Below are 136,913 nucleotides of genomic sequence, written 5' to 3' on the forward strand. Positions count from 1 at the left end.
GTCCCCTGTTCACGTCTGGACTTGGTCACTTAGAGCAGAGTGACCTTGAATGCTGGGACCACTGGTCATCTGTAAAATGGGGTGCAATCACTCAGCACCCAGTGGGCTCCCTAATAACAGCAACTCCCTCCAATAGTTGCCCAGCTGGGCTCCCTTCAGCTCCTCCTACACCCGCCAGGGCTGCAGGCAGGGACTGGCTGGACCTCATGTGGTAGGGAGGGGGTGTAGAGGAGGAGGGAAAAGGGCAGCCTGGCCTTCTCCCTGCCCAGGGTCTGTGTCCATCACTGTCTTCGTGTCCGCAGGACCAGCCATGCATGGAGCTGGACCCTGGGATGGAGTCTGTGGACCAGGACAGTGAGGTCGGTGTATATTCAGTGACCCTCATGTCCCCAGATGTCCAACCTACCCAACTGTGCACCGTGTGGCCCACCTGGCTTCTGTGGCGTGTTCCTGCGACGTAGGGGATGTGAGGGTCACCGAGCAGTTGGCTGGGGAGGGGACAGACGAAAGCAGCCATGTCAAGGGACCGTTGTGTTACACGTGTGTGCTGCGAGCTGTGTCACCCAGAAGTGCTGTCTGCAGGGCCCCTCTGTGTGCCTGACCACGGACAGGAGGCCTGGTTGCCGCACAGGAGAGAGGCCTGTGAGACCGTGAGGGTATCCCTGCCACACTCATGTGGGCGGAGATCACAGGCCATGTCCATGCTCATCGGGGCTGATGTTGCTCCGTGTCCAACCCTCACAGGACAGTTGGGAAACTGAGGCCAGGAGAAGCAGGGACAGGCCCTGGGGTCACAAGGTGGGCAGAGTCCAGAGGGGAAGAGAGCATTCCAAGCTCTTAGGCCAGCCTCAGCACTTCCAAGGGGTTTGCTTTGGGAATGAGAGCCCCTAATACCCTGGGGGACCCCTGCCAACGCCCTCCCATGTAGGGCCCTTTGCTATACGCATCCCCACGTGGACACACTCACACACACAAGCATACACACACACTCTGAATGCCCAGCCCGGTCTCAGAAGGGAAGTGCTCACTGGGGAGGTGACAGGAGGAAGGAAGAAAGAGGTTGGAGGCAGCTCTGCCATGGGGCATGGGCATCCGGTCCCCTAACAACATGCCCAGGCCCATAGCATGAAGGGGAGAGATGCCAGACTGGTGGGCAGGGGGTCCCCAAGGTACACAGGGGGATGCAGGGGTTGGGGCCATCCCTAGAGCAGCCTGTAGAGAACCAGGTCTGGCGTCCTGTGGCCACCACTCTGGGCACCGGGAACTAGGATGTGACCCCCTAGGGGGGAGGGGATACAGCAGAGAAGGCTAGATCTTACGCCTCTGTAAATTGGGGTGCATAGATGGGGTGACTCTAAGGGTCCCACAGGCTTGTAGAAGAGTCTATTGACCTTCGTTCTCCATCCATGACCCACTGTTCTCTGAGTCCTTGTAAAATGCATTCCATTCCCTCGAGGTCTTGCTGAGCAGAAGGCAGCCTGAGAGCTTGGGGACTGGGGCCCCGGGCAGTGCAGAACATGGCAGAGCACTGGTCGACTTGTCTGGGGACCAGGGACAAGGCCATCCTTGTCGGAGCCTCGGGGGCCTCCTTTGGAAGTGAGGTGGAGTCATTGCCCTGGCTGGGGCGAGGAGGCCTTGTGAGTCAACGGGACACGCCACGGCCAGTGGAGGGAAAGCGGGGAGCAAGAGAGGCTTCTGAGGTCCCTCACGTCCCTCCTGGAGCCCACAGGTCCTGCTCCTTTGCGTCCTGGGCCCTGGTGGAACCACTGCCTTGAGGACCCCAAACAAAGAAAGGTGTGTGTTTTGCTTTCTGCTTTCCTGCCTGGGGCTGCAAGGCTGGGGCTGACCACCAGGGGTGTCCTGTGTCCACTCATGCTCAATGCAGCAAGTGGAGCAGGGAAGGGACGCCCAGGGCTCGTTCTGGGTGTTCCCCTGTCCAAAGCAACAGGCACCTTTGATTACTGGCATCCACGTCCACAATGGGAGCTGCTCAGAGGCGGGAGGGGACCCTGAGATCCTTTCATGATTCTTTCAGCTACTGTGGCCCCAGCACTCACCCTGAGCAGGGCCCATGTTAGTCCTGAGGGCAGTGCTGAAAGCACCCACATGGTCTCTGTCCTCCAGGAGCTCACAGCCTGGAGGTGGAAAGGACAAAATCATGAACAAATCCATGTGAAAAAGAAGAGAAGGTGCTACAGAGCAACGAAGCAGGGTGCTGGAGGAGGGAGGGCCTGGAGCCCCTAGGTGGGTGTAAAGGGCCCCCCTGGGGACATTTGTGCCCTGAGCAGAAGGACAAGAGGAGCCAGCCCTGCATCTGTCTGCAAACAGCGTGCTGGGGGGAAGCTCAAAGGCACAGAGACTTGGAGGCAGAAGAGGATTTGACGAGAGAGGAGGTGAGAAAAGAGCCAGTGTGGCTAGAGTGAGCTGGGGAGGAGAGAAGTGAGGGAGAGAGGATGGCAGGGCCAGACCCAGGCCTGGAAGGAGGTACTAGCTGTCTATGCTGGGTGACAGCATTAGCCTCACTTAGCACTTACGAGACCTATCATTGAGCATCTGACAGTGTCTCTACCAGGGTCCAGGCTCAGGTCAGCTGGGAGGCTCCCCGTCAAGGTCTAGCAGGAGGCTGGGGCTGTGTTCTCAACTGAAGCTCGATAGAGGCAGGAGCCATCTCGGAGATCATTCACAAGTATCGGGGCAGTGGTAGGATTCAGTTTGGATGGGGGGGTTTCAGGCCTTTTCTGTCTGTGGGCCGGGACCCTCTGCCAGTTCTTTGCACTAGGGGGTGTCATAGGGAAGGAAGCTCATAATATCTGATATGGCTTCTCCTGAATAGTGGATCAGAGAGACAGAAAGAGGGAGAGAAAGAGAGACAGTGACACACAGAGATAGAAAGATGGGGACGAGAGACAAAGAGAGTAGACACAGACAGAGACAGGGAGACAAAGAGAGAGACAGAGAGACAGGGAGAGACCAAGAGAGATACAGACAGCCAGAGACACAGAGACAGAGAGAGACAAAGACAGAGAGAGAGAGACAGAGACAGAGAGATAGAATGAACACAGGAGAGACAGAACCACACAGAAGTCACAGACTTTTCATTAAGCTGACCGTGGAAGTGACATCCCATCACTCAGCCCTATTCTATTGGTTAGAAGCCAGCCGCAAAGTCCATTCTCATAGAGGAGCGGGGATTACATAGGATGTGTGCCTAGGAAGTGGGAACGCTGGGAGCCGTTGTGGGGGCTGCCCACCACATAGGCTGAGATGACCACCACTCAGGCACTTGGACCTGAGTCTAAACATAACAGGAGGCCCTGGAGGGTTGCGAGCCAGAAGGAGATGATGTCTGAACGTCATTTCATTTCAACCCTCCCTAGGAACACTGGGAAACAGGCAAGAGGGGAAGTGCCTCTCCCAGACGCCCAGCAGACCCAAGCCTCTTTGCGTTGTATTCTCTGCCACAGCCAGCCCTTTCTGTAATCCTTGCACTGCCAAGTCTGTGCAGGAGCTACGTGTGGGAGCAGCCCACGGGATTCACAGACTCTGAAGGGATCTCTAGGTCTATACACCTGATGACATCCCTAGGAAGTAGATGCTAGAATGACCCCCACTACAGAGAGGGACATGAACACAGGAGAGACCCTGAGAGGGGAGGCCCTGAGAGGTGCAGGGTTGTCCAGGGTGACATCACTGGCAAGAAGCAGGAGCGGGACTGAATTCAACTCTGTGTCCTCAAAGCTGGGGCCCTGGTTGCGTCCAGACCTCCCCAGAGGCTGTGGGGTGGACTGTGTCGGTGTGACTGTGTCTGGACAGGGTATGGAGATGGAGAGTGAGCAGTCAGCAGCCCGGGGGGCCCTTAGGAAGGTCTTGTGTGAGGAGGAAGCTTAGGTAAGGAGATCCCAGGAAGTGACCTCACAGAGCCCAATAGAACTTGGAACCCTGGTAACTAGGCACCCACATCCTAAACACAGCCCCCAAGCGAGCTCACTTCTCTAGCACTTGTCTAGAAGGAGCAATATGTTCAGTTGCTGCTTCCCAATGACCAGGGGCCGGAGCCCCAGGAAAGCCCCCAAAGACCGATGCAGATGCTGGTGCCCCTCTCACGGCCGACGGCTCTGGTCGTTTACCCGGAGGGACGGAAAGGTAACACCGGGAGGCCCAGGGAAGGCCATTCCAAACCAGGCTACCACTGTGGTCCCATCTGGGCAGCCCCACATCCCCTCCCCATGTGTGCCTGGAAGGGCGGGTTCATGTGGGTAGACCACCATGAGCAGGAGCAGTCGGTGAGGTGTTAGAAGCCTTGGGGGGTCGGTCAGGTTCAAAGCCCAGGTCAAGGCCGGCTGGGTGGGATGTGGAGTGCGGGGTGGTGCCCTTCTGCCTGAGGTTTATCCCAAGCCCCTGAGGTGTAGGTCTTTCCTCAGGGGTGGAATAATGTGCAGGCACAGGTGTGTGCCTGATCTGGGAGAATTAGGACCAGAGGGCAGAAGCAGCAGCAAGGACAGCTGGGCAGGGCTCTGATGCCTCTGGGACGGAGCCAGTCACTGTCTTTGCAGAGCTCCACGAAGAAGATCAGCGTGGAGCTGGCGGAAGGGGATATTCCATCCATCTCCCCGATGGAGGCGCCGGTGTCCCACAGGCCTGGACCAGCAGCTAACGGGAGACGGTCTGCAGTGACAGTGATAAAACCCTCAGAGCCACCAGAAGACCCAGCTTCAATCCCGGGAGAACCATCATACCCACCATGTCCTGCAGCAGCGCAGGAGGCAGCTGAGGCCCCAGCCTCCGTGCAGGGAGCGCCATGCCCTGCACAGTCTCCTGTAGGAGACCAGGAGGCAGAAGAGGCCCAAACCTCTGTGCAGGGAGGGCCATCCCCTGCACAGCCTCCTGCAGGAGACGAGGAGGCAGCTGAGATCCCTGCCTCCGTGCTGGGACAGACATCTCCTGCACAGACTCCCGCAGGACTCCAAGAGGCAGCTGAGGCCTCAGCCTCTGTGCAGGGAGAGCCATCCCCTGCACAGTCTCCTGCAGGAGAACAGGAGGCAGCTGAGGCCCCAGCCTCTGTGCAGGGAGAGCCATCCCCTGCACAGTCTCCTGCAGGAGAACAGGAGGCAGCTGAGGCCCCAGCCTCTGTGCAGGGAGAGCCATCCCCTGCACAGTCTCCTGCAGGAGACAGGGAGGCAGCTGAGGCCCCAGCCTCTGTGCAGGGAGAGCCATCCCCTGCACAGCCTCCAGCAGGAGAACAGGAGGCAGCTGAGGGCCCAGCCTCTGTGCAGGGAGAGCCATCCCCTGCACAGGCTCCTGCAGGAGATCAGGAGGCAGCTGAGGGCCCAGCCTCCGTGCAGGGAGAGCCATCCCCTGCACTCTCTCCAGCAGGAGAACAGGAGGCAGCTGAGGGCCCAGCCTCTGTGCAGGGAGAGCCATCCCCTGCACAGTCTCCTGCAGGAGACAGGGAGGCAGCTGAGGCCCCAGCCTCTGTGCAGGGAGAGCCATCCCCTGCACAGCCTCCAGCAGGAGAACAGGAGGCAGCTGAGGCCCCAGCCTCTGTGTAGGGAGAGCCATCCCCTGCACAGGCTCCTGTAGGAGAACAGGAGGCAGCTGAGGGCCCAGCCTCCGTGCAGGGAGAGCCATCCCCTGCACTGTCTCCGGCAGGAGACCAGGAGGCAGCTGAGGCCCCAGCCTCTGTGCAGGGAGAGCCATCCCCTGCACAGTCTCCTGCAGGAGACAGGGAGGCAGCTGAGGCCCCAGCCTCTGTGCAGGGAGAGCCATCCCCTGCACAGCCTCCAGCAGGAGAACAGGAGGCAGCTGAGGGCCCAGCCTCCGTGCAGGGAGAGCCATCCCCTGCACAGTCTCCTGCAGGAGAACAGGAGGCAGCTGAGGTCCCAGCCTCTGTGCAGGGAGAGCCATCCCCTGCACAGCCTCCAGCAGGAGAACAGGAGGCAGCTGAGGGCCCAGCCTCTGTGCAGGGAGAGCCATCCCCTGCACAGCCTCCAGCAGGAGAACAGGAGGCAGCTGAGGGCCCAGCCTCTGTGCAGGGAGAGCCATCCCCTGCACAGCCTCCTGCAGGAGAACAGGAGGCAGCTGAGGTCCCAGCCTCTGTGCAGGGAGAGCCATCCCCTGCACAGTCTCCTGCAGGAGAACAGGAGGCAGCTGAGGGCCCAGCCTCCGTGCAGGGAGAGCCATCCCCTGCACAGTCTCCTGCAGGAGACAGGGAGGCAGCTGAGGTCCCAGCCTCTGTGCAGGGAGAGCCATCCCCTGCACAGCCTCCAGCAGGAGAACAGGAGGCAGCTGAGGGCCCAGCCTCTGTGCAGGGAGAGCCATCCCCTGCACAGCCTCCAGCAGGAGAACAGGAGGCAGCTGAGGGCCCAGCCTCCGTGCAGGGAGAGCCATCCCCTGCACAGTCTCCTGCAGGAGAACAGGAGGCAGCTGAGGGCCCAGCCTCCGTGCAGGGAGAGCCATCCCCTGCACAGTCTCCTGCAGGAGACAGGGAGGCAGCTGAGGTCCCAGCCTCTGTGCAGGGAGAGCCATCCCCTGCACAGCCTCCGGCAGGAGAACAGGAGGCAGCTGATGGCCCAGCCTCTGTGCAGGGAGAGCCATCCCCTGCACAGCCTCCAGCAGGAGAACAGGAGGCAGCTGAGGGCCCAGCCTCTGTGCAGGGAGAGCCATCCCCTGCACAGCCTCCAGCAGGAGAACAGGAGGCAGCTGAGGGCCCAGCCTCTGTGCAGGGAGAGCCATCCCCTGCACAGCCTCCAGCAGGAGAACAGGAGGCAGCTGAGGGCCCAGCCTCTGTGCAGGGAGAGCCATCCCTTGCACAGGCGCCTGAAGGAGACAGGGAGGCAGCTGAGGCTAATTTCTGCGGCCTGGGAGAGCTGGCTCAGGACCCTCCCTCATTAGCACCTCCAGTCCCACCTGTTCCACCTACTCCCTTACCACAAATTTCCCTCCCCATCCTCCTAATTGTGTTTCTCTATTTCTTGGTTTCTTTCATTGATTTTTTTTTATTGTTTATATCTTGATTATTTAAAATAAATTTCACTTTCATCTTTTAACAGTTTACTGTTTTTCATTTTAAATTGTACACTTCATGAGCATTAAGTACATGCACAATGCTGTGCAGCCATCACCGCTGTATGTGTTTAGAATATTTCATTCTCCAAAAGAACACCGTGTTCTAAAAGCACTCACTCCCACTTTCTCCCTCAGGCCCTGGCAACCCCTAATCTGTTTTCTGTCACTGTTTCCTTTTTTTTTAAAATCAGTTCAGGATGTTTCCTATAAGTGAAATCATGCCATAGGTGGCCATGTGTTTTCTGCCCATTTCTTTTCGCACGGCCTGATAGGTTTTCCTTTTCTGTTTTTATTTGAAATAGAATTTCTCTAATTTGATAGGAAAATCCCAGATGGAGTCTAGATTTGATGTATCAAAGAAAGCCCTTTCGGTAAATATGTGCATAATCTTGGGGTACAGACTGCTGTTCTAAGTGGGACACCAGAGCCAGAAGCCACACACGAAACGCGTTGCTCTTCCTGCGGCCTAAACAAAAGCAAGAAAGGGTAGAAAGCTGGAAAGACAAACCAAGAGGCAGCTGAGGCCTCAGCCTCCAAGCAGGGAGAGCCATCCCCTGCACTGGCTCCTGCAGGAGACAGGGAGGCAGCTGAGGCTACAGCCTCTGTGCAGGGAGAGCCATCCCCTGCACAGGCTCCTGCAGGAGATCAGGAGGCAGCTGAGGGCCCAGCCTCTGTGCAGGGAGAGTCAAGCCCTGCACAGGCACCTGCATGAGACAGAGAGGCAGCTGAGGCCAAATTCTGAGGCCTGGGAGAGCTGGCTCGGGAACCTCCCTCATTAGCACCTCCAGTCCCACCTGTTCCACCTGCTCCCTTACCACAAATTTCCTTCCCCATCCTCCTAATTGTGTTTCTCTATTTCATGGTTCCTTTCATTGCTTTATTTTATTGTTTATATCTTGATTATTTAAAATAAATTTCACTTTCATCTTTGAACACTTTACTGTTTTACATTTTAAATTGTACAGTTCCTGAGCATTAAGTACATTCACAATGCTGTGCAGCCATCACCGCTGTATGCGTTTACAATATTTCATTCTCCAAAAGAACACCCTGTTATAAAAGCACTCACTCCCACTTTCTCCCTCAGGCCCTGGCAACCCCTAATCTGTTTTCTGTCACTGTTCCTTTTTTTTTTTAAATCTGTTCAGGATGTTTCCTATAAGTGAAATCATGCCATAGGTGGCCATGTGTTTTCTGCCCATTTATTTTCGCACGGCCTGATAGGTTTTCCTTTTCTGTTTTTATTTGAAATAGAATTTCTCTAATTTGATAGGAAAATCCCAGATGGAGTCTAGATTTGATGTATCAAAGAAAGCCCTTTCGGTAAATATGTGCATAATCTTGGGGTACAGACTGCTGTTCTAAGTGGGACACCAGAGCCAGAAGCCACACACGAAACGCGTTGCTCTTCCTGCGGCCTAAACAAAAACAAGAAAGGGTAGAAAGCTGGAAAGACAAACCAAGAGGCAGCTGAGGCCTCAGCCTCCAAGCAGGGAGAGCCATCCCCTGCACTGGCTCCTGCAGGAGAACAGGAGGCAGCTGAGGCCCCAGCCTCTGTGCAGGGAGAGCCATGCCCTGCACAGGCTCCTGCAGGAGAACGAGAGTCAGCAGAGGGCCCAGCCTCCGTGCAGGGAGAGCCATCCCTTGCACAGTCTCCTGCAGGAGACAGGGAGGCAGCTGAGGCCCCAGCCTCTGTGCAGGGAGAGCCATCCCCTGCACAGCCTCCAGCAGGAGAACAGGAGGCAGCTGAGGGCCCAGCCTCTGGGCAGGGAGAGCCATCCCCTGCACAGGCTCCTGCAGGAGAACAGGAGGCAGCTGAGGGCCCAGCCTCTGTGCAGGGAGAGCCATCCCCTGCACAGTCTCCTGCAGGAGACAGGGAGGCAGCTGAGGTCCCAGCATGACCCTTTGAAGGAATGGAAAGAAAGTCAAAAGGGCTAAGGGTCAAAACAGTGTAGACAACACTATTGGTCACCTCTCCAGTAACTATTCCATCTCCTCTTCCTCACTCCTAACAGAATCACACTTGGGTTCCAGCAGCCACCCTCCTCCACACATAGTCATGTGCTTTAGAGGAAGACGACTCCATTCTTGATTTTAGGAAGTGGATACGTTGAGACTTAAGTCAGTCATGGCCACCTCTTTTCTCCCTGCCAGTGATTAGTTAAAGAATGGCATGAGTGAAAGCAGGAAAAGAAGTTATTACATGCTCTAAACAAGAGATGGTAGTTTGGACCAGGGAGTTGTCAATGGAGATAGAGATTTGCACGGAGAAATAAGGTAGAGCAACGTGTACAGGAGGTCTCCTAGGTCTTAGGCAAATAACGACCAATCTTTTCCATATAGTCAAAGCCAGAGAAATATTTTTTAAAAATTAAGAGTCTTATGTTATTCTTAATATATTTCACTTAAATAAATCTAATTAGAACTATTCAAGGATCATACCTAAAACATATCTCATCCTCATGCAGGATACTGGCTTCAGAAGTTCATGCAAACTTATCAAGAATGAATGAGGCTAACTAGATTTTGTCTTACAATACAAATCAATGTTTTCTAAAATTCTAACTTATAATTAACAATCCTGCCTACAAATAACATCAATTTCTGAATATCATTTATTTTGCCTTGCCTGCTTCAAAAAATGATTTAAGCTAGCAAAATGTCCAAATCAATTAAAAGCCAAGCCAAGAATAAAGTAGTCCAAGGATTTCTGACCACTCTTGTGTTATCTAAAAATAATTCCAGAGAAATTACATGGAGGTACCTAATGAATTATGCTCATCAAATTTATCAAATTAGGTCTCATAACAACAGTAATGAAGGTTCCTATTACACATACCAACAGACCCAGGCAAAAATATAACCTACCTTGACAAGTTGATGAAGTGCCATTTCTTTCAGAAGGTGGTGTACTTGGACTGTTGAAATGACGTGAAGCTCCTCAGTCCTCGCCATCGTTTGTAACACTCTTTGAGCGGCACGTACGACGACGTGACAACGGCACTTCAGCTTTTTCGCTTAAGCTTTCATCCGCTGGCTTCCCTCAAAGTGAAAGAACCTCTATTCATAATATTTCTAATTAAACAAACATTCATCATCCTCTGCAGCTAGAGTGAGCAACCACTCGAATTTGCCCAGGATTGGGAGGTCCCCCAGGCTGTAAGATTTTCAGGGCTAAACCTGGGAAAGTACCTGGCAAATCTGGACAAGTTGGTCACCCTATCTGTAGCATCAAATTAGGACAGGAGAGAAACACTTATGCTGTCAGAGACATTTATAGAGAAATTATCATCAACTTACATAACTTACAAAAAGATAATAGTCAAAGATTAATAATGTAATAAAGGCACAACCACTTGAGTATTCGTTTATATTGAGATTCATTAAAATATCAAGCAGGGAGGATTAAAAGAAAGACCAAAAGTATATTCTTAGTTACTGCTATTTCCTTAAATGAATCATTCTGGATAAAAAGTACTTTATTATATTTTTTTCAAGTCCCAATAATCAAGCTGAATATATCAACCACATACTTACACGAAGAAGAGACTGTCGCCACGCTAAAGCAGCACAAAGTAAGACTAAGCTTTTCCCACTTCCTGTAGGGCTCTCCAACAAACAATGCTGCTTACTTTTTAATCCTCGGACAATCTATTGACACAAAAACAATAAAAACAAAATCAGTAAACAATTTACTTCATTAGGGTCTGTCTGCATCACAAGTACAAACACAACAAGCAGTTGTGTTTTCTCGTTGATGCAAGGCCCAGCATGAAGTAGCACGGCCCTTCCTCACCTCGGAGACAGGCTGTCCCACTGCTGCTTCGTGCTCCTCTACCAGGACTCCTTGGCTACTTTATCCCTGCTTGTGGGCCCACGTGACCTCTGGATCCTTTTCTGCCGTGAGGAATCATTCCGGTCCTTGTCCCTTGGCTGGCTGTTTATGCGGCTTGTTTCTCCTCTTGTCTGTGTGTCTCTTCTACAGACATGTGGTTCGGTTTGTTTCTGGGTAAAATGGCCTTGAGCAAATGAACTAAGAGGAGACCAGAGGGGAGAATTTGGGCTCGTTATTATCTGTGATGGGCAGATAGTTAAGTTTGGTAGTGGGCCATTACGCGTTCTCAGGTGGTTGTATCGCTATACTGACACTTAAGAGAGGCGGCACTGGGCCGGCCCCGTGGCTTAGCGGTTAAGTGCGCGCGCTCCGCTACTGGCGGCCCGGGGTTCGGATCCAGGCGCGCACCAACTCACTGCTTCTCCGGCCATGCTGAGGCCGCGTCCCACATACAGCAACTAGAAGGCTGTGCAACTATGACATACAAGTATCTACTGGGGCTTTGGGGAAGAAAACAAAAAGGAGGAGGATTGGCAATAGATGTTAGCTCAGAGCGGGTCTTCCTCAGCAAAAAGAGGAGGATTAGCATGGATGTTAGCTCAGGGCTGATCGCCCTCACAAAAAAAAAAAAAAAAAGAGTGGTGGCACCTTGTAGTAAGATGAGCATAAGCTGTGGGGTTGAGAGGGAAACGGGTGAGAATTGCAGCTCTCCTGTTTATTGGCTGTAACCAAGTTACTTAGCTTCTCTTAGCTCAGTTTCCTCATATGTTAAATAGGAATAGTGATGCCTACGTGGTAGAGTTAAGATTAAATGAGATAATATATGTGCTTATCAAGATAACTCAATGTGCTATTGGAACGTAGGTAAGTTTTTAAGACATAATTGTTATTTTTGTTATGATGCTTAGTGATTGTACATGTAAATGTAACAGAGAGGATTTTTATCCAGTTTGAAACTCTAAGTGGTTTAAGTTCTTTTGTACAAAGACGTAAGAGATATATAAAACTGTCATTATGATAAGTATGTAAGATCCTCCCCAAAATTGTAATCAACTGTTACATAGAGATAGTTACTATGAAAAACAGAACCAGAAGGAGGGAGGACACAGGAGGATAAAAATATATATATATGTGATTCGTACATCATAACCCTTGGCATGTCAGATAAATGGGCTCAAAAGTAATGGGAAATTGGGAGAAAGCAGTGTCTGAGATTTCTGCAGCCAGTTCCAACCAGTCCGATTGTGCTAAGTGAAAACTGTCCTTCATGACTTGAGCTCTAAGTTGTACATATTATCTTAGGAGGCTCAGGGGTGGCGGGTGGCGTGTATCTTTAAGATTAAGCATGACTTTGGTAGGAATAGAACTTTAGTCCTAACCTGCACGTAAGGGGGTTGATGATACCAAATACATTTGGTGTGTATTTTTAATGTGCTGTCTGCCCTGTCTTCAGCAGAGATTCTGCCTTGCTCTAAATTAACAGGCGTCTCTCTGGGGTCCACCCTCCGCGTGGGATCCTCTTAGAAGGAGGCCCATCTTGGAAGTACGCCGGAAGCCCCCAGACTTGAGTTCTAGGCTCCGTGGTCCTCGTCCACCAGGCTGTGACTGCCTGGCCTCACTGTGATGGAAATGGAAGATGAATTATCTTCAGCCCCGCATTGTGTTTTGAAGTTCAAACCAGGATTAGCCGACCCTGGAGGCGATTTTAAGCAAGCGTCTTCATGTGTTCCTTTTATCTTAATGTTTGTCACTAAAGTGTTGGGAAAACTCTGTTCCTATCTGTCATTCATATAAAAGATCTGATAGCCCCACTTCTGATCATTGAAACCCCTCAAGACCTCATTAAATTAGAACTCCATCTGTCCAGATCGGAGTGAAGAAATTCCCTCGCTGCTTCTCCATCACTCCCTCCACCTCCCTCTTTCTTCCTTGGCTCATCTTACATAGATGGCACCCCTAAAGCTTTGGATTTTTTTCAGTACAACTAGTTTCTAACTTGCACATTTGGATTTCAGCCTGCCTTTTCAAAGCAAATGATGGCCACAGACCCCTCGAGCAGCTGCCACAGGGGCTGTGTTCCCCTCTCTCCCCTTTCCAGATAGCTTTCTACTTTCTTTCTGCCCCATCAGCTCGAGGATGGCTGAGAATAACAGTGACTTAATATCTATGGGTTATAACTGGTGATAGGTCCCAGAGCACTTGACGTCTTTCATCTCCTTTAGTCCTCACAGCTCCCATTTTGCTCATGAGAAAGTAGGAGACTTCCAAGGGTTACATCATAGTTCCCAGGTCACATAGCTCATGACCCCAAATCCAGTGATGGTTTGACTCTAAAATGCTCCCTGTCGGGACAAAAGGGAAGAGCCGTCTGGTCTGCCTCCTCCCCACCTCCCCAAGCCATGGGAATACCTACCACCAGTTACTTGGGGTTCCAGATAGCAGAGCTTCAGTAAGGAATATGCAGTACAGTCCCCCAGGCTGATTGCATCTCCTGGGAGAAACGTCATAAGAGCTAAGTTAGGTTTTATGGCACCAAATTAAATGAGATAATACGTGTAAAAGAACTTTGTAAAACTTTTCCAGTGCTTTGTGCTGTGGCCTGGGGATCTAACTGCTTTTCAATGGAAACACTGAATTTTTGTAATATGGTATTTAACATCCTCTCTTGTGCTTTTTAAAACCAATATCCTCATGAACTATCAGGTCACTTGAATTGGCTTGACACAAGCGTGCATGATCTTTGCTTACAAGAGCGACAGCTTAAGCGTAGTCTCCCTTCACTTCTTGGCAGCGCCCCATCATCTCCATCTGCTGGGGACACCGGGACTCGTGGCTGCTGATGGCATCAGGACCAGCCCTGTACGTGGTCCGTGTGGAGCACCGCGTGTCCGGCCTGCAGCTGCTGTGCCAGCAGGCCATTGCCAGCGCCCTGCGAGAGGACAAGGATGTCAGCAAGCTGACCCCGCCCCCCCGCCTCTGCTCCCACCTCCCCACTGCCTTCATCCCCACCATCAAGGTGAAGCCCTTCCACTCACCTTCTCCTCCTTCCTCACTCGTGCTGGCTGCCTGTTCCCGAAGGCTCGCCAAGAGGAGGGCCGAGACAAGGAACACAGGCGAGAGTCCCAGAGCAGGAGCACAGAAGTCACGTCTGCTCCTCTGCAAGATGAAGGTGTGCGGCTCCGCAAAGTCCCACCTCGGTCTCCCACGCGCGCAGTCTGTCCCTAGCATCACCCTTAGTGTCCACAAGAGAGTCACCTTGTGTGATAGGCATTAGCTTTCTCATGGCAGAGGCAGTATCCCGAGCGTGGCTGCCGTTGTCGTCCTGATGATCAGTCTGCCTTGTTCAGTCCTGACTCCCTGGCAGATGCTGCCGTTATCCCCTCTTGAGAAAGCAGGAAACGCGTTCTTAGAAGTGAGGGACTTGCTCTGTGGCTCGTTAGGGGAACGGTCAGGATGGGACCCTGTCAATCCTGGGGCCTGCTCTCCTCATCACTGTGCGGAGGGGCGGCCCTCACCCAGCCCTCGCTGTCAGCGTCCTCTATGCTGACTGGAGCTTGAGAACTGGTCTGTCGCTATGGTGGTATGTGGACTGGACCTGCCTGTGGCTGTTCCAGTGTGGGTTCCCCGTTCCCTCTGGCCCTCCGCACGTAGGTTGCTTCCTGTGTTCTCTTTTTTGTTTTCTGTCTCTGCTTCTAAGTATCAGATTGACTTCTTGGTTAATTTTTTCCTAAAACATCCGAGTTTTAGAATCTGTTGTGATATTTTCTTCAAGTTGCTTTACACTCTTGGTTCCACACCAGTGATTCTGGACCCTGGCTGCTCGTTAAAATCGCCTGGGGAGTTTTTAGAACACACACGTGCCCAGGCTCACCCCCACAAGATTCCAGTTCCATCGTCTGTGGTGGGATCCGGGCTGAGGTCTCTGAAAGCTGCCAGGAGGTTGTGACGTGCGCCCAGAGTTGGGCGTCATTGTCCCGCACCGCAGAGTTAACCCTCCCCGAGCCGCCAGCCAGTGCTCCGCCAGGGTAATCAGTGATGTGCACGCTCTTTTCTCTCCACGTCCTGCCTCCAGCCCCCGATTCCGGACCCCGACAACACGCGCGACTTTGTCAGCTACCCCTCGGCCGGCAACGAGCGTCTGCACCGCACCGTGAAGCGCACAGAGCGCGGCCCGGAGGTGGGCGGCCCGTGCCACACGCTCTGCCTGGAGCACCCGGGCGGGCTCGTGCGCGTCCTCGAGGGGCGGCGCGTCAGCCAGCTGCGCCGGAGCTCGTCATCACGGACCCGCGCTCAGACAGCAACGCAGGGGGGCGCCTCGCCAGGGACTGCAGACCCCTCTGGGGGGTGCGGACTGGTATTCCTGACTGCCCACGCACAGGTAACGCCTATCTGTGAACGTTTGGCTAGCGTGGAACATCCCTGAAGCTACTCCGTTTCCAAAATCCTGCTGAAGTTACCGATTCCCTAAGTGGACTTTCCCACGGGTTTTTAAGAGCGCTCCTGAGGCTCCGTGTGGCTGGGGCTGTGGGGGGAGGAGACATCGGCTGTCATCAAGGGGAGGCTGGCGCGGGTCTTTTGGGAATGGCAGCCTCCTCTTTCAGTTATTTGTCAGGTATCCACTGAGGGCCTGAATGTGCTGTTGAGACCGTCAAAACAGTAGTGAGATGCCGTCGCTGCCCCCCAGAGCGAGTGACAGGATTAAACGCTTCAGACCTTCAGCCTGCTCCTCAGCCTCCTGCGGGGATCCTGCTTCTGCGCTCGCTAAGCCACCCTTAGCTGCTTTTTAGCTGATGACCAAGGAGACTTTCTTGCTGGTCCGTAAAGATTTCGCATGACAGTCACTCCCTCCTTCTAAAGACTCTCCTATGCCAATCTTCATGACTCCGTTGCCGTATTCAGGGGGCTCACTGCACACCTCTCTCTGGGACCCTAGAGTGTGAGCCTCCAGGGAAGGGACTTTGCTCTTTTTGTTTGTAGTCACTGTGGAAGCTTGTGGCCTCTGTCAGCAGTACCTGCCGGCTCAAACGTTCCCCCGCCTCCCTGTGAAATCTTGCCCGTCACCTAGAGCAGAGCGAGCAGCTGTCCCCTCTGTGCCCATCGCCCCTCAGTCAGTTGAGCTGCTGGTATCCCTCGGGGCACACAGTCCCTGAATCCTGAGGGCCCGGAGGGAGGGAACTGAGTCATCTTTGTACCCCCAGTGCCTGGTAAGCGCCTGACCGTGGGACAATGTGGGTTGAATTAGATTTGTTTTCATTAGTTCATACTTGTTCTCTCCACTTCCCATCTCCTGTTCCCTCTCCCGCCCATTAGACTGGCCTCTCCCCCGGTCCCTGAAGCCGCTGCACCGTGTAGCATCACCAGTTAGCCGAGTGTCACGTGCAATGGGCTTTTTCAACCTTGGCCTCAATTGCCCACCTCAGTATTTTACAGTCGATCCACTTGCTGTCTGCTTTTCTTTATTGGAATGCTCCGCATCTGTAGCAACATTCTGCTGTCAGTGTTACCGTGTAAAATTGAAAGCAGTGAAACTATACTTTAAAAATTGGATATTAGTCAGTTATTTCGTCTTTTGAGTCATGTGATGACCTGGGACCAAGAGCAGGGAGAGCGAGAAGAATTGGAGGCTGGTAGGAGGCAGGTGGAAAGGAGGGAGAGGGAAGATTCAGAAGGAAGGAAGGCAAAGTGAGAGAAGCCAGAGAGCAGTGCACATGAACTTAGAAGGAAGTTGCAGTTTCAGGGGAAGAGAGAAGACAGGAGCCATGGCGGTTAGAGATGACTGATGGGGGGACTTGGGAAAGGTCCTGAACCTGAGGGCGCATCGCCGGTTCTCAGCGGGGTCGTTGTCTCTAAGGTTCCTCCCGTGTATGCAGTTTTATAAAACCTATGCTCGGATTCAGTGTTGACGGGAACTTATGTGAAGAGCTTGCTTCTGTTCCCCCGCTCCGGTGCGTCAATTTCCCACTGAAGAACAGGACAGAAGCAGCGGGGGCTGTGCTGTAGGGACAAGGCTGCAGCCTCCTAAGACCTTGCTTGCGTGGACCTGACCTGAACGTCCCAGGGCCTGCTTCTCCGTAGTGGTCACATTTGTCAGCTCCTCCCAACACAGGCTGGCCCGGTTGCTAACAGGCCTGTGGGGAAGGAGGTGTTGTGTTTTTATAATGAAAAAGTTGTAAAGCAAAGCAGATAGGCGGGACGTATTGAGTGCCTGCCTTGTACACGGTCCTCGAGTCTCCTGTGGTTGTGAAGCAGTGCCGGGGCATCTCTGCTTTCAGGGAGTTCATGATCCCTTTTGGGTGAAAGACAACTTAACACTTGAAAAGTTCAATAAAAAAGTCAAGATTTAAATACCTCGAGACGAAAATAGACGATGTGTCACAAGGCAGAACATGACTAATTGCCAACCGAGTGGTAGATGTAACCTGGTTCAGAGAGGAGAGGGTTCCTGACTTTGAGAAGCCAGGACTTGCTCATCGTGAGAAGCTGATGAACTCTCTCAGTCCTCCATGTCGTCGTTTCTCAGATGTGGTCCATGGGCCACCTTCCCGCAGATCTCCTGGGAGACTTACTTGAATCCAGGTTCCTAGGCCTGCCCCTTAGATTGGTTCAGCACGTTGGGGACGATGCCTAGAGATCTGCAACTTAGTGGGGGCCCCAGGGGATTGCTATGCTCTGAAGTTTTGATCCCCTGTTGTAAATGTCCCCCAAGTAACTTAACAAATGTGTTTCTCAGAATTACCAGTGTGTGTTTTTATAATAGATAGCATGAATCCCAATAATTTTTGTTTAGCAAAAGTTCACAAATTTTCCAAAGGAAATCTTTAGTCAGAGCTTGCTATGGACTGAATTGTGTCCCCCCCAAAATTCACATGTTAAAACGCCAATCCGCAATGTGACTGTATTTGGAGATAGAGCTTTTAAGGAAGGTGGGGTCCCAATTGGATAGGATTGATGGCCTTATAAGAAAAGGAAGAGGGAGAGCTGTCTCTCGACACGCACGCGTACACTGAGGAAAGGCCACGTGAGCACACAGCAAGGTGTGCATCCACAAGCCGAGACCCCAGCCAGGCTGGCACTCTGACCTTGGGGCCTGTCAGCCTCTATTATCGCGTGAGCCAACTCCTTATGATCTCTCTCTCTTTTTCTGTATGTGTGTGTATATGTATTTGCCTCCTATTGGTTCTGTTTCTCTGGAGAACCCTGACTAACACAGATTTTAGTACTAAGAAGTGGGGAACTGCTGTAACAAATACCTATAATGTGGAAGCAGCTTTGAAACTGGGTCATGGGTTGAGGCTGGAAGGGTTGTGAGGTACACATTAGAAATATGGATATTAGGGCCATGTCTGGTGAGGTCTCAGACAGAAATGAGGAACATGTTATTGGAAACTGGAGGAAGGCGATCCTTGTTGTAAAGTGGCACAGAACTTGGCTGAACTGTGTTCTAGTGTTTTGTGGAAGATAAAACTTGCAAGCAAATGAAATTGGATATTTGAGAGATTTCTAAGTAGTTTTGGAGGATTGGCTTGGTTCCTCCTAACTGCTTATAGTAAAATGAGAGAGGAGAGAGACAGACTGAAGAAGGAATTGTTAAGCAAAAAGGAACCAGAACTTGGAGATTTGGAAAGTTCTCAGCCTGTCCATACTGGCCAAGATGAAGGACGGCTGTTGACTTCCTGGATTTGACAGGACGGGATGATGGAGCTGGTCGGCTAGGAACATGCACTATTCTTCAAGAGGGAAAAATGACCCCAAAAGCGATTCAGAGGTCATCAGGGCCACTGCCTCAATTTTAGCAGGCCAGACAGCCTCCACCCGGAGACTTGAGGACAAGACCCCAGCCCCGCAGAGCCGTGGGGACCCTCACCTCGAGCTGTGGGGTGACACTGCCACCCCAGTGGGCCTGGAGGGCAGAGTATTGAACCAAAGAGGGTTATTCTCAAGCCTTAAGGTCTAGAAATTCGCCTTACTAGGCTTTGGACTTGCCTGGGGCCCTTCTCTCCTGTGTCTCCCTTTGGGATGAGAATGTCACCCTGTGCCTGGCCCGCCGCCGTCTTGTGTGTTTTGAAAGCACGTAACTTGTCTGGTTTCACAGGTTCACGGCTGGAAGGGAGTTTTGCCTCAGTGTGAGTCGTATCTCGGCTCTCACCCATTTCTGATTGAGGTGATATTTAGATGAGACTCTGGATTTTAGACATTAGCGTTAATGCTGGAGTGAGTTAAGACTTTTGGGAGTGTTGGGATGGAATGAATGTATTTTGCGTGGGAGAAGGATATGAATGAGGGGGCAACCAGGGGCGGAATATATGGACTGAATTGTGTCCACCCCACAAGTTCATATGGTGAAGCTCTAACCCCCATGTGACTGTATTTGGAGACAGGGCTTTTAGGGGGTGATTATGGTTAAATGAAGCTATAAGGGTGGGATCCTAATCCAGTAGGATTGGTGACTTTGTAAGAAGAGGAAGAGGGATCTCTCTGCACACACACACACACACGCTGAGGAAAGCCCACCTGAGGACACAGTGAGAGGGTGGCCGTCTGCAGGCCAGGAAGACAGCCCTCACCAGAATCTGGCATGTCAGCACCCTGATCTCGGACTTCCAGCCTCCCAAACTGTGAGAAATAAATTTCTCTTGTTTAAGCCACCTGGTCTGTGGTATTTGGTTATGGTAGCCCAAGCAGACTAAGACAGAACTTTTATTTGAAAGCTTTGAAACTGTGCTTAAAGATTTTTTTAAAATTCTAAAAAGATACCTGATTTGGGTTGTGTGTTTTGAAAAGGCCTCAACTCAGATGAAATAAGCATATTCTTGCAAACTGACAAAACTGGGATGTGAAGCCCCAAACAGTACAGTTCAGCCTTCTGTTCTCAAAGAGGAATCTCAACTTACATTTTTCTACAACTTGTATGTTTCTTCCAGAATTTTCATGATAAATTAATGACATAGAATCTCTAGAAATAAGAGGTACAGATGTCCATCACCCCCAGGCTCCCTGGGTCTTACTCTGACGTGCTGCACTGAATTTCTAGTTGTTGACGACAGGGAGCAGAGTGATGAGCCTCCAAGTGTGTAACTGTAACACTGAACAAGCAGGACTTGGGGCTTGTCTCAGAAAGCAACTCCCTTCTTCTCACGCCGCCCTCTTTAAGTCCGTTCTATGGGGAAGTCCTTCTGCTCCTGGGCAAGTGGTTCTCAGCCCTGGCTGCTCATGGGAATCACCGGGGAGCCTTAAAAATCGACAGTGCCCGCGTCCACTCCCAGGATCCTGCTGCAGTTAGTCTGGGGTGCAGCCAGGCAGCAGGGAGAGACCTCGTTTTTCTTTCAGGAAGTATTTATCCAGTCTCTGCGTTGTTCTGGTCTCTAGAGTTACAGCAGGAGGCGAGACAGGCAACTCTCCTTCCACTAGTTGGGGAGACAGACAATAAAATAAAAGTGGTTATGAATGCTATGCCCCCCTAAATTCATATGTTGTAATCCTGATGCCCAGTGTGATGGAATTAGGAGGTGGGGCCTTTGGAGGTGATTAGGTTATGAGGACGGAGCCTTTATAATCATGAGATTATTGCCTTATAAAAGTGGCTCCAGAAAGTAGCCCCTTCTGCCATGCGAGGACACAGCAAGAAGTCAGCCGTCTGCAACCCCAAAGAGGGCCGTGACCAGAACCCCACCATGCGGGCACCCTGATCCCGGAATTCCATCCTCCCCACTGTGAGACGTAAATTTCTATTGTTTATAAGCCATCCAGTCTGTGGTATTTTGGTATAGCAGCCCACACAGACTAAGACGTGAGTAAAGGAAAAAAGCAAAGGGTATGACATCCAGCAATTACAAAACCCCGGCATCAGCAAGTCGATCAGGAGTTGAGTGGACAATACATTACTGAATTTCCTCAGGTCGGTGAACTGGCTCTGTGCTCGTGAACACAGGGGAAGCGTTCTGTGGGCTTAGATGCATTTTGGAATCGTGGCCAAGCTTCCTTTGATCTAGGGCTCCTAAGTTAAATAATGTAAAGCACTGCTTGGGCCGTGTGAATTAAGCCTTTTTATTTGATGGAACTCAGATGCACACCACTCCAGCTTGCTGGATTCACGAGTCGTGCCTTCTGATTCAGGAAGTAGTTGATGAAGAGGCCGATGTAGTAACACTGATCGGGCGTCAGCTAGTCTCCTTCCAAGTAGCACGCCAAGTTGTTCTGCTCTGCCTCCAGGGCCCTCAGAGAGGCCCTGTTCACAGATGTCACCTCCACACAGATGTCACCTCCACGTGTTCAGAAACAGAGATTAGTTTGGATTACAAACTCATTCTTTCAAATGTAAACAGCCCTTTTGAATGGTAAAATCGCTCATAGTCTATAAATTATTTCATTGTGATTGAATGATGCAGCTTTTTTATTGCCTGGCAAGGCTCTTGGAGCCTTGAGGGAATGAGGCTTTTGTCAGCAAAACAAAGTGATTTTGAAGAATGAGGTACTTCCAGTGAGGGCAGACCTGGGGTGGGGCAGAGCAGGGTTTGGGTGGTGAAGGGATGTGAGGGGGTGTGAGGCTGTGTGAGGAAGGCAGCAAAGGAGAAGGGGTTTTGAGGAGGATGTTAAACATGGACTTCATCTACTCTGCAGTTTTGTGATGGCCCCGTTGCTGTGTCTGTCATCTTCTGCCTTGGGGCCTCTAATCTTCTACCTAATGGCCAACTGACAAGGTTGTTTTGAGTGGCTTCCACGCAGGCACCCTCAGGAGAACCCAAAGCTCCCACTGAAAGTCCTGCCACACAGGTCTTCTTCCAGCCGTTGCTCGAAGCAGGCAGGCACCTCTAGCAGGTGGGATAGCCACCCCCTGCCCCCCCACAAGCATCCTTGTGGCGGTTCCAGGAGACGGTTCTGACACGCCAGACATAAACTTCTCGGAGTCCCTGAAATGGAGCCGACTCTGCCAGGTCTTGAGTCCAGAGCAGGCCCAGAACCAACAAGGGCCTTCCCCGGTCCCAGGGCAGAAGCAGGTTCTGGGGGAGTCAGTGAGTCAGCAAGCCCCTTGCCCAGCCTGGGTTCCCAGGCTGCCCGTGTGAACCCAGATGGAGCCTGGTGTGTGGTGAGGCACAATAGTGCGGCCGTTTTGTTGCCAGGTTTGGCACAGCAAACAGTGCCAGACTGTTGTACATTCCAGAGGCATTAAAATTCCACGCCCATTTGCTAACCGTAGAAGTAATGGACTACTTTTGCTTAGAAAATATAATGGCATAAAAATGTAAAAGGAAGACAATGCTCTGCTCCTTTCTGTTTCAACCTGTAGACTTCAAACGGTGGCCTAGAGGGTCAGGCTGTCCTTAGTTCCTAGTAATGATCGTCGTGAGGGTCTAACTGATGTCACTTCCCTAAAATCTACTGGTTGGTATCTTACCCGATGAAATCTATGGAAACAGCTTGATTTCTACCATGATCGACAGCTGCAACTGCTCAGACTCCAGTGACATCGAACTGAGTGACGACTGGGCTGCCAAGAAATCTCCCAAAATCTCCCGAGCTAGCAAATCACCCAAACTCCCAAGGTAATCTTGGTCTGTAGGGGCGTCCTCCCTTTTTGAGCCTCTGGAGGTGTGTCTGTGTTGTGTCTGCAGCAGAATCCCATTAACCCACACCAGAGGAGCATAGCAAGAGGCAATCCAAGTCTGTCGTCTGGAAGATCTGCCTGTGATAATTATAGCTTTCCTTTACTCTTCCCTTCAGGACAGCAAAAGATCCCCAGGAAGAAGTTTGCTGAACCCTCAGAACTTCTAGGGGTCAGCACTGGTGGTGGGTGGCAGGGGTGGCCGTAGCTTTCTGGCTTACTTGTTTTTATTTCTGGTCTGAGAACAGTAAGACAGAGGTTTTACAGTGTATGTAGTGTGTTGAAAGGAATACTGAATTAAATGCCTTTGATGCTGTAATTGGAAAAAATAGTATTCTAAAAAAAATGTTTGGGGGGCCAGCCCAGTGGTATAGCGGTTAAGTTCATGTGCTCTGCTTTGGCAGCCCGGGGTTCACAGGTTCGGATCCCGGGCACAGACCAATGTGCCGCTTGTCAAGCCATGCTGTGGTGGCGTCCCATATAAAGTAGAGGAAGATGGGAACAGATGTTAGCCCAGGGTATCTTCCTCAGCAAAAAAATAAAGAAGAGGATTGGCATCAGATGTTAGCTCATGGCTGATCTTCTTCACACACACAAAAAATTTCTATCCTAAGGGTTTGGCCTAAAGAGTGGCAAAAAGCTAAAAGCAGATGGAAGGGCCTGCCGTGTCATAGATAAAAATCCCTGCCTTGCTCGTCCTGACCCTGCCACCGAGGGCTCTGTAACCTCAGAATGTAATGTTGATCCATGACTTGGAGACCAGTTTCCTTGTCTATGAAGTTAAAGGGTGGAGCAGATCTTCACTAAGATCCTTCTAGCTCTAAAATTCTTGATGCTGTGTGAAATGAAGGTCTAATGTACGTGCAGATACGTACCTGCCCAGATTGTAAACACATAATGCATTGTGCAGTTGGTAAACCAGTGTATTCACCACCCAGTTGAAGATAAAGAATATTTCCATCATCCCGGAAAGTTCCCTTGTACTTTTTCCCATTCGACACCCACTCCCTAAAGTAATCACCGTTCTAACTTCTGTCAGCATAGATTAGTTTTGCTTCCTCTTGAGCTTCATATAAATGGTGTCAAACCACATGTCCTATTTTCTTATTTGGCTTTTTTTAATCAACATAATGATTGTGAGACTCATTCATGTTGTTGCATGTATCAACAGTTTTTCTTTTTTGCTCTGTGGAATTCCATTGTAATGAATATACTACAATTTGTTTATTCTGTTTACCAATTGAATGTTTGGTAGTTTCCAGTTTGGGGCTATCATGAATAAAACCATTGTAGACATTCTTCTACAAGACTTTCTATGGACGTATGCACTCGTTTATCTCAGGTATATGCTTAGGAGTGTGTTGTAGGGCCACGGGGTAGACGTATGTTCAACTTTATTGGAAACTGCCAAACAGTATTCCAAGGTGCCTGTTGTACCATTTTAAATTCCCACCAGCAGTATATGAGAGTTCTAGCTGCTTCCATCCTCACCTACAGAGTATTGTCATCTTTTAAAAATAATTTTATCCATTCTGGTAGGTGTATAGTGGTATCTCATGGTAGTTTAATCCTAATATCTTCAATGATTGATGATGCTAAGCAGCTTTTTATGTTTATTGGCCATTTGGATATCTTCTTTTGTGAAGTGTCTGTTCAAATCTTTTGCTCCTTTTTTTTTTTGTGAGGAAGACCAGCCCTGAGCTAACATCCGATGCCAATCCTCCTCTTTTTGCTGAGGAAGATTGGGCCTGGGCTAACATCCATGCCCATCTTCCTCTACTTCATATGGGACACCGCCACAGCATGGCTTGATAAGCAATGCGTCGGTCCACACCTGGGATCCAAACCTTTGAACCCCGGGCCACCAAAGCGGAGCACGTGAACTTAACCACTACACCACTGGGCCAGCCCCTTGCCCATTTTTTATTGAGTTGTTTTTCTCTTATTTAGAGTTGTAGGAGTTTTCATGTATTCTGGCTATGAATCCTTTAGCAGATATATGGATTGCTGTATAGTCTAACGTGAATTTCTTCTTTTATGATTAGCACTTTTCGTGTGCTCTTTAGGAAATTCTTTTGTCCTGTTTTGTCTACCCTAAGATCATGAGACATTCTTCTGTTCTCTTCTACAAGCTTTATAGTTTTAGCCTTCACACTTAAATCTCGGATTAATTTTACACCTCAGATTAATTTTTGTGTATAGTCTGAGTTAGGGGTAAACGTTCATTTTTTTCCCATATAGATATCCAGATATCCAGCAATCTGTTCGATTTATTTTTTTCATCTTTATTCTAGGCTTGTTAAAATTGCAAATAAAATTATGAACTTTTCTACACTTCTACAGTGTTTTGGCTTTTCTCATTGCTTAAGGAGAAGAGGACATTTAATACATAAGCAACCAAATCTTTCACCTGTAAATGTCCCTGGAAAACTCCTGGATGTTGCGGTCTCTGGAGCTGGTCCTCTTTCCTTCCGTCTTTCTCAGTGTTGAGTGCCCCTACGCAGCAGCCAGGCCAGTTGTCCTCGCTCAGAGCTTTAACCAGCTCGGTCCCCCTGTCCTCCCACACTTTGGGAGCCCTAGGTGTCTTATCAAGCTCTCAAGCAGTATCTGTGAGGCTTAATGCTTTTCTTTCATGGAACGTCATCAACCTTACCATATTCACTTTTATAACACTCTCTTTGGGGTAGACTGCCATTAAACACGTGTGTCCCCATGTTATAAACAAAGGAACTGAGGACCAGAGATATAACATAGGATCAAAAGGCAGCAGAAAAACTTAAATCCACTGATTTGATGTCAATATTGCACGGGGGAGATGCTAGGTAAGTCTGTTGAAATCCCAGCACTGTGTTAGGAACTATAACGCCATTGTGGACTTAGGTGAGGAACGCCTCTTCCACCTGCCACTTTCCTCAGGACGAATTTTGCAGACCCCTGGCAGAAGACATGTGGACGATTCCAAACTTACTATTAGTCAGTAGAAAGTTTTCAGTAGAAAGTTAATTCTCTGAGGTTCTTTACAAATGAATCACTCGATTGAACCTCACTATATTGTTGAATATATATTATTCGATATGCAGTTCTGTCCTTCTTTCCTCGTGTTCATAAGGCAGAAGCAGGCGGGCGGGGCCTGGGTAAATTAAGGGACGTGGCCCCTGGGAGTGGCACATCCACGGTGACTGGTGGACAGTGAAGGGAGTGCCAGGAGTGCAGGCGCCGTCCCCACCGGGGCGCCTGACCCTCGGGGCCTTGCCTCCGCAGGATCAACATTGAGGCTGGGAAGTCCCCCAAGCTGTCCCGGGAGGCACAGGAGATCTCCAGGTCTCCACGGTTGCCGATGCGCAAGCCCTCCATTGGCTCGCCCAGCCTGACGCGAAGAGAGTTTCCCTTTGAAGACATCACTCAGGTAGTGTCGGCTTTCGGGTGGTCCCCCGATCCAACGCTCCGCTCCCCTCCTTAGTGTGTGCCTGATGGCCGCTGAACCCTCGGTCCCCCCTCTCCGTGCCTGTCACTGCAGTTGCAGACACGGGCGTAGAGAACCAGAGCCTGTCTGCCCTCCTCCATGCCCCGTCACCTCCACATCCCGAAAGACCTCCTTCCCACCTCGGGCATCCCCCTGTTGCCACAGGAATCTCCTCACAGGTAGCTCTGGTTGAGACACAGCCACACTTCTCACCTCTGCTCCCTCAAGCCACTTCTGACCCTTCAGTGACTCCAGTGTCGGCAGGAGCCAATCCCTGGTCACAGCCCCACTGCCTGGCCTGGCCTGTCTTTCCCTCCTGTCCTCCTCGACGCCCCCTCCTCTCCAGGTGCCAGAGCCACACTGTTGACTCACCTCTTCCCGCCTTTGTGCCTTTGCCCTGCCTGGGTAACCCGCTCCATCTCCTCACCCTCCTTTCTGCGCACGTGCTTCCAGATAGAACTTCCCCTCTGTCGTGAAGGCTTCCTCCCCTGGCTCAGCTACAGTAATCCCAGAGCATCTTGTTTGTAACTCCCTCAGGACATTTCTCAGTCACTTCCTTGTATATAAATAATTACAGGCCTTCTCTCCTCCATTATGTTCTAAGCTCTTTGAGGAGCTGTATTTTATTCATCTTTATTATTGCCCTTCCACACACACACACACACACTCACACACACACACACACACACTCATGCATGATTTGGGCATAGTGATAACTTCTTAAATTTTTAAAAATTTGATTGAATAAGAAACAGATAATTGGGTAGTTTTGGGATATACTGGGATCAGTGCAGCTGATGTTTCCAGGAGAAATATCAAGGATGAAAATGGGTTCAGGGGCCGGCCCCGTGGCTTAGTGTTTAAGTGAGTGCGCTCCACTGCTGGCGACCCGGGTTTGGATCCCGGGCTCGCACCGACACGCTGCTTCTCTGGCCATGCTGAGGCCGCATCCCACATACAGCAACTAGAGGGATGTGCAGCTATGACACACAACTATCTACTGGGGCTTTGGGGGGAAAAAATAAATAAATAAAATCTTTAAAAAAAAAAAAAGAAAAAGAAAATGGGTTCAGAGCCAGGTGCTCTCTCTGGTTCAGTGACTGGGAGGAAGGAGAGGTAAAGAAAAAAGTGCCCAAATCACTTTTGTGCCTTTTTAACCTACACACATGTGGACACACCGGGACACACCCGCCCCCACTCCCAACCTGAGAATGACAGCTCACTGAGCCACCACTTGCAAATGGGCGCCTGACATGCTGTAGGCAGCTTCTGGTCTTAAAAACAGTGGAATGACAGAGAGCGAATATTTCTGGCAGTGCCCACGTGTGGCTTTTTAAGCAAAAAGTGTTAACGTCCTTACTTCTTGAGTGATCAATAGAAAATATGGAAATAGATTGTGATTTTTTCCTTTTTTTTCTCACAGCACAACTATCTTGCTCAGGTCACGTCTAATATCTGGGGAACCAAATTTAAGATTGTGGGCTTGGCTGCTTTCCTGCCAACCAACCTCGGTGCAGGTAAAAACTGCGTCCTGTTCTCTGCCCACTGTCCCAGTTGGAACTCAGGCTGAATAAGCAATTTCAACCTTTGATGGCCTAATGTAGAAAATGAGCTCTTATGACACCAAAAGATGAGAATGTATTTTACCTCCAAAGTTTGACTCTAGCCACTCTGATTTCACAAAAATTAGAATTATCACTCAAATTGTTTTTTTGCCAGTGGTGTTTTCGTTTTTTTATACAAGCCCTGACTTACAAAAATGACAAAATAGCCAAAATCTCTATCAAAGCTCTTATAGGCTTCTGGTTACTTTGATTTCTGGCCTTTTACTGTGGGCAGATTTTGGTACCAGTGTCTTTAGGTTCTTGAGTCAGAAGAAACTCCTGAAGAAAGTCAAGAAGAAAGGGTTCAAGACCTTAAGAAGAAGTTGGCTGACTGTTAGTACAGTTCTTAGTGGTAAATCTTCTTGGATTTCATTTCTAAGTACCAGATAAATATCCTCTCCATGAGAAGTTTGAGACATCGAGGAAAATGGAACCCAGGGAGAACCAGGCTGGGCAGAACCCAGAATTTGCCTTCTCTTCTGTATCTGCTTGAATGACTGATGTGTCATATTTACTAGGGGACCGTGAAGGAGTGAAATGACAGAAGGTCCTTTTCAAAGCAGCTTCATCCTAATGGCCACATCCCTGTGTGGGCTAAGGGCCTGTGTTGTCCCCCACCTTGCTACGTTGCCTGATCATCTAACACGCACACGTCTCTCTAGAAGGCCAGCTTAGCCAGTGGGGTTCACCGATGGCTGGTGGCCCCATCTTGAATGTGGTCTATGTAACCTACTAAAAATAGTTTTTGAAAAATTCTGGATCTGCCCATTAGAGTTGTTTCAGACACAGTTAGATCCTTTAAAACAAATAATTCTTGCAAAGCAGATGTTAAAAAGACCTGTTGCTGTGTATGCATCTTCAGAGACATTAAATGGTGCTGCATTTGGATTTTTCATTTTGAGGTTTCTCAGCTCAAAGGAAAAAAAGAATAAAAGTAAAACATAAAACTGACTTAGGAAATAACAATAGACAATCCATTCACGTAATGGAAAGAAATCTCTCATGTTTTCAACAGCCGGGAAACCCTCTCATGACCACAAAAGCCTGCCCTTCAGTAATTCAGCAGCACCCTCATGATATGTATGGTGATTCTAATAACCACTGTGTGAGAGGCATGGTTACCCCACACCTGTAATCTGAGAATTTAGCCATCTGCCTACAGCAAATGTTGAAAAAAGGAATGGACGTGCGCATTTGCTCAATGGGTCTTCTCATTCTGCCCTTAGTTCTTGGATGTTGAGTGGATCCATAAAGAAGTCAAGGAGAACATTAAGATGGGAGGGCCTGTATTAGGAATGTCAGTGCCCAAGACAAAAGCTTGGTGTGTGACTGCGGTGAAATCATTGTCCTAATCGCTGACCTTTTTAAAAAGAGCGTTTTCATTTGTCAAGCTAAAAGAATTTTCCACGTGATTCTACTAGAGAGAAGAAATTAACTCTTGGATTCTAGAGGGTTTGTTACATATGGCGCCCTATTAAATAATCTTTGACACTCTGTTAGATTCAAAAAGTGAGTGCTGTTGGATATTTTATATTGAATAATTGGATAATTACATTGAATAATTTGTTTCCTTCAATTAGAATGATCGGGCTCATGAAATTTTTGTGTTTTTAATTTTTTGCATTTCTTAATTTTAAAAATGTGGAATAAATTCACAATTCAAAAGATTTAAAAGAATATACAGTAAAAATCTTTCTTATCCTCACCCCCAACCACCTGGTTTTTTTCCCTGGAGGCAACTGATATTATTTTTTAAATCCCTCCTGAGATTTTTAATTTTACATCCTTTTGTCAATCTGAACGACAAAGAATAGCACTTTAATGCATTAACTCTTAAGCTATATGGAACCATCCAGAATGTTTGAGACAAAATTCAAACTCTCTTTTGTGGGCAAGAGAGAGGAAAACATGAATAAGACCTGTAACGACCCCTGGCGTGGAAAAGGCGTCTCAGCCCACTCAAGCCCAAGGAGCAGCCTTAACGACGGTGCTTCAGAGCAGAAGGCCTGGAGCTGTGGGAATGCTGGCCAGTCAGCCACCAGGCTGTGAGGTGACAGCCTCGCAGGTAGAACTTGGCTCATCTTAATAAAAAATAAGAATAGGAATAATTAAAGAACCTCTACATATCTCACAGCAAAGAGTATTAAACATAAGAGAAAGTTGACGGGACAGTTTCATCCTGATTTTAACCTATTGTGAAACTTAAATTCAGATTCATTATTTTTTAACTTGTTTTGTCTTTTCTAAATATTTTAGTTGCAGTCTAGGCCTTCTCTTAAATGTCCCTGTTAATGAAATTAAATCTTAGCATTTAAAGAAACTGTGTGGAAGTTCTCCACGATTCTCTATCCTGAGCATGAAACTGGAAGTCAGGAAGCCCAGAATCCAGTCCCGAATACAGCCCGAGTGTCATTGCTGCTCCCCGCGTAGCTGCCCTCCAGTAGCTGCTTGACTGCCCCCTGAGCTTGGCTCTCTGGTTATCACAACTGTTTCCACCAAGTTATCCTGGTGATTGCAAATGGGATTTTTAAAAAATACATTTGTCATAACCCAGCTCATTCTAAAAAAGAATTTGTCTAAGATAGCCAGACTAAGATAGTCTGGGCTAGACTGAGAATTTGTTGTTCCCGAATCCAGTCCGTGGCCGGGGTGGCCAGTCGTGCGCCAGGGGAGGTGGAGAGCTGCTCTCAGAGTCTCCGGCCTTGCCCACACAGGTCACCCCACGTCTCTTCCCGTGACTGTTCATGCCTTGGCTCTCCTCTGGCTTGTCTCTATTAACCGTGCTTTCCTCCTCCCACCAGTAACCTATAAAATCAGCCTCCTGCATCTCCAGCCGCGGCAGATGACCATCTATCTCCCAGAGGTCCGGAAGATTTCCATGGAGTACGTTAATTTACCTGTCTTCAACCTGAATGTTGTCAGTGAAGATGAGGATGATTTACCAGGTGTGTTCACACATCAACTGGTTTGTCACGAGCCCTCTGTTAGTGGGTCGCGACGGGGACAGAGCGGTAAGTAGTCAAGAATGCCAACATGTCAGTCCGTGCCTGCTGCCTCGGTTTGGAAAAGGTACAACTTCCTCAGTAAGGTTGGTGGGTGTGGTGGCGTGTCACTGGAGAAAGGTCACCTACTGTCACTGGTTTGGGGAGGAGGGGAGCTACCAGAGCAAGGACGATGAGGTGGCCGTGATGGCTCATGATCACAGAGCACTTCTACCATCTCACTTTATCCTCTCGGTAGTCCTCTTAGTCATATGCCCAGATAGGGAAGTTAACAGGACTCATCAGGACTCATCAAGTCAGGACTGAAACCCAGTCTCACTGACCCCAGGCTAGCCCTCATCCTTTCAATCCCTGCTCAGAGAATGGCTTCTCCCTGTGGTGCCACAGAGCCCAGTTTCTCAAACCTGCCCCACCTCCGGGGCGGAACGTCTCTCTCCTAATGTGCAGAGCGTGTCCCAGTGCATAGAGGCCAGGTCTGAGTTCAAGGTCAAAGCTGTATAAGTTTTTAAAATCTCAACTTACAAACGTTCAGATCCATAGCTTCTTAATTTAAGTCTTTTCTACTGGGGGGGGATCCTATTTTGATTATTAGAATGATTTCTAAGTAGTCCACCAATTATTTATATGTAACTATTCTCAAAAAAGTCCACCTGCAATTTTATAAATATAGAGGCTCCTCTACTTAGAACCAAGCAAGGTTCTGAAAGCCTCTGGCTTCTGAGCCAGAGGAACCGTACACGGCCACTGACTCCTCCTGTATCTGGTCGTTCTCAAACGAGGGGCTCTGGAAGTCACTGTGGGATGGAAAGGGACACGCGTCCCAACTCGGGCTCTGAACTTGGGGGCGTTGTTGACCTTCCCTCAGCCAGATTTCTGCGTGTAAAATTATTCTACTGTACTTTCTGACAGTAGCCGTCTTTGGTTCTCTGATAGGTATACTTTCTCCTCATGGGTGGAGCAGATGTTCTGGACTAATGGGCGAGGTTTTGCAACCGCATAAACCTGCAGTTTGGTGAAACCTCACACATGAGCTTTATAGCAGCTCTCCTGCTATTTCAGAACCTTGGATTTAGAAGTGGCTTTCACACTTTCCCCTTAGCACCCTCCATTCTCCCGGAATGTGGCTAATCTAGCTCTCTCGTGCTCAGCTGTTGCTGCTGTTGTCGTCACTGCCTGTGGTTCCCAGAGAAAGGAGGAATGATTTGTCTCAGGGCTTACACATACTTCTGGTGACGCAACAGAGAGACTCTCCTTCGGCGGGGAAGACGCCTGCCCTCAGTACTCCATACAGAGGAGAGAGCACCTGGAAGAGGGATCTGAACAGGAATCATAGAAAACTTGAGACAGGACCTAGATTCTTGCAGCCAGGGGACAGTCACGTCTCAGTGGAGGACCCCAGGGAAGGGGGATGAGTCTGTCACAGGCGTGAAGGGTGGGCTTAGCTTTTGATGGACTACTGGCTTCTCTCTGTAGTTCTGGTGAAAGGTCAGCCAGTCTGTGCAATTTCCTGTTAATGCCTGTTTCCTGCGTACGTGCTCATAGTCACGTGGCACTTAGGCCCAGATGAGCAGACCTCCAGTGCTCTGTGGGCTCCTTAGAAAGGGCAGTACTGAACAGTGGCGCTGAGCCCCTGCGTGTGGTCTGCAGATGATTGCTCAAACGCACACTCCATTAAACTCCTCCTGTGTGCAAATAGGGTGGATTTACAGGGTTTTAATCAGTGTGGCTCTAACTTATATACTGTTTCAAATGCTAAAAAGCAGTTAAGTTAGGAAATGATCCTTCCCCTCACATGCAGATCTGCCAGAGGATTCTTATCATTGGTTTCTCTACTGCATTTTACATGGTTCTATTTACAGAAAATTAATTTACGTACAAATTTCAGATACACATCTGCCCCACGACACTTCCCACACTAACCAATCCAAAACCCTGGATAAACCTACTCAGAAGCCTAGGCATTGAGTCCTCAGTGGAGTTTCATACTGTATCACTGCCCTCCTCTTGCATAAGAATGGGCCGTTTTATGACCATCATGAGTAAAAAGTGTCCTTAAACATTTATTTGCCATGGTACCATTCAGACACGTGGCACCACACTCAGAAGGTTCAGAAGTATTCATTGAAATGCTCTGACAATGCCCTTAGCTCCAGAGCCCACCGATTGCCAGTGTCCTTCCAGAAACATCAGAGAAGCTTTGTGTAACTTGAAGGAAGGGTCCAGCTTTCCCCACGCAAAGGCATCTGTCTGTAGGAATTACAGTTTATACGTAAAAGGCCTAGATGAGTTGCTTATTCTGACCCAGTTTCATGGCACTGTTTTGTAAGCAGTTGGTTTTTCTAATCTTCCAGTGACGGGAGCATCTGGCGTGCCTGAGAACAACCCACCGTGTACCGTGAACATCCCCATGGCGCCCATCCACAGCTCAGCTCAAGCTACGGCCCCCACGCAGAGCATAGGACTGGTGCAGTCCCTGCTGGCCAATCAGAACGTGCAGCTGGACGTCCTGACCAATCAGACCACGGCCGTGGGGGCAGCTGAGCACGCAAGTGACAGTGCCAACCCATACGCAATCTCCGACCGCTACTCCAACCCCGGACAGGTGATCTTCAGAGGCGTGGAGATGGGCCGCATCATTCCGAAGCCCCCTCAGCTGTCGCTGCCGCCGCCAGCACAGGGGGCCATCCAGCTGTCGGTGGTGGACCACGGAGACCAAGACCACGAGCACCTGCAGAAGCCAGCCAAGGCCCTGCGCCCGGTGCCGCAGCTGGCCGCCGAGGGGGACGCCGTGGTGTTCAGTGCCCTCCAGGAGGTCCAGGTGGCGAAGATGAGCCCCCACCGCCCTACCCAGGAACCATCCCCGCCGCCCCCACCACGGCAGCGCCGCCGCCCCCGCTGCCGCCCCCACAGCCCCCGGTGGACGTGTGCTTGAAGAAGGGCGACTTCTCGCTGTACCCCACGGCGGCGCACCATCAGCCGCCCCTGGGCTACGAGAGGATCACCACCTTCGACAGCAGCGGCAGCGTGGAGGACGTGTGCCGGCCCGGACGCCGATGCTCTGCGCCCGGAACACCTACACCCTCCCCGGCCCAGGCAGCTCGGCCACCCTGAGGCTCACGCCACCGAGAAGAAGGTCCCCCAGCCCTGCACCAGCGTGACCCTGCACCGCCTGACGGGGCCGCGCTACTCCATTCCACCGGGGGACCCGCCCCCGTATCCCGCCCTCGCCGGGACGCTGGGCCCGGCCCGGCCGCGGCGCAGAGGCCGGACAGCAGCCTCATCCACGCCACGCTGCGCAGGAACAACCGCGAGGCGGCGCTGCGGGCGGCGCAGCTGGCCCAGCCCCCGTGCGCCCCGCCGCAGCCGCCGGCCAAGCCCAAGGGCGCGGCGCCTTTCCCCGCGCGGCCGCCGCCCGCCCTCTACACCTGCAGCCAGTGCAGCGGGGGCGCGGCCGGGCGCGGGGGCGGGGGCGGGGGCGCATGCGGCCGGCACGTCCCCGCTGTCCCTGCAGTCCTCCTACAGCCTCCTGAGCCCGCCCGACGGCGCCCGCGAGCGCGCCCACTATGTCAACTCGGCCTTCCCCGAGGACGAGGCGCTGGGCCAGCACTGTCCAGTCGAGAAGCCCCTGCGGCACCCCGCGCTGCCCGAGGCTGCGGTGGCCGGGAAGCGGCCGCCCCCTTACCAGTGGGACCCCGTGCTGGGGGAGGACATCTGGGTTCCCCAGGACAGGACAGCACAGACTGCAGTGCCCAACCCCCTGAAACTGTCCCCTCTGATGGCAGGTCAGAGCCAGCATCTGGACGTGTCCCGAGTGCCCTTCGTCTCCCCCAAGTCGCCCGCCAGCCCGACTGCCACTTTCCAGACGGGCTATGGGATGGGAGTGCCCTACCCAGGAAGCTATAACACCCTCCCTTTGCCGGGAGTGCAGGCTCCCTGCTCCCCGAAAGACACCCTGTCCCAGACACAGTTTGCACAACAGGAGCCCGCCCTGATCCTGCAGCCCGCCTACCCGCCCCCCCCCCTACTGCCCCCTGCCCCCCATGTATCCAGGAAGCAGCACGTGCTCGAGTTTACAGCCGCCACCTGTCGCCTTGCACCCCTGGAGTTCCTACAGCGCGTGCCCGCCCGTGCAGAACCCCCAGGGCACGCTCTCCCTCAAGGCACACTTGGTGGTGGAGAAGCCCCCCGTGTCCCCACCACCCGCCCACCTCCAGAGCCACCTGGGCACAGAGGTGATGGTAGAGACCGCTGACAACTTCCAGGAAGTCCTCTCCCTGACGGAAAGTCCAGTCCCCCAGCGGCCGGAGACATTCGGGAAGAAGAGCCCGAAGCGCCTGGACAGCCGAGCGAGGAGGGAAACGTTCAGGCCACCACAGAGGGCGAGATGAAGAAGGAGGCTCGGACTCGGAGCGACTTGAATTCCCTGATCTCCAGCCCCCGCCTGGGGAGGGAGAAGAAGAAAGAGAAGAGTCAGAAAGACCAGCTGAAGTGGAAGAAGTTGAACAAGACGAACGGGTTCCAGGACAGCTGGGAGAGCGAGCCCGGGCTGGGCGTCAGCGGGGACGAGCTGGTGACCCGGAGCCAGGGTGGCCAGACGGGCTGGAAGGGCAAGCGCAGCCTGCGCGCGGCCGGCGAGCCGGAGGAGGCCAAGGGCCGCAGGGCCAGCGAGCGGGAGGACGGCCGGCCGCGCAGCCAGGGCTTCGTGCACGTCACGGCCAACAAGCAGTGGCTGTGGACGAGGCCACGCAGGGGCGCCAGCTGGACTTCGGGGGGCGGGTGACCCAGGAGTCGGCCAAGAACTTCCAGATGGAGCTGGACGGGCGGCAGGTGAGAGCCTGGCCCGGGGCCACGGCGCGGCTGTCTCATCCTGACGGGCCTCTGGGGGCCTTTAAAGGGGGGGCAGGTATCAGTGCCTTGGCCTTGGAGGGGCGTTTCTCAAAAGGCCGCAGGGGAAATGTGGAAAACAGCTGGTGTCTCTCGGGGCCAAGTGGAGTTGTGATTTTCAGTGTACCCCTTGCTGTCTTGTCTTTATTTCTCATCAGAGTAACACATGCACTGATTTTTTAAAGTCAAAGGCTTCTACAAGACCCGAGAGGACCCCTAACAGGCCCCTGCGCGCTCCCAAACCTCAGCCTCCCCCAGAGGGCGTGCTTCCACCTCTGTTGGCTTTTTTTTGGTATTTGCCACCATATTTGTAAAGAGCAGGGTGTCTACTATTTGGTGATTTTTCAGTTTTCAGCATCGTGTATTGACTTCTTCCTGAGGAACGTGAGGGTTTGTTTTCTTCACCCCCCACTCTCTGACTACACACACGTGAACTTTCCCTGCCCCCTTCCCAGTTGAATCAGTAGTCACTGGTCACCTCCTTATGCCAGTAAGTACCGTTCAGAGCTGAGCCATGTGATACGGTTTAATCACATTTCTTTTTTTATTGGATAGTGTTTTTTTTCCCCAGACATAATAATTACCCAGTTTTTGTTTGCTTGCTTATTTGCTAATTTCTCTGTGTATTTATTATTAAGTCATTCGCGGATTCCCTGGCAGAATGCAAATCCCCTCTTGGTGCAAACACATTGGGTAATTTGTCGGTTCTTCCTGCTCCAACCTGGAACGGTTGCCCCAGCCCTGCTGTGAGCTACTGTTCTGGAACTACCCTCCTCCACCATCCTGGAATTCCCTTCACTTCTCCTATTTAAATCTCATTTTCATTAATTCACTCAACAAATGTTGATTGAGCACCTGCTGTGTGCCTGGCAATCCTCTGAGCCAGGAGTATGGCCCACAGGCCAGTCCGGCTGCTCTTGCTTTTTATAAATAAAGTTTTATTGGGACACAGCCACGCCCGTCCACTTAAGGATAGTTTATGGCTGCTTTCGCCCTACAGCAGCCGAGTTAAGCAGTTGTGACAAAGACCGTATGACCTACAAAGGCTAAAATATTATTGGCCCTTTACAGAGAGTTTGCCAGCCCTTACTCTAAGTGCTGAAATTAGATCGATGAGGAAAACAGAAAATCCCTATCCTGATGGAGTTTACAAAAATGGAAGAAAGACAATAAATAAGTGTACATAACATGTTGTATAATAATACAGTGTCACGTGGTCCCCATGAGTACTGAAATGACAAGGGCAAGCAGGCTTGGGAAAGAGGCGGTGGCATTCTGTCCCTCTCTGAGTAGTGACATTGACAGTTGCAGTTGATATTTCTCGTCAGCCCCTTTTAGCCTGTAGATTCTTCTTCCTACTTGTTCTTCCTTTTTCTGTTTCCTGGATGAGGAAGCCCCTTCATTTGACGTGTGGAGCTTTCCATGCCCTGAAGTCTGCTCATTGTCTCCCCACTGCGTTGTTTAACATGTTCCTCCGCTCCTTTATTTCCACCAAACTCGTAGTTAGATCGAGAAGCGTGATCAGAGTCACTTTTGTTGGCATCTCGCAGGCCGTGCTATCTGCCTCCAACAGGTGCTGCCCAGACCCGGCTGCCCTGTGTCCCGCCTTGTTTGTGCTTTAATGTCTTTGCTTCCCTCCCTCGCCCCCCAGGTGATGCAGTTTGGAAGGATCGACGGCAATGCGTACATCCTGGACTTCCAGTACCCCTTCTCCGCTGTGCAGGCCTTCGCCACCGCCCTGGCCACCGTGACTCAGCGCCTGAAATGAAGAGACTGCTGTGCGGAGGAGGAGAGGGAGAGGAGCCTTTCCAGAGGGGCCTGATGGAGATGCTCGAGGAGCCCGCCCGGGCCCCAGGGGCTGGGGACCAGAAGACAGGAGCAGAACTGGAAACGTCTGTCGGGCCCGGGGCAGGCGCTGACCTTCAGTTGCTGTCATTTGTTTGGGCTTTTATTCTCCTTTATTGTCTTTCTTTCTTCTTTCTTTTTAAACAAAAACAAAACACAGGAGAGTGGTATTTGGAAGCAAAGGGTGCGAGGCACCTGGTGTTCTTTCAGGAAACGTGGTTGCTGTGGGAATGTCCTCCTGGTGTGCCTGTGTGAGCTGCGGGACGAGGGGCCCTTCAGCAGAAACATGGACTGGCTTCTGGCCTGCTATTCTTTTAGACTAAGGAGTATGCGTGCTTTTCATTCTCCACAATGTCTAGCTTTTATTACTCCTCCAACATCACCACTAGTGTAAAAACGAAAAACTTTTTTAAAAGACACAAGCGAAAATCCTGAAGGTACAGGTTCTCTTGGGGGAACAACATTTAGTTCACACATATTCTGTTACTCCCCCAGAGGTGACTTGATTAATGAAGGGTGTTTTGGCAAATGCACTGTGTTTGACTAATAAAAGTAGGCTTTGTATGGGGGTGCTATTACCCAGTATAAATAGGCGTCGCTCATGAGGATGTAGGGGAAGGGACGGCAGGTGAGGAGGAAACTCCTGCACATGTACGCACGGGCGGTTCACGCAGCGTGACTTGAAATCGTACAAGGGCTGCGCTCCTCTTCGGAGGATGTTTACATTGAAGACTCCACTAGTTTTATAATATGTCACAATTCCGTAGGCTCAGTGACTCAGTATGATTGACTTCGGGAGAAGGTAGGAGACAGAAGTGGAGAGATCCCGGCGTGCGGTGGGGTAGCGATTTTCTCAGCTACCGCGGTGGCTAGTCTCTGGATGCCCACCAGCTGAGAAGCAGCCTTTATTCCCCCACCCCTTTTATTGTTTAATCTGGGAAATGCAGCAGTGGACATTTTCTCTCCCGTGAGATGACACTGTTCTACCCTTTCTAAAAAGGCTGATGATACCAATTGAAAGCCCTCCTTTCCTCTTCTTGGCTACATTGAAATGCAATTGACTAGAAATGGTTTCCACTAGATTAGAAATGTAACAAAAAAATTTTAAGCATTTGCCAGGGTATTAAGGGAGAGTTATAGTCAGCTCTTTGACAAAAGTCTCACAATCTTCTCTAGGGAAAAAAAAAGTTGTTTAGTAACTGTACAGACTGTTTACTGAGGAAATAAACCACTGGGAGAACGTGGTTAAATTATGGGACTTTAGGTAGTTGATTGACTACTCTTTGTTAATTGCGCCAAAAAAAAAAGTCCACTGAGATGATCTTCTGCCACCTCCCCCTCCTCGGGGGACGCCTTGGGCGGCATTCAGCTCTGAGAACAAGCCCCAGTTCCTCTTTTTCAGTTATTCACATCTGTAATGTTGTTTAGGTAGGGCAGGAGCACAAGAACTGTCTACTAGCTTAGGGTCCTAAATTTGGATTTTGTTTGGAAACAGACAAGTGGAAGATACTGCAGAAAAGTATTTTCAAAATATTTTTTTTTTAATTCCCTGTTTGGGTTTAAAAGACACTGGCCCGTTCCTTTCCCAGAGCAAGATGGTATCGCTCACCGTTCTCTCCAGACTGCGAAGAAACAGATGAGGTTTTAAATACGGTGAAGACCATCTTCCAGCTAATACCAGAGTTTCCCATTTTATATTTTAAAATATTGAACCTGATTCTTTGGTGGGTAAATTCTGCCAGAAAGAATTTAGCAGTGTATTCAGAATTATATAATTATTTTATGAGTTTCTGTAGCTTGTTACGATGTTTCATTGCTTATTATTAGTTGTGCAATAATGGTTATAGCCTATTTCTAAAATAATTTAAATGCAATTCCCCTGTTTTATTGTCCAAAAGATAATTATTTATCTTGCTTTACTAGTGTTCTTAGGAATTATTTTGTTACTATGTACTGGTGAGTTATGCCCATTTTATTATTTATTTAGAAAAAGAGTATGTTTGTAATGACTTATTTGGTAGCAGTATATTTTGCTGCAAGAAATAAAGAGGATATGGTAGAAGGTTTTTTTGCTGGACAATTTATAACTTTTTCTAATTGGGAAAAAAATCCTATTAATCCTTTAAAAGTAACTCTTTTTTTGCATTTTGTGGTATTGATCATATACAAAGGAGAAGACTTCTTTGAGATAACATAGCCTAAAATAATATTTCCCCTTCTCTTGGAAATTTTATTTTTAATTAAAAATAAAAGGTGATATGAAATGAGAGGAGACATTAGGAAGAGAGTAGCAGAGGAAGGAATTATTAGGAATAAGTTTCCGTTTTTAAAGTTCTGCCTGGTCTTTAAGATGTAAAGACCACGAAAGGGTACATTTTAGAACTTTTCTTCATCAGAGCAAATATGGGGGAAATCCTTGGAATAAAAACTACAAATACATGTTTGAAGAGCAAGTGAGTATGTGTAGCAAATAATTAACTAAACTTACTAAATTCTTAGATCGCTCCCCAAAAGGCCTTTTCCCCCCGGTAGAGACAGAGACCTCGGGCTGGGATGTTTTGCGTACATGCGCGTCCGCCTGTGGATGAGCAACTGCCCAGCTCCCCTTGCTCCGGCCAAAGGAGCAGAGACTCTGGAAGGCCACGGCAGACGGCCCAGGTGTCTACAGCAGCTGCTGTGTGGTGTCTTTTAAGTTCATGGTGATGCTTTTCCTTGTTTTAAAAATTGTTTTCATTCCGTCAGTCCCAATTTATTAAATACTACTAAAGTCAGTACTTTAAACAGCAGAATTGTACATCCTTCATGTTTGTTAATAGCAGTTTATGACTATTAAGATACCTCATTGGATCCCTAAATTTAAAAACATTAGCCCAGTCAATAGTCAACTACATAAAGAATCCATGCCTTTTTGAGGGAAGCGATAAATTAACAAACATAAAAACCAATTTTAAATTAGTTTTAACTCTAACTTCATCAAACCAAAGGCACAGATGTGTGTACGGTGTACCCATTGAATGTATATCCCAAGAAAAATTGGCACCAAGGAGCAGGAAAATGTCAAAGCTCTCATGGCAGCATGTCAGGATTTTGTATGTTAGTGTTTTTCATCCATGGCCACTGCTCCCTTGTCGAGTGTCCCACAAGGACACGCAGGAACGTGCACGTTCCTCTTGTTAGCATAGCAGAACGTCAGGAGACCCCAAGGTCTCTGTGCTGAAAGTTGGAGGGTGACCGTGGGCCTCCATTTGTCCATCTGTAAAATGAAAGGACGACCGGGACCGTGTTCTGAACTCCCCTCCACTCTAACAGCCCAAAGGCGCAAAACATGGCGCCTCATCCTTCCGCTGTACAAACTCGGAAGCTGTGTTCCCAAACATTGCCTTTTTGTAGAGATTTCTCCTGTATTAGTGAGCTATCTACTGATGTAAACCAGTGCATTTAAAATACTGTCTCGAGCGGGCTCACCTCTAGAAACAAATGCATTTGGAATTGCAATTGTTTTCAAAAATTACACAAAAACACCAATTCGAGCTGAGACAGAGGAGCCTCCCCATGAGTGTGCCCTGCTTGGTGGACGCCCTGGAGAACAGCCCTAAAAGAAGTCATCGCTTGCCCCAAAGACCAGAGAGTGGGTTGAAAAAAGAGCAAAGGAGTGTATGCCCCGGCTGGCTTGAATTCGAGTGTCCTCTGCAGTGTTGCGCTATCTTCAGGTTCAAAGGTTTCTTAAAAAGGAGCCCATTGTGTCCCTGTGTGGGCCGTCCATCACTTGGCCAATCAATGGTTGTGAACCAAGTTAGTTGAGACAAAATGTGTCAAAAATGTTGTTTAAGATCCTGGGATTTTGTAATAGCACAGAACTCAAAACTCTTCACCATTCTTTTATTTCCTTCTCCCCAGCTGATAAAACTCTGAGGGGTTGTGGCTTATTTTGTTTTCGTTTCTTTGGCTTAGTGCAATTTTCTTGTAACTTTACTTGTACCTATATTTTCTGTTTACAAGTTCTTTTAAAGGGGAGGGATAGGGTTCTAAGATCTCGTTGTTTACTGTAGATCAAAAAATTTCTTTTCATGTTGTAGAAAAGCATGGGTTATGCGTTTGATGAAAAAGGCACTGTATTATTTACCAAAGGGGTATTGTTTTCGCATTTGTTTATAAATGCATTATTTTGGTACTGTAAATTTGGACATAATTTCTGAGTTCATTACTACTGGCATTTTCTTTTCCCTTTTTTTTTTTAAACTGTAAGTGCGCGATGCAGGTGCACAGGTCCCAGACCAAACCAGACCACCAGCATGTTCTCGTCCAAACTTCGGGGATGGCGCACGCTGCTGTGGGCGCCTCAGTTCCTCCACCGTTGGTTTGTTTGTTTTCAATTCCAGCATCCTGCTTTGTTTTGCTTTCCAAGCAAGATCTGTTGAGATTCCCCATTGCATTCTAACGAGCTCACCCTTGTTTGCCTCTCTTATGTATTTGGTGTATCAGATTGTGCAGGAGGTATTCTAGAAGGCATCAATGGTTTGCATTCAAAATGGTGTGGTTTGTCCAAATTATTTTGTCTTTATTATTGAGATGGATTAATCTCCTTATGTTTTTTTTTCTTGATGATTTGAAGTTGTAAGAGTTGTCCAGCTATTGCTTAATAAAATTTTGCAAATCAAAAAAAATCAATTACTGGTGTGCAAAATTCAGATGTGGATCTTGAGTCCTGTGAGAAGAAATGACCTCGCTCTGTTGGCATGGCCCATCCTCCACTTGCCCCTCCAATCCCTGGGTTACTGCCAGCTCCGTGAGTTACTGCTGACGGTTACTGGACACCCTGAGATCCTTATCATCATTGCTCTTTTCGAGAGGTCAGAGGCTGTGCTGTTGTCTTGACAAGTTGGTTTGAGTTTGTGTTTGTTTTTTCGTGTTTTATTAAAGGGGGCCCATTGAGGATGCATCTATCACAGTACCTACAAGACCAGAGGTGCTAAATACATTGACACCTTCTTTGTTACTTTGTAGGAAAGTTAATAAAACCAGGTTTTGAGCAATTCCACTATAAGTGCCAATAGAACTGTTCATTGTTGTTATTACTAACAAGTCTTAGGGCACCTCCTTGCCCTGCCCTAGAGTTCCCTCTGACCATGGGAGGGGGCAGGGACAGGGGTCATAGGAGGTTCATCTGTAAACACGGTAGTTACATGCACATGTGCAGAACTGCCCTTTTGGTTTTTTCAGAGATAAAAATAAACGTGATCACTCAGGCTTTAGAGACAGAAGAACCAAAAACCACTGTTGGCTCTACCAAATTCTAATTGCGCATTGTTTTAAAATAATCATAGGACTATAAATCTGTGCTTTAAATAGTAGTAGCCATACAAAGCTAACTGACCTGAATTTTGTATAAGAATCCAAATATGTCTTATTTTGTTATGAAAGTTTGTGAACTTCAAGTCAACATTCATTGTATCTTCATCACTTAAACCAGGTAGCAAGGAGACGTTGTCGAACAAAAATGCCTTCTCTCCCCCTCCTCAAAAATACAAGAGACCCCAACCGGAGCAGCCAGGCCGTGCCTGGGTCTGTGCCGCGGAAGAGTGTGTAGGATTGCCGTCTCCACCAGCCCCAGAGTCAGATTTGGGGCCTTTCGGTGTGAGCTGGCGTCTCCAGAAGTGACTGATTTATTTATTTATTTATTTATTTATTTATTTATTTATTTATTTATTTATCATTTTGTGAGGAAGATCAGCCCTGAGCTAACATCTGTGCTAATCTTCCTCTTTTTGCTGAGGAAAACCAGCTGTGAGCTAACATCTATTGGCAATCCTCCTCCTTTTTTCCTTCCCCAAAGCCCCAGTAGATAGTTGTATGTCATAGTTGCACATCCTTTCTTTTTTTTTTTTTTTAATTTTTTGTTTATTGCAGTAACATTGGTTTATAACATTGTAAAAATTTCAGTGCTGGGTATTTATCCAAAGAACTTGAAAACACCAATTTGTAAAGGTACATGCACCCATGTGTTCATTGCAGCGTTATTCACAATAGCCAAGACTTGGATGCACATCCTTCTAGTTGCTGTATGTGGGACGCGGCCTCAGCATGGCCGGAGAAGCGGTGCGTCGGTGCGCGCCTGAGATCCGAACCTGGGCTGTCAGTACCCAAGCACACACCCAACCGCTAAGCCATGGGGCCGGCCCAGAAGTGATTTATTTTTAAAGCCCTGCTAAGAAAACTTAGCAAATCCTTTTCCTTTCACAAACTTATTTTGAAAAGGAAGCTTTCTATTTTTATTCTAGCATTGAGTATTCTTTTCCTGGTGGTGGTAAGAGAATCTGGAATCCATTTAGCTCTCATACGTTAGCCCCAAAACTCATTGTAGAAGAGAAATAACTGCCCCATGGAGATTGCATTACCATGCTCCAGGAATGCACAGCTGAACCTCCAAACCTCATTATCAAGTGGATACCTTTTGCCTTTCCTTTCAGAAGAAAATTGAAGCACTGAGAGGTTGAAATGGTTTCTGGATTCCACAGCAGACACCGATGCTGAAATAGAACCCAAGATTTCTGGGTCCCATTAATGAATAGACCTCGTTTATCCCCAGCTTCTCACTCTGCTGCTTTGTAATGATTTGCCTGCAATGAGCTCTGAGCTACTTACACTTAGTCATCTCTCGAAAAAAGAGGCATTACAGGAGGGCCCCCCGGGCGGGCAGCAGGTGAGCTCATCCGAGACAGCTGAGAGGGAGTGCTCCTTCTCGACTTGTCAGAAGACGGCATATGCGGCTCACAGGCTACATTACTCACCGGGCGTCACAAAGGAGCAGGTGTGGTGTGGACTTGCGTCTCTGCGTATCTTAGAAACAGTTGCTCCATGTGCCAAAGGATGTGAAGCCATCCATCTGAAGAACAGGCTCATTTCTTCAATCTGCTTCAAGTTCTTGTTAGAATGATAGCTCCAGATAACAGAAGGTGCACCAGCATGGACCCCAGTGGGAAGCTGGGTGTCAGGTGTGCAAAATTGTCATACCTCATCCCTTCTGCTCTTCTTTTGCTCTCCACGTCACCTCTCTCTACAGGGAATGGGTTCCCCGTGCTTCAGATGACGTTAAAGCCACCTCTCTTGACGCTTCTCTCGAACGGGGATGGGAGCCTTCAATGCAGTTTCAAGACTTGATCCTTGAATCCTTGTATTGAGGCAAAGTAAACGTTCTTTGGGAAACTATAAAACTATAGGAGTGAAATTATGAGTTTATCTTAAGGAGAAATTGGTCTGAGGGATTTATGACACTTCGGCCACCTCTCAGCACTGTCCAAATACCTTGCAAAGCATTTTCCTCTCTGCCGGTTGAAACGTCTGTCCTCTTCCCAAGTTGGTGTCATCAGAAATCCAGAGTTCCAGTTTGCCATAGAGCGCTTGCCCTCTTCCAGACACTTTCTGAGCCCAGTGATGAGGCAGCATTTGCACTGCATCCACAGTCATGGCTCCCTCACGCCCTCCCCAAAGATGGCGAGCTTGGCGGATAGAGGCTGGCCACGTGGCAGCGTCTCAAACTGCTGATCCAGTTGCCTTCTCAGTCACAACAGCTGGTCTCCCATCGTCAGCTGCAGGGTCTGGAGAAGCCGAGTTTACTCTTCCCACTCTTCAAAGTAGAAAAAATGGCCAGCCCTGACACCGTTCCCCAGGTGTGCAGGAGAAGTCTCTTTTCCGTTTGGCCTGCAGCTCATGCAAATAGTCTGTGGTTTCTCCTTTCTCATGAACGAACTCCCCAGGTGTGGCCTTGTGGGCCTTCTCTGAACTACCTATCGAAATCCTGCACTTTCACGCAGTGCTGGGTGCAATCCCTGTTACTAAAGGGAGGAATCCTTGAATCCTTAAATCCCTGTTCTTCTGATGTCTGGTGTCATGGAAACCTGGGCTTTGCCAGTGTTACATTTTCTTTCTCTCCCTGGAAAAAGGCGAGCAGCCCAGACCCCACAGTACTTGAGAAGCAAACATGTAGTGGACTCCTACTGTAAGGAGAAGGATCGTCCTCCAGTAATTCCCTTCTTTCTGTGCTTGAGCCCCACGGATCCTCTGCGGCCCGCTTCCTGCTGTCCTCAGTACCTGTGCTGACTGCAGGAGGCCCTTATGTCCTGGGGTTACGGTTTCTCACCAGGGCTCCAGTCTGACTCCTTTGTTTTAAATCCTGAGAAGAGACATTCCTCTGACAGGAAGAGGCTGTCTCGATTCATTCCGTTGGCATACCTGCCCCAGCCGAGGCTTCGTGTCCAGCAGTGGAAGGAAGTCTCTTCAGCACCAGACAGTTCATCTGATGACCCTGGATCCCAGGCCAGTTGGGACGGGAAGTTGCTCTAAAAGGCGCAGAGCATTCTATCTACTGAACTCTCAGGATCTCTGTCCTTTCTTGGCCAGGTTGAGTTAGCCTCCCTCTCCAGCCTTTCTGTTCCCATTGGCTACACACCAGTGGGTCTCACCTTCACTTCCAGGGCCTCCCTCCCATGGGGTCAGCTGATCAACATTCTCTTTTCCAGCACCCACACTTCCTGGCAGGTGCTGAACTCCTGGGAGGCTGAGAGAGAGTGGGTGTGACAAACTTTTGAGGGGATCAGCCAGTTTCTCCACAAACAGCTCCCAGAAAGAGCGATGTCCCCAGGAAACCCTCAGACTAGACCATACCAGCCTCTGGAGAACGTCACATTCCAAAGACCTACTCGGTTCCTGGCGTGTAACTCACTGGGTGGGTTCCACCCACTGGGAGCCAGATGCGGTGAAGGTGGACCTCCTCCTCTGTGCCCGGTGAGATCCCTGTGGCAGCTCTGCCCTCCACGCAGATTCTGACAGCGGCACAGGGCGCTGGCTCTGCTAACCCAGCCTGTCTCGCTTCTTAATGTTGTGTTTTCACGATGTGCGTCTCTCGAGATTGTGCTTGAAAAACCTGATTTCTCTTTCTGCAATAAAGAACTGGTACACTTGTATTCGAAAACATAAAATTTTCAAAAACCAGCCAGATCTGAGTGCATCTGTACCAGAGACTCTTATATGGAGACTGGTGCCTTTTTCCCCCTCAGTACACCACAGAGACATAGCTAAAAATAATTTAATTCGCTAAGGTCTTGTCCCCTCTAAATGGCACCACACAACAATGTATGGCTTGTGTGCAGTGTTCAAAATAAAGCAAAGGTGGAAATGACACCAACAACCCAGCCCCATAATAACAGCAAGTTCTGCAAACCCCAGTGGGAAGGTATGCCCTCGTGATGTCATAAATCCCTCTTCACAAACCCTCTGTGGGCAGGATTGGTCCCAGTTTAGAGAAGGGGAAATCTAACGTAGAAAATCTTCAGTGGTTTGCTCACAGCCAGGAAGTGCTGGAACAAATCTCGGAGCAGCCCAACCACAGCTCCTCTTTGACAAGGGCTCCTGGAAGCTTCCTAAATGACAGAACAAGCAGCGAGTCCCTGGTGAGTGGAAACCTGCCCTGCCCAGACCAGAGCCCAGGGCGAGGCCACAAGCTGTCCTGGACGTTGGCTTTCAGCCTCCTGTGAGGGACATGCGGCTGCAAAGACACGAGTTCATCTCATCCAGACCCCTGACCTGGACATCTCAGAAGTGAAAAGAAACTCAGTGAGTCAAGAATTAAGAGAAGAGAGGCCACTCTCCAGGGCAGCTGACTTTTTATCTGAGAGCCTGAGCTGCGCACAAGAAAGACCTGCCTGGAGAAGGGGGCCGGGGAGACGGGGCAGGGAGATCAGACAGAGTGGTTGAAAAGGGCTCTGGTCAAAGAGAAGAACTGGAGAGGACAGTATCCCCAGAATTTTCCACACCAGCCACCCTCCTCAGGGAAGGAAAGAGTGGGTCTTCAAACCTCCCACATGCGCAAAGAGCTGCATGAGACAGAAGAGACTGAGGCCTGACCCAAACTTGCCTGCACAGAGCTCTCCTTTACGCTGCGTTATGCTGTGAAATGTTCCAGACTCCCTCCCCTCTTCTCACAGAAGCACTCAGGTGCTCTGCCAGGGGCCTGGGCTCCTAAATGCTTCAGCCTCCATCTGCCGTGTGCCTGGCCGTCCCCACGGGAGGCGCTTGTGCTGTGCATCTTTGGAGCTCCAAGGTCACAGGTAAGGGATGGGGGCAAATCAGCAGGATTTGGGCATTCATCCCAGGCGTTTTTCTTGGAAGCAGTGTAGATTTTATAAAAAACCTCTGAAGTATGTGTCTCCTTGAGAAGCATAATGCCATACACACTTAATCTACCTATGTGCACCATTGGAAGACAGAGTTATAATTGAGACCAGACTGAATGGAAAACCATTGGGAGGCTGGGTGGGTCACAGGCATTCTCTTTCCACGAGTAATGACAAAACCAGTAACTGTGTGGAGAGGACTCTAGATCAGTGAGAATACCTGGTTGGGCAAGTCACTGGCCAGGGGATCATGGAGAGGCAGCCTGGTGCAGTATGAAGAGTGCTACTCTGAAAGCCAGAAGGGCAGGGAGCGTATCCTGGATCTCTCACCAAAACTGTAACTGGTAGGCCACTCAACCCTGGGCTTCATTTTGCTCAACTGAAAAATGAGGAGATTGGCCTAAATCAGTATTTCCCAAGGCATATTCCATGCTTCCTCAGTAATTGTGCACACTGATTAAACAGGCTTCCTTTACATAGAATTTTCCAGAAACTTCAATATGCTAATTTGTTGTGCATGGTGACCACCAAGGGGAAGAAACTCGGTAGAGTGTTACCCAAACTTTTTTGCCCTCAGAATCCTACTTTAAAGGAGCGTCTTGTAGGACCAGTGACCCAAGGCATAAATAGGCTTTGGGAAACAGGACTGGATGCTCTAATTCTGTGCTTCTCTGCATTTTATTGAAAACCTAAAGCAGGTTTCTTTCCTCCCTCTTCTGCTAGAATAAAAGATCTACTTTGCTTCCGCTCAAACAGGCAAGAGACCTTTGCTGGAGTGTGAAGTAGTTTGCCGAGCTGTGAAGTTGTTTTGCTCCTACAGTGTACTTTCTCACAAAGCCGAGCTGATTGAAGCAGAAATGAGCTCTTGTCCGTTACAACCTACCAAGATGCAAATATTTAGCTTGTTCCATTTGCAATTCTAACTCATGCAAATACTGTCTTTCCTAAGACAACTGAGATCGAGGACACCAGACTCATTCTGACCTAGGTCATCTTTTGTTCCTAATTAATACTTTGAGACTTCTGCCTCCCACTTAATTGAGGGCCCTGGACATCATCTTTCACTCAGTTTAGAGAAGAGAACCACTTAGGGTCAACCAAGCATTCATCTGCGTCGAAGCCAGTGGATTAAACCGGGCGTCATGTTGAGGTCTGTGCTCTCCAGGGGCTGGGAGTTCATATCCAGAAATGGGGTCATAAATAGAACTCCAGCTGGCTGGGTAGGTGATTTAACAAAAGTGAATGTCTCTTCTGAACTCTTGCAAAAGTCTTCCTGTTATTTCACTTGCCAAAAGTAAAGAGCCAAGGACTGAGAATATTCATCGGACCTGCAAGTCAGCAAATAATGTCCCCTGGGAGCCCCTACAGGCTGGCAGCCACCTCGGGACTGCCTAAAGGGAAGGGGAACAGCTGGTGTCCACCTGGGGACTGCCTAAAGGGAAGGGGGACGGGGCCTCACTGTGTGTTCCCGGGAGGTCCCCAAGCCCCTGGTGACGACGTCCCTGGGAGAGGCCGGGTGCTGAGGGCCCTGAAGGCGCCACTAGAAAGATGCTGAATTGTGCCCATTGGTTCTGGGGAGACAGCCTAGGGTTCAGGGTTGCCTCAAGATGATCTGGAGGGATTTTTTCTTTTACTTTTGTGGAAAAATAAAGACCAACCAAATGAGGATAAGCAAAGGCTGTTTATTCAGAGCTTGCTAAGGGAGTCAGCCACCGTCACTTGTGTTCGGCAGAGACTCAAGGCAGAGAGAAGAGTGGGAAGGCTTCATAGTGGAGAAGAGGGACGGCTTCAGGCGTGTGCTGATGGAGGCTGTGGGCACGGAGATGCGGGAGGCAGCTAACTAGAAGCAGGGCATCCGTGTGATCGCTTAGGGGTGCATGTTTTGCTTTCTCTGGTTGGTCCTAAGTTGGAAGCAGGGACAAAAACGAGGGAAGCTGTCAGTCATTAACCATGTCCTCGCCATTTGGGGGCAACTGTTACAGAGGTCATTATTTGGCTTCCTGGATTGTTGCCAGAGATGGCAGTCTGGCTTCCTGGGATGGTTACTGTAGATTGTAGGTCAGAGTTTTCATATATGGTCTGGCCACTGTCCATTTGTATATGCAATCTCTCAGTTTAAATAAGCAAATTTCCAGTTTTCCTGAATTTTATCATCATAAGAATGAACCCCAATGAACAATAGATTAATTGACATTAATAAGAATATCTTACAATTGCATAATTATACTCTTAAATACACAAGAAGTTATAAATGCCCTCCAGACAACATGCATCTTGCCCCAGTGTCTAATTAGACCTTGCAAAAATAGGAAGGGTGTGCTGAACCGTGGGCCCATGCAGAAACAATTGTAAGGGAAAAACATTGTAGGAGCCGCTAGAAGTAACGTGAGAAAGATAGTTACGAAATACTCTGTAGATCATATTCTAGGTACAATAACATTTTATCACAAACCTCATTTTCATTTTATCGCCTTAGTTTGCCCCCAAGGAACACGGAAACAGTCCCTGCAGTGCTCGTGGTGAGTTCTCAAAAGCTTCAAATTTTCCAGGGCAGAGTTGGAACGATGCTTCTCTTCACTAATAGTGATTAATTCAGGGAAATCTTGCTCACCCTGTCACAGGGCTGTGCCGTTAGTTACCAGGTTGCTTGCTTTGGAAATGTTAAATAAGAATTCTCCCACCTCTAAATAGTAATACCATCCTGAAGAGGAAAATGGATTCTGAGTCCCACCGTGGGGAGGGTGGGAAGGTGGTGTAGCAACTTTGAGAGAGCTTAGCAGCAAATGAATATTGAAGCCAGCATGTTCTCAGAAATTCACAGAGCATCTAATTCCCTACCGATCCAGTCGCCGTACCTGCAAGTCTCTCAGTAGAAGGCGTGGTAAGTAGGAAATGTAAATGTCTACTTTATCAGAGCTCTGACTTCTTGGTACTCTCATTTCAGTAATTCAGCCTGCCCATGTCCCGCTGCTGGATAAACATGATCCTCTCCACCTCTGCCCGTGCGTGTTCTCTGTTGTTTGACATTGTCCCCTTCGTGCTAACCTCTTTATAAGAAGAATTTTTGCAGCAAAGGTCGAATGCAGTGGCCTGCTGGTAAATGCTTAACAACCGGCTCTCCAAAAAAAAAAAACCAAAACCCTGAATGCGTAAATATATGTATAAGCATTATAAATTGTAACGATATAAAGGATGTGAAGCACACCATTACAAATAATAAAATATGCAATACTCTTCATTATGAGTCCAGAGAGCCAATTGATTCTCACAGAATGCCTTTGTTGATTGTCGCCAAATGCTTGTGTCCATAGCCAATATATAGTTGCAACTGACAAACAAATGTAATTCCAACACGAATGTTGATTGATATTTTCATTTACATTTATGAGCGAGACAGTAGCGAAACAACCAAGATGTGTGTTCAGTGAAATGTCAGAACTTTACTTGTACATTAATGATATAAGTAATTTCATATATTTTTTTTTCTTTGCTAAATTGGATAATGGTTTTCGAATACTGGAAGAAAATTTCCTCGATTTTTTATGCTATTCACGATATAATGGCTATGGACATGATACACTTTTCTATTTAAATTGCATTATTAACATCGTCTCCAGCACTTTCTTAAGTCCAGAGCCTGGACTCAAAACAATAAACAAAACCAAATCAACCCCTGATTTTTGGCTTTGACTGATTTCCATGCTGTAAATATTCCCAGCAGAGTCAGTTTCAAGCAATCAACATAATGCCACCCAATGAGGAGTTGGAAAGAGATGCGCAGTAAGTAGCAATTTAATGTTTAATAATAACTGTGTTTAACAATCAGCCCTCAAGATTCTTGAAAATTTAACCATCAGCTGTCATGAGGCAGTACCAGCCGACTCCAGGACGTCACAGGCTGTGTGTGCTGTTTTCAGAACACAGAACAAGCCTGGCCTCAGACTGGACGGCAGTGCAGGGATTGTTTCATCTACAGAGGCGAAGTGCTTCACCGTTACTTAGCTGGTGGGTTGAGGACACAGATTTTTTGTTGTTCTTCCATTAATTCAGCCAATATTTATGGAGCGCCTGCTACATACTAATCAGTAGGATGCCTGTTGAGACAGTAAACCCATGGTGAATAAAACAGACACAGCCCTGCCTCACGGCGCGTATGTTCCCCACTAGCTCTCTGTCTACCAGACTCTGCTGAATCCCTTCTCTCCCAGGTCGGCTCATGCTCTCTGCTCAGCGCCTCGTGTTCTGGAGCCCGGTGGAAGGGCTCACAGTTGTGCCAGACAGCCAGGAGCCAGCCTTGACCACTCCCTCGCCTTCCTTTTCCACAGCAATTCACCAATCCTGGCCATTTCCCTTCCTGCCGGAGCTGCCAAGCCCTCCCACTACTCTCCCCCTCTGCTGCCACGACCCTGGCACAAGCCCTCATCATCTCTCGCCTTGACTTCTTCAGAAGCCTCCTAACTTCCTGCTCCGTCTTCCCTTAGTCCGCTCTCCACTCAGCAACCAGGAAATTTTTTTAAAAAATAAAAAATCCTGTTTTTCATTTTTTGTTTTTTTGGTGAGGAAGACTGGCCCTGAGCTAACATCTGCTGCCAATCTTCCTCTTTTTTCTTGAGGAAGATTGTTGCTGAGCTAACATTTGTGGTAATCTGCCTCTATTTTTTGTATATGGAATGCTGCCACGGCATGGCTTGATGAGTAGTGCGTGGGTCCACACCCGAGATCTGACCCCATGAACCCTGGGCCACTGAAGTGGAGGCGCGAACTTAACCACTAAGCCACCGGGCCAGCCCCCAAAACCTGTTTTTGTGTCATTCTTCGGCTTAAAACCCTGTAAAGACAGTCCAGCATGGTGGTGGAAGGCCTCACCTCTGGATCCAGCCCACGTGGGTGTGTGGCTCACCAGCTGGGTGACCTGGGGCACGATTATATAGCAGCTCTGTATCTGTTTCCCCACCTGCAGAAGGAGGATGATATAATATCCACTGAACAGGGTAGCTTTGAGGATTAAATGAGTTAGCATATGTGAAGTGCTCAGAACAGTGCATCGTCCTTATCATCATCATCGTCGTTAGGATAAAGACCAAACCCCTGACCCCAATCTTCCAGTCTTGGCTGTCAACACTCGCCCTGCTGCTCTGTGTTCCAGAACCCAGTCCCTCTCTGCAAGGTCCTCACCACACTTGCCCTTGCCCGAGCTCATCTCGCCATTGCCATGACTGCCAGCTTTGCCTTTAACTCAACTCGTCCCTCAGAGCTCCTTCAAGACCATGTCTGCAGTGAAGCCTTCCCTCACCCCAGTCTAGATCAAGTCTTGTTATGTTCCTTCAGAGCATGTGTCCCATTGAACTCAATTAGGATGCGTATATAACAGTCATGCCCCGTCTACACTGTGGGCTCCATGAGCATTCCCAGTGCCATGTACAGTGCCTGTAACATGCTAGGTGCTCCATATATATAAAACCTTTGTAGTAAATAGGGCTTATCTAAGACCCATCTGAGAGAACACTTGTTGTAAGCCATGTCTCATTCAGCAAAATTCCAGTATGAATTAGAAGGTTTGGCTGTATGCATGGATTTGATTAATGGTGGTATTTGACATCAACTCTTCACCCTGTTACTCCCATTTCCCAAAACTTCCAAGGGCCCTGCTTAGCCTCTACCAAGTGCTCGGCATGGCAGGAAAAGAACAAGGATAATATCAAGACTTTGGGGCCTTGCCAAAGTATTTCACCCTATAGAGTTGCTAGCTGTGAGCAATCTCCACTTCCCAAGGCCATTCCTAGAGATTCCAGTGAGTAAGTAGTTGTCACAAACACTTATTGAGCACTCACTGGATACAAGACATCATAGCAGCTGTTTCCTACATGCGACTAAACTGGAGAGGGGGTCAGCTTTTCAAAGGAGAGCCTGAAAACCATGGAGGTTCACCTCACTAGGATCGAGCGATTCTTCCTTTGTGGGCACCTGACACAGTGGCTCCAACATATTTTATTATGTGTTTTAAGTCTTATCTATTAGGGAAACATACTAAATTATTGGAGTGAAATGTCATATCTGGGATTTGCTTTAAACTATCCCAACAACAAAAATGGTAAGGAGAACAGATGAGACAAGAATGGCAAAATGTTGGTAACTAAAGCTGGGTGAGGGATGATGGATACATGGACAGAGAGTGGGTGAAGGGATTCATTAGACTAGATTCTATTTTGGATTGTGTGTGAAAATTTCCATAACAAAGTTTTTAAATAGCCTCAAAATAGCAAAATAGCTAAAATTGATAGAACTGTAGGAATTCATTGACAAATCCACCATTGTGGTGGGAACTTACAACATACTTCTTTCAATTACACGTGGATCTAACAATCAAAGCTTAATTTCATGGGCACAAAACTTAGCACCCAACAACTAGAGCATACAAAATCTTTAGAAACACACATGGATGGAACATTTATAGAAATTGATCATATACTAAGCCATAAAACAAGTATCAACAAAATTCAAAGAATCTGTACCATATAGACTATGTTCTTGGAACACAATGCAATTATGATATAAATCAATAATAAAAAGACAAATAAAACTGTCTAAATATTTGAAAGTTTGAAATGCATTCTAAGTAACCCATAGGTCCAAGAAGAACTGTCTGATAATGAATCAAAACTTGTGAAATGCCGTGAAAACAGTACTTGGAGATATATTTATAGCTTTAGCTTTATTTTATTTATTTATTTTGTGTGTGTGTGTGTGTGTGTGTGTGTGTGTGTGTGTGTGTGAGGAAGATCAGCCCTGAGCTAACATCCATGCTAATCCTCCTCTTTTTGCTGAGGAAGACTGGCTCTGAGCTAACATCTATTGCCAATCCTCCTCCTTTTTTTTTTCCCCCAAAGCCCCAGTAGATAGTTGTATGTCATAGTTGCACATCCTTCTAGTTGCTATATGTGGGACGTGGCCTCAGCATGGCCAGAGAAGCGGTGTGTCAGTGCGTGACCGGGATCCAAACCCGGGCCGCCAGTAGCAGAGCGCGCGCACTTAACCACTAAGCCACGGGGCCGGCACAATAGCTTTAGCTTTAAATGCTTATTTTTACCTGAAAATTAGTGAGAAAAGTACACATCTTCAGACATTGGAAAAATAACAGCAGAAAAACTTTTTAAAAAATGAAGGAAACAGATAAAGAAAAAGAACAGAATTTTATGAACATGAAAACCAAAAATACGTTCAAGAAGACTTATGACGTCAAAATTAATTCTTGGAAAAGGTTGATGAATTTGACAAAATATCTGGCATGATATATGAAGAAAAAATAGAAAGGACAAATCGATGGTATTAAGAATGAAAATGGGACGTAACTTCAGATAGAGTTTTTTTGTTGTTGTTGAGGAAGACTTGCCCTGAATTAGTATATGTTGTCAATCTTCCTCTACTTTGTATGTGAGCTGCCGTCACAGCGTGGCCACTGATAGACAAGTGGTGTGGGTCTGTGCCCAGGAACTGAACCCGGGCTGCCGAAGCAGAGCGCACCGAACTTAACCACTAGGCCACTGGGGCTAGCCCCAGATAGAGGTTTTTAAAAGTTAAGAGAGCAAGAATACTATGAACAATTGTATGATGTTAGATTTGAAAACTTAGAAATATAATCATTAGTAGAAAATCTTCCTACAAAAAAAATATCCAGCCAAATGGTTGCCGTGGTAAGTGCCATCAACTCTCAAGTAACTTATCCCTCCACTCTTATACAAACAGTTCTAGAAATTTTTTTTAAAAACAAGAGGAAACACTTCTCCCCCACCCCCACCATGAGGCTAATACATTGATACCCAAACAAGACAAGGATCAAATCAAAAAGGAAAATTCCAGGCCACCTCACTTAAGAAATGCCTGGCACATTTGCATTTCATTTTTCTTTCTCCTTCCCTCTAGAAATTGGTATTTCAATAGACAAATATCATATTAGCCAACATTTAATCACTTAAGTGCAAATTTCCTTTTTTGAGTTAACTCAGAAAAACTTGGGCAGACCAGTCTAATGCTTAGAATTGCTCTCAAGGTCCCATTTATTTCACCTACTTAAAGAAATTATTCTTGGTTCGACATTTTTCACACTGTTCTTAGTTTCAAGCAAAAAGAGAAACAAGTTAAATTAACTAAGTTTTTGTGTGTGTGTGTGTGTGTGTGAGGAAGATCAGCCCTGAGCTAACATCCAATGCCAATCCTCCTCTTTTTTGCTGAGGAAGATCAGCCCTGGGCTAACATCCGTGCCCATCTTCCTCTACTTTATATGGGACACCGCCACAGCATGGTTTGACACGCGGTGAGTTGGTGCGTGCCTGGGATCCGAACCTGCGAACCCCGGGCCGCCGAAGCTGAGGGCGTGAACTTGACTGCTACGCCACCGGGCCAGCCCCTAAATTAACCTAAGGTTTTATGGAGATAGAAACAAGTTACCAATTTTGGTTGTCAATTATCCTCTTCAATCCTGCCTGGGCTGTCAGGATGGGCTAGGATCCCTTCCGGGAGGGGGAGTGGCTTGGAGGGGCCTGGGCTCAACCCAAGTTGAGTGCCTCTGAATTAAGTAAAAAGGGCATAGCTGCTTTGAAAGCCCAAATACCAACTCCCAGAACAGTTCCCTACGATTAGGAAGTGCCAGGCCCATAAGTCTCCATAAATATTTGTTGAATAAATGCAATACAAGGCAGATTTATTTCTTATTTATTCTCTCCTCTGGGGAAAATGGAGTCACAGGTAAAGTTTATATTTCTGTAAAATAATTAGATAATATACATTTCTAGGGAAAAATGCTGAGCTACATTATATAATAAGATACCTTGATAAACTCATAACTTAATAAAAGCCAAAAAAGAGAGGGAGAAGGGAAATTTAAGCCTGCTAAATGATAATGCTTCTTATTATTTTCTAGGTATAATCTAGGAATCCATTTTCTATTACATCAGAAACAAAAGCCACAGGATAGTAAGCATTCTTGCTTAAAAGACCAGTGTCCAATAACATCAAATTAAACAGCTATACATTGACTACTCTAAATTAAATGAATGTCAGCGTTGAGTTGCATAGGTAGAATTTTATATGAATGAAAAAGTCTCAAGGAGGTAGGTAAGCCCCCAGTACAAATGCTATGGATGACATTTATGAACTGACTCTCCATCCATAATATCAAGATAAGTGGGTGGGAATGAGCAGCTAGGATAAAATGTATATCTGGAATTCAATTTTGATGTGTCAATGCCAGCAGAGATATAACACAAAGTAATCAGTGAGCTAGAATATGTATGACTAGGAGAAAGGAAAAGAACATTTTCTCCTGAGTCTTGTTTCCTGTGATGAAATAATTGGCCCCTCATGAGTGAGTGTGCAGTACAGATTGGGTGTAGAGCTAATCATTGGAAACGAACTCGTTCTATTAGGTTGATGTCAATGAAAGTCATTACTGAGGGTCAAAATGATTGACTATGGGCAATTCTGTCTGGTTCAACATAATACATCCCTGAGCTATTGATCTGAATTTGATCCATGTGGCACTGTGTGTGGCTTATCTGAAAGTGGCATTTAGCTATCTTCATGTCTAGAAGAACATTGAGCTGTGGGCGAGGAGGCAGCAGCAGAAAGCAGCCGAAGAACCAGACAACACAGAGCAGGATGTGACTTAATGACCACAAAGACCTAGTTAGTAATGGCTAGAAAGACCAAACACACTGGTTCAAAAGCCAAGATGTACAAGATAATTAGAAGAGAAAGAAGCGAAAAGAGATAGAGAGAGTAGGGAAAAAGATGATTGTTTTTTTAATGAACGGGAAGGAAGGGGAGATGGAGGTGTGCCATGGAGGATGGAGAGCAGCAGACCCACTACAGGGATGAGAAAAAATAGCTGAGGTGGACGCGAGAGGCCAACTCCAACAACACTGGGGGCCAGGGCAAGTGGTCGACATATCCCCTTAGGGTCTCATAGGTGCTTATATGTCTGTGGGGACATTGGGTGAATAGACAAGCTAAGCCTGTCCCTTCAGTGGCCTCTGGGGGCAGGATGTGTTTCACAATGCCCCATTGTAACAACTAGGGGCTAAAATGAGGCTGAGATGACCCAGACCTGGCAGAGGGCAGAGCTCTAGGTGGCCAGGCATAGCTTCCACTCCCACTTCGGGGAAAGCAAAGGGCAGAAGCAGAAGAACGCTGCCAACCCTACAGGAGAAAATGGACCTCTCTCCAGTCCTTGAAAATGATGAGAACAGGAACACATCTCTCAATACATCATCTACTCAATCATATTATGTATCACAAAGAAAAATATCAAGTCGTCTTTAGATTGAGTCTACCAAAGGCATAGATCCCTGCCTCCCCATGACAGCGGATGGGACTAGATCCTGACAGGGAGTCTCCTAAGGGGATCAGAAACACGGTCCTCTCTCTATGGTGCAGCCCATGGGTGCTGCCCACCTGGGGTGTCCGAAGCCAAATCACCATCATCCCCAACAATCAGCACTGCACCTTCAGTCACCAGAGCCAGATAACTGAATCACCCGAGATATCTCCTCCTTTCCCACCCAGTGCCAGGCTTGTAAATTCCACCTTCTAAATGTTCTCCATACCACTATCCCTTGCGTTCCATCAAGACTTTTTGCCTGGACAACGCTAACAGCCTCCTAACTCACCTCATTGCCTCTGTTCTGCCCTCCTATTCCCCAGGAACCTTCCTTCTAAAACTCATTTAATCCAGCCACTCTCTGCCCAAAGTCCTTAAATGGCTCCCATTGCATTCAGGACAAAGCCCAAACTCCTTATCATGGTCCAGGTCCCCCATGGGTCCTCTGCCGACTTGACTACACTCATCCCTTGCCATGCTGAAGCAGACCCTGTGTCCACCCGTGCTGAATTATTACTGATTTCTCAACACACCACTCTCACATGAGCTGTGTTTGTACATACTGTTCTCCCACTTGGAATTTCTCCTCCCCTTATCCACTCAGGGAACTCTTCATTCCTGGTTTCTCAACACAGGCATCACCTCCTCTATGAAGTCTTTCTAGATTCACGTACCCTGGACTTACCTCCACTATAGACTCAATCACATAGCCTGGCTCCGTTTACACGAGTCTCCCCCACCAGACTGTGAATCCCTAGTGGGCTGGAACTGATTCTTACTCGATTTTGAATTTCTAGTACCTCATATTGTCTGGGACAAATGGGTATTTAATGTTTATTAAGATTAAAATGAAATTAAAGTGCTCAATTCTGCCCCAATGTTCAATTGAAAAATCAAGATCTATCTATTATCCAGTGTCATTGGCCCAGCCGCCTGTGGATTCTGATGAGTGGCGTGGGCATTTCAGTGTGAGAGATGGCATTTGTGATGATGGTTGATGAGAAATGATCAGCAAACCGTGAAGCCAGGAAGCTTCATGTATACTGTGTGACTCAGCTCTGAGCCCAGAATCTCACTTGATGAAAGTGGTGAAGTCAGAGCGTCTGGTCCTGCTGACCAACATCTCAGCTGCTGGTGCCCGTAAATCAATCTCTTTTGAGTCTCAGCTTAAAGGACAGGTTGGCTAGACAACACTTAAATTAAACTCCGGTGGAAGGACATTTTTATTGCTCTAGATCTTTCACAATTGTTACTTACGAACAACCAGTCAAAGCATAGATAGACAAAGGCTATTTTCTGTCATCTTTGCATGCTGTCAGTGACAGGTCATCTCAGGACTACATGCTTCCCTCAGAACGCTGCCCTTTCCTGCAACAAGGCAACCACAGAGCTGCCCTGAGAGCTGAGCAGGTGATGGCAAGTCCCTCGCCACCCCCTTGCCCACCAGTGTCCCTCAGTGATTGCATCCACAAACCAGAGAGCTGGTCCTTCTATCGAACACGATTAGATAAAATTTCCCTGACACGTTTAAGTCATCACAAAGCACCACTGTTAATTTCATTAAAAGACACGTGGTGCCATTTTTGTGTCATTTGTGGCTGAAACCGTGCTAAAATTAAATGTGATGGAAAGTTTAGGAAAAACTGTGGCTTTGTGTGAGATTTCCAGAAGTGTCTGGTGATGGTGAAGAAGAAAGTGAAGGCTTACAGGGACTAGATATGCCTTGAGCCCTCTTTAGAAAAAGATGGAGTATTAATAATATGTTAAAGACCCTGCACCAGGGGTCAGGAAGACGGGGTCTAGTCCCTGCTCTGCCCACCAACTGTGCTGTATTGTATTAGCCACTTAATCCTGTTGGGCCTCAACTTCCTCATCCTGCAGTGTTGATCTCATATTCTGTTCGATGGCTTGTAAGCCTTTTCTTCAAATGCTCTAGTGTGGATCCATGAAAGGGGACAATAGCTCTCCCCGTGGCCCCAGTGTTGTCCTGGATCAGCTAGCACCCTTCCCTCTGAGCCGAAGCTACTCCTGGGGCTGAAAAGGGGCCAGGATTTTATTCTCTTAAGTCTTATTTACTCTCTACCATCAAGCAGCAAACCTCATGGGTTCAGAGGTTCATTCTGTGAGCAGGGTGTGCTGAATATTCTCTTTGGTCCCCTTCCCAGATCCACGTGCCTCCCTTCTCCATCTAGTTCTGTGTCTCAGAAGCCTGGCATCTATGAATTGCATCACACGGCCCCCTTGATCCCTGGGTTCCCTTCAGGTTTGGTCAATGGGAGGCATTGGCATGAGATTGGCAAGACAGAGGACATGAATACTGCTGTTCATGAATATATATGCATGAATATCACTATCTATTACAACTGTAGCTAGAGTCTAGAAGTTTTGGCCTTACTTGTCCTTAGAGATAGGGTATATCTTCAATGCGTTGTGTGATGCTACATGAAATCAGGGAAATAGAGCTGTTTCTTAATGGAGCTACGATACCTCAATCTCCAAACACCATTGTTCTTTGATGGGGCGCCTCCGTAGAGGCTGTACCCTATGCTGGGTGAAAGTGAATTCTCTGAAGTCAGACACGTCTGGGATAAAATATCACTCCTGTTACTTGCTGTGGAATTATGAGCAGATACTCAACCCCTCTAAGCTTCAATTATATCAAAATGGCAATAAGAATAGTAGCCACCTGAGATGGTTAGTTTTATGTGTCAACTTGACTGCCACGGGGTGCCGAGATTAAACATTATTTCTGGGTGTCTCTGTGAGGGTGTTTCTGGATGAGATTATTTAAATCGGTGGACTCAGTAAAGTAGATCACCCTCCCCAGTGTGGGTGGGCATCATTTCAACTGTTGAAGGCCCAAAGAGAACAAAAGTTGGAGGAAGAAGGAATTCGCCCCTTTTTTCTGCCTCACTGATTGAGCTGGCACATCTTATCTTCTCTGGACCTCAGTCTAGAACTTACACGGTTGGCCTTCCTGGTTCTTAACCTTCAGACTCAGAGTGGAACTATGCCACCAGCTTTCTTGGGTCTCCAGTTTGCAGAAGGCAGATTGTGGGACTTCTCAGTCTCCTTAATCGTGTGAGCCAATTCCTCGTAATAAATCTCTTTATATATTTATATATCCTATTGGTTCCTATTAGTTCTGTTTCTCTGGTGAACCTGACTATTACACCACCTCATAAAACTGTTGAGATTACTGAGCAAAACACTACCATGAGGTGCTTATCACAGTGCCTGGCACACAGTATGTGCTCAATAAAATAGGTCTATTATTGTAATTATTGGTAATAAAACTACTGTTAATAATATATCCAGGGAGTATCTCAGTTAAGAACCAGAAAACTTATTGCGTGATTTCTTTGAGAGCAGAGACAGAAGTGCACATTTGGCTGTTTGTAATTCAGCAATAGTAAATTGCACCACCCATATTCATTGCCCTTCCCATCTCATCTTCTAGTTAGATTTCCTCATGACTTTCCTTTATTTTATCCCTCTTAGAGGATGAAAATGATCTGAAGAGTATTTTTGATTTGATGATTCTTTGCAAAATCCCTTATGTTCTCAGAAGGAGCAATGCCCTTTAAAATCTAATCAACAAATAAACAAGCCAGTGACCACAGGGAAGCCTGCACAGAATGGAAATGTGTGTCACTTGGAGGTCTCTTATGATTTCATATTTTAAAAAGACAGAGATGCAAAGGTTTATTTTTATTTTTAAGGGGTATTTATTTATTTATTTATTGCTACCAACACCTTTTAAAGATGCATCAAAAATATAAAGATTTACAAACTATGTATTCAGTTCATTTTCATTTAGACAATGTTCAATTAGACAAAGCTTGTTGGTCTCAAATATTTTTGAAAACCCCATTAACTTGATCTTGATTTTTAATTGAACATTGAGGTAGAAGTGGGGCACTTGAAATTTATTTTAATCTTTAGAAACATGAAATATCTGTTATGTCCCAGACAATATTAGATATGGAAAATTCAAAATTGAGTAAGAATCAGTTCCTGCCTTAGGAGTTTATAGTCTAGCGGGAAAGACACATGTGTAAACAGATCCCAAGGATGTGATTAATTCTGGAAGTCTACCCTATCAGTATACTAGGATATTTTCACCAGGTTTAACCAAATCAGAAAAGGAGCCCACTAAGTTTCTAAGAGTCTTCAAGGCAGCATTTATGGTTTTATTGATGGCAGGTTGATGGTATTAGGTTAACTTTTTAGTCTGGGTGAGACCTATTGTTTGAGTTCCCCATCCCAAACGTGAGACTTGAGTGTTGTCCAGGTAGAAAGGAAGCATGGACATACCCTTACATGCCTCTGTGTTCCCTCAGCTTCCTGGAGTGGCCTCGAGCTCACTGTAATTATCTTAAAAGGTAGATATTAATAAAATGCTTATCCATTTGACTTTATGCCTACAGACTAATTTTCATTGGTGTTTGCGTAATCCCTTTTAGTATCTCTTATTCCTGGCTGGATGTCTGTTTGCAGGTAAAGTTCACAGAGTGTTAACGTTATTCAGTCAATCAACAGGGGCCCAACGAGGAAGAGGCAGCCTTGTTGGTAGAACAAGTGGTTACCTGCTTTGTGTGACCTGAGAGGCATTAACAGGAAGGTCCCTCTGCCACAAACAAGAGCCTCCTTTCCAACACATATTAAACTAGCAGCTGTTGCCCTAAATTCCACCACTAGAGACTCATTATTTTGATTTAGCAGGCATCCTCCTTTAAATGTCAATTCCAGGTTAAATCTGGTTGATAAACACACGGGGTTCATTAACTCTCCTCTCTACATGTTTGAAATTTTCCACGATAAACTTTTCTTTTTTCATGTTTACACTCTTTTTGACCTAGCAATTTCATTTCTGATCCTAAGGGTATAATCTGAAATTCAGAGATTTGTGCATGAAGATATGCGTTGCAGCATTATTCATAGCAAAAGCATCAAAACAACTAAGTGGCCAAGAATAGGGGAATGATTAAGTCAATTATAGTCCATGCCTGAGCTAGAACACTGTGCAACATTAAAAGTGATATTTAAGAAGGGTTTGTGTAATGATGTGTCACTTATATTCATAAGTGAAAAAGCAGGACCCCAAATAGTTTATATGATACAGTTCCAGCTGTGTAAAATGTTAAGGATTGAGGAAAACAGAGTTCTAGGAGACAACAGAAAGCCCTGGGTGTGACATGTGGAAAGTAATATGTATGCTGTTTCTGTGCTCGACTGCAACGAAAGATGTACCAGGACCAGGCACAGAGTGAATGAGGACATTTATACACACACACTGCCCTAGAGTTATTTTGTTTTGTCTTATTCTTCTTTTTTTTTTTTTTTGTGAGGGAGACTGTCCCTGAGCTAACATCTGCTGCCAATCTTACTCTTTTTGCTTGAGGAAAACAGTCCCTGGGCTAACATCTGTGCCAACCTTCCTCTATTTTGTATGTGGGATACCGCCACGGTGTGGCTTGAGGAGCAGTGTGTCGGTCCACGCCTGGGATCTGAACCCGTGAACCGCAGGCCGCTGAAGCAGAGAGTGTGAACTTAACCATTGTGCAGCCAGGCTGCCCCTGCTCTGTCTTATCCCTAAATGGGAAGTGGAATAAGCCGCGTGGCAAGTGCGAGTGGGCCAGCCTGGTGACGGCTGCGTCAATTACAAGGAGACTGGATGGGGCGGGACTAATGAACTATCTGAATGGAAATGACCAATCCTGCAGAGAAATGGTTTCTGCTGTCACATTAGCAGTGAGCGGCTGGGTATTAATGTTGGCAGGGAGAGGGTCTCTGATAAACCAGTGAGTGTGGTTTGAGTTTGTGCCTTTCCAACTATGGTCTAAGATATGGAGAGAACCCAGCCAGTCACTAAAGAGACTTGGGCAGTAATTTAATGTAGTACACATATGACAAGAAAAATGTTTCAAAATGTTAGCAGTGATTCTCTCTCGGTGATGGATGTATGGATGATTTTCATTCTCTTGCCTAAGCTCTTGTGTGTTATATAAGTTTCTATAATGAGAAAACGTGGATATCAGTAATCTTGTGGGGAGGAAATATGTAAATGTCCTGGGGGAGTCAACCCATTAGTGAGCACTTACTATGGACCAGGCATTGTATTAAGTGCTCTACAGAATCCTCTCTGCAAACTCATGAGGTAGCCAGCATTATCATTCTCATTTTACACATGAAAGGAGCCAAAATTTAGAGATATTAAGTATTCAGCATTAGCTCACATTTCTAACAAAGCGGTAGAGACAAATCTTTCTGATTAGAACCTGTGCTCTTAGCCACGACTGAACGAACATGCTCTCTTTCTCGTGGTTCTGTAAGAGCATCACCATAAGATAGTGGTCCTTTCGATGGGTGAAAAAGTAGAAAGGGTAATTTGAGGGCGTTCAACTGACGTGTATTAAGTACCATAGGACACGGCCAAAATGAAGGTGGAGGGTTGAACACACATTACTTTTGCTGAAACCCCAGTAAAACCCCAGTAAAGGGAATTTTTTAAGCACAATAAGAACAGAGAGAATGGGGAAAGAGAAAACAACAACCAATTTTCACAAATCATAAAGCAAATGAACAAATATGTGAAACTTAGACCCTTAGCCGGCAGCCAGAAAAACCAAAACCAGCCCAATCTGCACCATGGATTTCTCAAACATTTCAGGAAGCAGCAGCAGCAGCATCCTCTTTGGAAGCGAGAGTGAAGATGCTGCAAAAATCAGGAGGCTGGACCACTACAGACCACCAGAAAGGCTACAGGTGAGAGACTGATGAGATCAAGGTTAGTAAGCACAGCAGCAACTGGAACTCTCACGCATTGCCGGGGGGAGTGTAAAATGGTACAACCTAGAACGGGACAACTTTGGAAAATAGTTTGGCCATAGTTATTAAAGCCAAATATACGCCTAATGTATAACCCAGCGATTCCTCTACTAAGTATAAACCCAAGTAAAATGAATGCATATGCCCCCCCAAAAAACATGTACAAGATTGTTCATATTCATAATAACCCAAAATTGGCAAGAGTAGAACACACAAACTGTACTATCTCCATACAGTGGCATGCTATATAGCAAAACACCCCAAAAACTACTGCTCCATGAAACAACATAAAAAGTGTTACAGACATAATATTCAGCAAACAAAGCCAAACACAGAAAAATGCATACTGCATGATTCTATTTATGTAAGATTCAAAAACAGGCAAAATATATTTACAGTGATAGAAGCCAGAATAGCGGTTACCACTGAGAGGAGGGTGGCTGGGAAAGGACAATACACAGTCTTCTGGGGTGTAGGAAATGACCTATATTTTCATGTTGGTGGTGGTTACATGGATGAATATATATATATAATTTGGATAATCTATACATTTAAAATTGTTCACTTTGTGTATGTTATACCTTAATCTTCAAAAAAAAAAACAAGAGGATTGATTAAAAGTTTGAGAAGCAGTTACATTTCCAAATCTTTTCCCACTTTGCAACCAGGCAACTTCCATTCCCTAATGCTGGCAGGAAACTAGAGGTTGATCCTGTAGAGACTATAAAATAGAGGGAATCTGGACTGGGACATACTGGCCACAATTTTGGGCAGGGAAGCTGTGCTGAAAACAGGGGTATAGAAGACCATCTCTGAAAATAACCCCAAGACAACTGCACTCCTCCCTATACGGGCATGCTGCTGCTCCCATCAAGAGGTCGAGTCATGTTGACTCCATTGAATCTGCACTGGGCCTATCTTCAACCTATAGGATGCAGATAGTGACATCCTGGGACTTCCAAGCACTGGCATTGAGAAGCCCTGTCAGCCTTCACTATCTCCTTCTGAGAACTTCTTGCCATGCTGTGAGGAAGCCCAAGTAGCCACATGGAGAGGCCGACATGGAACAGAGACAGGCCCTTTGCCCAACAGCCCAGCTGAGCTCCCAGCATCCAATCGCCAGCCCTGTGAGTGAGCCATCATGGAACTGGATCCTCCAGCTGGGTGGGCCTCCCCAGCTGATGTCGTATAGAACAAACACAAGCTGTCTTTCTAAGCCTAGCTCAAACTGCAACATTGTGAGTAAATATATGATTGTTATTTTAAGCCACTAAGTTTTGCAGCACAACAATAGATAGCCCAAACAAAGGGGAAGAGACTATGAATACTAAATGCATAAGGACCCCTCCCATCCTTCCTCCTCCATTCTGCTTCCAGAATGCTGGCAGCCAGTCTTTCACCTTCTCGTAAGAAACGAAAGAGTCCTTCTCTACACAATTGGACTAGTTGTATCAGTTTTCTAATTGTGGCAAAACAACCCATCTCAGAACTTATTAGCTTAAAACATCAACATATCATGATTCTGTCTGTACGTTGGGCTGAGGTGGGCATTTCTTCCTCCGTATGTTCTTCCTTAGTGTTACTCACGTGGCTGCCTTCAGTTGAGAGCTGGGCTGGGGCTGGAACATTAAGATCCCCTTGCTCACATGTTTGGCAGTTGGTGCTGGCTGTTGACAGGGGGCACCTCAGTTCTTCTCACACAGCCTCTCATCCTCTAGGGCACACCGTCTCTCCAGCAGCAAAGCCCAGACTTCCTTATGCAAAGACTGGCTTTCAAGAGGCTGACAACAGAAGGTGCAACTCCTCTTAAGCCTGGACCAGAAGACGTACAGTGTAACTCCAAAACCAGTCTGGATTCAAGTTAAGGAGAAATGGATTGCACTCCTTGATGGCAGCAGTGGCGCAGTCACGTTACGGCAGGCTGCCCTTTGGACACCAATCTAAGAGGAAAGAGCTAACGATATTGACATGGGAGTTCCTCAAGAAGTAGCTCAGCCATATGATGGACAACAGAGGCCCCTTCCTCTGGGGCCTGTTGTTCCAAGTGCAGGAAGAAAGGGCAAACCCCAATGTGCAAGCACTTTTCAAATCTCTGTTCACATCCTGTTGGCTGCTGTTTCATTGGCCAAAGCCAGCCACTTGGCCAAATTTAGAGTCAGCATGGAGGACTACATGTGAAAATGGGGGAATTCTTGCATCTGTTTGTGCAAATAATCTGTCACATGCAGAATTAGGCTGTGAGCACATGAAATGCTCAGAATTTCAGGGACTTCTCTTGGAGTTAAGCATTTCAATTTAATATTCAGACCATTTTCACTTTAGCCCAGCTGACAATTATAGGCATAAACCCTCTTTCATTTGTCATTCAAAAGAAACATTTTGAGTATAACATAAAGCAAATATTTTGTGTCTCACATGGAGAAGCTGACTGCCAGCCCACCTAGACAACCAGATCTAGGTGATTAGTTGAATATTTTATTGCATTAGCTCTAATTTACTTATAAAAATAAATGGGAAAATGAAAAAGGAAGATGTTAATGTTAGGGATAATAAGGCCACATTTCATAAATGTAATAAAACCAAGACAAGGAGTAAATCACTAAGTGTGTATTTTGACTTGTCAAGCTAGGGGATATTTGCCATATTTGTGCTGGATCGGAAAACGTTCTTCTAATACAAAGGAGAAGAAAATTTCACGACACCATGGAAATGGGAATTTTGCCAGCCATGTAGATGAGTGTTATTATGTTGGATGACCTTATCTCAAAGACCAGGAATATGGTACATCATTTTCCCAAGGTGGTAAAATGAGAAGTGATACCGTGAGAGGGACTGGGTTATACATAGATACAGTGACTCTCTTCCACATCCTGGCCTTCAACTCTCTCACTAAGAAGTTCACCATATTAAAGGAGCCTCCACATAGTTGGACCCATTTTCTTGGTGTAGATGGAAGTTGACACCACTCTTCATTATGGGTTTTCCCCGTTGGACACCATCACCATTTCCAAGTTCGTTTTCTGAGGCACCTTAGTAGGGTCCACCCTAGTAATGTACTATTTAAATTACTTGAATGAAAAGAGAACTAACAGACCCTGCATTATGAAAACTCCCCACCCAACACTCCCAGCCCTCTCTGCCACCCACAAGACTCCTTGAAGAACTGGACCTCAAGATGAGAAGCGACATATTTCCTCTTTTGTTAGCTCTGAGAAGCTTCCAGACTGGATGAGAAGCCAGAACTTTTCATCTTGTGGGTAAGTAAGAAGTGGTTTAGCGTCTTGCCACAGAAAATAGATAATGTTTCACTTGCGATCTTGGGTCTAGAAAAATGTTCTGCCTTTGGAAAAATTTTCAAGGAGACCTCGTTACATGTCCTGTTGCTTTATTTATTGAAAGTTGTTATAGGGGCATCTATCTTACCTTCACTTTCGCACCTCTGCTTGGGCAAGGAATGTGTGTTTTAAGTGGTAGTATGGAACTCACTGAAATGCTTTAGCATGCTCAAAAGAGATGGTGAATTGTGTATTAAGGGGCTTAAGGTGAATTAAAATAAGAAAGTTTTAAGAAACAGAGTCTGAAGCCAATGTGATGTATAAGCAATTTGTCATTAAAAATGAATAAAACAAAATCTAAAAAGATGAGTGAGTTTACTGAAGTTGCATAGCGAATTAACAACCTTTTTTACAAGCCACACACCTCATCTCCAAAATAAACACATCAGGGCAGTTAAATGCCAGGCTCACAGTGAAAGAATTGTGTGTTTTATTCACAGTCAAAGTATCTACAGGTCAGTATTTTTCAACCAGCGGCTTATGACCAACTGGTGGGGGGCGGGGCCATGAAACCAACGTAGTAGGTAACAACCAGCATTTTAAAAGAAATGAAAAGGACTATAATTATAAAGTATCAGATGCTGCATGTGGTGAATATTGATTTCTGAAACTTGGCTCACTTCCCTCTATCTCGCTGATGTAAAATGTATTTTTCACAGTGGGTCATGGCCAGAAGTCCCTCAAATCAGCATTGCTAGACACTTGAAAAAAGCCAGACACAGAAAGGCAAATACTGTATGATCTCACTTGTATGTGGAAGTTACAGTAGTAACTCATAGAAGAAGAAACTCATAGAAGCAGAGAGTAGAATGGTGGCTGCCAGGGGCTGGGGGGAGGGGAAGATGGGAGGTGGTGGTCAAAGATGTTAAAAAACAAAATTCAACGAAGTAAATTTAAAGATCAAATTGGCTTTATTTGATGATTCATGCATCAGGCAGAATCCCATCTAGCAAACAGAAAGGAGCTCCAAAGAGCTTTACAAAAGGAAAGGTTTTTGAAGGCAGAGAGGGAGTGAGACAAGGAAGTCGTGAACAGAAAAAAAAGATTCTTTCGAGCAAGTTCACCTTCTTTTGAAGGACAAAAGGGGTCTATTAGGAGGATTATCTCACAGCGCTGATTGAGAAATTCCAGACTGATCAGTTAAGATTACTTTCCTGGGGGAGGTTGAAACTGCAATTAGATGAGGTATTAAGTCACATTTTGGTGACGTGGGCTTAGCTCAAGTGACTCCATCTTGGGCCTACTGTCTCTTTTTTAACCATTACCCCTTTTTGATCAGACTCTCATGTTAACTGAGAGATGTGATGAAAATTTAAGGCATTAGCACCACTCTCAGCTACTGCTCGCAGCTTTTGGGGATCCTTTGCGTGGTATCCATAGGTCATGACATTTTTTGTTTAATCACTGTGACATTCACAGGTCACATCTTCAGGTTCACAATCTCTAAGTCAGACATTCTCTTTGTTCCTTTTCTGATGTTCCACCCTTAGCGAGATCATTTGTTTGGTGGTCAGCAGCTGGCAACATGCATTTAAAGCTTGTGAGAGAACACAACACACCAGGAAGATTGTTATGATTATCATGAGCAGGATAATTCCCAATGTCTGGGGTGCATCTCAAAGCCAGGGTCCACAAGACTCAAACCAATCAAAATCAAACAAGTCAAAGACAGACCCAATTGAAGGAGTCACCTTTTTAAGCCAAATGTCTTGCTCAGTGATCTTATGTAACTGAGTTTCAACTTCCCCAGAAGCGTTAATCCAGGAGCAGCAGGTGGTGTTCGCCACAGCGCAGACACCTCCCTGCTCAGTTAAAAGATAATCAAGGGCTTTCCTATTATCAAGAACACTTTGGCCAGAGAGTCTAAGGATTTTTACTGGGCAGGTTGTTGCTTTAGCAGCAGATTCTACAATCTTTCCAAGAGTTAAGAGGAGGTTTCCAATCAAAGCTTCATTTATATTTACCTCTAACCAAGAAAGTAGGGTTCTGCCAAAGGAAGAGAATCCTGAATCATGAATGCCTCCTAGTAATTCCCGTTTGAATCTGTGGCTCAGGACTGGAAAGGTGACAGCCTTGGAGGCTGGTGAAATTTAAGTGTCTGTAGACCATACAGATGGTTTTATTCTGGTGATTTTTGCCTGTGTCCCTTTCTTTGCATAGATCCTGGATGCAAAGTTCCCTAAGTTTGGGGTTGTTAACCAGAGACAGGGAAAGGGACCAGGGGGTCTCTAGCATTATGGACAGATGTGTTTTTTGATGACAAATGAAGCAGTCTGAAAAGTGACCCCCCTTAGCAATGGCCTAGGAGATACAGATGATGGCATTATCTTTCTAGGCCCATGTCAGAATAAAGAAAGGAAGAGAAGAGGACAGGGTTTCACGTTTAGTTAAAGTATGAAATCTTGATCTGGCCTCTTGGGAGGAAGCAAGTCTTCCTTGATGTTGGCTACTTCTCTTCCTCGTCAATTTGCTTAGGACGTCTTCAGCATCTGTACAGGACCAGGTGTCAGGTGGAGGCTTTTTCATCTGTGAGAAGTGTACCCAAGCCTCAAGTCCCTGGAGTTTGACTGCCAGCTGGGTGGTGAGGAGGAGCTGGTATAGTCCCTTCCAAGGAGATCCAAGGGCAGTCTTTGTTCTGAGTGATTCCGACTCAGAGGGGTAGGAGAAAATTAGAAGTGCTAGTTTGGAGATTCATAGCCAGATATTTTAGGAAACTGGAAGAATTCAGGATCCAGTCCAGTTTACAGATATATAGCAAAACCTCAAAGAGATAATAGGATTAGAATCTTATGTAGACAAATATGCAAGCATAATTTTTCTCTCTATTTTTACTCCCCTTTTATCAAAGATAATCACAGTAAAACTAATTGCTTTGTATTAAACTCATCCGGATTATTTTCATAAGTGCAGGAAGAATAGTGATTGACCGTATAAGCTCTTTTTAAGACTGTTTGCTGGAACTTTGTAAGCAAGATATCAGGCTGATTTCTCCAAGGGGCTTTATTGGCTCCATAAAGCCAACTTTAGTTTCTTAAAGGTTTCTGGGCATCTCCAAATCTATGTACATCTCCCCGAAATATGGCATTCTAGTCAAAGCCTTAGTAATATAACCAATGTGTTCAATTGTGTTCTGTTACAAGGATAACAGATTCTTACTGAACTTATGCAAATAACTATATTGCCCTAAAAAGAATACTCATGAGTTTCTGAATTGTGGAGAGATCAAGTAGGGAGAAAAAGTAAATGATTCATCTTTATTTAAAAGGGTGTACTTTACCAAATTGCTGGTATTCATAGACACCTTAGGAGAAAATGTTTCCTTAAATCTGGAAAAATAAAATATCAAGGAACTGGTAATATTTCAAAGAAAAAGTTATTAAAATTTTAATCATCCTCCTCAGTTTAGTCAGTCCCGTGTGATTAATTTTTGTTCTGTGAGAATCCAGTTTTCCATTATTTCTGGAAATTCTTATCCAGTTCAGTTTTATGATTTTAAAGTTATTAAAAACTTGAACTTGTCAAAAGCCCTTTCCATGAATCTCCTTGAAGATGAAGTACTTTTGTGGGAACACTTTTGCAAAACATCAGAGTAAAACAATAACTGTCTGTGAAAAGTCTTAAAGATGCTCTTTGTTAAAGATCTGATGGGAGTTCATTATAATGGAATTGACAAGGAAATTTGGTTATTTCTGTAACATGCAACATTTTAAGATAATAACTGGAATTATGACTGATAACATTATACCAGGATGTACTAGACATTAGGAATTTCATATAATTTCTGGAACACTTATAACATACCTGTACCTATACGAATACTCCATAAAGGAGGCTTTGTACTAATTCTTATTTGACAATGCTTCCCATATGATTTAACATATCAAATAAGCCTAATTAGTTTAACATCTCCCTTTTTGCAAGGAGAGAAAACAAATCTTTTGAGATGTTCCAGGAACCCTCTGGAAAATCCCAAAGTTAATTTGAGGTCAAAAAGACTTCATTTAGAATTGATTTTTGGGAAGTTTGTCAAAAAAATAAGAACGGTTTTTGAGCACTTGGTCAAATAGGATCATAGGACACTGTGTAACAATACCTAGTTATCTATTTAACCATAGTGACAACTAAAGACTTCACATGCAAGTATAGAATGTTACCCAATTGTCAAAAACCTTAACTCTTTTAATAAAGAAGGTTCAGTAGTAATCAAAGACCTGATAAAGATAGCACAGGAAATTATTTTGACAGGTCACAAATTCTTTGTTTTCTAAGCAGATTACTTAAGAGGTAAAGAAAAACCTTTCGAAATCTCTAATCAGGAGCAGACTAAAAGTCTAAGAAAACCTTGTCCTTTTATCAGATGAAAGAAAATTATGTTCTAGTTTTACATAAGTACATTGCTGATTTTAAAACTTAATTTTATGTCTCTTATAATAAATTCATTTGATTTTAGCCAACTTTACACAATGCAAGATTCTCTCTCTCCCTTTCTCTCTTCCCAATTTTCTATTTAATTAGTCCTTATTCTCTTCCTTCCCATCCTGAAATAACCAGCCTCACTTTAGGACAAAATTACTTTCTTTTCCCTCAGAAAATGCATCTCCATTCATAACTTCTCCTATCAAAAACAGATACCCTACTTTCCTAGCTTACAGACATGTTTCCCTTATTACTTCTAGTAGTTTAAATCACATATGTTAGAATTTTTTAACACTAAAAAACCTTAGTTTTTTAGTGAAAATAAAGAAGTAAACAATTATGAACTGTCTTTTATAATAGCATTCTGTGGCTTGGTAAATTTATAAATACTGTTGATAATTTTTGGAAACGTGCTTTCTTGTAGTAAATTTCTCAGTGTGGCACAACACATGTCTACTAATAGGCCCAAATATCTTGAATTCCTTTGTAAAGCAAAATGTGGATAAACCTATGTTCAGTAATTAATATTTCAGTATTTTATCTTATTTAGAAATGATCTAAATATTCAATGCATTTAACTTAACTCATCATTTAACGTAACTTAGCAAAACTGTAAAGTTTCAGGTTACCAAAAAGATTTGGGGAAGCTATTTTAAAAGTTCACATAAAACTTTTTATCCTACTTAGATCTATTTAATTTACTTGTTCTTAACAACCATGTTTAGACTACCTCAAAAACCTTCATGAGAAGAGTCATAAGACAGAACAACCAAACCGAATTGGCAGTCCAAAACAAATGGGACAAGAAACAAAGGAAATGCAAAAGAACCAGAAAATAAGTGACAAAACAGCAACATTAAGCCCTCATATATCAATAATTACCCTAAATGTAAATGGATTGAACTCTCCAATCAAAAGATACAGAGTGGCAGGATGGATTAAAAAGCAAGACCCAACAATATGCTGCCTTCAGGAAACACATCTTAGCACTAAAGACAAGCACAGGCTCAGAGTGAAAGGATGGAAGACAATACTCCAAGCTAATGGCAAACAAAAGAAAGCAGGTGTTGCCATACTCATATCAGACAAAGTAGACTTCAAGATAAAACAGGTTAAGAAAGACAAAGAAGGGAAATATATAATGATAAAAGGGACACTCCATCAAGAAGACATATCACTTATAAATATATATGCACCCAACATAGGAGCACCAATGTACATAAAGCAACTATTAACAAACCTAAAAGGAGACATCAACAACAACACAATAATAGTAGGGGATCTTAACACCCCACTTACAGCAATGGATAGATCATCCAGACAAAAAGTCAATAAAGAAATAGTAGACTTAAATGACAAACTGGAGAGATGGACCTAGTAGACATATACAGAGCACTCCATCCAAAAACAGCTGACTACACATTCTTCTCAAGCGCACATGGAACATTCTCTAGGACAGACCATATGTTGGGAAACAAAGCAAGCCTCAATAAATTTAAGAAGACTGAAATCATAACAAGCATCTTTTCAGACCACAAGGCTATGAAACTGGAAATGAACCATGAAAAAAAAACTGGGAAAGTGACAAAAATGTGGAGATTAAACAACATGCTACTGAACAACCAATGGATCATTGATTAAATTAAAGGAGAAATCAAAAACTATCTGGAAACAAACGAAAATGATAACATGCCATATCAAACCATATGGGATGCAGCAAAAGCGGTCCTGAGAGGGAAACTCATAGCGATACAAGCCCACCTTAACAAACAAGAAAAAGCCCAAATAGGCAACCTTAAATTACACCTAACAGAACTAGAAAAAGAAGAACAAACAAAGCCCAAAGCCAGCAAAAGGAGAGAAATAATAAAAATCAGAGCAGAAATGAATGAAATTGAGACCAAAAAAACAGTAGAAAGGATTAATGAAACAAAGAGTTGGTTCTTTGAGAAGATAAACAAAATCGACAAACCCTTAGCCAGGCTTACTAAGAAAAAAAGAGAAAAGGCTCAAGTAAATAAAATTAGAAATGAAAGAGGAGAAATTACAACGGATACCATGGAAATACAGAGGATTATAAGAGAATACTATGAGAAATTATATGCCAACAAATTGGACAATCTAGAAGAAATGGATAAATTCGTAGCCTTATACAACCTCCCAAAATTGAACCAAGAAGAAATGGAGAATCTGAATAGACCAATAACAAGTAAAGAGATTGAAATAGTAATCAAAAACCTCCCAAAAAATAAAACTCCAGGACCAGATGGCTTCTCCAGTGAATTTTACCAAACATTCAAAGAAGATTTAATACCCATCCTTCTCAAACTATTCCAAAAAAAAAGAGGAAGATGGAACGCTTCCTAAATCATTCTACGAGGCCAACATGACCCTGATACCAAAACCAGACAAAGACAATACAAAGAAAGAAAATTACAGGCCAATATCGCTGATGAACATTGATGCAAAAATCCTCAACAAAATATTGGCAAACCAAATACAACAATACATTAAAAAGATCATACACCATGATCAAGTGGGATTTATACCAAGGACACAGGGATGGTTCAACATCCGCAAATCAATCAACGTGATACATCACATCAACAAAACAAAGAATAAAAACCACAAGATCATCTCAATAGACGCAGAGAAGGCATTTGACAAGATACAACATCCATTTATGATAAAAACTCTCAATAAAATGGGAATAGAAGGAAAGTACCTCAACATAATAAAGGCCATATATGACAAACCCACAGCCAACATCATACTCAACAGGGAAAGACTGAAAGCCTTCCCTCTGAGAACAGGAATGAGGCAGGGCTGCCCACTCTCACCACTCCTGTTCAACATACTACTGGAGGTTTTGGCCAGAGCAATTAGGCAAGAAAAAGGAATAAAAGGAATCCAAATGGTAACGAAGAAGTGAAACTCTCACTATTTGCAGATGACATGATTGTATATATAGAAAACCCTAAAGAATCTGTTGGAAAACTGTTAGAAACAATCAACAACTACAGCAAAGTTGCAGGGTACAAAATCAATCTACAAAAATCAGTTGCATTTCTATATGCTAATAATGAACTAACAGAAAGAGAGCTCAAAAAGATAATACCATTTACAATTGCACCAAAAAGAATAAAATACCTAGGAATAAATCTTACCAAGGAGGTGAAGGACCTATACAATGAGAACTACAAGACATTATTGAAAGAAATCCATGATGACATAAAGAAATGGAAAGATATCCCATGCACATGGATTGGAAGAATAAACATAGTTAAAATGTCTATATTACCTAAAGCAATCTACAGATTCAATGTAATCCCAATCAGAATCCCAATGACATTCTTCACAGAAATAGAAAAAAGAATACTAAAATTTATATGGGGCAACAAAAGACCCTGAATAGCTAAAGAAATCCTAAAGAAAAAGAACAAAGCAGGAGGCATCACAATCCCTGACTTCAAAATATACTACAAAGCAATAGTAATCAAAACAGCATGGTATTGGTACAAAAAACAGACACACAGATCAATGGAACAGAATTGAAAGCCCAGAAATAAAACCACACGTATACGGACAGCTAATTTTCGACAAAGGTGCTAAGAACATGCAATGGAGAAAGGAAAGTCTCTTCGATAAATGGTGTTGGGAAAACTGGACAACCACATGCAAAAGAATGAAAGTGGACCACGTGCTATCGCCATTCACAAAAATTAACTCAAAATGGATCAAAGACCTGAAGGTGAGACCTGAAACTATAAAACTCATAGAAGAAAATATAGGCAACACACTATTTGACATTGGTTTTAAAGGAATCTTTTCGGATGACATGCCTACCCAGACTAGGGAAACTAAAGAAAAAATAAACAAGTGGGACTTTATCAGATTAAAGAGCTTTTATAAGACAAATGAAACCAGAATCAAGATGAACAGACAACCAACCAGCTGGAAGAGAATATTTGCAAAACATACATCTGACAAGGGGTTGATCTCCATAATATATAAAGAAGTCACACAATTGAACAACAAAAAAACAAACAACTCGATCAAAAAATGGGCAGAGGAAATGAACAGACACTTCTCCAAGGAAGATATACAGATGGTCAATAGGCACATGAAAAGATGCTCAACATCACTAATCATCAGGGAAATGCAAATCAAAACAACACTAAGATACTACCTCACACCTGTTAGAATGGCTATAATCACCAAGACAAAAAACAACAAATGTTGGAGAGGATGTGGAGAAACAGGAACCCTCATACACAGCTGGTGGGAATGCAAATTGGTGCAGCCTCTTTGGAAAACGGTATGGAGATTCCTCAAAGAATTAAAAATAGAGATGCCCTATGATCCAGCCATCCCACTACTGGGAATCTATCCAACGCATCTGAAATCAACAATCCAAAGAGGCTTATGCACCCCTATGCTCATTGCAGCATTATTCACCATAGCCAAGAAGTGGAAGCAACCTAAGTGTCCCTTGACTGACGATTGGATTAAGAAAATGTGGTATATATATACACAATGGAATACTACTCAGCCATAAAAAAAGACAAAATCGTCCCATTTGCAACAACATGGATGGGCCTGGAGCGTATTATGTTAAGTGAAATAAGCCAGAAAGAGAAAGACAAATACTGTATGATCTCACTCAGATGTGGAATATAAACCAACACATGGACAGAGAAAACTGGACTGTGGTTACCAGGGGCAGTGGGGGTGGGAGGTGGGGGGTGGGGGGTGGGCACAAGGGGTGAAGGGAGTCATATATATAGTGATGGACAAACAAAAATGTACAACCCAAAATTTCACAATGTTAGAAACCATTAAAACATCAACAGCAAAAATAAATAAATAAATAAATAAAATTTCACCTTAGAAAAAAAAAAAAAAAGGAATAATGTCTAAATTTTACCTTGCCAGGCATATTTCTTCCCATTTAAATCAATAGCAAAATCTTCAGGGTAGAAGTCAATTATACTAGAATCCTGTATCAGGGAGAAAAGCGAAGATTCAAAACAAAAGTCACATATTTCTGTTATAAAGAATTTGATACAACTTTCATTCAAGTTATCAGGCCTGATAAGAAAATGAAGTTTCATTCCTTTTAAAAAATGTTATTAAGATATCAGGTCACTAATCCCGGGCCTAGTAAAAACAAAATTCACAATTTTATTTTAAAAGATGAAAATAAAAAGGCCTTATTATAAAAGAATTTTAGAACTGACGACTGTGGGCCCAAGACAGTGAAGAGTTTATTAACTCTAATAATTCCTACTTCTCAGCTGGGTGTCACTCTTTCTAGCTAGGACACAAAACACACGCAGCGGTGACTGCAGGTAAACCAGCCTTCATGCTCTGGTACCCACCACACATGGCTGGAACCAATAAAAATAATGACTTACAGGTATGCTGAGAACAAAATGACTGTTATAAGAATTTCTCCCAAACACACATCAATTTTATTTACTGGGTAGGGTACTGATGGCCAAGGAAAGCAGGGGAAAAAAAGTAGTAAAAAATATACAGAAGAATCCAAATACTTTTACTTTGTTTCTGGACTTCACTATTTTAACTATAAAAAACAGTAAGTTATATTCAAAGAAAAGAGAAGCCTTCCTGAAATGAGTTTTGACTCTGCGCCTAGTGAATTAAAATCCTGAGGGTCAGAGCGGGCCCAGTGGCACAGCAGTCAAGTTCACACGTTCCACTTCAGCGGCCCAGGGTTCGCCGGTTTGAATCCTGGGCTCGGACCTACTCATCGCTCATCAAGCCATGCTGAGGTGGTGTCCCACATAGAAGAACCAGAAGGATTTACAACTAGGATATACAACTAGGTACTGGCAGCTTTGGGGAGAAAAATGTTGAGGGTCAGAGTAAAACACGAAATGAGAATATTTTACAATTGATACTTAGTGTATTAAATTACTTTCTACTTTCCAACAAACTTCACCTATTCCAAAGTCACATCAAATTTGCTTCACTCCCCAAGCACGAAACCAGGTATTATCAGTGCTACAATCCCCTATATGTCCGCCTAATCTCTCACCAATCTGACATCTCATTTATCAAAAGCTTTAAGTCAGATACAGATTACTCCAATGAGAATGCACTTCATGTAACATCACTACACTATATGGAGGAAATGGGATCATTCAAATTCCTTTCAAATTCTTACCAGTTATTTTCCAGGCTTTTGTCCTTTGTTCAGTCATTTAGCGACTGTGTATTAGTTACTCTGTTATTTTTTATTCCAACTAAACAAAACAATAAACTTTAATAATTTTAAAGACCAAGTACTCTCAACCACAGTATTTAATGCTGAAATTCTTTAGCATAACAAAAATTAGCTTCGTTTATATATTAACACCTAAGGAGCTTCAAAGGCTTTACAAACAAATCTTATTTAATAAGTAATGAATTTCTTTATAGGAAGCTTGAAAATATGAGTCTGGGTTCAATTTCAGAATATAGCTCAACAACACAGACTATTATAGAAATAACTATTTTCTTAAAATGATTAACTAGAGATTTAGAGGAAAATATTCATTTTGTACCTGGTAATAATATCGAAGAACCCAGCAGAGCCCTTCAACGTAAGACTGTACAACTTTACAACGGAATTTGTCATCAGCTGCATCAACGTCAAATTTGTTCTTGTAGTACCGCTGCTTCCAACCAGCTTCCCAAAGCCTAAAAATCAGGCAAAGCCAGTTCATGTTGAATTCATACACTTTCAGTAACTAGCTACCAATTTATCATCCAAATCAATTTATACTTAATATCCAGGTAAAATGTAAATGAGTTAAACAGGAATAGTAACATAGCTTCATTTAATTATTTCTAAAAAGTCCACTTTCACAGGATTTATTATCAACTTAAAGATAGTTAAACGTTAAAAACTCAAACACTGATTCTAGAAAGATCATTACAAAACTACAGTAAAAAAAAAGAGAATAACCATTTATTAAAGTAGATACACAACACTTGTTTGCTCAGATTTTCATACTGTTTTACATGTTTTTTTGATTGTAGAACAATTCTAAAACTACATTTTAAGATGCAAATACTGAAGATATTTTATATAGTTCAAGTTCCTCAGTTTGTTAAAGTATATCTAAATTACACAAAGAAAGTCAACTAAATTACTTTTTTAAAAAAGAATAATCTAGAAGCCAGGCAGAAATTAGGTATATACCTACTCTCCCTATCCTTGGGCCTTCTCCCTCATTCAACAAAGCGTTGTTGGCATAAGTGAAGGACACGGACACACACACACACGTTCTGGTAAAACTTAGAAGGAGGTCATCAATTCACTAAATTTTCATTAATCACTGAAAATACAATGTGAAAAACCACATTTTCACTCAAAGTATTTTTTATTTTTTTAAGTACTCATTTCTCAATCTCTGAAAGATTTAAAGATGCCAAAGAATACTAAAAAAAAATCAAGAACGATCAAGAACGTCAGGATGATTCTCCATTAAGGGCTCTTTTCTACCATGTGCCAGATCTTACTAATTAATTGCAGTCATGTTTCAGAATACACCATATCAATTTTTTTATTTACATTTTTTTTTGAGGACGATCAGCCCTGAGCTAACATCCAATGCCAATCCTCCCCCTTTTTGCTGTGGAAGATTGGCCCTAGGCTAACATCCATGCCCATCTTCCTTTACTTTATAGGGGATGCCGCCACAGCATGGGTTGACAAGCGGTTGAACCTGCGAACCCCACGCCGCTGAAGCGGAGTGCATACACTTAACTGCTGTGCCACCGTGCCGGCCCCTACACCATAGCAATTTTAACTTTGCCCCCACGCAAAAGATTTACAGAACATCAATTAGGAGAAATATCTTCTATCCATAATGTTGAATATCACTATTTTACAGAAACTATTAATGAAATAAATGCTAAGAACTCCAAGCATTTCTTGATAGAAGCAATTCTACTTTGATTATCTTCAGCACCAAAATTAAACAATAAAGTACTAAAAAAATCAAGTTAACTATTAAGCTTATATTGATCATGATGGCTACATGGTAAAACAAAAAATATACTCCAAGAGTTGCAGAAGCAGAGGATAAAAACTCAGATCAGGTAAATGCTCAATCACAAGTCACCACAGATCTCTGAATCTGACATCAAAAGATGTTGGGAAAATACAGAACCAGACATCACACTTCTGAAGTTTCTAATCATAAATACAAACACATCATCCACGTCCTATAAAAGAAGCATGAGCTGTGAACCACTAATGTTTAACTTTGAAATAAATCATTTTGCAAAATTCTAAATGAGTTACAATTATTGAGGTTGTTGGCCCTTTGCACTTGAGCCCAGGGTTCAAATCCAGATTTAATCACACAAGAAGCTGTTAATCTTATTATATAATGATCTCAAACTTCTGTATAAATTAAAGAATCCAATATTCCTATTATAAATTTTAAGTATATAGCTAATGGGAAACTTCTCTGTCATGAAATATAGTTGTGCATATGCAAGTTCGTGGTTTTTAAAAATACATTTCTCTCTTAACCGAAAGCTTTTTGCATATTTCATTTTAAAGAAGAAACTTTTCAATTGAGATGATTAAAACAAACTATATCAAGTAACCAAATGTAACTGAACTTTCTGGGTTAAGCAGCTTGAAAATTTAATCTCATAACGGTAACATTCAGATCACATAGAGCTAAACACCTCATGTCTAGCCGATCTAGTGCCTGGTCTCAGAGGGAAAAGGGGCTTGGAGGACAAAAACCAGCATGCATACTAATCTAGATACTTAGGTTTAACAGCTATAGCTTACACATCTCACTGGAATTTACTGACTATCCTAACCCTCCACATTAATTACTGGTGGATAAAAAGATCACAGGCAAGCATCTGAAGGCACTGCTGCTCTAAGCTAAACAGCATTAATTAGACGGCGTCTATTTCAGCAATTTGCTAACAAAGTGCTACCAAAAAATGGCTTCACCTGACGTTATCCTCTGGTTCAGGTTCACTGTCACTGTCTTCTGCTTTTTGCTTAATTCCTCCTATCGGAGTCGGGGAGCCATCAGAAGTGAAACTCGTATTAGGAGATACTGAAGGACTCTGTAGACACTTATGACATTACAGAGGAAGGATTTAATTATTCATTTCACATAAGAAGTTACATCCAATTACTGTTACCACCATGCTCCACAGTAATACATTTTTTTTAAGCTATTACATAGATATGGTAAATATATTTAGAAAGTATAAAGACTGATCTTGGCATACTCTACCTCTCTAAAAAAGAATAATATAGTACCAAGCCTCCTACGCTTAAACTCAAAAGAATTTGAACATTAAGGTAAAAACTGCTTCAGAAGAAATAAGAAAAACTTAATTTCATAGATTTTTTTTTTTAATTATAGGACTTGAACATTTTCTTCCTTTGGTGGTTCCCTCGTGTTATGAATTTGTGATCACTTTCCACCAATTAACTAACAAAGCTGTAAGGGGAAAAATATATATATATGTATATAAATTAATACATAAAATACTCAATGCTGGTGAGAATAAAGTTAGATGTAAGTGGTTCAACCTAGTACAACCATTCTAGAAAGCAACAGTTTAATGAGACTCCGCCAGATATCTGTTAAACTATTTTATACCTGTTGTTTTAAAATTCATTGTACAAATAAAATCTATTAGTCATCTTAGAAAAATGCAGCTTTTATTATTTCAAAGACTTGGATACCACTTTAAATTTACCATTACTTCCCTTTGTACCTAACTCAATGAACATAGTAGCACCCTAAAGTATTTTAATATTTAACTAAAAAATTAGGGGCAGCTTGGTGGCATAGTGGTTAAGTTCACACACTCCGCTTCAGCGGCCCGGGGTTCACAGGTTCAGATCCCGGGCGCACACCTACACATCACTCAGCAAGTCATGCTGTGGTGGCATCCTACATACAAAATAGAGGAGGATGGGCATGGATGTTAGCTTAGGGCCAAACTTCCTCAGCAAAAAGAGCAAGATTGACAACAGACGTTAGCTCAGAGCCAATCTTTCTCACACACACACACAAAAATTAAAATGTTCTGCAACTTTAATGTTAAATGACCAAAAACCTAAGTGGCAGAAAATGTTTTCATGGTAAAGTTTTTCTTCTGTTATTCACAGTATATTAGATATTTCAAGTAAGCTATTTTTAAATCGAGAACTCAGGAGCCTATTTTAATGATACTGTAACTAAAACCTCAGCATGAAGGTAGTTCACACCAAAGGCCAAGAAAAGTTACAACAAAGCAAAACTATATTTAACATAGAGCTCACAACACTTTCCTTTAATAGATGTATAATATCAATTTTATTCATGATACTGTATGGCTAATACTATCAAAAAAAAAAAAAGAAAAAAAAAAGAAAACAGGGGCCAGCCCTGTGGCCTAGTGGTTAAGTTTGGGGCCCTCTGCTTCAGCGGCCCGGGTTCAGTTCCCGGGCACAGACCTAAAACACTCGTTGGCAGCCACCTATATACAAAATAGAGGAAGATGGGCACAGATGTTAGCTTAGGGCAAATCTTCCTCAAGCAAAAAGAGGAAGATTGGCAACAGATGATAGCTTAGGGCCAATCTTCCTCACCAAAAAAAACCAAAAAAAAAAAAAAACGCACAAAGAATAAAAATAAATCCAGGAAGGCACTGTTGTACTTGTAAGATGAGATGGGTATTTTCAGTCAGACACATCTGAGTCTGAAATACAAAGTCCAACCTTTAACAGCTGTATGGCCTTGGGCAATTTATTTAACCTCTGTCAGCCTCAACTTCAAGCAGGGATGATACTGTTCTATCTCTTTACAGGTTATAGCAAGGAGTAAATGAAACAATATCTGTAAACCATCAAAGCTGCCTGCCTGGTGCATGGTGGTTAACCATTCAGGAAGTCATCCCTATTAGTTTTTAAACAACACTAATCCATTTGGATTAAATTAGGAGAGTGATATTCCTGTCAATCATCTAAGTACAGAGAAGGTGTAAACAAAGCAATCTTTCCCAAATTCACAAACAAGATATAAATTATCTTTAGACAACAAAAATAATATACCTTCAAGGGAAAAAAAGAAGAAAAGAAGTTGTTTGCTCTTTAATGCTAAATATCTGCTGCTCTTTTCTGCTCTATCTCTACTAACAAAAGTATTCAGAAATATTCTTTCCTAAACATACCAGAGTCATACCCATTCATTCAAATTTCTTTTTAAAAAGCTGTTTTTGCAATCAAAGTTTATTAAACTGAGAATGGTCGCAAATACAATGAAACTACACTTCAGAATGCAAAATTTAAAAACATATTTATGAGGAAACAGAAGCTATCTAATAAAACATTAACCATGTTGACCATCAGTAGATACCAGTCAAGCACTGGAGCCCAGCACACCCAAACAGCTCAGAAAAAATAACACAGCAAAAATCCATAACTGTAAAGGCTTCCTTTAAATAAACTGGTCATTTGGCTTCATGATTTCCTTAAATTCAACACATTCTAGATGAAAACTCCTCTATGCAAAGATTCCAGTAGAAATAACTGTGTCAAGGAGAATTAAGACAGGATCAAATAAGCAACCTAATCACCAATCTCCCCATTCCTATTCCCATGGCAGACATTATTAATCAATATAGTCTAATCCTGTGGAGCCTGAATATTGGAATCTTTCTCAAAGCAATCATAGCTGGCAAAGTTTAAACCTACCTGCCTCCCTGAGATTAAGAAAAAAGCATTTTATCATCAACGTGGTGTTAGCAATACTAGTCACTCTCAGTTCATTCTGTGAGGACGGTAGTCACTATAATCTTAAATGATGGACGTCAGCTTTTTCCATTCTACACAAGCATCTCATTGCAAAACCTTTCACTGACTCTCCATATCCCACTCTGTTAATGGTGTGAGGAATAAGACAAGAAAGGAAAAACAGAACCAAAACACAACAGAAACCCCAGCCGCTTCTCTCAGAAGATGCAAATCTGTTTCCAAATTCCAAATCTAAGGTCCTAAAACTTCTAAGTGTGAATTTATGGGAATATAAATTCAACCAGTCTCATGATATGGCAAAAATTTCACATATAGGGTTGCCTTGTGATAAAGGATTTGAGCATCAATAGGATAACCATTAGAATAATGAAATTTAAATATCCCAACTTATGTAATTTCCTTGGATATATCATAGCAAAAGTTTACATAGGATACTGTACCTTATATAATATCTTTCCTCCCTCTACAACACTCTCTCTTTCTCTCGTGCCTACTAGCCTGAAACAAGCAACAGCTTTGATTACCTTTTGTCTGTGTACATTAGTTCACGGTCTGTTCCCTTACCCCTGCTGCTGCCCTGCCGGGTGCTCTGAGCTCATGGTCTGCTGCCATTACAGGAAGCTACTGAACAGAGCATAGCCTTGCTGGCTGAGACGATTTGCTTCTGCAGTCTGGATTACAACGTTCAAATAAGGAGGAATACCATGAGGCAAATCCATTCAGTTCCTGAGTTTATAAATAGGGAGCAACCGAGCCAGCCCTGATGGCCTAGTGGTTAAAGGTCGGCGCGCTCAGGGCTGGCCCCATGGCTTAGCGGTTAAGTGCGTGCGCTCCGCTACTAGCGGCCCGGGTTCGGATCCCAGGCGCGCACTGACGCACTGCTTGTCCGGCCGTGCTGAGACCGCGTCCCACATAAAGCCACTAGAAGGATGTGCAACTATGACATACAACTATCTACTAGGGCTTTGGGGGAAAAAAAAAAAGGAGGAGGATTGGCAATAGACGTTAGCTCAGAGCCGGTCTTCCTCAGCAAAAAGAGGAGGATTAGCACGGATGTTAGCTCAGGGCTGATCTCCCTCACAAAAAAGTTTGGCGCGCTCTGCTTTGGCAGCCCAGGTTCGGTTCCCGGACGCAGAACCACACCACTTGTCTGACAGTAGCCATGCTGAGGTGGCGGCTCACATAGAACTAGAAGGACTTATAACAAGAATATACAACTAGGTACTAGGGCTTTGAGGAGGGGGAAAAAAAGAGGAAGACTGGCAACAGATGTTAGCTCAGGGCAAATCTTTCCCAGCAACAAAAAAAGAGCTCTAAAAAAAATGTGGATAATGAGAGCTACCTTAAAATATGTATTCAGATATATTCCACGTCTGAGTTGGAGAGTGAGAGTTTAGGCAGTGAGGAGTACCTGTATTTGACAAACTGAGGAATACTATCCTGCAAAATGCCCATAACTGATCCCTGGGAGGAAAGGGGAAATACGGCAGCAAAACCACCCTCTTCTCTTGCTCTAGCTATGAGACATTTGGATGTCCTGTCATGCTTCTGGCACCATCACCACCCAGTACCTTTGGGGAAGCAGGAAGCACTGTGGCCCGACTGCATTAGAGAAACACTGCAGCCACTTAGCTATCCACATTTACATGTACGTTCTTTTCTTTCACATCATTTAGATATTTTCATATTAATAAGGATTTAACAGAGTTAAAGATATCTCAAGGCAAAAGAAATTGAGAAAAACTATAAAACAAAACAACTCCAGGCTAAGTGATAAAATTCACACACAACTGTAAGAGACATCTGAAAGTCACCACTCTTCAATGCTACATAAAAATAAGTTACTTACAGAATTATTCTGCATCCTCATTTCATAGGCTGCTTGTCTCGGATTACTGGCTACTTGAGAACCTGGTGAATTTCTTGAACCCAAGGCATGAGGGGTTAATATTCCACCAGCAGTGAAAGCTGGTTGATCTCTCTAACATAAATGGAAATGAATGTAGAAATTAAAATTAAATCACAACACAGTTAGATGACAGGAAGAAATGAAGGCAATGGAAAAGAGTCCCTGCTGTAAGCTCTTTAAAGACGAAATGGATTTCCGTTAACATTACAGGGTTGTCTACAGTTTGATTTGATGGTAACTTACCCTGTAAACAACAGTCTGTAATATTTAATAATTCTGCTATAAACGTACATATAATACACTTTTCTGATACATAGAAGCTATTCAAATCTCATTAGGTTATTCCCTTATGTTCACTTACAATTTCAAAATGCATTCAAGACACAATTTAGGCAAATAAAGATAACTATTAAGGTAAAAAAATAAGCCAAGAGTTTGATTTATACTTAGGAAATACAACTTCTATTTATCCTTCACCTTGATGGAATTTAACTCTTTGTTTTCAATTAGTTAGAGCTATGATTATAGCTACAGTAGGTGACAGTCATGGCTGACTGATAAAAGATATTTTTTAAACAGACACTGACTGAAAGAAAATAATAATATATGAGGTAGACATCAAACACGCCCTTCCCTATCTGAGTGGTTCTGAACCTACCTGCAACAATCAATAACTCTACTTTTCTCCCTTACAGGTTCCTGAAATTGCTCGATTCTAATGAAATATAATAATAAAAGGTAGTCCCCAAACTCCATTTGTTTAAAATCCAGTAAGGAAGACAAGAAAAACAAAAACTTAAGAAGTTAAGTGACTATAAAGTGTTATGCAATTAACTAAGCAAACAAATATCACAAGCGAGAAGCACTCGAGTTAAAAGGAAGGGCTGCTCAACCTGGATTACAAGCGGAAGCAATAGGGAGGCCTCGTGGAAAATGTAAGATGGGAGGGAGCCGTGGAGTCAGAAACCCATTGAGAGGGACCAAACAAAGGCAATGCTCTGAGTCAGGAGGGACCTGGGATATTTAGAAGACAACTGGGGAAAGCAGGGTGAGAACTTGACCAGATCATAGTATGCTCTGCACGCCAGACTAAGACAGAACTGGATTCTGCGGGAACTAAGGAGTCACTGGTAATTTCTGAGCAGAGAAGCAACAAAGTTTCGAGTGTTGTGTTCTAGGAAGAGTAACCTGACAAGGATATAGACAGAGTGTAGTAACTTTCAAGAAGATACAAAGACCTAACTATTTTTATTACAAAAACAATACCCAATTACCGGAAAAAATTCAAATAGCTAAGTGCTACCCGGCCCCTCTGGCCCATCAAGTGTATCCCTTCAGACTCTAGAGCTTAGAAAGGACTTCTTTAAAACTGACACCAGCATTCTTTCTCCAGGTAAGAGGCAGCTGGGTAGACATTATGTCCCTAACAAACTACTGGATAAGGAATAAAAAGCTATCTTCCTCCCAAATTGTAAATGTATGTTATTGCCAATCTGATGAAATTAATTAAAACTCACCTTCATTCTCTTTCTCTTTTCTTTCTGTCGTCTTCTAAAACTGTCCTAAAAGTATAAAATCCACATATTCTGTCAAATAATTACACAAAAATGTAAGAGTTAAACATTACCAGGAATGATTTGGGAGACAAAGTTTTAAAGGAAGACCCCAGAAACGTAACTAATTAAACTAGGCAATGGACTATATGTTCAAAGTGTTGCTTATCAGAACTTTAGATAGACAGAGAGCATTCTAAATTGAGTTTAGATACAATTTAATTATGCCTCTTAATTTTTTTCAGATATTTTTTGATATCATTTCAGGAAAGAATGCAAGAGTCATAACAAAGACCCTCTGTTTTACCCTGAAGCAAGTAGCCCACCAATACAGAGAAGATACAAATAAGTAACTCCCCACTTACTTTGGGCCACTCAAAGGCCTCCTTTACCCCAGAAAGCATTCCTCCCACGCCCAAGTTTCTGTGAGCATCAAGGCACTGAGACGACAGCTACGGTGGCCAGGGCTGCTGCTGTGGACTGAAACAGGGGCCAGCAGGTCCTGTACTGACTGTCATTCTACCAGCAGCTGCACTTCCATCACTTCCAAGTCAGTACTGCCACCTGCAATATAACACCCTATTGAGATCTGAACTTTGTGCTTTCTGCCAGGAGAGGGGCTGAATGCTGGACACATGGTGACTGACGACCTTAAAACCTCCTAAGACAGCAAAACCACCAATTTCTTTAATCAAGCTTTTGCCCCATCTTTAAACTTATCTAGGTCACCAATGACCCACAGACTGTGAAATCCATTACTCAGTTTTCAGTCCGTATCTGACCGTGACTCTTCCTTCTTGATCCGTGCTCTTCACTTGGCTTCCAGGACACTACACTCACCTGGTTCTCCTCTTTCACTCTTGCTGAATGCCTTCACTCCTCAACTTCCCCAACACCTTAATATTGGCGTTCCTCTTCACCCAGTACTTGGACTCTCACTCTCATGGGAGTGATCATCCAGTCTCACGGCTTTAAACACCATCTACGTGCTGATGACTCCCCAGTCAGGACCTCTCCCCACTCAACATCTCCACTTGGGTGTACAAACTTCACATGCCCCAAATGGCATCCCCACCCCTAGCTTTGTACCTCCCAGTCTTCTTTATCACAGTAGCTCAGACCATTTTTCAATTGCTCAGACAAAATGCTTTGGAGTCATTCTTAATAGCTTTCCTTCTCTCACCCCTAGCATTTAATTCACCAGCCAAATCCACTAGTTTTACCTTCAAAACATGTTCAGAATCCAATTACCTCTTATCAATCTCCACTGCCACCATGTTGGCTCCCTTGGATTATGGCAAAAGAGTCTAATTGGGCTCACTGTTTCTATCTTTGCCTCCATACAGTTAGTCTCAACAGGGCAGCTAGAGTGATCCTTTTATAATATGTGTCAGATCTTGTCACTTTTATACTCAAAGCCCTCCACTGATGCAGAGTGAAAGCTAAAGTTCTTATAATGACCTATAGGGTCCTACCAGATCTGGCCCTCCACCATCTTTCTGACCTCCTCTCCTACCCCTACTACTTTCCCTCTGCTTCCTCTGTGCCTGCCACACTGGCTCCTTGCTGTTCCCTGAACATCCTGGGTAAGCTCCTGCCCTAGAGCCTTTGCACTGGCTATTCCTTCTGTCTGAAATGCTCTTCCTGCAAACACCTGCATGATTACTCCCTCATATCCGTCAAAGTCATCTGTCAGTGAGGCCTTCTCTAGTCATCTTTTCTAGAACTGCAATGTCCTCATGTCCACCTTCCCAGATATTTCCTCATCTGCTTTTTTCTTCACAGCACTTATCACTCTCTAACACATTACACACTTTACTTAGTTTTTGTGTTTACTGTCCATCTCCCGCGGAAGAATATCAGCTCTATGAGGTCAGGAATTTTTGTCTGCTTTTTTCTTTTGTTTTTTGTTGTATCAGTAACACTCAGAATACTATTTGGCACACGGGAAACACTTAATAAATATATGCTGAATAAATGAAGAAGATTTGCAAGACAAAAGGCAAACATCAAAGCTCATAACATAAAAAGCATCATATTTCTGACCTAACTGCTCAACTTTAATAATAAATATTGATGTATTCTTCTTTTATCATGTATTCTGCTGGTCAGTTAAATACCTATTTCTAAGGGTGGTAGTTACACATAAGCAAAATAGGCACACCTGGTTGGACTTTACTGATCTTTAATTTTTGTGTGCTATGAACTTCTTTGGAAGTCTGTCAAAAGCCGGAGACACACTTCCTGGGAAAATACACACACCTAGATACTATTATATTGAATTTCTGAGGGTTCATAAATTTCCCCGACGTCCAACTATGCTGACAAACATCATATGATGTCAGGGATACCAAAAACGATCCAAAGCTTTAATGCCCTCTCTGCCAGGCCAGCTGGAAACTTTATTACTCAAATCTGAAGCACTCTGGTATCTATCAAATCCCATACATCCCAGTCTAATGGCAAATATCACCAATACTTAATAGTACAGAGTAACCTAAAACCACATAAAAGGACTGTTCTAACGTGAGGCTTTTACACCAAGTACTACACCGTCTGTGTAGTTTTTTCTTAAGCATAAATGGCAGCAGGTCAGGTGGAGCCACCATAATTGTTGAAGGCTTAGTTAAAAATGGCTGTCCTGATAGACATTTGATATCCTAGACAAAGTCAGTTACGCTATTTAAATTTTACATGTGAAAAATTCTTGCCATCTCAGAACATTACCAAGTACCAAAGGCTTTAAAAAGAACACTTACAGTCTACTCACACTGGTATATAAAATGGTACCCAAGGTTCTAAAAAAGAGATCACTAGCTATAGCATACAAAGCTGAAGAAAATATAAAATCTTGTCAGATGCAATGACATGTTTTAATCTGTTAGGAGATAATGAAGCAATGTAGCAATATTATTATGTTGCTATTTGCTCAAAATAGCCATATGACTTTTTATAAAATCAGTTTCTAAAAGGATTTCCTTCACTCTCTTTCTAAAAAGCTACTATCTGCTCATTTTACCCACTGCTTGCCTCCCTTGCCACTCTTTCACAATCACCTTGCAACCTACTCTGCCTCCAGGCTACTGCCCCTCCACCCCACTAACTCTTCAGGACCTCTGAACCCCTGGCCATGGACTAGGGGCCTATCTCACTCTGACGCCTCCGGCAGCACCAGTGGCTTCTCATCTCTTCAGGGATTTCCTCCCACCTCTCTAGAACTGACTCCCCTTTCTCCTTAACATCCATGCTTCTTAAGGTTTCTGTTGGAGGCACTTGAACTCCATAAAAAGCTCCAGGGATTTCAACTTCACACTCATGACGTGAAGTATTCTGCTAATGTTCTGAAATCTCCTTCCAAAAGACTTCTGCCCTGAGCTTTACACATATCCATCTAACTGCTTCACGGACTTTCCTCCTCTCAGGTGTCCTGTGACCCCTCCAACTCAGTATCTCCAAAATGAACCTCAATTTCTACCTTGTCCTCACCCCAACCTTCTCTACCCCCACTGCTTGCTGTCTCATGAACGGCCCAACCACACTCCCAACTGCCTAAGCCAGACTGGACTTCTCACCTAAGCACTCACTCCATCATATGTCATCAATTTCCAAGTGCTTTATTATTTTATTTCTTTCTTTTATGTTTAATTGCTTATTCAGAGCTGCAACCCTCTGCCTAGACTGATGCTATCTAACCCAGAGGCCCCTACACTCCACTACCAGAGTACAGAGTTCCTAGGTCTTCACCTGACTTCCACAGCATCAACATTTCCTCTAAAACATGGCATCCACTAGCTCATTCCAAGCATCCTTCCAGTCTTGGAACCCTCATTTCACATCCCGTTGATCAGACACGTGTTTGGATTTTTATCTTAATCAGGATTATGAAGAGAGAAAAAAATTACAGTGCAATTCACACAGTGTGCAATACACAGTTCCACACAGCAAGCATCACAGCCTTTATAAAATAATCAAAGCACTGGCCACTCATGATTACATTGGCGTTTGATACACTATAACAACGCACTCAAAGAGGTTAAAAGTACAATCACAGGATCATCACAGCATATTAGAGACAGGAGCAATTTAGCTACTGCAATAGAAACATTTTACCTCATCATCCTTTCTCTTTTTAAAAATGCTATCCTCAACTTCACCAACTGCTAACATGATCATCTGTACTCTTTGCAGACTGACATAACCACTTTCTGTAAGGTAACCCTGTAAGTGATGAAATACATGTAAAATGATCTTCTTATAAAAGCAAATACTTCTGTTTTGAAATTATTCAAGAATGAACTCACCCCAGTTTTGTGAACCACATTTTTGTATATGTTAACCAAACGGTCAATTGCACCTTCCCTGCCACCAGGAAACAAACATTATGTATTAGGACCAGTACGCACTGTAAGCAAGAAGGCTACAACAGTAGTTTAAAAACCCACACAAACACACATACCGAATCTCTAACGACGGCAGGTGAGGAAGGAAGTCATTTCCCACAAAGAAGCACATGAAGACCCAGTCATCAGTGCTCCTCTCGACATCAAATGTGAACGGTAGGCTGGCCATGGTGAGCTCTCTTTCCAAATACTACAACCAAAAAGGAATGCTGCCATTAAAGCTATGAAATGGCACTCTGCTTTAGAGGGCTGATTCAAGTGATTATTGCCACATACCTCACGAAGAACATTAAGACGAAGGAAGATAAACTCTCCTTCTGCACAAGGAAGACTATCTGCAAGTTCATCGTGCTGCAACAAAAGGAGTAAAGATTAAACAAGTCTACTCTAAACCCTGTAATTTTTTTCCAGCCAAACGAACATTATAGCTTTTTTTAAAGCAAGATCCATTTTAATATTACAAGTACTAAATAAAAAAAGAACACACCAAACCATTTTAAAAATAAAAATTACCCATAATCCCAATCATACCTAGACCAGGGATCGGCAAATGTTTTTTGCAAAGGGCCAGATAGTAAATATAGATATTTTAGCCTGTGCGGGACACACAGGGTCTCAGTTGCATATTCTTTCATGTTTTATTTTGTTTTTACAACCTTTTAAAAATATAAAAACCAGGGCCGGCCCCCTGCATAGTGCTTAAGTTTGGCATGCTCTGCTTTAGCGGCCAGGGTTCGCAGGTTCGGATCCTAGGCGTAGACCTACACCACTAGTCAGCCGTGCTGTGGCGGCAACCCACATATAACATAGAGGAAGACTGGCACAGATGTTAGCTCACGGCTAAGCTTCCTTTAAAAATAAAAAATAAAAAATAAAGTAAAAACCATTCTTAGCTCATAGGCCAAATCTAGAGGGCTGGAGTTTGCCAATCTCTGATGGATAGCCAACCAGTATTTTGATGTGTATGCCTCTAGACCCTTCTCTGTGAGCGTACAGTATATTTCTTACCTGCTTTTTTCACTCACTATGTCTTTTAAAGAGGTACTATATTCTTAAAACAGATAGAAACCTCTTTAGAGACTGGATATAATCAAGTGAACCCAAAATATGCAGAAACTAGGAGTAACTTAAAAGTATCAACAAGTTTAAAGTATCAACAAGTTTAATATATTTGATTTGTAGTTCCTTTTAAGAATAACCATTTGAAACATTACTTGTACAAACAAATCATGTGCCATGGACATTATTACCTATGAGACTTAAGCCTCGTATACTTACAAGCTATGTTAGAAAAAGTGGAGAGTAGAAAGAATGAGTACACGCATGCTTTTGAATGTGTCTTTAAAGAGTTTTCAAAGACACATTTCTATGAGAGGGAACAGAGTAAGTAGGTAAAAAATCTAATCAAAAATAGTCTTCTCTTTATTTTAAAAATGAAGCAACCTGAATATATTTAATGCTGTTCAATTATACACTTAAAAATAGTTAAAATGGTATATTTTGTATTATATATATTTTATCACAAAAAAAATAAAATAAAATTTTTAAAAATGAGGCAACTACCATCTCAAATTTCTTACCTTTCCCTTCTTTTCTCTTGGCAAACCTTCACAGTCCTTAACTTCATGTCCAAACTGATTACAAAGAGCACATGGCTTGGGTTTGTTTGGTTTGAATTCTTCTCTAATAATGGTAAAGTTGGGTTCATATGTAGCAAGGCCGAGCATAATGAGATCAGCTATCAATCAACAATGACAAAACACTGAACAGTGAGCACTTTCAGAAGATCCTTACCATAACCAAAGACATAAGACATTACCATAACACAAGACACCAACACAAAGAAAAGCCCAAAGGAGCACACAAACAGAGGCAGCAAAGTCAAAATGCCTAAAACTTCCTAGTAGTTCTCAGTCAACAAGATGTCCCCCAGATACATGGGCCTAGAGTGTAGACTACCACTCAGGAGTCAACACTCGTCCATTTTAAAGGTATGTGCAGCCATATTAAAAGGTAGAAAAATGTAAGAAAAAAATTAAAGATAGGTAAACATTAATCACAGATTAAATAACTCAGTACTAATTTCCTCTCAAACATAAAATCAGCAAGGCACTTTAGAATTTCCAGGCAATCATGAATAATTCATTACTATACACCAACTCATCAACTTGCTACGGTTTAATCCAAGAGACTCAAATTCCAAAGAAGAAACTTACCATCTGCTCCACATAAGCAATGATGAGTGTTTGGGTCATGGTTAGGCTGAGCTAAAGGAGGAGAAAACATATATTTATTATATTTATACCAGAGGAATATCACATTTTACCATTTTCTATATAATGGCTTGTCAATCAGATATTCATAAGTGATTTTTTCCTCTTTGTCTTCTAATGTAATCTATAATTTTATGTTCTCCTTCACCAGGAGCACTAGCATCAGATAAAATAACCTATAAAAGACAGTTTTTAACACTTTCAGCTCATCTCCAATTTTCTAGGACAAAAATCAACAGAACTGAGTATCTTAAAATAAACTGGGATAATTCTATTAAGATGTTATTAATTGGAAATTTTTCTTAATAAGGTGTGTGTGTATTAAACACCAAAACTATTTACTTACCACATGGAATAGAAAATCAAATGTCTGGGTTAAACTTAGCCATTAGCAAAACCGACCAGTCACAAGTCTCCACCATTCTCACTGCCACCTAAGGACACAGCACTGAAGCACACAAACCCTGGGAGCAATCAATAAAAGACACCCAGTAAACACAATTTCCCACACCTAATAACAGGGAAATAGGCTTATGCCCTAAAATCACACAACAGTTTGTTTAAATTTTACGTAAATACTTAGGAGAACACAGTGATTCTTTAAAGGCAGACCCACGACTTTAATTTTGCTATATTTTGATTTCAAATAGAAATTTTCATTTAAAAATTACTTTCATACATAAATAGATATTTTTTAAACCATGAGTACCATTTTATGGCTTCATAGTGACGGTACGAGGACAAAAAATTGGCATTGAGAGAAAATTCGACTGTCTAAAACTGGATCATGCAAGACATCCCATTTCTAATAACCCTGGCAGCCTCTCCTTTCCTCTGACAGTCAACTAGGATTTCACAGGGGGGAAAAAAGAAAAAAATACTATCAGTCATATCAAAGTATAGACTCAAATATCACCTTCATCTTTTTGAAGTACCAAAATGTGAAACTTACTGTCAAAATTTTCCACCCAGGATCATTATTTAAACGATCAGCTATGTAATAGCGAAGGCATTTAGCAAGATGGTCCATGAACTCGGTTCCCTAAAATGATAGAAGGAAATAAATTAAGCTATCATTTAAGAGTTCGCAATAGCCAGCAAAGTCTGAGACTACTTACTGGTGTAATACAGTTGCTGTCAAATCTTTCTTTTATTTCTTCTGGAGGAAGAAAGCCACCTAGAGAAAAAGGCAATGTTTTGTTATCGCCATAAAAAGTGAGGTAAACTACACAATATTAAGCCCAAACAACAAAAACAGTAAGTTCAAATACAAAAAAATGAGAAGTATTGTCACTTGAGGAACAATGTTCCCCTTTCTGGGAAGAAAATAAGATTCCTCTCCTCAAATTTAAATAAAGCTTTAACAGAAGTGTCAAACAATATATAGTACACAAAAGATACTATATTGTTATATAAAAATATAAAAATTATGATGTTCTTCCTAAGGCCCTCTGCAGCAGAATACACACACGGGTTAGGGGTTCTAATTTGATACCAGTTCTTAAAATAAAGGTGCCTTAGAAAAACAAAATTAGGGCCAGCCTCGTGGCTTAGCCGTTACGTGCGCGCGCTCCGCTACTGGCGGCCTGGGTTCGGATCCCGGGCGCGCACCGAGGCACCGCTTCTCCGGCCATGCTGAGGCTGCGTCCCATGTACAGCAACTAGAAGGATGTGCATCTATGACGTACAACTATACACTGGGGCTTTGGGGGGAAAAATAAATAAATAAAAATTATAAAAAAAAAAAGAAAAACAAATTAAAATGCTGAATTTATCACAGCTTATGATAAGAAATAAATGATAAGAAATAAAAATATCAGCTAGAGGGATACAAAAATCCTATTTTTCCCTCTGTATCACTGATTAGCTTTTTCTCAAGACACAAACATATTTCATAACATGTTCAAGAAAGAAGACATCTTTAAAATCAAAGACAATCTGTTATAGATACAAACAGGTTTTAGAGTATTAGTATAAGCTACAGCTAAAAGTAACTATATACTCGCATACTTCTAGCAAATTAAAATAACATAGAATGTATCATAATTGCAGGCTTGACCTGACTACACTATGGTATCCTTTTTCAACTTCCAAGTGTAATATCCTGAGCCAATAAACTGTGGCTTTCCTGGTCTATCATATTGCCCTATGTAACAAAACACCAAACAAACCACTCTGCTACAACCACACCCCATCTCACACACAGGTGTCTTGGGAAAGAACCAGTCAGAGTGGGCATGAAGACCTCTTGACCTTTCTCCTCTCTGAGCTTTAGCCAACTCCTACCTATGTACCCATCAGGAATTTCAAGGCTTTGAAGAATTGCAAAAATGGCCACATCCCACCCCTCCCCTCCTCAAAATTGAGAGAACCCTGGGTACCTCACTGCCTCGGTTCCTGCTACATCAATCTAGACTGACAGTGTGTGTGACTTGGTGAAAGCCTGGAATATGGATCACATCATCCCAGGCCTCCTCATGTAGACCTCTGAGTTCTAAGAGGAAGCAATAGGCACGCTACCAAGACTGATTTGAGGAAAATGTTTACAGAATGCTAGCTTTCTAATAGCCCCCATTAGAAAAAAAGAAGTAAGAAGCACTTAAAATATTTGTTTTACAGATATAGAAAAGTTAGCAGAAGAGCTGCACTTGTCCTGAGAGGGACTGACAATCTGCTCTCCCTACCAGAATTCCCTCCTTGTATTCCCAAGTTTCTCTTTTACTACAGAGTTTGGAAACAAATAGTGAAGAATTCCATTAACAACTTTTCCTCAACAGTGAACATAAATTTTCCTTGCATATTCTGGGATTCTAAGTAAATTAAAACCTTATCTATTTGAAAGAAAAAGTTGCCGCCCCTCCCCCTTCTGCATACATCTTATAAAAAGTCCACCTTCAAGACTCATTTTCTTTACCTTTTGCCAGTATTTCTTCCCTGACTCGCTGCTTCTCTACTGCTGCTTCCATTCCTTCCTTTGATGCTCTGAACCTCCTCGAACGCTGCTGGTTCATTTTAGCACGTGGTTCCTGAAAAACATGTATTTCACATTCACATAATATTATTCAAAATATTTGCAACTAAATCTGCACATTATTTTGAATCAGTTGTTTTTATAAAACTAGTACACTAAAATGGAAAAGGTAAGTAATATGTCTAATAATCCTTTCACGACAGACAGGAGATCCTGAGGACTTAAATTTGGACCAAGAACCTAAAAGCTGAGCTCAGTGAGTGACATATCAAATGGACAAACATCCTATGAAGCCACAGCACTTAACAGTGCAGGCCCCATGACCTAATGCCAATTCCACTGGGTTATGGTGCTTCAAAGCACCCAAGAAGAAAGCTCACTTGACTCAAAGACTCAGCCAGCAGACAATGACTACAGAACCAGAATCAGGAAGAGCTTCCTTCTGTCCTTGCCTAAGAGGAAGGACGGTCTCCAAATGAGATCCACAATGCCCTATAAAAGCAAAAGAAAACTACTTGATCTGTAGGACCCCAAGGCACTTCCATTTTGTACTTCCCACAATAAGCTTCATAATCACCACTCTGTCTCTACAAGCACAGCAGGAGACAGGGAACAAGGTTTTTACCAAAAGTACTTTTAAATCATTCTAACCAAGTGAAATTTAAATCACTGGATAAACCTAAATGAAGTGAACTGGACTGTAAGGTTCTGAAGTTACTGAACTGAGTTTTGGGGTTGGAAGGGACTCTAAAGTATCCTGTCTACAAAAAATAAGTTCTTTTATATTCTCTTTTAAACAGTTCCCTTTTCTGTAAAATGAGACCACCTAATCTAATTCTTTCAAGCACCAAGTTCTATGATCTACATTTATATTTTAAGAAAAAAACATGTTACAGACATGAGCACGTACACAACGCACACAAATATGTACATATTTTATACTTGATCTAGCAGTAAGGGCATACTGCAGTAAAGTTAAAAATTTTCTTCAAGAAACTTAGCTAATGTGAATTGGAATATGCTCCAAATAAGACATATTCCTGTTCCCTTTATTCTTTACTCCACTTTAACTACAACTTAACAAGTTATCAGGTAGCTAAGATTTTTCTTTGAGTAAAGAGAACCTCACAGAAAAGTTAATCTTCTTGGACCCAAAGTTTTCTGGATTTTCAAAATCATTCCATTAGCTACTACAATTGCTAAATCTAAAACATAAAGAGAATCTATTTGCATATGGATAAATAAATTTAGGCTTATTATTTACCTTAATTTTCCTTGAACCCTGGTATATAGTTTGCTAACCAATTATAACCTAAACTACTTGATATTATTATCATAGGTCAGTAAGTTATTCCCCTCTTAAGGTCCTGTGATGACTAATCACAGCCTATAGGATAAAATCCAAACTCCTGAGTGTGGCAGGTAAGGCCTTCTTCAAGTCATCACTCTACTTTCCTTTCCAATCTAAAACTCCTACAGTTGCCCAAATATGTTAGTGTGATCATAGGCATGGAGAGTGTGTTTACCTGCCACATTTGAGAAGTCCATAAGGTCCTCCCTCCCCATATCTGTCCCATCCATCCCCTTCCACTGCCCACCAATCTCCAATTATTCTTTATCCTTCAAGAAATGGGACAAAAGTCACCTCCTCTCTATCTTCCAACTCTCTTAGTAGCACTGATACCTTCTTCCCTCAACATGCTGCATGTGTTATCTAGTGCCTATAAAGCCCATAAATAACTAACTTCACTCATTTATCTAAGTCTCTGTCCCTTTACTGGTAAGCCCTTCAAAAGCAAGGGCAGTCACCAACATCCCCAGCATTTCACAGTACTTGGTACAAAACAGGCATAAAAAGTGTTTGAATGCATGACTGAAGGATGAGGTTTGCTTTCTCAAATTTACCACACTCAATATTTTTCTTTATTTAGCTGACTTTCATTCTAGACACTGGGAACACAGCAAAAACAAAAACGGAAGACTCTAAGTTAATTATTTTAGCACTTACCACTCCATCTATTGCCATGTAGAGAAGTCATCTTGGTCTTACTATATTGAAAAGTCTGTCAATGTATTCAAAAATTGCAACCATCATTTCATCTTCGTTTTTTGGTGCCGGTCTATAATGATAAGCAAACAATGTAATATAATATAGTACTCCTCTGTAACTGGTGATGTCAGTCACAAAAACAGGTTACGTACTTGTCTTCAGGATGAGTACAGGGATGGATGATTCCATTCATATCCAAATACAGATTACCAAACTCCACGTCATTTGGATTAGGTTTACTGGCATCAACAGGAATCTTTACACCATTGCATTATTTTGGCTATGAGGAAATGATAATTAATAGTAGTTTGATTGTTCAAGTCTGAAATTGATATAACCTAGGCTCAGTAAATACCTGTGTTTCATTTCTGAATTGGAAATAAAACACTTTAAGCAATCTTTAAATTATAAGTTATCTTATTCCTTAAAGCAAACTGAAGTAGATATTTCATTTGTAGAAAGGAGACAGCTTCCAACACAAGTTAATCTTCTCTATGTGGGGGATAGTTATCAAATTTCCAAATCATTCAGTTGTCCAAGCGAGAGACCAGGGGAGTCACCTTAGAATTCTTTTCCCTTACCACCCATTCCAATAAGTCCTGTCAATTTAACATGAAAAACGCTAACAGCATCAGGGCATCATCTCTCACCTACAAGACTGGAACAGTCTTCGTATGGACTGCCCGCCTCTAGACTCTCCTGTCTCCAGCCTGCCCTCTATGCTGCCAGAGTTTTTTTTTCTAAAATACAAATGTGGCTGCATCTTAATCTTGCCTGATTCTCCCAGTGATTCCCATAGCGGGTGTAAACCAATGAGCCTGGACCCACCCTAGTCTCCTGTCCCACCACGATATTGTTCAGGTCCAGCCCATCTCGTCTAAGTTCCTGGAAAACGCTCTCATCTCTCAATGTCTTTGCACACTGCTTCCTCTCTCTCAACACCCACTTCCTGAAATCTCAGTAATTTTCCAGGGTCAGACTCAGATCAAATGTCGTTCATTTTATAACGCTTTGTACACATCTCCTAAGAAATGAACTGCTCTTCCTTCTGCATTTCCACAGAATTTTGCTTATTCACTTGTAGCACTTCCATGGTTTTATAATTAATTTGTCATTCTAACCCAGCTACACTGTGCATTCTTCAAGAGGTAAGGACTGTGCCTTACTCACTTCTGGAGGCACTCAATTATACTTTTGTGATAAACATTACCTTTGTCTTTTTCTCCCAGAGCTTCAGCAGATAATAAGAATATGAGATAGGCTTTTACTGTTACTAATAGTAAAAGTCACTTAAAAAATAATAGTTCCCCAACACATGCAAAGCATCATTTGTAACAGCAAAAAACTGTGAACAATTTAAAAGCCCACTATGTACATGCTATATCATGGATGAACCTCAAAAACATTCTAAGTGAAAGCCAGTCATGAAAGACCACAAAAGATTCCATTTATATGATCCAGAATAGACAAACCTATAGAGACAGAAATAGATTAGCTTTAATCTGAGGGTAGAGGAAAGGGAAGGGAGATAGGAAGTAACCACAAGTGGGTACAACATTTCTCTTGGGAGTGATGTAAATGTCCTAAAATTAGATAATAGTGATTGTTGTACAACTCTGTATATATACTAAAAACCACTGAATTGTTCACTTTAAATGGGTGAACTTTACGGTATATAAATTATATCTCAATAAAGCTATTAAAAATAGATAAATAAACGGTCAACTTAATTAGGGAAAAAAAAGAGCCCAAAGAATGGATTAATAAACTGTGATATGTCCATATAGTAGAATATCAAATAGAAGTGAGATTCAAAAAATAGAGCTGGATGGTCACAAATATATTGCTAAGACAAAAAAGCAAGCTGCAGAAGAACACATACAGGACACCACTTATCCAAAGTCATCACACAGACAAAACAATATTAGGTATTGTTCAGGGATGAATACATACGCAATGAAAGCAAAATTAGAAAAGCAAAGGAATGATAAACACCAATTTCAGGACAGTGGTTATCTTTGAGAGAGAGGGAAAGGAATGAGATTGAGCTTCAGTTTGGATTTATAATTGGGAGAAAAGGATATCAAAGAGATTTAAGGGAAGAATAGGGAAGAAGCTATCAGACAGTGTTCCATACCTCCGTGCTATGAATCAGGAAAGAGGGGTTCAATCAGAAGCAGTGAATGGGATAACTGGTAAGGAAAGCAGGAAGTCAATTTTTGGGGGGTCTATTGAAAAAGATAACCTGATGACCCCCAAACATAACAAAACAAATTCTATGAAGGCAGGAGGCTCTCTGCCTATCCAACTAACCTCTACACTCCAAAGTCCACATTTTCCTCTCTCCTGCACCAAATAGACACCAGACTCAGGAGAATCCACACCCACTTTATTTATGCTCCCCAGGAAGCCAGATAGTTAGTATTTTAGACTTGTTGGCCATATGACCTTAGTTGCAACAACTCATATCTGCCTTTGTAGAGTGAAAGCAACCATAAAGAATACAGACATGAATGGGTATGGCTGTGTTTCAGTAAAACTTTATTTACAAAAACTGTACACTGGCTTGCTAACCTCGGCCCTAGCGCCTAGCACACCACTAGGCACATTGTAGCTCTTCACGGATGTTGCGTATAGCTACATGAGAATTTCTACTTCCACTACCTAGAAAGTATAGCACGGGGAAGGGTGCATGGGGAGGTCCTAACTTTGAGAAAAGAGCTCCAGGCATTCCCAATAAGAAAACTGAACATACTTTCCTCTCAGGAGTTACTGTAGATATAGTCAACACATTAATTACGTAAACTTAGAGTTTCTTTCTTCAAGAGAAGATTTTGATGCTCACCAAAGGAACTCACTCCTCAAGAGCCTTGCCAAACACAAGCCAACGTGTCTCCTGCTGCATTAAAGAGATCCTCAATCAAAGGGCAGCTAAAAGGAGAGCCACTCTGAACCCTAAAAACAATTCATTTCAAAGAACTTTTCACTATCTCTTGGATTTACCAGATGATAAACTGAGCACACACTGCAGCCTTCCCTTTTTACTCCAAGACCACATGAAAGACTAAAAACAAACAAATAATCACAACTGCATAACTGTACTGGAATACCAGAAGAACCCTCTGCGGCTGAGAAACCATGAGGGATGCCTGAAATGTGGAAAACTAGATCTGACAAGATGGAGCACACAGCCTAAAACAGGCAGAGAGGAGTTCGGCAGCCGAGAAGTGGGAGAACACAAGAAGGCTCCAGGCCCAGAGAGGGGGCTCAAGGGATAGTCTCTGGATGATCCATCACCACCAGCAGCAGGAAGAGCCAGGTGGGTCAACCCCTGCACTCTCCTCTCACCCCCTCAGGTCCCACGTGCAGCAGGCAACTGGAGACAGGATTCCCAGAAAACACGGGCGCTTGAGTAGGAAAAGCAGCGCAGTACGCTGGCTCTCTAGCAGTTCCCCAGAGCAACAGGGTGCACATCTGCCCAGAGGGCTGGCCGTCCAGCAGTTCCGCCAAGCAGCAATCCCACTTCTCCTCCACTTCACGAAAAAGAAAGGGATCTATTTATCCCTAATAGGCAGTTGGGAAATTATCCTATTTGTACACAAAGATGCCAAGGAATCAAGATAAAGAAGATATTTAAGGGCTGGCCCCATGGCTCAGCGGTTAAGTGCGCGCGCTCCACTACCGGCGGCCGGGGTTCGGATCCCGGGCGAGCACCGACGCACCGCTTCTCCAGCCATGCTGAGGCCGCGTCCCACATACAGCAACTAGAAGGATGTACAACTATGACATACAACCATCTACTGGGGCTTTGGGGGAGAAAAAAAAAAAAGGAGGATTGACAATAGATGTTAGCTCAGAGCCGGTCTTCCTCACAAAAAAAAAAATAAATAAAACTGTTTAAAAAAAAAAAAGAAGATATTTAAAGAATTAAAGATGGTACAAACATGCAAATAGTGAGTCTGTATAAAAACACACTCCACAGGTTTTGAAATAAACCCCCAAAATGAGTTTCCACCACCTTCCTCTTCCAATCTTATAATAAGGCTTCCGGCTCCTCAAACGTAAAGCTGAAGCCACTCCTGTCAGTGACAGCTAAGCGTATGCATTTTTGTGTGAGCCTGCACAGTATTTAACAGCAGCATTAGAAAACCATGAATCACGCCTGAGGTTCCACTGTAACACTGAGTTCTCACTACTGGAAGTCAGATGCCAAACTACAGCATTGGGTTTTAGATTTCCCTTAAAGCAGCTTGGAACTCAAGAACTGCAAAACATGGGTGATATTTTGGGGAGAAATGGTCAAAAGGCTAAGGAAAATTTCAAATTGCAGCATTTTGGTTAAAAATTCAGGCCATAAATACCGATACAGTTGCCAAATAGAAAATTTTAACATCTTTAGTGATTAGTATTTTTTCAAGTAGTATGTATCTTAGGTCCTCATTTTTATACCGTGTTAGTCAACAAGGACTATTAATTATCACTAACATTTACAAAGCACTTAAAATGTGATAGGCACTGTTCTAAGGGATTCTACTCATGGATTATTCCCCTCTCGCCTCACAAGAACCCTGTGAGGTACAGAGTAGCCCACTTATAAATGAGAACACAAATGCTGAGAGGGATTAAGTGGCTTCTCCAAAGTCACACTACTGCCAAGAGACCCAGCAGTTTGAATCAGAGCTGGGATCTTAACCAGTATGTTAGACTGACTGATTATAATTTCACTAGATTCAACATGAATTTATTGAACATTTATAATGTGCATCAAAGACTACAGCCAGTGCTACAGAGGACACAAAACATGTAAAACGTGTGAAATTGATCCTCGCTCTCTAAGACACAAGATAACACTGGAGAGATCGACTTCCAGCATGACAGCGTGAGTAGCTCTGCTCACCTGCTTCTCGGGGAAACTAGTGAATTTTTTTTTAAAATAACACCATTTACAGCCCTTGGAAACGGTCCTAGGGCAAGACAGCAATCTAGTCACAAAAACCTAAGAAAATTCAGCATTGACAATACAACAGAGCATGGAAAAGTTTCAACCTAAAGACACTCTCAAGAACAGTGCAAGTTGTGGTGAAAAGCAAGTGGGAAGAGAATCCTGGATCTAATGAAGATACAGCCCAGACTATAGGCCAGCTAGTTTGTAGGAGAGAACCAGGGAATGAGACAGCTGGGAAGAGCCCTCTTGGGGTTCGTACAAGTACCAAACATTAACCTCAGAAACTAATCCCCGGCAGGAGCCACAATTTGACTGGATTAGTCTGTAGAGGAATTTATGCCCCAGGGCACTGCTGAAAACAACACAGCAATGGGCCACAATTGTGGAGGTTAACTGCTGGGTGTAATGAGGGCAAGAGTGGGAGAGAGTCCTACCTGTACCTGTCATCCTAGGGTGGCTCTGGGCATGCCCCAAACTGCACCACCCAGAGAGCAATATCAGAGGTCTAACACAGTGAGGAAGAAATACATCTCACTAAAATAATCCAGCTGGTATATAAACAAATAACAGTACCAAGCCCTGAAAGAGTCTGGGGGTGGGGGGCCAATACCCAGAGTTGCTACAATATGTTATCTAAAACGTCCTATTTATAGCAAAAAACTACCAGGCATGTAGAAAAACAGAAAAGTATGACCTATACACTGGGTAAAAGGCAGGCAACAGAAACTGCCTGTGAGAGCATCCAGATGTTAGATTTAACAGAACAGAGTTTAAAGTAGCTATTATAAGTATGTTCATAGAACTAAAGAGATGTACATAAAAGAAGTTATGATGACAATTTATATCAAATAGAGAATATCAACAAAGATAAAAATTACAAAAAAGAAACAAGTGGAAATTCTGGAGTTGAAAACTACAGTAACTGAAATCAAAAATTCAACTACAGGGGCTTGACAGTACATTTGAATTGGCGAAAGAATTAGCAAACTTAGATACATTAATAGAATTTATGCAAGCTGAAGAGCAGAGAGAAATAAGAATGAAGAAAAATAAACAGAGCCTGATAGAAATACGGGACCAATTAAATGCACGAACATACACAGAACTGGAGTACTGAAAAGAGAGGAGAGAAAGGAGCAGAAAAAATATTCAAGGAAATAATAACCCCAAACTTCCCAAATTTATTAAAAAACAATAACTTATACATGCAGGAAGCTCTAAGAACTCCAAGTAAGATAAACACAAAGAGACCCACAAACAGACACATCAGAGTAAAAAATGCTGGAGGTAAAAGACAAGGAGAAAAATGTTTAAAAGAATCAAGAGGAAAAATGATGAGTCACTTACAAGGAAACCCAATAAGACTGACAGCTGGCTTCCAGCAGAAACAGGGGAGGCCAGAAGGCAGTGGGATAGCACATAGAAAGTGCTGAAGGAAAAAACGTTAACTAAGAATTCTATATTCAGGAAAGGTACTGTTCAAAAATGAAGAAAAAATAAAGCCTTTGCTAGATAAAAATTGAGAGAATTCATTGCTAGTAGACCTGATTTACAAGAAATACTAAAGAAAGTTCTTCAGGCTGAAAACAAGTGACCCCAGGAAAGGTAATTATACATATGGTTTATCCTTTCTATTCTTAACTGATTTAAAAACCAATTGTATAAAATAATATCACACAATGTATCATGGCTTAAAACGCACAATTTAATGTAAGTGTAATGTATTTCCTATAACAGCCCAAAAGGAGGTGGATGGAAGCAAAGTTGCAATGAGCTAAGGAAATGACTGCAGATGGTAAAATGATAATTATAACAATGCAATGTTGAGTTTGTAACATTAACAGATATAATACATATAACAACAATACCAAAAAAAAAGGGAAAATGGGAATCAAGCTGCATAGCAGTAAAGGTTCTGCATATTACCCAAATTCAGCTAGTACAAATCTAAAGCTGATGAGACGTGTATAGTAAACCCCAGAGCAATGACTTAAAAAAATTCAAAAAAAAAAACTAAAAAAAAGATCACTAATGAAATTAAAATGCTACATTAGAAAATACATATAGAAAACAAAAACTAAAATGGCAGATGTAAATCCAACTCTATCAGTAACATTAAACGTGAATAGATTGAACAATCAAAAGGGAAAGATTGTTAGATGGGATTTAAAAAAACACGATCCAACTATATGTTGTCTACAGGAGACACACGAGAGTCACAGAGACAAAAACACTGAAAGTAAATGGATGGGGAAGAATATCATGCAAACAGCAACCACAAGAAATCTGGAGTGGCTGCACTAACATCAGACCACACAGACTTTAAAACAAGAATACTAGAGACAGTGACATTTTATAATGATGAAATAGTCAACATTTCAAGACAACAATTAAAAACATACATGCATCTATTAATGGAGCATTGAAATACATGAAACTTTTAACAGAAATGAAAACAGACAATTCAACAATAGTTGGAGACTTCAATACCCTCATACACAGCTGGTGGGAATGCAAACTGGTGCAGCCTCTATGGAAAACGGTATGGAGATTCCTCAAAGAATTAAAAATAGAGATGCCCTATGATCCAGCTATCCCACTACTGGGAATCTATCCAACGAACCTGAACTCAACAATCCCAAGGGCCTTATGCACCCCTATGTTCATTGCAGCATTATTCACCATAGCCAAGAAGTGGAAGCAACCTAAGTGTCCCTCGACTGATGACTGGATCAAGAAAATGTGGTATATATATACAATGGAATACTACTCAGCCATAAAAAAAGACAAAATCGTCCCATTTGCAACAACATGGATGGGCCTGGAGGGTATTATGTTAAATGAAGGAAGCCAGAAAGAGAAAGACAAACACTGTATGATCTCACTCATATGTGGAATATAAACCAACACATGGACAGAGAAAACTGTATGTGGTTACCAGGGGCAATGGGGGTGGGGGGTGGGGGGTGGGCACAAGGGGTGAAGGGAGACATATATATGGTGATGGACAAACAAACATGTACAACCCAAAATTTCACAATGTTAAAAACTATTAAAACATCAATAAAAAAAAAAGACAAAACTGAAGGGAAAAAAAAAAAAGACAGGACAAGATTACCAACCTTACAGAATCAAAAAGGATTATAAACAAATACTATGAATAATAGTACACAAATTAGATAACTTAGAGGAAATACACAAATTACTAGAAAAACACAAACTACAAAAATGACTCAAGATAATCTGAATAAACCTATAATAAGTGAAGAGATTGAATCAGTAATCCACAAACTATGCACAAAGAAAAGCCCAGGCCTAAATGGTTTCACCGCTGAAATCTACCAAACACTCAAGGAAGAATTAACAGCAATTCTTACAAAAAAAAAAAAAAAAAAAAAGAAGAGGAAGAAACACTTTCCACCACATTTTATGGGGGTAATATTACCCCTATACCAAAATCAGACAAAGATGTCACAAGAAAGCAAAACTACAGGGGCCAGCCTGGTGGCGTAGAGATTAAGTTTGCACGCTCCACTGTGGCGGCCCAGGGTTCACAGGTTTGGATCCCGGGTATGGACTGATGGACCGCTTGTCAAGCCATGCTATGGCGGTGTCCCATATAAAAAAAATAAATAGAGGAAGATGGGCACGGATGTTACCCCAGGGCCAATCTTCCTCCGCAAGAAGAGGAAGACTGGCAACGGATGTTAGCTCAGGGCTAATCTTCCTCACCAAAAAAAAAAAAAAGAAAACAAAACTACAGACTAATATCTCTTACGAACATGGATGTAAAAGTCCTCAACAAAATACTAGCAAACTGAATCTAGCAATATATAAAAAGAATTATACACCATGACCAAGTGGGATTTATCCTAGGGATGCAAAGTTGGTTTAACATCCAAAAATAATTAATGTAATACATCATACAAATAGAATGAAAAACAAAAAATCACAAGACCATCTCAGCAGATGTAGGAAAAAGCATTTGACAAAATTCAACACGCTTTCACGATTTAAAAAAAAACTCAAACTAGGAACAGAAGGGAAGTTCCTCAATATAAAGGGCATCTACAAAAAATCTCCAGTTAACATCATACTTAATGGTGACATACTGGATGGTTTCCCTTTAAGATTAGGAACAAGACAATGATTTCCACTCTTGCCATTTCTATTCTAAATTGTAGTGGAGGTTCTAACCAGGGCAATTAGGCAAGAAAAAGAAATAAAAGGCATCTATATCGGAAAGGAGGAGGTAAAACTATCTCTATTCGCATGAAGTGATCCTGTATATAGAAAACCCTAAGGAGTCTACCAAAAAACTATTAGAAGTAATAAATGAGTTCAGCAAGGTTGCAGGATACAAGATCAATATACAAAACCCAATTGAATTTCTATACATTTGCATTGAAAAGCCCAAAAGTAAAATTAAGAAAACAATTCCATTCACAATAGTATCCAAAACCAGGAATAAATTAACCAAAGAAATGCAAAACTCATACTCTGAAGTTGATTCTAAATTCATACGGAATTCTAAGGCAACAAGCTACAACTAACAAAACAATTCTGAAAAAGAAGAATAAATAGTGTAAGACTCATACTTCCCAATTGCAAAAGTTACTACAAAGCAACAGTTGTCAAGACAGTGTGGTACTGGTACAAGGACAAACATACAGATCAATGGAACAGAACTGAAAGACCAGAAATAAACCTATACACCTGTGGTCAACTGATTTTTCACAAGGGTGCCAATGGTGCTGTGACAATTGAATAGCTATATGCAAAAGAATGAAGTTAGACCCTAACCTTATCCCATAAGCAAAAGTTTACTCAAAATGGATCATACACTTCAAATGAAGAGCTAAAACTATAAAACACTTAGAAGAACACACAGGCATAAATCTTCATGACCTTGTATTTGGCAATGGACTCTTAGATCTGACACCAAAAGCAGAAACAACTAAATAAATGAATAAATAAGTTAAACGTCATCATCAAAATTAAGAACTTTTATGCTTCAAAAGACACTATCAAGAAAGTGGAAAGACAATCTAGAATGGGAAAAAATATCTGCAAATCATATATGGAATGAGGAACTTGTATTCGGAACATATATTAAAAAGCTCTTGGGGCCAGCCCGGTGGTGTAGCAGTTAAGTTCGCGCGCTCCACTTTGGCGGCCCAGGGTTCATGGGTTCTGATCCCAGGCACAGACCAACGTACTGCCTATCAAGTCATGCTGTGGCTGCGTCCATATAAAGTAGAGGAAGACGGGCACGGATGTGAGCCCAGGTCCAATCTTCCTCAGCAAGAAGAGAAGGATTGGCAACAGAAGTTAGCTCAGGGCTGATCTTCCCCACCTCCTCCCCCCAAAAAACTTCTTACAATTCAGTAATAAAAAGACAACCCAATATAAAATAGGCAAAGAATCTGAACAGATATTTCTCCAAAGAAGATATACAAATGGCCAATAAGCACATGAAAAGATGCTCAGTATCATTAGTCATAAGGGAAACGCAAATCAAAACCACAATAAGATACCACTTCATACCCACTAGAATGGCTAAAATTAAAAAAGTTAGATAACAAGTGTTAGTGAGAATGTGGAGAAACTGGAACCCTCAAACACTGCCACAGGAATGTAAAATGTTGCAGCCACTTTGGAAAATAGTCTGGCAGTTTCTCAAATAATTAAACATAGAGCTACCATGTAACCCAGCAATTCTACTCCTAGGTATATATCCAACAAATGGAAACATGTCCACACAGAAACTTGTACATGAATGTAACAGCATCACTCATAATAGTCAAAAGGTGGAAACAACCCAAATGTCCAAAGACACACAAACAGATAAACAAAATGTGGTATATCCACACAATGAAACATTATTTGGTCATAAAAAAGAATGAGATACTGACATATGCTACAACATAAATGTACCTTGAAAATATAATGCTAAGTGAAAGAAGCCAGCCAAAAAAAAACCCATATACTATATGATTCTATTCCTAGGAAAGTCAGAATAGGGAAATCTATAGAGACAAAAAAGTAGCTTAGTGGTTGCTTAGGGATGGGGTAAACAGGGTCAGGGGATAAAGGGATGGTAGCTGAAGGGTTCAGGCTTCTTTTTGAGGTGATGAAAATATTCTAAAATTTACTGTGGTGATGGTTACACACATCTGTGAATATATTTTAAAAAACCACTGAATTATAAACTTTAAATGGGTGAATTGTATGGTATGTGAATCATATCTCAATAAAGCTGCCTAAAAAATGTAGTAGCCAGCTCCAAAAAAAAACATCATAGTGAAGAAAGCAGAATGTAGGGTCAGAGAGCAACATCGCTTTTGTTCATCATTAATCCTTCCTGCCCTTAAAGCCATGCCTGCATGTTTGCAAAAAAAAAAAAAAAAAAAAAAAAAAAGGACTAAATGAAGTAGACGAGTGACAGGAAAAAAGCAGGGTAGGAAACCTGGATTTCACCACATGAAAAGAGCACAATTCTACACTATGCAATGTCACCAAAAATTAGACATAAAAATATCCTCACTTATACCTGGACATACAAACTACTAAAAACTAACTTACCAAATAAATTTCTGAAACATCAAATGAGTCTGTGTAAGGCTTTGTTTGAAGAACTTAACTTGTATTAATTGATTTAATCCACACAACCACCCTATGTGGTACATATATAGCTGATCTTCATTATTTACAAGTTCCATATTTGTGAATTCACCTACTCACTAAAAGTTTTTTGGAATCCCAAATCAGTATTTGCAGCATTCTCATGGTCATTCGCAAACATGAGCAGAGCAGTGAAAAATTTCAGTCTATCAACACACACGTTCCAGTTGAGGTCAAACAAGGTGACACTCTGCCTTACTTCAGCTCTCATACAGAAATGACCAGAGGATAGAGATGGTAGGGAGCAGTGTGGTGTAATGCAAGAAGCTCCAGTTCTTTCGAGTTTAGGAGAGTTTAAGTCATTTTCCCAAGATCAGAAAGCTAACGAATGGAGGACTGTATGAGCCAAGGACACAAAGTGAAGAAATTGATGGTTGAATGAATTAATAGTTAAAAGGCTAAAAAAGAGATAAAACGAGATCATAAAAAATACTTACACCAAAAGAAGAAAAAATGGAGAAGGGAAACAAAAAACAGATGAGACAGAAAACAAACAGTAAGATGATAGATTTAAATCTAACCATATCAATAATCACATTCAACGTAAATGTTCTAAATGCCCCAATTACAAGGCAGAGATTGTGAAAACAGTGTGGCAGTTCCTCAAAAAGATAAACACGGAATTACCATATGATGTTGCAATTCCACTCATAGGTATATACCCAAAGAAATGAAAGCAGGAATCACTCACAGGTATACACCCAAAGCACTGATGTGGCATACAGATACTTGTCCACCAATGATCATAGCAGCATTATTCACAACAGTCAAAAGGTAAAAATAACCCAAGTGTCCAAACAAAATGTGATAAACACATACAATGGGATATTATTCAACCTTAAAGAGGAATGAAACTCTGATATATGCTAAACATGGATGAAACTAGAAAACATGCTAAGTGAAATAAGCCAGACACAAAATGCCAAATACTATATGACTCCACTCATCTTAGGTACCTAGAATAGGCAAATTCATAAGACAGAAGGTAGGGGAGAAGGGAGAACGGGGAATTATTGTGTAATGGGTATAGAGTTTCTGTTTAGGATGATGAAAAAGTTACAGAAATGAAGAGTCACAATGGTTTCACAATATTGTAAATGTACTTAATGTCACTGAATTCTAAACCTTATAATGGTTAAAATGGCAATTTTTATGTTACATATATTTTGCCACAATAAAAAAAAAAAGGGCAGAGATCATCAAACTATAAAAAAGCAAGACCCAAGTGTATGTTGCCTACAAAAACAAACACTTTAAATATAAAGACACAAACAGGCTAAAAGTAAAAGGATGGAAATAGACCATGCTAGCACTAGTCAAAAGATCTGGCTACATTAATATTGAACAAAGTAGACTTCAGAGCAAAGAATATTACCAGGGATAAAGAGGGCCACTTTATAACGATAAAGGAGTACATTCATCAAGAAGACATAACAATCCTAAGCATTTATGTACCTAATAAAAGAGCTTCAAAATGCAAGGAGCAAAAAACAATGGAACTAAAAGAAGAAACAAACAAATCCAAAAAATTATAATAGGAGATTTGCACACCCCTACCAATAATTGACAGAACAAGGAGACAGAAAATCAGTAAATGTTGTTCAAGTCTTTCATATCCTATCAACAAACGTGATAACATTTATAGAACACTCCACCCAATAACAGCAGCACATATATCTTTTTAAAGTCAAAATGAAACATTTACCAAGACCATATCCTGGGACATACAACAAATCAGATAAGCTTTTAAAAGATTCAAATTATGCAAAGCATGTTCTCTGACAGGGGAACTAAATTAGAAATCAATAACAGAAAAAAAGTCTGGAAAATCCCCCAAATATTTGAAAATTAAATAATACTCTTCTAAATAAGCAATGGGCCAAAGAAGAAGTCAAAGAGGATATCAGGAAATATTTGTTACTGAATGAAAATGAAAACACAACATGTCATTATTTGTGGCATAGAGTTGAAACAGTATCTAGAAGGCTGTTTATGGCACTCAACACCTTTATTAGAGAAAATGCAATGTACCAAAGCAATGACCTAAGTTCCCACCTTAAGAAATAAGGACAAGAAACGCAAGCTAAACACAAAGTGAGCATAAGAAACAAATAAGAGCAGAAGTTGATGAAAAAGAAAACAGAGAAACAACAGAGAAAAATCAATGAAACCAAAAGCTAGTTCTCTGAGATCAGTCTAACCAGACTATTAATGGAACAAAAGAGAAAAGACAAAATTAGTATCAGAAATAAGAGAGGTGACATCACCACATTTTCTATCAATAGTAAAAGGATAATAAGGAATACTATGAACAACTTTTGTCAACACATTTGACTACTCAGATGAAATGGACAAAACCTGTGAAAGTTAAAAATTACAACAGCTCATTCAAAAAGAAATAGATAATCTGAATAGCTCTATATCTACTAAAGAAATTGAATTTGTAGACAAAAACCTTCCCCCAAAACTTCAGGCCCAGAAAGCTTCACTGGTGAATTCTACCAAATATTTAAGCAAGAAATAACACCAATTCTAGACACACCCTTCCAGAAAACTGGGGAGGGTATATACCGCGCAGCTCAATCTGAGGCCAAGGTTACTCAAAAACTAAAACTAGACAAAGACATTTCAAGAACACTACAGACAAATATCCTTTTTGAACATAAATGTAAAAATGTAAATGAAGAAATCTTTAGCAAATTGAATCCAACAGTATATAAAAATAATATACCATGACCAAGTGGGATTTACCCAAGGAATGCAAGGCGAGTTTAACATTTCAAAATCAATGTAATTCATCATATTAAAAAACTTAAAACAGAAACCATGGGATGAATTAAAACTATAAAACATCTCTAAGAAAACACAAGAGAGAATCGTAGTGACCTTGGCTTTGGCAAAGATCGTTAAATACAATACAAAGAGCGGAAATATAAAAAAATATATATAAAACAGACTTCATTAAAATTAAAAACTTCTGTTCTGTGCACTGGTAAGAAGTAAAAAGGTAAGCCAGAGTAGGAGAAAATACCTGCAAAAGATATATCAACACGTAAGAAACTCTACAATTCAATAAGACAAACTACCCAACTTAAAAATGAGCAAAAGATCTGAATAGACACCTTGCTCGAGAAGATATACAGCACGCAAATGAGCACCTGAAAAGATGGTCAACATCATCTGTCATCAGGCAAATGAAAATTAAAACGACAACGAGATAACACTAGACTAGAACGGCTAAAACTCAAAAAGACTAACCAGACTAAGTGCTGGAGAGGGAGTGGAGCAACTACAGCCTGCACACATGCTGGCGGCAATGTAAAATCGTACAACCACTTTGGAAAACAGCTTGGCAAGTTTTTAACTAATCACACACCTACCACACAATTCAACCATTTCACTCCTGAGTATTTTCTCTAAAGAAATGAAAGCACATGTCCACACAAAGACTTGTACACCAATGTTCACAGAAGTGTTTTGTTTAATAGCCCAAAACTGGAAACAATCCAAATGTTCCTCAATCAGGTGAAGGAACAAACAAAATGTGATACATGCACAACACAGACTACTACTCAAAAATAACAAGAAATGAACTATTGATATATGTAAGAACATGGGCGAATTTCAAAATAATTATTCTGAATGAAAGTAACTGAGCCAGGTAAAACAAAGAGTACATATTATATAATTTCATGTATATAAAATTGTAGAAAATGAAAACTTATCTACAGAGTCAGAAATCAGTGGTTGACTAACGACAGGCAGCACACAGTTGTAGGGAGGAATAACAAAGGGCCAGAAGGAATGTTTTAGAGGTGACGCTCATTATCTTGATTATGGTGACGGTTTCATGGATGTACACATATCTCAAAATGTATTAAACTGTACACTTTAAATATGTGCAGTTTGTTGTAGGTCAATAATACCTCAATAAAGCTGCAAGAGGAGGAGGAGAGGAGGGGGAGAACAGAGAGACGAAAGAAAAAGAAATCACTCTAGGAGGACCAGGATCCAGAGTTCAGAGAGGGCAGTGAAAAAGGAGGTCAAGAAACAATCAAGGAGCATTCCCTAGAACTGAAGAACACAAGTCCTCAGCCTCAGAGTCAGCCAAGCACCGATCAAAATAAACTGAAATTTTAAAAAAATCTATACCTGAGTACATAATCATGAACACTTACACTACCAAGGATAAAGATCTTGAAAAAGTTCAGAAAGAAAAATAGATCAACTACAAAAGAACGAAAGCAGAACATAGAAATTAAGAGCATGGCCTTCCTGATTTTGACAATGGCTCTGCCATGTATTAGCCAAGTGACCCTGAGTACATTACTTAACCCCTCTGTGCTTCAGTTTTCTCATCTGTAATAGTAATAATAGTAAGTAGTAGTAGTCATGTGGTTGTTATGAGAATTTAATAAACTAATCTATAAAGTGCCTAGAACAGTGCCTGGTATGTGTTAAATACTACATAAGTATCGGTTAAATAAATAAATCACATTAACATTCAACTTCTCATCAAAGGGCCGGCCCGGTGGTGCAACCAGTTAAGTGCTAGCACTCCGCTGCGGTGGCCCGGGGTTCGCCGGTTTGGATCCCGGGCAGGCACTGACGCACCACTTGGCAAGCCATGCCGTGGCAGCGTCCCATATAAAGTGGAGGAAGATGGGCACGGATGTTAGCCCAGGGCCAGTCTTCCTTAGCAAAAAGGGGAGGATTGGCAGATGTTAGCTCAGGGCCGGTCTTCCTCACAAAAAAAAAAAAAACTCATCAAAAATACTGGATGACATAAGTCAAAAGAACAGCACTTTCAAAGATTTGAGGGAAACTAATTTGCAAGATCAAACTTGATGCCTAGCTAATGACCACTCATGTGTACAAGGGTAGAACAGATTCAGAAAACTCACACCCCGCACAGCATTTCTTAAGAATTCAATTGAGAATAAAAACCAAGGAAGGATTTAGGCCAAGAAAGATGATCAGAAAATAGTACCCTCAACTGAAGAAAGGAATTTTTAAAGATTTTATTTATTTATTTTTCCCCCAAAGCCCCAGTACATAGTTGTCTGTCTTAGCTGCACATCCTTCTAGTTGCTGTATTTGGGACGCGGCCTCAGCATGGCTGGAGGAGTGGTGCCTCGGTGCGCACCCGGGATCCGAACCCGGGCCGCTGGCAGCGGAGCGCACGCACTTAACCGCTAAGCCACGGGGCCGGCCCGAAGAAAGGAATTTTTAAAAATCTCAGGAAGCAGCTTTCCAGCAAGCCTAAAGAACCAGGTGTGACAGCAACAGAAATAAAGACCTCAAGAAGGAGTCTCCAAGAAGAAAGAGGACTTGATAGAATACCTAATAAAACAGCGAGTTTGGATGTGGAACCGTATAAAGAGGAAAACAGAAAGAGAACACCAAGAAAAAGACAAAAGTAGCACAAGAAAAGAAACAGTATCACAGCATAACTTGAATCTGGAAAGTGACAAGAATTTACAATACTATTTGATTTTTCAGCTTTTAAAACAATCCCATATATAGCCAAAGCCCTGACAATTTAATTTGGGATGCCAACAAGGCAAAAGGACAGCTGGCAAGCTTGGGGTGAAGAGTAAGAGCAGCAGAGGTAGAAAAGCTAATACCTAACCTTAGAAAGTGAGAAGTCAAGGGATACTTTAAATAGAAGACGTAATAAAAAAGACACATTACTCAAAGTTATAAAGCTTACCAAGAGAAGAAATAAAGACAGTGATTTACTATTAGGAATGGGGCAGGGGATGCCGCATAAGTGACGCAATCCTCTTCTATCATAGCTAGAATTCAATAGATAGATCCAAAACCAATAAATCAGGCATAATCATGATATCTAGAGACAGAACCAAAACAGTTAAAAATGGTTATCTCTACAGAGTAGAAATGGGATGAGATGCAAGTCAAGTTTGATGGAAGTTTTAAAAACAAAGGAAACCAGCATTCAGTTTAACACTTTCTCTTTGGGAAAAACACAAGGAATACTGAAACTGCCGTCAAAACCAGGCTTTCGGTTCCTCCTGGATAGGAGCTAAGTAAAAATCAAGATCTCACCAACCTCAGCAAAAGAATGCAGTTCACTGTGACTGATGGGCACTTCCTTCAAAAACGAAGGGGCGAGGGGCATGAAGCGCCGCTGAACCTTCCCAATCCAGAAATTCCAAGCACAAAATCGAACTCGGACGGGATCACGGAACGATAAAGAGAAAACTCAATAATGGCCAGAAGTCGACACATACATTAACAAACAACCAACCAAGTATTTAAGTGCATCCAGGAATTCTGAAAATTTCAACAAGCCTTCTGTCCAGCAGTCGGGGCACCTAGAGAAGGGGGCACTTATGAGACTTCTGTCTCGTCCTAGACGTTTCTAAGATGCTGCTTTCACCGTAGGATCTAAAACAGCAACAACAGTCCTTTCACACCAGGAGAAAACCTTTCGAGCACGGGCAGTAAACAACAGAAAGCTCGCCGCGGGGGGGTTACTTTACAAGGTTGTGAGAGGCTGGGATCAACACGTGCGCCTCGCTCCCCAGCTAACTCAGCGGGCCAGGCCAACACCTTCGAGCCTGTTCTGAAACCCGAAACGCGCTGCGCCGAGAGGAAACAAAGCCGTGGGCGGGGCCTTCCGGGCCGGAAAAAGCGGGCAGGGAGGAGCAGCCCTCCAGCGAGCACAGACCCCGCTCGGCCCTCGCCCCGCCGAGGCTGCTCTCCCAGGGCCCCGACAACGAGTGTCGGCGACCAACCGCGTGTCGGGCCGCGGCCGCCCGCGGGGCCCACAGAGCAGCGCGGGCCCCGGCGCGGCACCCCGGGGACAGGCGGCGGGTCCCGAGGGCCGCGGCCCAGACGCGCTGGGGCTCCGAGCTTGCCGCCACGCACCTCCTCACCTTCTCTTCCACGCAGTCGACAATGATGGACGGGGACTTGCGGCTGAGCCAGCGAGAGAAAGCCGGGCCTCCCATAGCAGCGGCGCGGCCCTCGACGAACGTAACCAGACAGACAGGCGGGAGCGGCAGCCGCGGCACCGGGACTTCCTCCCACGTGCGCGCCGTCGACGGGAAGTGATGTCACGGCGCCGCCGCCGCAGGGGAAGCCGGGAAGGAGGCTCGCGGCCGGGCTGGTTGTCGGATTCGGGGTTCTACGGCTGACCGGGTGGTGGGGGCTGCGGCTGGCCTCGCTTGCGGCGTTAGCTTTCAGTGGTGCCAGCCCTGAAGCCTGAGGTCGACCTCATGTGAGTCGCGGGGAATCCCGGGCTGCACCGGCGTCTTGCTTCCCCAGCCCTCGGGTTCCACTGGGGCGGGATCCCCGTGCTCCGCAGGCGCCCGGGGAGGTAGGTCTTCCTTGCCGGTTTGATCACCTCCTTTTTCTCACCCATCTCAATTCAGAGTAGAATCAAAGCATCTAAACACACTCATTATTTCTATGTCCTGGTTTCTCCCGGTTTTGTGCCACAGTACATACTTGGACTATGAAAAGGAATATTTTTAGGTATTTTACACGAATGATGGCTGGTTTGCGTAACTCCCTTTAGTTATAAAATGGGATCTAGCCGGCATTTAGCATCTAATTGAACCTTCCAGCTACATTTATGAGTATAAAATAATTGCTGATATCACTCTCCAGCATTTATTTGAGCGCTTACCACATACTAAAGCTTTGGCTAAGTGATTATCTCATTTAATTGTCACGTGAACCTTCTGAGAGTGTTACATATTATCATCTTCATGGAACAGATGAGAAAGCCAAGCTGTAAAGGGGTTAAGTTACTTGCTTATTCATACTGCTGTGTTTCAGTCCAAGTAAAGATCATTTAATGCTCTGTCCTTACACTAACAGGATGCTTTTATCCTTTATTTTCTGATGGCTTCAAATCCTTTTTTTAAGCATATACAAAGAGATCTGGAAGAAGAGAGATTTATGTCCGTTTGTTCAAGCCTGGAAGTGTTTCTCCATGGAATCCCCTCTTGGCTTGACAAATCACGCTCAGTCCTAAAGGCTCACCTCAAGAGGCCTTTATGAAAGTATTTCTCCTTGCTACCTGGTGTGCAAATATTTACTGCCCCTTCCTCTGTGGTCTGATGCCACTTTAAACTTCTTTAAACTGTTTAAACTGCTGGTGTGGAAATTAAGAGAAATGGTTAGCCCATGTTTCACTTAAGGACAGCCAGAACTATTCCGGAGTATTATGTCTATTGTGAAGTCCCTCATTTCTTCTGGAAACAGGCCCTCCTCGTCAAGTATTTGGTTCCCCTAGGAGGTGCTGTGTTCTTGTAAGACCACACACAAGGTAGGTGATTGAACAGCTGGGCAAATTGGGCCATTGAGAGTCCTTGCCCAGCATTTTTGAACTGAGAACCACAGGAAGGTGGTAAGGCAGTCCCTCCCAGATAGCTGAAAGCTGAAAGAGAATGGGACTTGCTGCCAGTCCGCAATGAGAGAAGCAGATTTAAGTCCCTGGTTCCAGTGGTTTTTGAGTACAGCTAAATCCCTCTTCCTGCAGTTTGGTTGGTAAACCTATTCTTTAATTCTATGAGCCAGTAAATTCTCCTTTTGTCCCACGCTAGTTTGGGACAAAACAATGGAGGCCAGAAGGCAGTGGGATAGCACATATAAAGTGCTGAAGGAAAAAACTGTTAACTAAGAATTCTATATTCAGGAAAGGTACTGTTCAAAAATGAAGAAAAAATAAAGACTTTGCCAGATAAACAAAAATTGAGAGAATTCATTGCTAGTAGACCTGATTTACAAGAAATACTAAAGAAAGTTCTTCAGGCTGAAAACAAGTGACCCCAGTAAAGGTAATTATACATATTTTTTATCCTTTCTATTCTTAACTGATTTAAAAACCAATTGTATAAAATAATATCACACAACGTATCATGGCTTAAAACGCACAATTTAATATAAGTGTAATATATTTCCTAGTAACAGCCCAAAAGGAGGTGGATGGAAGCAAAGTTGCAATGAGCTAAGGAAATGACTGCAGATGGTAAAATGATAATTATAACAATGCAATGTTGAGTTTGTAACATTAACAGATATAATACATATAACAACAATACCAAAAAAAAAAGGGAAAATGGGAATCAAGCTGCATAGCAGTAAAGGTTCTACATATTACCCAAATTCAGCTAGTACAAATCTAAAGCTGATGAGACGTGTATAGTAAACCCTAGAGCAATTACGTAAAAAAATTCCAAAAAAAAACTAAAAAAAAGATCACTAATGAAATTAAAATGCTACATTAGAAAATACATATAGAAAACAAAAACTAAAATGGCCGATGTAAATCCAACTATATCAGTAACATTAAATGTGAATAGATTGAACAATCAAAAGGGAAAGATTGTTAGATTGGATTTAAAAAAAACATGATCCAACTATATGTTGTCTACAGGAGACACACGAGAGTCACAGAGACAAAAACACTGAAAGTAAATAGATGGGGACAAATATCATGCAAACAGCAACCACAAGAAAGCTGGATTGGCTGGACTAACATCAGACAAAATAGACTTTAAAACAAGAATACTAGAGACAGTGACATTTTATAATGATGAAATGGTCAATAGTTCAAGACATAACAATTAAAAACATATATGCATCTATTAATGGAGCATTGAAATACATGAAACTTTTAATAGAAATGAAAACAGACAATTCAACAATAGTTGGAGACTTCAATACCCCACTTTCAATAATGTATAGAACAATTAGACAGAAGATCAACAAGGAAATAGACGACTTGAACAACACTACAAACCAACCAGATCTAACAGACTTCTACAGAGCACTCCATCCAACAACAGAATATACATTCTCAAGTACATAGGGAACATTCTCCAGAACAGATCAAATGTTGGGCTATAGAACAAACCCCAATAAATTTAAAAGCAGAAAAATAATACAAAGTATGTTCTCCAACCATAATAAAATAAAATTAGAAATCAATAGTAGGAATAAATCTGGCAAATTCATAAATATGTGGGAATTAAACAACACATTCATGAATAACCAATGAGTCGAAGAAGAAATCTAAAGGGAAATCAGAAAACGCTGGTTCTTTGAAGAGATCAACACAATTGACAAACCTCTGTCCAGTCTGACCAAGAAAAAGAGAGAAGATTCAAATTACTTGAATCAAAAACAAAAGAGAGAAAACAACACTAAGATATCACCTCACGCCCGTTAGAATGGCTATAATCACCAAGCCAAGAAACAACAAACACTGGAGAGGATGTGGAGAAACAGGAACCCTCGTACACAGCTGGTGGGAATGCAAACTGGTGCAGCCTCTATGGAGAACGGTATGGAGATTCCTCAAAGAATTAAAAATAGAGATGCCCTATGATCCAGCTATCCCACTACTGGGAATCTATCCAACGAATCTGAAATCAAAAATCCCAAGGGCCTTATGCACCCCTATGTTCATTGCAGCATTATTCACCATAGCAAGAAGTGGAAGCAACCTAAGTGTCCCTCGACTGATGACTGGATCAAGAAAATGTGGTGTATATATACAATGGAATACTACTCAGCCATAAAAAAAGACAAAATCGTCCCATTTGCAACAACATGGATGGGCCTGGAGGGTATTATGTTAAATGAAGGAAGCCAGAAAGAGAAAGACAAACACTGTATGATCTCATTCATATGTGGAATATAAACCAACACATGGACAGAGAAAACTGTATTGTGGTTACCAGGGGCAATGGGGGTGGGGGGTGGGCACAAGGGTTGAAGGGAGACATATATATGGTGATGGACAAACAAACATGTACAACCCAAAATTTCACAATGTTAAAAACTATTAAAACATCAATTAAAAAAAAGACAAAACTGAAGGAAAAAAAAAAAAAGACAGGACAAGATTACCAACCTTACAGAAACAAAAAGGATTATAAACAAATACTATGAATAATAGTACACAAATTAGATAACTTAGATGAAATACACAAATTACTAGAAAAACACAAACTACAAAAATGACTCAAGATAATCTGAATAAACCTATAATAAGTGAAGAGATTGAATCAGTAATCCACAAACTATGCACAAAGAAAAGCCCAGGCATAAATGGTTTCACCGCTGAAATCTACCAAACACTCAAGGAAGAATTAACACCAATTCTTACAAAAAAAAAAAAAAAAGAAGAGGAAGAAACACTTTCCACTACATTTTATGGGGCTAATATTACCCCGATACCAAAGTCAGACAAAGATGTCACAAGAAAGCAAAACTACAGGGGCCAGCCTGGTGGCGTAGAGATTAAGTTTGCACGCTCCACTGTGGCGGCCCAGGGTTCACAGGTTTGGATCCCGGGTATGGACTGATGGACCGCTTGTCAAGCCATGCTATGGCGGTGTCCCATATTAAAAAAAAATAAATAGAGGAAGATGGGCACGGATGTTACCCCAGGGCCAATCGTCCTCTGCAAGAAGAGGAAGATTGGCAACGGATGTTAGCTCAGGGCTAATCTTCCTCACCAAAAAAAAAAAGAAAACAAAACTACAGACTAATATCTCTTACCAACATGGATGTAAAAGTCCTCAACAAAATACTAGCTAACTGAATCTAGCAATATATAAAGAGAATTATACACCATGACCAAGTGGGATTTATCCTAGGGATGCAAAGTTGGTTTAACGTCCAAAAACAATTAATGTAATACATCATACAAATAGAATGAAAAACAAAAAATCACAAGACCAACTCAGCAGATGTAGGAAAAAGCATTTGACAAAATCCAACACGCTTTCATGATTTAAAAAAAACTCAATAAACTAGGAACAGAAGGGAAGTTCCTCAATATAAAGGGCATCTACAAAAAATCTCCAGTTAACATCATACTTAATGGTGACATACTGGATGGTTTCCCTTTAAGATTAGGAACAAGACAAAGATTTCCACTCTTGCCATTTCTATTCTAAATTGTAGCCGAGGTTCTAACCAGGGCATTTAGGCAAGAAAAAGAAATAAAAGGCATCTATATCGGAAAGGAGGAGGTAAAACTATCTCTATTTGCATGAAGTGATCCTGTATATAGAAAATCCTAAGGAGTCTACCAAAAAACTATTAGAAGTAATAAATGAGTTCAGCAAGGTTGCAGGATACAAGATCAATATACAAAACCCAATTGAATTTCTATACATTTGCATTGAAAAACCCAAAAGTAAAATTAAGAAAACAATTCCATTCACAATAGTATCCAAAACCAGGAATAAATTAACCAAAGAAATGCAAAACTTATACTCTGAAGTTCATTCTAAATTCATACGGAATTCTAAGGCAACAAGCTACAGCTAACAAAACAATTCTGAAAAAGAAGAATAAATAGTGTAAGACTCATACTTCCCAATTGCAAAAGTTACTACAAAGCAACAGTTGTCAAGACAGTGTGGTACTGGTACAAGGACAAACATACAGATCAATGGAACAGAACTGAAAGACCAGAAATAAACCTATACACCTATGGTCAACTGATTTTTCACAAGAGTGCCCATGGTGCTGTGACAATTGAATAGCTATATGCAAAAGAATGAAGTTAGACCCTAACCTTATCCCATAAGCAAAAGTTTACTCAAAATGGATCATACACTTAAATTGAAGAGCTAAAACTATAAAACACTTAGAAGAACACACAGGCATAAATCTTCATGACCTTGTATTTGGCAATGGACTCTTAGATCTGACACCAAAAGCAGAAGCACCTAAATAAATGAATAAATAAGTTAAACTTCATCATCAAAATTAAGGAACATGAGAAATGTAAAGTTCCTGCTTTAAAATTTCATCAGGGGCAAGCAACTAATTCAAATGGAATGCAGTCATCTAAAGGACATCTTTTTAATGAGAAATGCTATTACTAAAGGAGACTTGGGCTGTTTTAAATGATATTTAGCCCAAAGCAACAAGGGAGGTATTTCAGCAGGTGACTGCTTCCATTCCCATCTATAAATTCTTCCCCAGTGACTCAGTGCCCTTGCCTGATCAGTATTTTATGTTGATGACAAATCTCGCACACAACTCACTTATCATTGCTTGAAAAACTTACAAGAAGTGCTACTGTTTAACAAAACTGAAAAAATATATTTTGTCCTTTATGGAAAATAAGGAAGAAAGTATCAGGAAAGGAAAGAATAATTTAGCTCAAGTACTTGGTAAGAAATAGGAATACAAAAACAAATAACCAGAAATTGCTAGTATATGTATCAGCCATCTCAGAAAGAAGAAACAGGCCACTTTATTTCCTTTAAGGCCTGACATTTTTCTCTCTGCCCTTTTCCGACACCCTCCATTGTGTGGTCTCTAAGCAGCCCTACTGTGAGCAGCTGTAGACGCTAATTCGTGGTTCACTGAGGTGTCAATTGAGTCTTAAACCAAGGAAACAACAGCTGCAAAACAATACTTGACTCTGGTGCAAATATTTTCAAAGGTAGACTAAAGTTTCAACTGTTATTTTAGATAAACAAAACCCCAAACCATAACCTTCCATCAAGTCACAAAACAAAAGAACACGCGGCCGGAGTTTAATTCATTGCGTAGCGACATTTCTTATCGTGTTGCCGCTATTTAGACAGGCTTTCACGACTTTACCTTGACAAACGACTTCCTTCACTAAATGAAAAACTAGCTTCCGAAGCGATTTTGTTAGTTGTCTTTGTCCTGAATGTACCGCTGCCAATATTCAAACCTGTGAGAAGCACAAACATGGAGAGGGAGTGTCAGCCACCACGCAGCAACGAGTGAAGAAGAGGGCTCACAATAACTTTGGTGAAACAAATGTCAACAGGAGAAGATGCTGCTCAAGCCACAGAAGGCAGGGAGCTTCTGAGGCAAGGAACATGTTGATAGAACTCTGAAAGGAAGTGGAGCGTTTTCCGGTGATACTTAGAAGCCACAAAAAATAAAAAATAAAATCATTCGAAGAGCTCTATTCCAAATGACCACGATGCACATGTGAGCACATGGGTCTCTACTACAGCACCATGCACTGGATAATTCACCTTGTTATAACACATGGGCAGCAAGGGATCATCAAAATAATGGGTGGTGGGAACCAGGTCTCAGAAATAACTGACACCGCTGGATGACAGTTACCCACCCCACCCACCCTTAAGCCCTCTGCCAAATCCTCTGTTTTTCCATCTCCCAGGAGAGACTGAATCTCCATTGAAAACCATCAAGGCCACTCTTTAACCAGCCTGAAAAAGTTGATGGGGAAGATGCACAATCCACCTCTTTCCTGGAGCCAGGGGAACCAGACTGTTCCCATGATGCTATCAGCGTGCAGGGCAATCCTTGACCTCTGCCCCCTGGGTGACTTCAGCCTTGGATGTTTCTGCTTCAAGTCTGATTCTTAACTGGCAGTCACCTGAGATCACGGATAGAGAGTGCATGGGTGTCTCTGCAAAAGGCATTTGCTGAGTTTCTATCCTGTAACCTGCTTGCCTGCATGTAACCTCTGCAGCCAAGCCATTCTCTTAAGAATGTGTCCGTGCTCAGCCTGAAGAGGGTTTCCATGTGCTTACCAGCATAAGGCCTTTTCAGACATGGAAAGGAAGGCGCAAGGTGGCAGTGGCTTTCCTTAGTGACAGGTCCAGAGGCAGAGACCTAACACATCTGATGCAGAAAGTAACTGAAACATGCACTGCTTCTTCAATAGTCAGATTTGGGGTGGCTCCTGAGTTCAGGGTGCCCATCCTCACCACTACCTGTAACAGCAGTAGCGGGGTACGCTAACCACGGGGTACATGGCTTCCGTTTCCCTCCACCCTGCCAGCCTGCCTCCTGCTTCTCTTTGGAGCTCAGAGAAGTCCCCAGGATCAGAGTGAGAGCGAGAGAGTGAGAGTGAGAGTGAAAAGTATTGTGTGACCACACGTAAACTAAACGCCAGAGGCCGTATCTGACCTCAGAGATGGCTGACACCACCAGAAGGACTTCTATGATCCCAACGCAGGAAAATGTGGAATCTTGCAAAGCACATAGTGTAAATTTGAGTGTGGAGTGAGGGAACTGAATCTAGGGGTGCTTGATTATACAACCTATAAAGTATCACTTATGAATAAATTAATAAACAAATACATTAATCATTAGTATATTAATAGTACCAACATTTTTTTGTGTGTGTGAGGAAGATGAGCCCTGAGCTAACATCCATGCTAATCCTCCTCTTTTTGCTGAGGAAAACCGGCTCTGAGCTAACATCTATTGCCAATCCTCCTTCTTTTTTTCCCCCAAAGCCCCAGTAGATAGTTGTATGTCATAGTTGCGCATCCTTCTAGTTACTGTATGTGGGATGCGGCCTCAGCATGGCTGCAGAAGCGGTGCGTCGGTGTGTGCCCGGGATGCGAACCGGGCCGCCAGTAGCGGAGCACACGCACTTAACCACTAAGCCATGAGGCCGGCCCCCAACATTTTTGATATACATCCAAGGGACTACAACTTATGTCAAATTTACTCATCCTTTGAACTTGTCCAATTAACTATCCATATAAAATAAACTTACCAAACATAGATGTGTGGAGTCACCTTCCAACCACGTGTGTCTGCTAACTGGCTGTAAGGCTCTGAGGGAGGTGCTACTCTCTTGTCGCCTCCTTTTGTGAAATGAGGGGGTTGGATAAATACTTTCTAAATCTCTCTGGATTCTAATTCTGTGACTCAAATGTGAAGAAAGTGGTGAAAAGCAAACGGTTAAGGGCTCACGAGTGCTACATCTTTCCAAAGTGATGAAGCCCTCCATCGGGGCAGAGGCCCTGCTTCATACCTCAGCCAACTACAATGTCTCACATTCGCGGAGTTCACATAACACCCAGCACCACCGCGGCCAGCAGTCGCTGAGGGCTGCTCTCTAACAGGCCCTGTGCTGGGCATTTCGCCTGCAGTGGCTCACTGAATCCTCAAAACAACCAAAATAACAGAATTTTGCAGCAACCAATTCTAACACTAATATTATCTAGGAAATAGCTCTCTGAAGACAGACAGCTAAGTCTAATGCACCATATGTCCCTCGAAAAAATGCCTGTCTGATATAGACATCTTTGAGACAATTGGGAAATCTGGATATGGCCTGGGAATTATGTGATGTTAAGAGATCACTGTTCATTCTGATGGGTGAAATTATGGAATGGTGGTTTATGTAAGGATAAGGAAGTGACTAAGGTGTACTTCCTTCTGTATGAATCCATTTATTTTCACAAAGGGAGCTGAAGTGACATACTAAAAAAAGGTGTAATAAAATAAAAACCAATGAAAATAATAAAAATGCAATAAAGTATAGGAAAACAAAGAAAATTACAATTAAAACAAAAATCCTAGATTGAAGGAACTACACTTAAGCTTAAAATTTAGCTTTACTGGGATTTACAGTCTTTTCATTTAAAAAGCCCAAAGTTTTCCAACATTCTGGTGAGGGAAAATAGCCCAGGATGATGTTCCCCATTGATGATTAAGAAACTGGAAGATGTGGGAAAAGAAAGAATTTGGGGTGTCTCCTGTGGTACTTAGTGACAAGTTACTATCATGACATGCCAGGTATAATCCAAGGGCCTGTAAGGACCATCGCCATGCCAGGGCTGGCACATATCCAGGAGAGAAGACTCTTCCAAATTCTTGTTTGTTAAGGACTGAAAAAGTACTGGCTGATTCTGATCCAGTGATAGCTTATTACAAAGCAAACTCCAGAAACTTTCAAAGAATGACCACCCTTCCCTGAGCACAGCACTAGCTGCTGCCTTGGGTCACCTAGACACTGGCTGTGAGTGCTGAATCTGCTCACTTACCTGACAGTTGTGATGCAGAAGCATCTGCCTTTTGGAACCTGTCTTCAGTTTGATTTGTATTATCCTGAAGGGTAGACCACTTCAGCAACTGGTAGGCTTTTGTTTCTACAGATTTAAAAAAAGGCACAGATAACTGGATATCCACATGCAAAAGAATGAAGTTGGACCCTTACCTTATACCATACACAAAATCAACTCAAAAAGGGTTAAAGACTTAAACATAAGACTGAAAACTATTAAATTCCCAGAAGAAAACATAGGAGAAAAGCTTCAGGACATTGGTTTTGGCAACGATTTCTTGGATATGACACCAAAAGCACAGTCAACAAAATTAAAAATAGACACACAGGACTATCTCAAACTTAACTTTTGCATGTCAAAGGAAACAATCAACAGAGTGAAAAGGCAACCTACACAATGGGAGAAAATAACTGAAATCATATATTTGAAAACGGGTTAATATCCAGAATATATAAGGAACTTCTACCACTCGACAACAATAACAAAAATCAAATAACCCGATTAAAAATGGGCAAAGTGCTTGAATAGACATTTCTCCATATACAAATGGTCAATAAGCACATGAAAAGATGCTCAAAATCACTAATCACCAGGGAAACGTAAATCAAAACCACAATGAGATATCACCTCACACCCATCAGGATGGCCACTATCAAAAGAACAGAAAATCAGCGTTGTGGAGGATGTGGACAAATCGGAACTCTTGTGCACTGCTGGTGGGTGTAGCTATTAGGGAAAACAGTATGGAGCTTCCTCAACAAATTAAAAATAGAATTACTATATGATCCAGCAATCCACTCTGGGTATATATCCAAAAGAACTAAAAACAGGATCTCAAAGAGTTATTGGCACACCCTTGTTCATCACAGCATTTTCCACAATGGCCAAGAGGTGGAAGCAACCCAAATGTCCATCAGTAGTTGAATGGATAAAGAAAATGTGGCATGTACATACAATGGAATATTATGCAGCCTTTAAAAAGAAGGAAATCCTGTCACATACTACAGTGTAGATGAACCCTGAGGACCTTATACTAAGCGAAATAAGCCAGTCACAAGAGGCCAAGTACTGTATGATTCCACTCATATGAAGTAACAAAAGTGGTCAAAATCATAGAAACAGAAAGTGGAAAGGTGGTTATTAAGGGCTGGGAAGAAGGGGGAGGGAGTATTAGTGTTTAGTGGGTATAGTGTTTCAGTATTGCAAGATGAAAAAGTTCTAGAGATCTGTTGCACAACAATGTGAATATACTTAACACTACTGAGCTGCACACTTAAGAACAGTTAAGATGGTAAATTTAAAGTTATGTATTTTTTACCACAATTAAAATAAAAAGTAGAATTTGTCCATGACAATTCAGGTTTCTGCCTGTTGTCCCAGCATAATAATTAATAGAGTTGTCTTTTGTTAATCAAAAGTTTCCTAATTTAGACAATAAATTATATGGTGACGCTACTTAAGAGACATATGAGCCAAATGCAGTGCAATGGCACAGTTTGGCTACTCATCAAAAAACATCAACTGAAAAGATATCTGCTTGGCTCCTGACTGAACACTGATTGGATATATGATATTGCTAAATTGTTATTAACTGCTTTAGGTGTGAAAAAAATACACAGAAATACTGAATTTTCTACTACCTAGAAACAAGTTTCTTGAATTCCTCCTACGATGTTAACACTTTTCAAATGCATGCAAATTAGTTTTTTGAACTGTCCCTTTTTAGAAACTCTGAAAACAAACAAACGAAAAACAATTTAGTTGAACCCAGGTTTCAAGACTCGAAGTCAAGTTGTATGAATGTATTTGAGGTGGCCAAATTCTAGTCATTATTTTGAGTGGGTCTGTGGATAGGTTCAACTCACAGTAAAATGGTTTCTCTCCAGTCCAGGCCTTGCAGAAGCGGCTACAGGAATGAATCAGAAGACACATAACTGACTGCCTTGGTTGGGCAGCTGGTCCTCTGCAGCACGCGCTGCCCTGGCCCTCAGGCTTGCACATTCGAGTGTGGGGTCTCTGGGCTGAGTGAGGGGCGGGAAGGTCAGGAAGGGGAGGCGGCAGCAGGATGAGCTGGGGGACCCACCGCTGAGAAAATCTAACCAGGCTCATCGTAGGGACAGAGAAGAGCATCTGCAGGGAGCAAAGCCAGGTGCCCCAGAGGGGTCAGCAGCAGCCTGGGCACCCACAGGACACCCTTACCCTGCAGGACTGTTAACAGTGTCTGCTGTAAGTTAAAGTGGGGAAGACTGTTGGGAAAAACAATAAATAATGATCACGTAAAGAACCTGAGAGACACAACTTTCCCATTACCTCAAGGCTCAAGGATGCCTGGATGAAAGAGAGGCTGGAGAAATAGAGTTTTAGCACAGACATAACAAAACAGCATCCACGTCCACATCTCCAACATGGCCACAAACAAAAGGACTCCTGCTGTCAGCACCGGAGGCTGGCAATCACTGCTTTCCTGCTTTTGCTGGTTCAATTTAAGAACTTAACCATGAGCCCCTTATTACTGGATTAAAACTACCGTCACACTGACGAATACAAATGTAACTTATCTTGCCCTACTGAGAATCAATCAAGATAAAAATAAGTACTTAAAATGAGCATCATATTTTGAAATATTAAATGCTATATAGTTAAAATATGTACAGATCAGGGACTCAACTCTGAAAATAATAAATCCTAAGGCAACACTTTTTAACATTGCTGGATTGTGATATTAGTTGGGCAAACCTGAACTAGTATTTTGACAAATTTAATAAAGAAAACACCAGATGTCATGCATGCAGAAGGGGAAAGTACTGTTTTGCATAACTTGTGTATATGTGTTGGGTACTGGCCTAGGACAGAAAGTGTTTCTTGCTGTAGATTAGTCCCACTGTCCTAGGACAGCATCATAACACTCTCCTGTCAGTCCTACTACCTATATTACTTCAGATTTGTGGTAAGGTACTTTTGGGAGAGGAGAAGTATCAATAAAATCAAAGAATTCTAAAAAGGTAAGGAATCACTGTAAAAGAGGTAAAAATGTTCTGTTTTGTTTTTATTCTATAAAGATCAACCAAAAAGTTTTTCAGCTTTTAGGATACAAGTCCAGATCATAATGACCATATGCTATTTCTGCACTCAATTATACTGACTTGGTCAAGGAAAAGAGAGCAAAGATAAAAGTTAAAAAAAAAAAAGAATAGGAAAAGAAAAAAAGAGTAGCTTCTTGGTAAACAAAGGCTCCTGGCAGCTGGAAGCTGGAGTTAGGCTTTCCTCTCATCTATTGTTGTGAGGTAAATCATCTGACTCCAGTGAGCTGGCTCTCCTGCTCCTCAGAAAACACGTGCCTTTTATTTTTAGGAGAAGATTTTCGTGAAAAATATAAAGCTAGTAGTTGTGAGTTAATTTCACATTTGGGAGGATTAAGTATTCTGTCCAAATATAGGACAGTACGGATATTATCACTGGTCTGAGTCTAGCAAAGGAGGAATGTGAAGTGAATTCACATTAGCAGCAAGGGACCATTTTATTTTACCACTCTGGAAAAGAAAGGCCATTTCCATGTTCCACACACTTTCCATTCTGGTTTCCTTCTCTTCCTTCCTCTTATTCTTTTTTTTTAATTGAAGTATAATCAACATACAGCATTATATTAGTTTCAGGTATGCAACATAATGATCCAATATTTGTACATATTGTGAAATGATCACCACAGTTAGTTAACATCAGTCACCATACATAGTTACAAAGTTTCTTTTCTTGTGGGTGAGGAATTGTAGGATCTACCCTTCCCTTGCTTCTTGAAGGACTTGGACTCTGTAACTGGCCTTTCCCTTCAAGGCTGCCCTGAGTCTGCTTTCAACCGTACACAGTTTTGGAGGGATGTAGCTTGTCTCTCCAGTCTCGTTCTCCCAGAGCCCACCCCGCTTCCCAGCCATAGCTCCTTACTGGTATTTGATCTTTAAACCTTCTGTAGCCCTTCTCTAAGCGGAAAGTCAGTGAAGCTCACCCGGACAATTTTTATCTGGGACATAGCCGCCCTGACCTAAGTAATAGAGGGTTGGCAAAATCAAGCTGAGGACTGCTGGGCACATGGCCTGCTCCCATCCCCGATGCATGCTTCCTCGTGTGGTTTAAGGGCAAAGTGAAGTTTAAAAGGTGAAAGGATTAAGTGTATTCACTTGGAGGAAGAAACACTAACTGAGGCAGGACCAAGACACCAAACCAGCCAGAGGGGTTGGAGCAGGCGGCAGGTGCTGCTGTCTAACAGGAGGTCTGTGTCGGGCAGCAGATGCTCAGAGCTGTGGTCATTCTCCCATGGCATGTATCACACCCTCAGTCACCCCTGTTTTAGTCAGAAGAGCTGCACAAAACATTTGAAGGACTGGGAAACAACCCAAAAAGGAAAAACAAAATTAAGGTTTGGTTAAAAAATAACAATGAGAGGATAAAGGCTACATAGCCTGCGTAGAAACAAGGGAAGAGGGTTTAAGAACAGAAATTGCATAGATTGGACAGGGCAGGATTATAAATGCAGATGCTCTGGGGCCAAGCAGGTAGCACAGAGAAGTGAGTCTGGCCAGCTGGAGAGCACATGCCTGGCCAGGGGGGACAGCTGTTCTCCGGCTACAGCCAACTGCTGCCAGGTGGGAAAGTGGGCCTAGTCTTGCCAGACTCCTGCCTTTCTTAAAAAAAAAAAATGCAACACTGCACAGGCCAAACAGAACACATTGGAAACCTCGAAACTAGATGGTGGTGAGCAATTTTTTCTGTGTTCCCTAAAAGTGGCACAAGAACACTCGGAGAAAAACTTCAGCCAAGGGATATAAGCTAGATGTTAGCAAAAGCTTCCGTAGTTGACAGAGCTGAGAGACCCGGGAACACACTATCAAGGCAGGCTGCAAGAGCTGTGTGGAGGTTTTTAAGTAGCTGCTTGTATCAAATAGACCAGGCTTCAGACTCTTTGGAGGCAAGAGTCTACGTCTTGCTAGGGGCACTCGAACAATTCAGACCTCCTCCTGGAAAAGCCTAGAGGTCTTGGCCAGGACGCCAACTTCATAAGTCAAGTAGGCAAAGCTACGGGCATGAAGTTTCTGGTAACTCAGGCCCAGGCTCTCCTAGAAGGAAGAAGGATAGTGAAGAATCAAGCAGTTCAAAGCTGCACTGTATTGCCCTGCAGATTTATAGTTACGAAATGAATGAACGAACAAAAGAGCAAAAGTAACAAGTCTAGAGTTCAAATCAGCCTGCTATAGACAAGTGGGGGCCGAGTTCCTCCAGTTCCAAGGAGAAAAGACTTGAGTCTTCTCAACTGCAAGTAAACCCTAAGTCTGCAAATTCGAGGACTAGGTAGCCCCTTAAGGCTTTACTTTCCAGCCTGTGACTGAGAACTCCAGAGAAACGTTTCCGCTCATTAGTCATGTCAAACTCTCAGAAAATTATTGAGAAGTGCGTATAATTAGATAAAACAAATATTTCTAAAGAATACAATTATTGTCAATTAGAATGTTCTGGTACACACAGAAACAAATATATCTGCATGCTCAAGCTTTCAGTTCTGGATCTCTCAGTCAAGCATCTATTATACACTCAAATCTGTGTCAAGATTTAATTTAAAAAGTAGAAAATATTGCAATTTAAAACATAAAATAAAGGAGTCCGGGGGTTAAAATCCATCCTTGGCTATTAATTCCAGACTGATGACACAAAGAGATAAATATGTTTTTCCCTACTTTGTTACATAAGCCAGCCAAACCCAATCATCTATCTTCCTACAAAGTGGTGAAGAATCACTGAGATTGTTTTTTTTTTTTTTTTGGATATGCATTTCGTGTCTAGAAAATGGAAACAGCCAGAGAAGGAAAGCGAAAACATGCTGAATAAAGGGAGATAGGAGAGAGATGATGTTGAGGAGGGAAGAAAGAAAAAGCCTCAACTTCTTATCTTTTATTCTCTTTTATATGCAAATGTACACCTGCTAAAATATTTCTAAATCTAGAAAGAAAAAGAAAAAGAAAATATTTGATGAAAAAGTGCTTTTAACAACTCATTACAAGAACCAGAGAGAGGCAGGGTTCACCAGCCTCTAGGGGTGTCTCCAGGCAGAGAATCTGCCTCTGGCTTGCGCAGAAATCCCTAATGAAAGAAAGAAAAGTTGGGCCCGGAAAAGGAGTAACAAAGGGAGATGCAAACAATACCATCACTACAAATAGAAAAACAACCTTGAACCAACAAAGAACTGGGCATCTTTGAGTAAGGAAGGGGAATTACTATTCCTATAGGAAGTATGTAGAAATTTAAAAATTAAATTTGAAAAGTATTTTCTGTCCACTGAGTTTCCCAGTGCTGTTACTTTTCACATATTTCTACACCCATGCAAATTTTTTTCCACACTGTTACTAGATGTGTTGCTGATGCAGCAAACAGTCATTTTTGTAAAATAAAATAAAAATTGTGACATATATTTCTAAAATTAATTCTAAAGATAAATATTATCACTGAAAATCCAGAAGTCATTTGTCTAGTAATCTGCTCAAATGAAAACAAGAAAATATTAGGATATGGGTGCCTTCACAATTCTGAAAATACAGAAAACTCATCTATATTTAGGATTTTTTTCAAAGGCCATAAGTCAACGTGAACCTGAAATACATAGGTTGGATCCATGACGAGAATCACTTTTCATGTCCAGACTTTCTGCAATAAACTCCACTCCCCCAGTGTTGTGGGCCTGTAAATCTATTGCCAAGGTTTCTCTGTGCTCTCAGAGACTGCTGATGTACAGAGAAGAGAAACTCCTACTTCACATGAGTTGCCTGAAGCTGCTTCAGAAAATAAATATTTAGGGGCCAGCCCTATGGCATAGTGGTTAAGTTCGGCATGCTCCGCTTCGGCAGCCTGGGTTCGCAGGCTCGGATCCTGGGTACCAACCTATACAACTTGTCAGCCATGCTGTGGCGGCGACCCACATACAAAATAGAGGAAGACTGGCACAGATGTTAGCCTAGGGCTAGCCTTCCTCAAGCAAAAACAAGAGGAAGATTGGCAACAGATGTTAGCTCAGGGTGAATCTTCCTCAGTTAAAAAAAAAAATTTACATCACATTCTTAATTTCTACGGAGTAATTCAACAATTACACTTGAAAATAAATGTCAGGCTTGTAACTGAACTTTAACGAATGTTCCAAAACTGAACTGAACAGTTCCGCTGGTATTACTTCATATGTAAATTTATAACCATAGTGCCTGCCACTTAACATTGTTCAGCCATGGGAGGGGAATTTTTAACTCTCCAAGTCATGCAATCTTGAACTTTTCAAAGATTGAGTAATCTTGATCAGGAAGCTATATTTTATTGGCATAATTAAATATTTTTAAAAACAATATTTTTAGCAATTTGCATTCAATGATTTATATAATGAGAAGAATCAGAAATAAAGACAATAATATTATCATTAGCATTATAGTAGGGTCAGGAATAATCAATGTATAAGATGAACTAGATGTTAGAAATGTAAAATATGAAGAAATCTCTCTTCACCCCCTACAGTGGGTTGAATGATGTCTCCCCTAAAATTCATGTCCACCCAGAACCTCAGAATGTGACCTTATTTGGAAATAGGTTCTTTGCAGATGTAATTAGTTAAGGATCTCAAGATGAAATCATCCTAGATTTGTGGTGGGCCCTAAATCCAATGACAGGCATCCTGACAGGAAGAGTGGACACAGAGACAGAAAAGAAGGTGATGTGCTGATGGAGGCAGAGACTGAAGTCAAGCTGTCACAAACTGAGAGCCACCAGAAGCTGCAACAGGCAAGGAAGCCTTCTCCCCTAGAGCCTTCAGGAGCACGGCACTGCTGGCCTTTGGTTTAGACTTCTGGCATCCAGAACTGGGAGAGAATACATTTCTGTTGTTTTAAGTTTGTGGTACTTTGTTACAACAGCCCTAGGAAAATAATACACTTCGTGATCCTCGATTTTATTAAAGTATCTGAAGCCCAACCTCTTCTCTCCCCACTTGAGTCTCTTGCATAAAATGAAGGTGTTTCACAACATGACCTACAAAGGCTCTTTCAGCTTTGAGACCCCCTGCTCCATGGTTCTCAAACCTGGGGAGTCACCTGGGGGTGTTATAAAAGACTGATGCCTGAGCCCCACCCCTAGAGGTTCTGATGTAACTGGTCAAGGGTGTGGCTGGGGCATAGGTATCCACCCAGGATTCTACTGTCAACGACCAAGGAGAATTTCTCTAGGCATTTATGAATTAATTTCCTTGAATGCAGGAGCAACCAATCGAAAACACTCTTCAGAAAGGTGCCTTTCATTCTTTACTGACCATGTTAAACAAACACCACCGCCCTGTAATGTCATGAGTGAAGACGCTTTGCTGTAGCAGCAAAGGGGAAGCCCCAGCAGCCTGACATCTACCACAGAGACAGGGCCACAGGGACTGCAATGGACAATCCAGCAGCATGAGATGGTTCCCCTGGTTTTGCACGAGTTGGGGCTCCCAGGCTTGGCAGGTAACACGTCTTTCCTGATCCTCGTGCATTTCTGGGACAGGACAGGTGAGACACATTCTTAGTAAAGTCTCCTTAGTGGAGTGTTACGCCACTGTACTCTGGCGTCCAACGTTGTCACCACAGTCTTCTCTCCCAGGGTAAATCCAGTCACCAATGACAACCTGGCTATTGTATGTTCCCAGCCTTTTCCAATTTGATGTAAAACTCAAGCAATAACGTTTTGAGAAGCACTGCCCAGAACCCCAAGTGGCTGACCTCCCTCACAGCTTCTAAATGGACATACCTTAGTATGACATTGAATATTTCAGCTTGCCAAAGAATATCAGTGAGAAACGGCACTGTCAGGCAACCACTTTCAACACAGCTTGACCGAGAGAATAGGAGTCAAAAGAATGAGAGGCTGAATGGACATTCTTAGAGGCTTAATCCTCTTCAGATAAAAGCTGAGAGCCCTTTTCACACGGAGCTTAAGGAGATGAGTTTTGCCAGGATGGGCACGTGGGGTGGGGAAAGTATTGGTAGAGTGACTGAGTGAAAGAGACAGCGTTCTGGCCTGAATCAACAAGCATTTAAGG

General features: G+C 43.1%; 1 protein-coding gene, 1 long non-coding RNA gene and 1 pseudogene across 2 annotated transcripts; 1 reads left to right on the forward strand and 2 right to left on the reverse strand.

Moving 5' to 3' along the window:
* Positions 1 to 13,591: 13,591 nt before the first annotated feature.
* Positions 13,592 to 37,220, forward strand: LOC131403136 (tubby-related protein 4-like; annotated as a pseudogene).
* A 14,289-nt stretch (positions 37,221 to 51,509) lies between these two features.
* Positions 51,510 to 77,436, reverse strand: LOC131403207 (uncharacterized). The gene is made up of 3 exons (XR_009219291.1): positions 77,351 to 77,436; positions 52,333 to 52,420; positions 51,510 to 51,560 (listed from the first exon to the last, which is right to left on the reverse strand). It is a non-coding gene; the product is annotated as an uncharacterized LOC131403207 (long non-coding RNA).
* A 1,504-nt stretch (positions 77,437 to 78,940) lies between these two features.
* LOC131403206 (5'-3' exoribonuclease 2-like) lies at positions 78,941 to 118,099 on the reverse strand. Its single transcript, XM_058537505.1, is given in 17 exon segments — positions 78,941 to 79,128; positions 81,416 to 81,534; positions 86,070 to 86,201; positions 87,647 to 87,691; positions 91,793 to 91,900; positions 91,984 to 92,041; positions 92,139 to 92,272; positions 92,359 to 92,433; positions 93,663 to 93,820; positions 94,299 to 94,351; positions 94,461 to 94,531; positions 95,308 to 95,397; positions 95,474 to 95,532; positions 97,270 to 97,381; positions 99,335 to 99,446; positions 99,529 to 99,656; positions 117,908 to 118,099. Coding segments are annotated over 17 exon segments (1,698 nt in total). The 5' UTR covers positions 117,983 to 118,099; the 3' UTR covers positions 78,941 to 78,959.
* Positions 118,100 to 136,913: the final 18,814 nt, after the last annotated feature.

This window comes from Diceros bicornis, unplaced genomic scaffold (genome assembly GCF_020826845.1).
Source record: "Diceros bicornis minor isolate mBicDic1 unplaced genomic scaffold, mDicBic1.mat.cur scaffold_55_ctg1, whole genome shotgun sequence".
In the NCBI taxonomy this organism is placed as follows: Eukaryota; Metazoa; Chordata; class Mammalia; order Perissodactyla; family Rhinocerotidae; genus Diceros; species Diceros bicornis.